We start from the raw sequence: 144,179 nt of genomic DNA on the forward strand, positions 1-144,179 counted from the left end.
AAATGAGGCCTAAGGCTGTGGATGTAGTGTATCTAGATTTTTTTTTAAAGGCGTTTTAAAGGCGTTTGTTAACAAAAAGGAAATGTGTAATTGGTTTAACAGCTGTCAAAGTGATAGAAAATAGAGGGTGGTAATTTATGGTACATCCTAAGATTGGGACACCATTATCAGTGGGGCAACAGAAGGTTTAGTATTGGGCCCTCTTCTTTTTAATATGATTATTAATGACCTTATTGAGGGATTATAGCCCCTAGGCGCACCACGACTTAACTGTAACTGTGGTGGCCAGTGTCTTAGCACATTGCCTGTGTGCACCGGGAACCGGGAGGCCAGCTATCTCCTACAGCTGACACTCCACTGTTGCCGATGAGCGGCTCATCACCGCTGTTTTCGGCAATTAACTCCTTAAAGGCGGCGATTGATTGCACTCGCCGCATTTTAGAAGTTTCTAGCACATCGGCAGACCCCGCAATGAAATTCGCGAAGTTGGCGGATGGTTAGCATGGCAACCGAAGGCTAAACAATGGCCTCCGTGTCTGCCATGTACGGAAGCCTATCAGGACCAGCCTCCTGATAGGCTTCCTGTCAGAGTGTGACAGGAAGTCACTGTGTCGTTCTCGATGCACACTGTTGGTGACAGTGTGCATCGGGAACCGGGAGGTCTGCTGTCCCCGTCAGTTGACACTCCACTGTTGCTCATCGCCGCTGATTATGGCAATTAACCCCTTAAATGCGGCGATCGATTGCGATCACCGCATTTAGGTGGTTTGTAGCACATCGGCAGCCCCCATGCAATCGTGGGGGTTGCTGAGCATTTTGATGGCAACCGGAGGCCAGACAACAGCCTGCGGGTCTGCCATGTATGGAAACCTATGAGGACCAGCCTCTGGCTGGTCCTCATAAACTTACTGTCAGAGCGACTGTGACGTCACACTGATAGTTGGAATACATTACACTGGGTAGTGTAGTGTATTCTAGCAGCGATCAGTGCTGCAGGTAAAAAAAAAAGAGTAAAAAGTAAAAAAAGTTAATAAAAATGTTTTATAAAAGTGTAAAAATAAAAGTTTTTTTTTCTGTAAGTCTTTTATTATAGGAAAAAAATGAAAACGTTAAAAAAGTACAAATATTTGGTATTACCAAAAAAAACAATGCCAGAATCACAATTTTTTGGTCACCACCACTCCCAAAATATAGAATAAAAGGTGATCAAAATGTCACATTTACCCCAAAATAGTACCAATAAAAAGTACATCCTGTCCCGCAAAAAAAAAAGACACTGCTTTTTTGACTAAAAAATAAAAAAGTAATGGCTCTCAGAATATGGTGACACAAAAAATAAATCATTTTATAAAAAAGTGATTTTATTGTGCAAATGCTGCAAAACATAAAAAAACTATATAAATATGGTATCGCCGTAGTCGTACCGATGCGCAGAATAAAGTTAAATGTAATTTATAGCGCACAGTGAACGCCGTAAGAAATAAAGAATTTAAAATGCCAAAATCACTGTTTTTTGGTTACCTTCAGTCTAAATAAAATGTAATAAAAAGTGATCAAAGAGTTGTATATACCAAAAATTGGTACCAATAAAACTACAGCTCGTCCCGCCAAAAATAATCCCTCACACCACTCAATCGACCAAAAAATTAAAAAGTTCTGGCTCCCAGAATGTTTTGATACAAAACAAATTATTTTTTTTAACAAATATTTTTTTCTTTGTGAAATTATTTAAAAAAAACTATATAAATTTGGTATCACCGGAATTGTATTGAGACGCAAAATAAAGTTAAGTTGTCTTTTTTTATCGCACGGTGAAAGCGGTAAAAACAAAACCCAAAACAGTTTTTTCAATTTTACCCCACAAATAATTTTATTTTCAGTTTCCCAGTACATTATAAGGTACTTTAAATTGTGTCAATAGAAACTACAACTTCTCCTGCAAAAAATAAGCCCTCACACCACTCTATTGACGAAAAAATAAAAAGTTATGGCTCTTGGAAGCGGGTAGTAAAAAACGAAACTGAAAAAGCAAAAAAAGGATCAGTCCTGAAAGGGTTAATTCATTTTTAATAAAAACCCATTAATGACCACATGTGGGGTATTGTCATACTCGGGAGAGATTGCGTTACAAATTTTGTGCGGCTTTTCCTCCTTTATCCCTTGTGAAAATGAAAAAAATAAACATTTTAGTGGACAAAAATGTTGATATTTATTTTCACGGCCTAATTCCACAAAGTTCTGCAAAAAACCTGTGGGGTCAAAATTCTAACTATACCCCTAGAAAAAATTCCTTGAGGGGTGTAGTTTCCAAAATGGGGTCACTTTTGGGGGTTTTCCTCTGTTTTGGTACCTCAGGGGCTTTGCAAACGCGACATGGCACTGAAAACCAATCCAGCAAAATATGTGCTCCAAAATCCAAATGGCGCACCTTCCCTTCTGAGCCCCGCTGTGGGTCCAAACAGCAGTTTATTATCACATATGGGGTATTTCCATAATCGCGAGAAGATGCTTTACAAATGTTGGCGTGCATTTTCTTCTTTATTCCTTGTAAATATTAAAAATTACTATGTTTTTTTTTAAAAAAGTGGATTTTCTATTTCACAGACTAACTCCAATAAATAGAGCAAAATACCTGTGGGGTCAAAATGCTAACTATACCCCTATATAAATTCCTTGAGGGGTGTAGCTTCCAAAATGTGGTAACTTTTTGTGGGTTTCCCCTGTTTTGGCACAAGACTTCTTCAAACCTGACATGGTGCCTAAAATATATTTTAATAAAAAGGAGGCCCCAAAATCCACTAGGTGCTCCCTTGTGTAGCGTCCATGGCCACGGGCCGTCTGGTTTACTCACCTCAACGCCCGCAGCCATGGATCCGTGAGTGCTGGTCCCCATCTCTTTCCTAGGAGACGCCAGCGCTCACTTCCGCTCCGGTCTGCTGTGTCCCGTAGGGTGCTCGCACGCACGTGCCCGGCCTTAAAGGGCCAGTGCGCGCACAAGAGGAAATCATCATCAACTGTCCATGATTTCCTGGTCTATAAGAAGGCCCCAGCCCTTCTGATCCTTGCCTGAGTGTTGTTAGTTATCCAAAGTCTGTGTTGCAAATGGTCCTTTAGTGTTCCCGTTCCAGTTGTTACCCTGCCCTGTTACCTGTTCCTGTATCCCGTGCTGTTCTTGTTCCTGTGCCTACTAGTGTCGGAGTCGTGCCACGTCCAGAGAAATCCGCCACGTCCTGTGTCATCCGCCACGTCCAGAGGAATTCGCCATGTCTGGCGCAACCTGGGGCACCTGTGTCATCCGCCACGTTTGGTGTTACTTGTTGCACCCATCTTCATCAGTGCCAGAGCTGCGGCCACTGTCTGGACTATCCAGGTACCCTTGTGCGGGACATTGTATTGCTGGGGTTCCCTGTTGTTTGGCTAGCTGCCTCCCCGCTATGGTGGTACGGCCTAGTGGGTCCACAAACCCGCAACGTGACACCTTGCTTGTGAGGCCTGTGTTTCCGTCCATTAGCATACTGGGGCCACATGTGGGATATTTCTAAACAACGCAGAATCTGGGCAATAAATATTGAGTTGCGTTTCTCTGGTAAAACCTTCTGTGTTACAAAAAAAACATATTACGAATTAATTTCGGAAAAAAAAAATGACATTTGTGAATTTCCCCTCTACTTTGCTTTATTTCCAGTGAAACGTCTAAAGGGTTAAGAAACTTTCTGAATGCTGCTTTGAATACTTTGAGGGGTGCAGTTTTTAAAATGGGGTGAATTAATGAGGGTTTCTAATGTATAAGGTCTTCAAAACCACTTCAGAACTGAACTGGTCCCTGTAAAAATTGCCTTTTGAAATTTTCTTGAAAATGTGAGAAATTGCTGCTAAAGTTCTAAACCTTGTAATGTCCTAGAAAAATAAAAGGAAGTTCAAAAAATTATGCAAACATAAAGTAGACATATGGGAAATGTTAACTAGTGACTATTTTGTGTGGTATCACTATCTGTGTTACAAGCAGATTCATTGAAATTAAGAATAATGCAGATTTTTGCAAATGTTCTCACAATTTTGGTGTTTTTCACTAATAAATATTGAAATTATCAACCAAATTTTTCCACTAACATAAAGTACAATATGTCACGAGAAAACAATCTCCAAATCGCTTGGATAGATAAAAACATTCCAAAGTTATTACCACAAGGTCAAAACAGGCTGCGTCCTGAAGGGGTTAGAGTATTTTTTCTGTATTTTGCAGATGATACTAAGCTCTGTAAAGTAATCGACGCAGAGGTGGATAAAATAATACTACAGAGGAATTTTGGGAAGCCGGAGTGGAAATAGGAAATTAAGTTTAATGTGGTTAAATGCAAAGTTATGTGCTTGGGCCTAGGAGAAAAAAATTCTACAATTATGTATTACATATAAAAAAATTTTGGATAAAACTACTACTGAAAAAGATGGGGATATTGAGGGATAGTAAACTTAATTTTAGCACTGAGTGCCAGGCAGCTGCTGCCAAAGCAAATAAAATGGCAAAAACATTGTTTTGCCTCTATACAAATCACTAGTCAGACCACACGTGGAATATTGTGTACAATTTTGGACACCTGTGTATATGAAGGGCTTAACTAGAGAGGGTGCAGAGGAAGCTGACAAGGTAATTAAGTTAATGTGTGGATTGCAGTAGCAAGAAAGGTTATTAAACTTGGGGCTCTTCAGTTTAGAAAAAAGAAGGCTTAGAGGCGATCTAATAAAAATGGACAAATATATGATTAGGCAGTACAGAGACCTTTCTAATTACCTTTTTACCTAAGCCTGACAAAGGGGCATCCTCTACATCTAGAGGAAAGAAGGTTACACCATCATCATATAGTTGGATATTTTACTGTAAGAATGCTGGTGTTAAGTGTTAAGTGTTCAATGCAGTCAGTAAACATGAATGGAACATGAATAACAGCACAAAATTATGACATCAATGTCAGTTTGCATGCAGCACTGTAGTAGGAAATTTTGCCTTAATTACCTGCATCCGGCAAGTATTGTCATGCCCTGTACCTAATCTTGTAACATGTACACTCCATATCCAAACTGGTTTTCTTCTACCTGTGGCATTTCAGTTTACCCTACACAGACTCGTAGCGCATCATGGGAGTTTTATAACAGCTAGAGAGCCACCAGTTGAAGAACATTGTAGTACAGCATAGTACTGTATCCTTCTCAGTCCACATCATGGTGCCCCTCTCCTTCTCAGTCCCCAGCATAGCTCCACTCTCCTTCTCAGTTCCCAGCATGGCTACACTCTCCTTCTGGGTCTCCAAGACAACTACCTTGTCAGTCATCAGAATCACGATGTCAGCTGCACACAGATCTTGGTGACTTAGCTCCACTGGCTCCCTTCCAACCTCCAGTAAGTGGTGCTATACTCCTCTGTGTCGCTTTCAGTCAAGGGATTCATCAGCACTTAGAAGAGGAAGCCAGAGAGATTAAAGCCTTGGCAACTCCCTACTCTTATCTGGCTCCCACCTCTTGTACGGTAGGCCTTGCTGTCCTATGCCTCATTTTCTTTTATATGACACAACTGCACGCTGAATGATCAAGTAAGTGACCCAGGCATTCTTTAAAAAACGGGTCCAAGCAAAAAAAGCCTGTTAATAAAAATGGTAACCGGTCAGAACGAGAGGTGGTCTTTTTAAGGAGTGCTACTGAATGTAGCATATAATATAATTGCAAATTCGTAACCGAAAAATGTTTTCTTTATGGGAGGCAGTCCTTTTAACGAGGTGGTCTTCTGGGAAGGTTTCACTGTAACTGGTCTAATTCACGTAGCACTGTGAATTGTTAAAACAAATATGAAGAATTTTTCCTGATATCTTTGTGCTCAGAAATTGGCAACATATTATATTTAGAAATAGAAACATTTTATCCAACTACCCAGGCACCAATCCAAAGAAGTATATATGACTTATGTGGTAAAGTGTATTTACTGAAATGAAATGAATTCCATTCACAATTTCTCTCAATACTGACAAATGCCAAACATGTATTAAGTACCCTTATACATACAGTACCTGGACAATTCTCAATCCATGGCTTGGCTAATAGCCATTAATTTAAAATAACCGAGCTGTAAAAAATAAATGAAAAACACCACCGGTAGGTTGAAATTTGGGGTGTGATGCCACTTCTAGAGCCTCCAAAGATATTTTATTTAATTATCATTTGACTAATTTAATGCAGTCAAGTACCATATAAAATCTAATAATAGGACTGGTTATATCAGTGCCACAATTTCAGAATATTACTCTAAAGAGTGCTGCTAACATTTGGGCAGCACGTTCGAATCCCACATTCAAAACATACTGAAGGCAACATCTGCATGAAGATTTTATTTTTCTGCTTGCATGGATTTCCTCCCACAATAGAAAAACATACTCATTTTCTTTGAAACTAGACCTAGTGTGTATGTGTGTGTATATAGCTTGAGAGCGACAGGGACTAATGTGAATGAAGACAATTTATGTATAGCGCTGCAGAATATGTTAGCATTGCATAAGCAACTGGTGTTAAATCTATTGATGGTGGGAACACTTTGGGCACATTAAGACCGTAAGACGTGTCATAAAACGACCACATTCACACTCATTACTTGCGATCTTCATGTTGCCTGACCAAAATCACCTGTCTGATCAAAGAAAACACAGAAAATGTATTGCGTTTTAAACTGCATAAAACTATTCTAAAAACGTTAGCAGTTTTTAAATGTAACATGCATTTTTTTGTGGTGTTTTTCATTTAGTGTAATGTTGTACATGCTTTTGTTTCTGGCGATTTTAACATTCTATAGAGAAGCCCTTGGGAAAAACCTGGAAAAATTTTATACACAGCACATGCTGCGTTTGGAAAAAACGCCACTGACCATAAAATTGCCTCAAAAATGCTGTAAACCAAAACACAGATGTGTGCAGTGTATTTGATATTTTACTATAGACTTTAATGTAACATCTATCCGCACTTAAAATTGCATGAAGAAAACGCCTCAAAAAAACACAGCAGAACGCTGTGTGAATCCAGCCTTAGAGACTCTACACTGGCTGGCTCAATATCCCTGAAAATTACTTTAGCATTTTATCAACTATTAAACCTTCCCAACCCATCACGAAAATAAATGTCATGCACCAGAGGCGGGGGGGGGGGGGGGGGGTGGAGCGTGCTCACGTGCTAAGCCTGACCCGTACACCACAGCTGTCAGCTGTGTTTTACAGCCGACACGCTGCTCTAACAGCCAGGGGCAGTGATCGCGCTGTTCCTGTGTGTTTAACCAGTTAAATGATGCGGACAATAGCGTGCGCAGCATTTAAACCGTTAGACGGAGGGGTGTCGCCCCGTCTTACAGCCCAACGCCAACCCTGCAGCGTGATCGGGGGGCACCAATGGTTGTCATGGCAGTCCGGGGGCCTAATGAAGGGCCCAGGTCTGCCTTGTGTGTGCCACTGCTAAGCCCTGCCTGTAGCAGGGCTTAGTAGAAGCCTGTAAAAATGACAATATAACAAATATAACAAAATTTTCTTTGTAAAAGTAGTAAAATATAAAAAAAAACGTATATGAATTTGGTATCCCCGTAATCGTATTAAGCCGCAGAATAAAGTTACGTTGTAGTTTTTACCGCACGGTGAAAGCCGTAAAAACAAAACCCCAAAAACAATGGAGGAATTTAGTTTTATTCCAATTGCACCCTACAAAGAATTTATTTTCCATTTCCCAGTACATTATAAGGTACTTTAAGGGTATGGCCAGACGTGGCGTGTTTCTGCCGACACTGTCCACATCAATGCCGCACATAATCTGCGTTGCAGATTCTGTTGCAACTTTGCCTAAAATTGGCAGGAAATTGATGCGGATTAGCCTTCAGTTGAAGAGTACTTCCCTTCTCTCTATCAGTGCAGGATAGAGAAAAGGGACAACCCTTTCCCTAGTAAAAGTAAAAGAAATTCATACTTACCCGGCCGTTGTCTTGGTGACGCGTCCCTCTTTCGACATCCAGCCCGACCTCCCTGGATGACGCGGCAGTCCATGTGACCGCTGCAGCCTGTGATTGGCCTGTGAGTGGCTGTAGCGGTCACATGGACTGAAACGTCATCCCGGGAGGCCGGACTGGAGGAAGAAGCAGGGAGTTCTCGGTAAGTAGGAACTTCTATTTTTTTAACACGTTGATCTATATTGTGATCGGAAGTCACTGTCCAGGGTGCTAAACAGTTACTGCCGATCGTTTAACTCTTTCAGCACCCTGGACAGTGACTATCTCCTGACGTCGCCTAGCAACGCTCCCGTAATTACGGGTGCACACACGTAGTCACCCGTAATTACGGGAGCCCCATTGACTTCTATGGGCCTGCCCGTGCCGTACTAACGGCCCGTGATTACGGGCGTTTTTACGTTAGTGTGCATGGGGCCTCTGCCTGGCTATAGACCTAGAAACACATAGGTCCAGCCAAAATGAAGAAATATCCTGTTCGAAAAAAACAATACGCAACGCAACACACATAACAGCTGCGGATGTCATTGCGGAATTTTGAATCTCCATTGAAGTCAATGGAGAAATTCCGCAATGAGTCCGCAACAAGTCCGATACACGTCCGCAACAGCCAGTGTATGCTGCGGAGACCAAATTCCGCACCGCAGCCTATGGTCCGCAGCGGAGTTTTCCGCAACATGTGCACGAACCTCACTTAAAAGCTGTGGAAAGCAATGGAGAAAATGTCCGCTGCGGATTTCCGCATCGGAATGGTGCAAATAGAAATTACAACTCCCCCCGCAAAAAATAAGCCCTCATACCACTCTATTGAGGGAAAAATAAAACCGTTATGGCTCTTGAAAGGTGGGGAGTGAAAAACGAAAACATAAAAACTAAAAATGTCTGGGTCTTTAAAAGGGTTAAGGACCATTGGCAATCATCATTGACTTAATTTCTCTTTAGGCCGACCAACAAAAAACATCACCAGAATGTAAAAAAACAATATGTTTATAATAAATGCCTGATTAAAAAAAATATATAATTTTTTGAAGACACATTCTATTTAACAAAAAAAAACAAAAAAGAGAGAGCTGATATCAGGGAATAGAAACTACATTTAATTGCACAGTTAGGGTATTTCACACGGCCTATTTTCGGCCGTTTTTCAGGCCGTAAACGCCCGAAAAACGGCCAAAACATCGGTAGCAGAACGCCTCCAAACATTTGCTCATTGATTTCAATGGGAAAAACGGCGTTCTGTTCCGATTGGCCATTTTTTTACGCGGCCGTTTTTCAAAACAGCCGCGTAAAAGAAGACAGCGAAAAATATGTGCAGGTCACTTCTTGGGACGTTCGTTTTTGGAGCAGTTTTTCATAGACTCTATTGAAAACAGCTCCAAAAACGGCCGTTAAAAACGCTGCGGAAAACGCAGCGAAAATCGCGAGTGGCTTAAAAAACTTCTGAAAATCAGGAGCTGTTTTCCCTTGAAAACAGCTCTGTATTTTCAGATGTTTTTGACTCAGCGTGTGAACATACCCTTAAATGGATTTCACATATGCATCAACCTTTAAAATGTTTAATTTTATGTAATTTCATTGTTGTTTTACTCTTTATGGATAGGAACACACTGCAGATTTTCTGCAACGGACTCATTGCGGAAAATCCGCAGTGTATTACAGCAGAAGCAGAGTGGGTGAGATTTCAACAAATCTCGTCCCCACACAGCAGAAAAAAGTTGCCGAAAAAAACCGCACATAAATTGACCTGCAATGAGGTTTCTTCAGCCGCAGCACGTCAATTAATGCTGCGGAATCGCTGCTGTTGTGTTGCGGGTTTTCTCCATTGAATTGAATGGGGTGCTTAAATCCGCAACAAAGTGGTTTATGTCGGAACATTTCTGGCGCAATCACAGCGATTCCGACGCAAAAATCGCAAGTAAGAAAAAAAAAGTTATACTTACCCAAAGTTCATTGGTTCTTCCCAATCAGGCCTCCTGGGATGATGTTTCATCCCATGTGACATCTGCAGCCAATCACAGGCTGCAACAATCACATGGCCTGCAAAGTCATCCCAGGAGGCCGGACCACGTACAGGAGAGGGAGGGGGTAAGTATGAACTTTTATTTGCTTTCCGCAGCGGAAATTCTGCCCTTTGTTTCTGGTGATACTGGCGTGCATTCCCATTTATAGAAACTTCCTTTTTTTGTCTGTATTATTTTATAAGTGGCCTTACCGTGAATATAACATCTAGTAAAAGCTCCATATACTGTTTTGGGTTTGTGAAATCCATTTAATTTGACTAGAAAGCAATGCAGTTTCTTGTGCCAGCTTTGCACACAGGACAGTTTTCTAGTAGTGAAAGCACTTTTCATTTATAAAGAGGCTTCGTTCTTATGTGTTTATTGATATAACTGTATATAACTATCTGTCCTGGTGACAGACATGTCCTAATTGAAACAAGAAAGCAACCATGCCAAACTTTTATGGGGACTGCAAGAGAGCACGTGTTATATGCTGATCAGGGAGGCTCTATTAGTCTTTCTTGCTAAGGTTCCTTGGGTGCAGACCCTTGATCCTATTCAGCCAATCAGTTGAAATTGCCACACTGATCAGCATGTAGTACATGCACTCTTTAAAGAGGTTTTCCAGCCAGTAAAACTGTATGACCTATCCTGGGGATAGGCCATCAATAGCTGATGGGTGGGTCCGACTCCCGGGACCCCGCCGATCAACTCTTTTAAAGGTGGTGCAGCACTCCTACGAGCACTGCTTCCCCTTAAAGAGGCTCTGTCAACAGATTATAAGTGCCCTGTCTCCTACATAATCTGATCGGCGCTGTAATGTAGGTAACAACAGTGGTTTTTATTTTGAAAAACAATCATTTTTGACCAAATTATGAACAATTTTAGATTTATTAGTTTCTTAACCCCTTCCCCCTGCTTGCATTCTGGGCCCTAATGACCAAGCCATATTTTACGTTTTTCCATCGTCACATTCGAAGAGCTATAACTTTTTTATTTTTGCATCGACATAGCTGTATAAGGTTTTGTTTTTTGCGGGACAAGTTGTATTTTTCAATAGCACCATTTTGAGGTACATATAATTTAGTGATTAACTTTTAACTTTTTTTGGGGGGGGGATAGAAGAAAACCTGAAATTTCGCCACTCTTTTTTGCGTCCTAAATCTGCGTCGTTTACCGTGTGGTATAAATAACACTAACTTTATTCAACGGGTTGTTACGATTGCAATGATACCAAATTTGTGTAGTTTTTGTATGTTTTACTACTTTTAGGCCTCATTTACACGAGCGTGTGCGTTTTGCGCACGCAAAAAAACGCAGCGTTTTGCGTGCGCAAAAGGCACTTGACAGCTCCGTGTGTCATCAGTGTATGATGCGCGGCTGCGTGATTTTCGCACAGCCGCCATCATAGAGATGAGGCTAATCGACGTCAGTCACTGTCCAGGGTGCTGAAAGAGTTAACTGATCGGCAGTAACTCTTTCAGCACCCTCGACTGTGCATTCCGATCACCATATCGAGTAACCTGTTTAAAAAAAAAAGAGGTTCATACTTACCGAGAACTTCCCGGCCGTTGCCTTGGTGACATGTCCTTGGTGACGCGTCCTTGGTGACGCGCCTCTCAACATCTGGCCCCACCTCCCTGGATGACGCGGCAGTCCATGTGACTGCTGCAGCCTGTGCTTGGCTTGTGATTGGCTGCAGCTGTCACTTGGACTGAATTGTCAGACTGGGAGGTCAAACTGGAGGAAGAAGCCGGGAGTTTTATCGGTAAGTCAGAACTTTTTTTTTTTTTTACACGTTCACGTAAATTGGGATCGGAAGTCACTGTGCAGGGTGCTGAACCAGTTTAACTATTACAGCACCCTGGACAGTGACTGTCTCTCTGACGTCGCGTACCGAAACATTTTTTGCCGGGTTCGGTCAAAACTAGTTCGGCCGAACCCGGTGAAGTTCGGTTCGCTCATCTCTAAGACACTCCTTTTGGATGTTTGTAAACAGAAAAGCACGTGGTGCTTTTCTGTTTACATTCAGAGTTTGACAGCTCTTCGGCGAATCACGCAGTTCGCACGGAAGTGCTTCCGTGCGACCTTCGTGGTTTTCACGCACCCATTGACTTCAATGGGTGCGTGATGCGCGAAAAACGCAGATTTTTAGAACATGTCGTGAGTTTTTTTCAGTGCACTCACGCTGAGCAAAACTCACGGACTGTCTGCATGCCCCCATAGACTTGTATAGGTCCGTGCGACACGCGTGAAAAGCACGCGAGTCGCACGGACGTATATCACGTTCGTGTAAATGAGGCCTTACACAGTAAAAACACTTTTTTTTCAAAATTATTTGTTTTTGTGTCTCAATATTTGAAGAGCCATAACTTTTTTATTGTTCTGCTGATGCAGTTGTATGAGGGTTTTTGTTTTTTTGCGGGAAGACTTGTAGTTTTTATTGGTACCATTTTAGAGTAGATGCGACTTTTTGATCACTTTTTATCACATTTTTTTAAAGTCAGGATTCACAAAAACATTTTTTCATTGTTTTTTATTTTATTTTTTACGGCATTCACCGTGCAGGTTAAATAATGTAATAGCTTTAGGGCAAAGCCACACGTGGCGGAATTGCTCTTGAATTCCGCTGCGGACACTCCGCAGCGTTAATCCGCAGCGGAGCCGTTTCTCCATTGACTTCCACTTCTATTTAGTAGGGTTCGTTTAGACGAAGCAGAAAATTCCGCTGCGGAGCATAGGCTGCAGTGCGGAATTTGGTGTCCGCAGCATGCAATGGATGTTGCGGAGTTGTGGCGGACTGGTTACGGACTCATGGCGGAATTTCTCCATTGACTTCAATGGAGATTCTAATTTCCGCAATGAAGTCCGCAGCTGTCATGCACATGTTATGTGTGCGGCGGATGCGTCTTGCTTTTTTGACATGACATTTCTTCATTCTGGCTGGACCTATGTATTTCTAGGTCTACAGCCAGACTGAGGAAGTCAATGGGGCTCCCGTAATTACGGGAGCGTTGCTAGGAGACGTCAGTAAATAGTCACTGTCCAGGGTGCTGAAAGAGTTAAGCGATCGGCAGTAACTGTTTCTGCACCCTGGACAGTGACTACCGATCCCAATATACAGCAACCTGTAAAAAAAATAGAAGTTCATACTTACCAAGAACTCCCTGCTTCTGTCTCCAGTCCGGCTTCCCAGGATGACGTTTCAGTCTAAGTGACGGCTGCAGCCAATCACAGGCTGCAGCGGTCACATGGACTGCCGCGTCATCCAGGGAGGTCGGGCTGGATGCCGAAAGAGGGACGCGTCACCAAGACAACGGCCGGTAAATATGAAATTCTTTTACTTTCACTAGGGAAAGTGCTGTCCCTTCTCTCTATCCTGCACTGATAGAGAGAAGGGAAGCACTTTTACCTCAGTCCGCAGAAGCTAGTCCGCATCAATTTACTGCACATTTTGGGCAGATCCGCCGCAGAATCTGCAACGCAGATTCTGTGCGGCATTGATGCGGACAGTTGCGGAGGAAATCCGCCACGTGTGGGCATGCCCTTATAGTCGGGGTCGTTACAGACGCGGCGATACCAAATATGTGTAACTTTTTTGCTTTATTGTGTTGTTTTTAATAGTAAAGCATTTTGTAAGGGGAAAAAGTGGGTTTTTCATTTTTTATTTTGTTTTTACTTTTTTTTAAATTAACTTTATTCAACTTTTTTTTTACTTTTATACTGGTCGCTATTATAATACACTGCAATACTTTTATATTGCAGTGTATTACTGCCTGTCCGTTTAAAACAGACATGCATCTGCTAGGCCATGCCTCTGGCATGACCTAGCAGGCATTCACTACAGGCAGACCTGGGGGCCTTTATTAGGCCCCGGCTGCCATCGGAGACACAGACACTCGGCGATGTTATCGACGCGTGTCGGTGGAATGAGATGGAGCTCCCTCCCTCTCAACAAAACAACTCAGATGCGGCGCTCGCTATTGAGCGCCAAATCTGAGGGGTTAAAAGGGTGAGATCGATACTAATATCGATCTCACATGTTCGAGCAGGGATCCTGCTCTGTTTATTTATCCTGATGCATCGCCGTGAAAGGGCTATTGCATCAGAATAAAGCCCACTAATGACCACCGTGAAAAGGCTTATCGTCGGTCATTAAGGGGTTAATAGACAACTGGGTGTGTTTTTACTTTTTACCAACTGGACGTTGTGAAGAGAAGTGTATGACGCTGACCAATCAGTGACCAATCAGCATCATACACTTCTCATTGTTCCAGCCCAGCTCCTTTCACTGCTCGATCACCCTGTAACAATGGGGAAGAACAATGAGAAGTGTATGATGCTGATTGGTCACTGATTGGTCAGCGTCATACACTTCTCTTCACAACGCCCAGTTGGTAAAAAGTAAAAACACGCCCAGTTGTCTATTATGAAACTAATTAGCATAAATCTAAAATTGTTTATAACTCTTTAATTTCTACTTGCTCACTGTGAATCTTCAACATGCATTTAGCGGCGATTCACAGGTATTGCAGCCTTTTTCTCCCATTCACTTCAATGGGAGAAAAGGCTGCAATACCTATGAATCGCCCCTAAATGCGTGTAGGGTGTCACCTCAATAGAGGCTGAGGGGGGGGGGCGGTTCTCTTTAAAAAAAAAAAGAAGAATCATGACCTGTGGCGGCTTTGCGCTTCCCATTCCACCCATCATCTTAAAAATCAGCACATCACACTGGCTGAGTGGCAGCAGGACGCACTTACAGTTAGAGAGAGGAGAGGGGGTCACATATCCAAGCGCTGGCCCGTCTGACTCCTGTTGCCCCGCCTCTCGTGGCCCTGTTGGCTCTAGATGTCGCGGTCTTCATGTAATATATTGGTAACATTTCTTCAGTTTCAAGAAGTGGTTATTAAAGGCTATGTAAACCTTTAGGCCTCATTTACACGAGCGTGTGCGTTTTGCGCGCGCAAAAAACGCAGCGTTTTGCATGCGCAAAAGGCACTTGACAGCTCCGTGTGTCATCCGTGTATGATGCGCGGCTGCGTGATTTTCACGCAGCCGCCATCATAGAGATGAGGCTAGTCGACGTCAGTCACTGTCCATAGTGCTGAAAGAGTTAACTGATCGGCAGTAACTCTTTCATCACCCTCGACAGTGCATTCCGATCACCATATCGAGTAACCTGTTTAAAAAAAAAGAGGTTCGTACTTACCGAGAACTTCCCGGCCGTTGCCTTGGTGACGCGTCCTTGGTGATGCGTCCTTGGTGACGCGCCTCTCTTGACATCTGGCCCCACCTCCCTGGATGACGCGGCAGTCCATGTGACCGCTGCAGCCTGTGCTTGGCTTGTGATTGGCTGCAGCTGTCACTTGGACTGAATTGTCATCCCGGGAGGTCAGACTGGAGGAAGAAGCCGGGAGTTATCGGTAAGTCAGAACTTTTTTTTTTTTGACACGTTCACGTATATTGGAATCGGAAGTCACTGTCCAGGGTGCTGAACCAGTTTAACTCTTTCAGCACCCTGCACAGTGACTGTCTCCTGCCGGGTTCGGTCAAAACGAGTTCGGCCGAACCCGGTAAAGTTTGTTTCGCTCATGTCTAAGACACTCCGTTCGGATGTTTGTAAACAGAAAAGCATGTGGTGCTTTTCTGTTTACATTCAGTTTGACAGCTCTTGCGCGAATCACGCAGTTCGCACGGAAGTGCTTCCGTGCGGCATGCGTGGTTTTCACGCACCCATTGACTTCAATGGGTGCGTGATGCGCGAAAAACGCACGATTATAGAACATGTCGTGAGTTTTACGCAACGCACTTGCGCTGAGCAAAATTCACGCATCGTCTGCACTGCCCCATAGAGTAATATAGGTGCGTACGACACGCGTGAAAAGCACGCGCGTCGCACGCGCGTATATTACGCTCGTGTAAATGAGGCCTTAAAGGGATTTTTTCTTTTTTTTAAAATAAAGAGGTCAGTGTGTTTTGTGCAACTTCATTATTGTTTTTTATTTAAAAAAATGTTACTTTTTGAGATACAGCTACTCTGTATCCTGTATACAGAGCAGCTGTATCTTACGCTGAGTCCTATGTCCATCAGTTCCGCGGGACTGACGGGTTTAGTGTCAGCGGTTCCTGCGTGTCTCTGACACGCAGGATCCACCTGTTATGCATCACATCTAAGTTCATAACTTAGATGTGATCGATTACAGGTGGATCCTGAGTGTCCGAGACACGCAGGAACCGCTGACACTAAACCCGTCAGTCCCGCGGACCTGACGGATTCAGTTCTTAGCGCATGATACAGCTGCTGTGTATACAGGATACAGAGCAGCTGTATCTCAAAAAGTAAAAATTTTCATAAAAACTAATTATAAAGTTGCACCAAACACACTGATTGAATTTTATATGAAAAAAATTTGCTTTCAAAGGTTTACATAGCCTTTAAGGCCCTAAAACTTTAGGACCAACAAGGGGAGGGCCCAAGCACATTTTCTGGAAGCAAGTGCGCCCATGTTGTGCCATGGCAACACTTTCCCAGCGAAGTTCCCCAAACTGCAAAGAAGGAAAGGTCCCAAAAAAGGTGCAGTGTGTTCCAAAACGGGGATAAGAAAGCACATTTATCAGTGCAACACTGACCTGTGCATAACGGATTGCTTCAAGCGTAACAAACATCTATGAATTATTTTATTATTTACCGCATTATTATACCCCCTTATTATGCCCTGATGTACACCCCACAGATTACATAACCCCACATTATAAACTGAAATACCAGTAAAACCCAAAACTATCAAGAAAAATCTGCGCTCGAAAAGCCAAATGGCACTCCCTCCCTTCTAAACCATACAGTGTGCCCAAGCAGCAGTTTACATCCACATATGTGGCATTGCGATACCCGGTAGAACTTGTTTAACTATTTATGGGGTATGATTCTGCAGTAGCATAAACTGTGCACATCATATTTGCACACTGAAATGGTATATCATTGGAAAATTTAAGTTTTACTTTACATCATCCGCAGCGCATTAATTTCTGGAAAACTGTGGGTGCTCACTACACCCCTTGATAAATGCCTTTAGATGTGTCGTTTCCAAAATGGAGTTACTTCCCAGGGGTTACTTTTATTATTTCATATCAGAACCCTGCAATTGTGAACTAATGCTGTATAAATCGTATGTGCAGGCAAAATAATTAGAGCGCTGTCTTTTCATGGTGGCACAACAGATTGGGCACTGAAAAGACAAATCTGTGGAAAGATTGCCATTTTCACTCTGTAACATCCACTGCTCACTAATTTATACTTGTGGGGTCAACATGTTCACTACACCCCTAGAGGAATGCATTGAGGGCTGCAATTTCTAAAATGGTGTCACTTCCATTTTGGTACATAAGGGGCATTACAAATGTGACATGGCATCTGCAAACCATTACATAAAAATCTGCGCTCCAAAATCCAAATGGCGCTACTTTCCTTCTGACATTGCCGTGTGTCCAAGCAACAGTTTATGACCACATATGGGATATTGCCACACTCGGGAGAAACTGCTTTTCAAATGTTGGGGCGATTTTTTTTCCTTTATTTCCTGTGTGAATTAAACATGTTGAGCTAAAACTACATCTTATTGAAAAAAAATAAAATAAATAGATTTATTTTTTTTTCTTCATTTTCGCGTCCTAGTTCTAATAAAATATATGAACCAACTGTGGGGTCCCGTCAGTGATCTGTGGAGAGATAGGACATGTCCTATCTTTCCACGGATGAGAGAATTGGGTCAGTTTTCACAGACCAGAGTCACCCGCTTAAGTGAAGGTCCGTGACAAATATCGGGTGCCACTCGGATGCCGTCAAGAACGGCCCGAGTGGCACTCGGTCATGTGCAATTGCACTAAGGCCTCTGCAGTCCCATAGTAGTGCCTAGAAACATTCAAATAAAAGGAGGCCCCAAAATCCCCAAGGTGATGCATTCATTTCTGAGGCCTGTGTTTCAATCAGGTAGCACACTAAGGCCACACTTGGGATATTTCTAAAAACTGCAGAATCAGTTTATTTAGTCGTGTTTCTCTGTTAATACTTGATGTGTTAGGGCATGTTCAGACGTGGTGGATTTGTTGCGGAATTCCGCTGCGGGCAGGCCGCCGTGGAAATCCACAGTAGAACTTTTTTCCTTTTAGTTTCTATAGCTTTCCACGTAACTTAGTGCAGATGTTGCCAAAAATAATGGTGCGGAAACTAGTTTGTGGTGCAGAATTTACATTCCCTAGCATTCACAGTCTGTTGCGGAGAAGCAGTGGATTTTCACAGCGAAATTCAGTCTTTGCAATACAAAGACTGAAATCTGCAGCAAGTCCGCTGTGAAAACCGCCACGTCTGGGGGGGACTGTGAAATAGGCAAATTTTGCTGCAGATTCAATGCGTAATTGCTGCTAATTTGTGGAAAATTTCTGCTACGTCTGAACGTGCCCTTAGGGTAAGATTACGCAGAGGTTTTTGTCAGGCAGAAAAACTCTGCCTTAAAGTTCCTTCTGGATTTTTGTGGCACATTTTAAAATGCCAACGTTTTTTAAAGCTTTTTTTGCCTCAGTTCTTTAAAGCGTTTTTTTTTAAGATAAATCAAATACAAATACTGTGGGCGGTTTTATTGCATAAACTGCGCCAAAAAAACGCTTCAAACGAGCAGCGCGTTTTTTCCTGCCTTTCATTGATTTCAATAAAAGGTCAAAAGCCGCCCGAAAAAAAATAAATAAAACCGCCTCTGCCTTCCATTGAAATGAATGAATCGGGATTTGGGGGTGATTTTTGGCGCTGATTCTGATGTGGATTCGGCGTCAAAAATGCTGTGAATGGACCCCTACAGAATTTTTTTTATTTAAAATTGAACATCTGCAAAGAAATTCAATTTTCAAATTTCACCTTCACTTTGCTTTCATTCCTGTGAAACACCTAAAGAATTAAGAAATTTCCAAATTTCACTTTGAGGGGTACAGTTTTTAAAATTAGGTGATTTAAAAGGGGTTCTGAGATATAGGCCCCTCAAAGCTACTTCAAGTTGAGGGCTGTTTTTTTTAATTTCTGGACAAACCCTTTTCGTGGTATAACTAAAATTCAAATGCTAATTTTCCCAATTTTTTTCTACGTTTTAGGGCTCCTTCACAGGAGCGTAGCCCACCTCGGATGTGAAAAACTGCCGTTTCCACGTCCGAGGTGGACCCGTGTGGGACGCGTTGTCACGAATCCCCCACAGACTACAGTCTATGGAGGGATGCGTGACACGCAGTAAAATAGGACATGTCCTATTTTTCAACGGAGTGTTCACACGCTCCGTTGAAACGGTCGTGTGAACGGCCTCATTGAAATGCATGAGTCTGTGTGACGGTCATTGTTTTAACGGCCATCACAGGGACGTGATTCACTCTTGTGTGAATGAAGCCTTAGGGCTTATTTAGGCGAACGTATAATAGGTCCTTGCAATGAGCGTGATTTTCATGCGCCTCGCACGGACCTATGTTAGTTTATAGGGCCGTGCAGACTGTCCGTGAGTTTCACGCAGCGTGTGTCCGCTGCATAAAACTCACGACATGTCCTACATTTCTGCGCTGTTCGCGCATCACACACCCATTGAAGTCAATGGGTGCTTGAAAATCACGCGCAGCACACGGAAGCACTTCCGTGTGACGTGCGTGATTCGCGCAACAGCAGTAAACAGTATGAATGAAAACAGAAAAGCACCACGTGCTTTTCTGTTTACAAACATACAGAGTGTCATAATGATGCCGGCTGCGCGAAAATCACGCAGCCACGCATCATACGCGGCTGACACACGGAGCTGTTAAGTACCTTTTGCGCGCGCAAAACGATGCGTTTTTTGTGCACGCAAAACGCACACGCTCGTGTAAATCCGGCCTAAGTGTGGTTTTCACAGTAAGTAAACATTGAATGTATCGACCAAATTTTACCACTAACATAAAGTACAATGTGTCACGACAACACAATCTCAGAATCACTAGGATAAGTATAACCACATAAAGTGAGACATGTCAGATTTGAAAAATGAGGTTCTCTCAGGAAGGTCAAAACTGGCTGCAGGAGCATGGGGTTAAATAGGCTGAAAATAAGCTGTGTGTATATACCCTTAGCCATATTTACCCTGCACCAAGAGCTCCTTTAAATTTTCCGTTTATTTAATGTATCTGCTGGATATGTAATGTTTTCTGTGATTTGTATAAGGTAGCCAGATTTAATAAGAAAAAAGCAAGATTACAGTTTCAGTTTAATTTTGTTATGTTTATTTGACATTTTGAAACCTCCTGACAGGAGGTTTTCAAAGACTGTGAGTTCAAGGTAAAAACAAACCATATTGTAAAAAAGGAAGTTTGCTTAACATAAATTCTAAGAAACCACCGGCTGCAGCGCTTACAGTAGACTGTGGACTGACCGGAGGTAGCTTTTTCACTAGACTGTGGACTGACCGGCGGCAGCATTTACACTATACTGTAGACTGACCAGTAGCAGCCTTTACGCTAGACTATGGACTGCCTGGAGGCAGCATTTACATCAGACTGGACAGTCCGGAGATAGCTTTTACATTGGACTGTGGATTGAACAGCAGCAACGTTTACACTACTAGACTGTAGACTGACCGGAGGTAGCGTTAACATTGGACTGTGAATTGAATGGCAGCAGCATGTACACTAGACTGGACTGACTGGAGGCAGTGTGTACACCGGACTATGGACTGACTGGAAGCAGCATTTACACTACTAGACTGTGGACTGACCAGCGGCAGTTATTACACTAGACTATGGACTGACTGGAGGCAGCGTTTACACTACTAGACTGTGGACTGACTGGAAGCAGTATTTCCGCTAGACTTTAGACTGACCGGTGGCAGTTATTATACTAGACTGGACTGACCGGAGGTAGTGTTTACACCGGACTATGGACTGACTGGAAGCAGCATTTACACTACTAGACTGTGGACTGACTGGCGGCAGTTATTACACTAGACTATGGACTGACTGGAGGCAGCGTTTACACTACTAAACTGTGGACTGGCTGGAAGCAGAATTTACGCTAGACTATGACCTGACCGGCGGCAGTTATTACATTAGACTATGAACTGACCTGCGGCAGTTATTACACTAGACTGTGGACTGACCGGCGGCAGTTATTACACTAGACTGTGAACTGACCAGCGGCAGTTATTACACTAGACTATGGACTGACTGGAGGCAGCATTTACATTAGACTGGACAGTCCGGAAGTAGCTTTTACATTGGACTGCGGATTGAACAGCAGCAACGTTTACACTACTAGACTGTAGACTGACCGGAGGTAGCGTTTACATTGGACTGTGAATTGAACGGCAGCAGCGTTTAGACTAGACTGGACTGGCCGGAGGCAGTGTTTACACCGGACTATGGACTGACTGGAAGCAGCATTTACACTACTAGACTGTGGACTGACCGGCGGCAGTTATTACACTAGACTATGGACTGACTGGAGGCAACGTTTACACTATTAGACTGTGGACTGACTGGAAGCAGCATTTCCGCTAGACTGTAGACTGACCGGCGCAGTTATTACACTAGACTATGAACTGACCAGCGGCAGTTATTACACTAGACTGTGGACTGACCGGCGGCAGTTATTACACTAGACTGTGAACTGACAAGCGGCAGTTATTACACTAGACTATGGACTGACTGGAAGCAGCATTTACACTACTAGACTGGGGACTGACCGGCGGCAGTTATTACACTAGACTGTGGACTGACCGGCGGCAGTTATTACACTAGACTGTGGACTGACCGGCGGCAGTTATTACACTACTAGACTAGACTGACCGGCGGCAGTTATTACACTACCAGACTGTGGACTGACCGGCGGCAGTTATTACACTAGACTATGGACTGACTGGAGGCAGTGTTTACACTACTAGACTGTGGACTGTCCGGCGGCAGTTATTACACTAGACTATGGACTGACTGGAGGCAGTGTTTACACTACTAGACTGTGGACTGTCCGGCGGCAGTTATTACACTAGACTATGGACTGACTGGAGGCAGCGTTTACACTACTAGACTGTGGACTGTCCGGCGGCAGTTATTACACTAGACGATGGACTGATTGGAGGCAGCGTTTACAATACTAGACAGTGGACTGACCGGCGGCAGTTATTACACTAGACTATGGACTGAATGGAGGCAGCGTTTACACTACTAGACTGTGGACTGACCGGCGGCAGTTATTACACTAGACTGTGGACTGACCGGCGGCAGTTACTACACTAGACTATGGACTGACTGGAGGCAGCATTTACATTAGACTAGACAGTCCGGAAGTAGCTTTTACTTTGGACTGCGGATTGAACAGCAGCAACGTTTACACTACTAGACTGTAGACAGACCGGAGATAGCGTTTACATTAGACTGTGAATTGAACGGCAGCAGCATTTACACTAGACTGGACTGGCCGGAGGCAGTGTTTACACCGGACTATGGACTGACTGGAAGCAGCATTTACACTACTAGACTGTGGTCTGACCGGCGGCAGTTATTACACTAGACTATGGACTGACTGGAGGCAACGTTTACACTATTAGACTGTGGACTGACTGGAAGCAGCATTTCCGCTAGACTGTAGACTGACCGGCGCAGTTATTACACTAGACTGTGGACTGTCCGGCGGCAGTTATTACACTAGACTATGGACTGACTGGAGGCAGCGTTTACACTACTAGACTGTGGACTGTCCGGCGGCAGTTATTACACTAGACTATGGACTGACTGGAGGCAGCGTTTACACTACTAGACTGTGGACTGACCGGCGGCAGTTATTACACTAGACTGTGGACTGACCGGCGGCAGTTATTACACTAGACTATGGACTGACTGGAGGCAGCGTTTACACTAATAGACTGTGGACTGACCGGCGGCAGTTATTACACTAGACTGTGGACGGACCGGCGGCAGTTATTACACTAGACTATGGACAGACTGGAGGCAGCGTTTACACTACTAGACTGTGGACTGACCGGCGGCAGTTATTACACTAGACTATGGACTGACTGGAGGCAGCGTTTACACTACTAGACTGTGAACTGACCAGCGGCAGTTATTACACTAGACTATGGACTGACTGGAGGCAGCGTTTACACTACTAGACTGTGGATTGTCCGGCGGCAGTTATTGCACTAGACTGTGGACTGACCGGCGGCAGTTATTAAACTAGACTGTGGACTGACCGGCAGCAGTTATTACACTAGACTATGGACTGACTGGAGGCAGCGTTTACACTACTAGACTGTGGACTGACCGGCGGCAGTTATTACACTAGACTGTGGACTGACCGGCGGCAGTTATTACACTAGACTATGGACTGACTGGAGGCAGCGTTTACACTACTAGACTGTGGACTGACCGGCGGCAGTTATTACACTAGACTGTGGACTGACCGGCGGCAGTTATTACACTAGACTATGGACTGACTGGAGGCAGCGTTTACACTACTAGACTGTGAACTGACCAGCGGCAGTTATTGCACTAGACTATGGACTGACTGGAGGCAGCGTTTACACTACTAGACTGTGGATTGACCGGCGGCAGTTATCACACTAGCCTATGGACTGACTGGAGGCAGCGTTTACACTACTAGACTGTGGACTGTCCGGCGGCAGTTATTGCACTAGACTGTGGACTGACCGGCGGCAGTTATTAAACTAGACTGTGGACTGACCGGCGGCAGTTATTACACTAGACTATGGACTGACTGGAGGCAGCGTTTACACTACTAGACTGTGGACTGACAGGCGGCAGTTATTACACTAGACTGTGGACTGACTGGAGGCAGTTATTACACTAGACTATGGACTGACTGGAGGCAGCATTTACACTACTAGACTGTGGACTGTCCGGCGGCAGTTATTACACTAGACTGTGGACTGACTGGAAGCAGCATTTACACTACTAGACTGGGGACTGACCGGTGGCAGTTATTACACTAGACTATGGACTGACCGACGGCAGTTATTACACTAGACTATGGACTGACCGACGGCAGTTATTACACTAGACTGTGGACTGACCGGCGGCAGTTATTACACTAGACTATGGACTGACTGGAGGCAGCGTTTACACTACTAGACTGTGGACTGACCGGCGGCAGTTATTACACTAGACTGTGGACTGACTTGAGGCAGTTATTACACTAGACTATGGACTGACTGGAGGCAGCATTTACACTACTAGACTGTGGACTGATCGGCGGCAGTTATTACACTAGACTATGGACTGACTGGAGGCAGCGTTTACACTACTAGACTGTGAACTGACTAGCGGCAGTTATTACACTAGACTATGGACTGACTGGAGGCAGCGTTTACACTACTAGACTGTGGACTATCCGGCGGCAGTTATTACACTAGACTATGGACTGACCGACGGCAGTTATTACACTAGACTGTGGACTGACCGGCGGCAGTTATTACACTAGACTATGGACTGACTGGAGGCAGCGTTTACACTACTAGACTGTGGACTGACCGGCGGCAGTTATTACACTAGACTGTGGACTGACTTGAGGCAGTTATTACACTAGACTATGGACTGACTGGAGGCAGCATTTACACTACTAGACTGTGGACTGATCGGCGGCAGTTATTACACTAGACTATGGACTGACTGGAGGCAGCGTTTACACTACTAGACTGTGAACTGACCAGCGGCAGTTATTACACTAGACTATGGACTGACTGGAGGCAGCGTTTACACTACTAGACTGTGGACTGACCGGCGGCAGTTATTACACTAGACTGTGGACTGACCGGCGGCAGTTATTACACTAGACTATGGACTGACTGGAGGCAGCGTTTACACTACTAGACTGTGAACTGACCAGCGGCAGTTATTGCACTAGACTATGGACTGACTGGAGGCAGCGTTTACACTACTAGACTGTGGATTGACCGGCGGCAGTTATTACACTAGCCTATGGACTGACTGGAGGCAGCGTTTACACTACTAGACTGTGGACTGTCCGGCGGCAGTTATTGCACTAGACTGTGGACTGACCGGCGGCAGTTATTAAACTAGACTGTGGACTGACCGGCGGCAGTTATTACACTAGACTATGGACTGACTGGAGGCAGCGTTTACACTACTAGACTGTGGACTGACAGGCGGCAGTTATTACACTAGACTGTGGACTGACTGGAGGCAGTTATTACACTAGACTATGGACTGACTGGAGGCAGCATTTACACTACTAGACTGTGGACTGTCCGGCGGCAGTTATTACACTAGACTGTGGACTGACTGGAAGCAGCATTTACACTACTAGACTGGGGACTGACAGGTGGCAGTTATTACACTAGACTATGGACTGACCGACGGCAGTTATTACACTAGACTATGGACTGACCGACGGCTGTTATTACACTAGACTGTGGACTGACCGGCGGCAGTTATTACACTAGACTATGGACTGACTGGAGGCAGCGTTTACACTACTAGACTGTGGACTGACCGGCGGCAGTTATTACACTAGACTGTGGACTGACTTGAGGCAGTTATTACACTAGACTATGGACTGACTGGAGGCAGCATTTACACTACTAGACTGTGGACTGATCGGCGGCAGTTATTACACTAGACTATGGACTGACTGGAGGCAGCGTTTACACTACTAGACTGTGAACTGACCAGCGGCAGTTATTACACTAGACTATGGACTGACTGGAGGCAGCGTTTACACTACTAGACTGTGGACTGTCCGGCGGCAGTTATTGCACTAGACTGTGGACTGACTTGAGGCAGTTATTACACTAGACTATGGACTGACTGGAGGCAGCGTTTACACTACTAGACTGTGAACTGACCAGCGGCAGTTATTACACTAGACTATGGACTGACTGGAGGCAGCGTTTACACTACTAGACTGTGAACTGACCAGCGGCAGTTATTGCACTAGACTATGGACTGACTGGAGGCAGCGTTTACACTACTAGACTGTGGATTGACCGGCGGCAGTTATTACACTAGCCTATGGACTGACTGGAGGCAGCGTTTACACTACTAGACTGTGGACTGTCCGGCGGCAGTTATTGCACTAGACTGTGGACTGACCGGCGGCAGTTATTAAACTAGACTGTGGACTGACCGGCGGCAGTTATTACACTAGACTATGGACTGACTGGAGGCAGCGTTTACACTACTAGACTGTGGACTGACAGGCGGCAGTTATTACACTAGACTGTGGACTGACTGGAGGCAGTTATTACACTAGACTATGGACTGACTGGAGGCAGCATTTACACTACTAGACTGTGGACTGTCCGGCGGCAGTTATTACACTAGACTGTGGACTGACTGGAAGCAGCATTTACACTACTAGACTGGGGACTGACAGGTGGCAGTTATTACACTAGACTATGGACTGACCGACGGCAGTTATTACACTAGACTATGGACTGACCGACGGCAGTTATTACACTAGACTGTGGACTGACCGGCGGCAGTTATTACACTAGACTATGGACTGACTGGAGGCAGCGTTTACACTACTAGACTGTGGACTGACCGGCGGCAGTTATTACACTAGACTGTGGACTGACTTGAGGCAGTTATTACACTAGACTATGGACTGACTGGAGGCAGCATTTACACTACTAGACTGTGGACTGATCGGCGGCAGTTATTACACTAGACTATGGACTGACTGGAGGCAGCGTTTACACTACTAGACTGTGAACTGACCAGCGGCAGTTATTACACTAGACTATGGACTGACTGGAGGCAGCGTTTACACTACTAGACTGTGGACTGTCCGGCGGCAGTTATTGCACTAGACTGTGGACTGACCGGCGGCAGTTATTAAACTAGACTGTGGACTGACCGGCGGCAGTTATTACACTAGACTATGGACTGACTGGAGGCAGCGTTTACACTACTAGACTGTGGACTGACAGGCGGCAGTTATTACACTAGACTGTGGACTGACTGGAGGCAGTTATTACACTAGACTATGGACTAACTGGAGGCAGCATTTACACTACTAGACTGTGGACTGTCCGGCGGCAGTTACTACACTAGACTGTGGACTGACTGGAAGCAGCATTTACACTACTAGACTGGGGACTGACCGGTGGCAGTTATTACACTAGACTATGGACTGACCGACGGCAGTTATTACACTAGACTGTGGACTGACCGGCGGCAGTTATTACACTAGACTATGGACTGACTGGAGGCAGCGTTTACACTACTAGACTGTGGACTGACCGGCGGCAGTTATTTCACTAGACTGTGGACTGACTGGAGGCAGTTATTACACTAGACTATGGACTGACTGGAGGCAGCATTTACACTACTAGACTGTGGACTGTCCGGCGGCAGTTATTACACTAGACTGTGGACTGACTGGAAGCAGCATTTACACTACTAGACTGGGGACTGACCGGTGGCAGTTATTATACTAGACTGTGGACTGACCGGCGGCATTTATTACACTAGACTATGGACTGACTGGAGGCAGCGTTTACACTACTAGACTGTGGACTGACAAGCGGCAGTTATTACACTAGACTGTGGACTGACCGGCGGCAGTTATTACAATAGACTATGGACTGACTGGAGGCAGCGTTTACACTACTAGACTGTGAACTGACAAGCGGCAGTTATTACACTAGACTGTGGACTGACTGGAGGCAGTTATTACACTAGACTATGGACTGACTGGAGGCAGCGTTTACACTACTAGACTCTGGACTGTCCGGCGTCAGTTATTGCACTAGACTGTGGACTGACCGGCGGCAGTTATTAAACTAGACTGTGGACTGACCGGCGGCAGTTATTACACTAGACTATGGACTGACTGGAGGCAGCGTTTACACTACTAGACTGTGGACTGACAGGCGGCAGTTATTACACTAGACTGTGGATTGACTGGAGGCAGTTATTACACTAGACTATGGACTGACTGGAGGCAGCATTTACACTACTAGACTGTGGACTGTCCGGCGGCAGTTATTACACTAGACTGTGGACTGACTGGAAGCAGCATTTACACTACTAGACTGGGGACTGACCGGTGGCAGTTATTACACTAGACTATGGACTGACCGACGGCAGTTATTACACTAGACTGTGGACTGACCGGCGGCAGTTATTACACTAGACTATGGACTGACTGGAGGCAGCGTTTACACTACTAGACTGTGAACTGACCAGCGGCAGTTATTGCACTAGACTATGGACTGACTGGAGGCAGCGTTTACACTACTAGACTGTGGACTGACCGGCGGCAGTTATTACACTAGACTATGGACTGACTGGAGGCAGCGTTTACACTACTAGACTGTGAACTGACAAGCGGCAGTTATTACACTAGACTGTGGACTGACTGGAGGCAGTTATTACACTAGACTATGGACTGACTGGAGGCAGCGTTTACACTACTAGACTGTGGACTGTCCGGCGGCAGTTATTGCACTAGACTGTGGACTGACCGGCGGCAGTTATTAAACTAGACTGTGGACTGACCGGCGGCAGTTATTACACTAGACTATGGACTGACTGGAGGCAGCGTTTACACTACTAGACTGTGGACTGACAGGCGGCAGTTATCACACTAGACTGTGGACTGACTGGAGGCAGTTATTACACTAGACTATGGACTGACTGGAGGCAGTGTTTACACTACTAGACTGTGGACTGACCGGCGGCAGTTATTACACTAGACTGTGGACTGACCGGCGGCAGTTATTACACTAGACTGTGTACTGACCGGCGGCAGTTATTACACTAGACTGTGGACTGACCGGCGGAAGTTATTACACTAGACTATGGACTGACTGGAGGCAGTGTTTACACTACTAGACTGTGGACTGACCGGCGGCAGTTATTACACTAGACTGTGGACTGACCGGCGGCAGTTATTACACTAGACTATGGACTGACTGGAGGCAGCGTTTACACTACTAGACTGTGAACTGACCAGCGGCAGTTATTGCACTAGACTATGGACTGACTGGAGGCAGCGTTTACACTACTAGACTGTGGACTGACAGGCGGCAGTTATTACACTAGACTGTGGACTGACTGGAGGCAGTTATTACACTAGACTATGGACTGACTGGAGGCAGTGTTTACACTACTAGACTATGGACTGACTGGAGGCAGTGTTTACACTACTAGACTGTGGACTGACCGGCGGCAGTTATTACACTAGACTATGGACTGACTGGAGGCAGTGTTTACACTACTAGACTGTGGACTGACCGGCGGCAGTTATTACACTAGACTGTGGACTGACCGGTGGCAGTTATTACACTAGACTATGGACTGACCGACGGCAGTTATTACACTAGACTGTGGACTGACCGGCGGCAGTTATTACACTAGACTATGGACTGACTGGAGGCAGTGTTTACACTACTAGACTGTGGACTGACCGGCGGCAGTTATTACACTAGACTGTGGACTGACCGGCGGCAGTTATTACACTAGACTGTGTACTGACCGGCGGCAGTTATTACACTAGACTGTGGACTGACCGGCGGAAGTTATTACACTAGACTATGGACTGACTGGAGGCAGTGTTTACACTACTAGACTGTGGACTGACCGGCGGCAGTTATTACACGACTAGACTGTGGACTGACCGGCGGCAGTTATTACACTAGACTAGATCCGAAAATTAATGTACCGAACACAACCATTCACTTCCCCGCAGAACTACATACAGCGCTGTGATAGTCCAGTCACCTCAGCATATATAATATGTCAGGAAGCAGTGTAAACTCTCCTCATGTCCCCCATCCCAGCATGTCCGTTTTACTATACTCCTTATGATCTCCCAAATGGCCAGCTGCTCGCCTCAGCGTGCTCCTCATTCCCCCTCACCATCGTCCTCGTCTCTCCACGTCCGCCCTCACCATGCTCCTCATGTCCGATCAGATCCCTCCTCACCATGCTTCTCTAATCATGAACCTCGAGTCTCACCCCATAATCTCCCGGCACCTCTATTACTAAGCAGCAGCAGCCAACACTAAATTCTCCGTATCGCCAGGACCGCAGTCTATTCCCCGGGCAGAAGCCCTACGACGTGACTTTAAGAAGTGGTTGGTCACATGATGTGATGACGTGGGGTGGTCCTTACGGAGAAGGGGAACTAGCCGCTACCCTACCAATAAAGGAGAGAATCACCTGTCTGCTCCGCTATCCAGACGGCTCAGCAGCACTGGTCCCAGCGCTCCGGAGGCCAGTGTACGGCCTGGCGCTCAGCAGCATCCGCTCCGTGACATGCCAGCCCTCGCTGCTGGGCACTGCTAGCACTCGCCGTGCCAATGGGTAATCTCTTGACTGGGGTCAGCTTCAAAGAGCCCACCACTGTGGAGGACTGCGACTCCACCTGGGACACCGACTCCGGGGGAGAAGATGAGCAGGGGGAGGATGAGGAGGAAGTCGAGAAGGACGGCGGAGCGGAGCTGGAGCAGCTGGACAAGAAGCGGTGTGGCGGGGAGGAGTGCGGAGAGGACGAGCCTGAGGTTGAAGTGACGACGAGCGACAGAGTGGACATTGCCAGCCAGGTACACTATTCCTGGCATCTTCTCACACTGTGCTTATACTTCGTGCCACTTACGTATACCCACTGCCATTGTAACCACAGGACAGGCGCTGCACACGGGCATAACTAGTCATATGCTACATAGGCATAACTAGGCATGGGATGGGTATTTAATATACTGTGAACAACTCTAGATCAATGCCCTGCTCTCACACAGCTCGGTGTACCACTTATTAGAACAGTCAATATGGGCAATCAGATACAGCCTATGCTGAATGGGCATGACTGTATGATAATATTAGTGGGCATGGCATGGGTGATATATTATAACGAACTCTACATTACTGCTGGTTTGAAACGCTGCAGTATCAGTATTTATAACAGTCAGTATGCATTCTACTGTGCAGGAACATGGGCACCAGACACTGTATGCCACTGGGTAATAAATATGTATTTATAATGGGCTTGGCATGAAGTAATAATAAAGTGTTACTAACTATATATTACTAGTAATGCTTTACCACTTATTACATCAATCATTTTGCCTTCTACTAAGAAGGGACATGGGCACCCATTCAATTCTACATAGGCATTGTGGGCATTACTATTAAAATGTGCATGACGTGGGTATTTAATATAATGTTACCAACTCTCAGTCACTGCTTATATCATTTATAACAGTCACTATGCCTACAGGAACATTTGCACACAGACAGGTTGCGTCCTGTAATAATTTGACATTACTATAATATAAGAGGGCAGGGCATGGCATGGTGTGTGTAATGTATTGCAACCAACACTAGATTACTGTTGTGCTATAACTCAGCTATATCACTTATTATAACCATATTGTTTTCCAGATATATGCTGAGTTTTAAACCTTAGCTACAAATATTATTATTTTACAGATACAGGTCAATGGCCCTATTTTAATGGCTATGGACACCATTGACATGGAATTTTGTATTTTTTTTCAGTGTTACTTAAATTAAAAAAAAGTTGCACTAAGTTTCATGTAGTTTGCAACCTGCTCCTAGTTGCAGACTTTTCTCCTGTGGTGTGTCCCTCTAAGTAATACATGCTGGATATGAGTTCTGTGAATCCTGGATGCTGCTGTCTTCACTAGCTGTCATGTATCTGCACAGCTTCATCCGTGTATGGTTTTCAACTTCTATAGCCCATGAGGGATCTCTTTTTTTCCTTGTGCTAACAGACATTTATGCTGAGGAGTGTGTGATTTCCCCCCCATGCCTGCAGAGTGCATGTGGGTGCCCTCCTCTCTCTTAATACAGATACACAGTCTGTGTAATTCACCCCCTCCCCCTTTGTGCTTTCCTCCCTAGCAACACTCTGATCGTTCAAATCCCCCCCCCCATTCCTATCTCTAAGGGTATGTGCACACACACTAATTATGTCCGTAATTGACGGACGTATTTCGGCCGCAAGTACCGGACCGAACACAGTGCAGGGAGCCGGGCTCCTAGCATCATAGTTATGTACGATGCTAGGAGTCCCTGTCTCTCCGTGGAACTACTGTCCCATACTGTAATCATGTTTTCAGTACGGGACAGTTGTCCTGCAGCGAGGCAGGGACTCCTAGCATCGTACATAAGTATGATGCTAGGAGCCCGGCTCCCTGCACTGTGTTCGGTCCGGTACTTGCGGCCGAAATACGTCCGTCAATTACGGACGTAATTAGTGTGTGTGCACATACCCTAAAGGTGCTATTACAAGTTTGGCCGAGCGGCAGTGACCGCACCAGTATTTGCCACTTGAAAGCATGGCAAGAACCAGTGCAGCAAGGCAATTAGCGGTAAACGGTGTAAGGCTCAGCCACACATCACATGTAATGGCACCCTAATACTGAGAGGAGGGAGGAGAGATTAGTTAGGCCCAGAGTGCTGTCGGATATATGTCAGAAGCAGCTGGAGAACCAGCTAGGTGCAGGAGTTGCAAGGACTCTGCAGCAGTAAAATAGCAGGGAATTTTTAATGAAGAAAGTTGCTTCATTTGGCATTTAGACAGCAAATGAACAATAAAAAGTTACAATTTTTCTATATCCTTTAAAGGAAAACGCTAGTCAAAAATGAAAAATCCTTTTCCATTACATTATATGCTGCTAATTGTACCAGTTGAGGTACTGTTCTCTTCTATAGATAACGGCCCTGCAATTTTACATTCTGTGGTAAACCACTTTTAGAAACCTGCACTGTTTATACGTTTATCTTAAATTATGCCTGCCTATCAGGTCTATCATTTTTCAATGATTGTATACATTTGGTTGGGCTTGCATAAATATGGGAAAAGTCGTGGGGAGAAGGAGTGGGCACTACTGTATTAGACTCTCCACTTACACACAACACCTATAACAACAGTGGTTCCTGGTTCATCTTCAGGCGGGGCTCAAGAGAAAAGCGCATCATCAAGGAGAAATACATCAGAGGTAGAAGAGAAAAACATGTGGCACTCACCCAGATGCAGTAAAATCCTTTATTTTGGCATCAACAAGGACTGTGGGGGGAGGACGAACAGACAAGTACGGTTACAGACTGTTTCACGCCCGACGGTGCTTCTTCTGACCTCTCAGGAGGGCTGGTGACATTTACATCCGTATTTTGCACCAAAAATTGGGGCACATAGATCATAAATTTAGTACATTTTAATAACTCTTCTGAACCATGCCACTTTTTCTAGAAAATGTTCAAAACTGTCAAGGTAGGGGTAAAAAGTGTCTAAAATACATAATAAATTTAGCGCACACCAAGTAATCCAGTTTTTTTAATGTAATTTGTGACATAGTTCTTAACAAATCTTCTCCATTGTGTCCAAATGAGGATAAATTTAGTGGTAGATAGGTTTTATTTCCCTATGTTTTACAGCTTCTAGCATTTGGGTGAAATGTCCAAATATCAAACCACTCCTTTTAATCCCTTATATTTATTACATTATTCTAAAATTATTTTTTTTTAAAACACACAAAAACACAAATTTTATGACAGAAGCTCTTTATACTGTACATAAGTAATTCTCTGCAACTTCCATCTCCTGTAGACCAGTCATAGAAGCTGTACCATGGAAGCACGTAGTGCTGCGTTGTGAATGGGACACGGCGATAATAGTTTTGGGATTTTTCAGCTGCAATCGCACATTGTGTCCTCATAAAGTTTTTATGCATATTCGTTCTAGGGATTGGATCCTGACTGACCAGTAAGCCATGGCATATCCTAGCAATTCTCAGATATGAAGCTTACAAAATTGATTGCTACCCTTTTCTGCATACATTTTTGCAATAAATTGAAATATAAGCAGCTAGTAACAACATAGTTGGGATGTATATACTGCAGTGAGTACCCTGCTCATACATTTCAGTCCCCAAATAACCCCTTTAATGACGAGGTTATACAAGATTTGACTTAATTTTATTTTAATGAAGAGTTTAATACCTTTAAGTGTCTTGGAGAGCTATGCAGTTTCCAGTATTTGATAATTATTACCAAAATAAAGATCAGTAGATATTTTAAAAAATTTTTTTTTAAATAACCTTACAGTCTATGCTGTATGACCCTGTCACTAAGGCTCTGTTCACATCTGCGTCTGAGGCTCCGTTAGAGGCCTCTTTTGCAGATGCGGCGAGGATTACCAGAGACAGTAGCACATCATGCTGCGCTATTGTGTCCGGCAAAATTATAGACACTCTGACGGAAAGCCAACGGGACATATTAAAGTCCATGGGTTCCGTCGGCAACTGGTGGTGTCCATTGTTCAACGGAACCGTTTCTTCCGTCATTTCCTTGTTCTGCTCCTCTGACGGAGCCGAACAATGGATTGGCATAATGCAGGTGTGAACCCAGCCTAACTTCTGTTCCCCTCAGATATGGTTGGTTGAACTAGCTTTGTTGTTGTAGTGACGTTTGCTTTTTTTTAAATGGTAATTGAAGAAGTTATCCAGAAAAAAAAAGGATCTGCTTTTTTGCAGAAACTTTGCCTCGCTTGTCCATTGACTGTGTCTGGTATTGCAACTCATGCAGGTTTTTTCTAAATCTGGACAATATCTAAAATCTTGCTAATTTCATTGTTCACAACATGGTAATGATTATGTAGTAGAACACCGCATAAAATGATTATGCTCAAGAGATCATGACATGTATAAATATCATGAAGTAGTATCGTTTATAAAATATACCTGAAATGCATATGTTTGCTACCACTGATTTTCTGCAATGGCCATATATAAAATCTATCCATCTATAAAACGTTTACCAGAGCTATAAATCTAGAACAAAAATGGCAGAACATTAAAAAAAAAAGAAACACGGGTCACTGTATGCTGTCTTAGAGAAACAGCTGTCACATATGCCAAGTCACACTTGTTCGTGTCACGAAAAGGGGCCAAAAATCTACTTTTTCAGCCGTTCGAAATATCTAGTGCCAGCTTAATGCAGGAAGCTACATACAGCAGCTGACTGGAGGCCACTTGTATGTAGCTTCCTGCCAGAAGAGGGTGCATCACTGAAGCATCAGGGATAGGAGAACATGGAAGGCCTTGCTGTTACAGCTGGGAATAGGGGAGGGGACAGAGGGGAGTCTTGCTGTGACTTCCTGCTTAGGAAGAGGGGTAGAGAGCCCCTGCTTGATCAGGATGCTGCTATACCTACTTGGGAAGTGGGGTTGGGCTTTGAAGACTAGGGAAAGGTAGGGGAGAATGTTGGGTGCAATTATTACTTCTAGAAGGAAGGGAATGGGGATACACATCCCCGGTTGAAGTGTGTTTGATTGACATTGGACTTGACTTTGCAGTGTCCCTTATACCGAATTTCTATACCAACTGTATTGCCTCTAAGCAAGTACACAGCATGCCCACTATATCAATGGCCTGCCCTTATAAGCTATACAAACATTAAGCCTCAGTGTTTTCTGTGTATAATCATTTTACCTGTGTGTATGCTGGATTTTCCTTATAAATGCAGGAAATTCTGAGGTTAAGCATAGGTAAAAAAAAAAAAAAGTGTTTGCCATGCTTTTTTTTTTTTTTTTTTAAACATCCTGAGACTTGCAGAAAAGACCAATTATCAGAAACTGCTAATGCAGACAAAATAAGTAGACTCCATCCACATAGTGTGCGTCTGGAGAATTCCTGTAACCAGCTGTTTGATCCTATAGATTAGGTAAGGGAATATTTGAATCACTTAACCTATTACCAGAAAATTACTTGCACAGTGCATAAGGAACCCATTTTCCTTAGTCCTGGATTTCAACCATAAAATATGACATTTCAATTCCAATTGAATTTGTTTTCATATATACAGTAGTTTTACTTTTATATGCCAACAATACATGTTAGTGGGCCCTTGAGGACAGGGCTCCATGAAAATATTTTGTCGCCCACGAGTGGCAGTAAAATTGCAGCATTCTGACATCATTCTGATCGCAAGAATTCTGCCATTCTTCGATTTTAGTCCCTTATACTTCTGTCATCAGAGTTCAAGAAAACTGTAAAAAAAAATATTTGCACATAATAATTTATCAACATTACAGACATACATGAAGTGTTGCTTTTTTTCTGTGACACATCTTAGTGTATGATGGCTGTTAACACATAAAAACATGATGAATTTAGCAAGATCAAATTGGAAAATCGCATTCTTGGTTAATATCCTACATCATTGCTTTATTTCACAGTTGGAGGCGCTGCAGGGGAAATGAACAGTTGCTATCATGTTCCCCTGCGGACTAGAGCTGAATTCTAGGAGACCAAGCAGTGGGATTACATGCGATCAACTTATTTTTGGCTAACCCTGCTAACAAAAAAGGGATTGTCCATAGCAGACCACCCCTTTAAAAGTGGAACAGTTATCCATAGCCACCAATCAAGCTTCTGCTTTCATTTTTAAAGATCCTCTGAAATTGATCTGATTGGTTGCTGTGGGCATTTGCTCCACATTTACCTTGTACCAGTTTTGATAAATCTCGTTTATGTTTTGTCATTTGGTTCTTTTTTTAACCCACACATTGTGCATGTTTTTCAGGGTGACTGCAGCGCAACCGAGTGGAACATAAAACCAAAGAGAAGCTTTTATGCAGCAAGAGATTTGTTCAAATATCGACACCAATATCCAGTAAGAGATTCATTGACATTTACATATTTCTTTGAATATAAGTATCATCTGTAAAGTAACTGGATTTATGTTTTTTTTTTATTTATTTTTTTATCTCACACCCTCTCTATATGTCAAAGATAATTGTTTGTAGCACCTTTTTGTCTTCCTTGACATGGAATCCGAAGTTAATGCAGCTGTAATAATATTTTTATGAAACAACAGACAATGACTGGGATTACTACAATAATAGGGACCTAACTGAATGTTGCAAATAAATAGAATGGATGGTTTTGCCTTTGTTAGTCATTTCTGAGCATCATAACATTGGTGGTGTTATTTGTATTTACAATACTGTGATTTTAGATGTCACTCCCAATTACTGTCACAAATTCTTGCAGATGGCTTCAAGGCACTGCTACCTAAATTATTACTGCGTTTGCTTTCTGAAATCCCAGCTTGAAAGGGGTTGACATTTAAATACGTGTTTTTTTTTGTCATTGAGTCACTGTGCTGCTGTAGTTCAAATAAATGTCTTTTGTTTTTGTCCTGCCTCCCTTCCAAATAAAGTCTTGAAAGATTTTATTTAAATGGGTACTCCTCTGTGGACAATTTCTACTTGTTAGAAGGGTCCCTTGACATTAAGCTGATCACCAAGTGTCCCCCTGCTGGGACCCCCATAAGTCAGCTGTAATCTATGGGGAAACCTGGCAGTAAGTGTTCAATTTCCCTGCAGCGCCACCACAGTGCAAATTAAGTATTATACAGTGCCCATTCATATCAATGGGTACAATCCACTCTTTGCAACCTGCTCTCCACACTGGCCAAGAGATGAAGATCCTGAACATGATCCCATCAATTAACTCAGAATTCCCTTTGGGTTTGTTCACACAGGGAGGATAAACTTAGTAAAAGCACACAGCGTATTTGCCCTGTTATCCGCAGGGAATTCCGGCTGAAAAACTGAAACAAATTGTGGTGCAGTTTTTCGACCGGAATGTTCGCTGCGGAAAACTGCTCCTAAAAAATAAAAGATTCATACTTGTGTAGCCACGGCGATGCGTTCCTCTGCAGGCCGGCCTCCTAGGGTGACGTTTCAACCCATGTGACCGCTGCAGCCTGTAAGTATAAGATTTTTTTTCCTTTGTTGCGTTTTTCACGGCAGAATCGCAGCTTTACCGCCGCAAAAACGCAACTTCTGCTATTCCGTAAGGAAACTTCTGTAAATTCTCTCCTACATGCATCGTCCTTTCATCCCTCTCATGTTATACGGGCTATCCCTACGGGGCAATTCCTGAGGGCCAGACGTGTATGTGACTCCGATTCTAATTTTGAAAGAGAATCACAATGTCTGAGGACCCGCTTCATACAACGAGGGTATCCTAAAAAGGATATCGAGAAGGGATATCATAGGGCTTGTCACAGTAATAGGAATAATCTGCTTACTCAACAAAAACGTAAGAACACGGATGATATAGTGAGACTTATTACTCCATACAACTCGCAATGGATGGAGATAAGAAATATTGTGACTTGCTTTTGGCCAATTCTGCTCACGGATCCAGATTTGAAAAAACATCTACCCCCGAAGCCCCAACTTACAGCCAAAAGAAGTAAAACCTTGGGTGACCACTTAGTTCGGAGTCACTATAGTGCTCCTAGTCCCAAAACCTATCTTTTTGGCTCTAAAGGGCCGACGTGGGGATCTTTCTCTTGTGGTCATTGCTCTATTTGCAAATTGATTGTGAAAACTGATACATTCACTGATTCTGAAAAAAAAAGAAGTTTTAAAATTGTACACTTCATCAATTGCAGTACTACTGGTGTAGTGTACATGGCAACATGTCCATGTGGCCTGTCTTATGTAGGCATGACCACAAGAGAACTTAAAATGCGAATTCAAGAACACGTGAGGGACATTAAAAAGGCTGGAACAATAGAGGGTAACAACTGGGAAGAAATCGATAAATTGAAATCTATCCCCCGACATTTCCGCGATTTTCACAATAACAAGTGGCAGGATTTAAAGGTTCATGGCATCGACAAAATTCTTGTTGGATCACGTGGAGGAGATACTTTCCGTAAATTAGAACGGATCGAATGTAAATGGATCACAAAATTGAAGACTAGCGCGCCTCTGGGGCTCAATGAGAAAATGTCCTTCGCTTCCTTCCTATAACAATATTTTCTTTTTGGGTCCTATAGCATCATTATCTTTTAACTTTTTAAACCTGTATATATTTGACTGGTATGGTTGGACTGTGCTGTTAATAATTGGTGGGCTTGTCGGTTTAAGCATTATTGCGTTTTGGCTGTATCCATATTTGGTGGCATTTTTAACATCATCATTTTTGTCTTTTTATAGGGGCCATACGATCTGTATTTATTGGGCTGAATAGAATACCAAGTATCACATATTATATCTCAGAATAATGTTTTTGGTTGGACTCTATTCAACAATACGTTTTGAACATACTCTAAATTTTGATCATTTTTTAGCTCTTTTCATGGGGTACTTATTTTTATTCGTGTGTTTGTGCACACACTGCACACATATCTATTATACATTATTTATTATCCACTTTATATATCCTTATATAAATTTTGTCATCACACTTGGTATGTTGTGTATATATATATATTTTTTTTATATTTATATTTTTATTTATTCACATTTATGTTTACACATATTCACTCTCAATATATTTATATATATTTTTTACACGCTTGTTATTTATATACATGCTAACAATAAAATCACATATGTCTTATCATTATAAATTTTTTTGAGCATATTAGAACATATCACATTGTACATCTGTTACATTATTGTATGTATTATTTATATTAATAAATAGAATTGTATTTTAACTGTGGTTTTGTCACGTGTGTTTCACTTTATTTATTTTGTTTTTTATTTTATCACCACACTGTGCACGTGTGTTCACTCACTTCTCACTATCATTTATTATTTATTATTATTTTTTATGAAATAATATTCTTTCATAAATTGTTTCCCCGGTTTACTATATGTTATATATATTTATTTTTGTATATATATAAGTCAATATATGGTCTTTTTTGTATTGATGGTTTTATGAAATGACAGTATGACACTATGTTTGATGTATTATCAAATTATGTATATTTTTTCTATATATGTATTATTGCTTATATTTTGAGACATTAGAGTTCCATTGTATATTTATATTCTGTTTCTCACATAAAAAATCGGATCGTGATACATATGCCCTATACTGGTTTTTGCCATATAAGTTGATCTCTTATTGTCCTTGCCCATACTTAAAATAGCCACTATGATGTGATACGTCATATATAAGCTATTACATCTGTTGTCTGCGGCGCTTGCGGTCTGATGCGCACGCGCATGCGCGTTTACATTCCTTGAGACGTACACTGGACATTTGCAATGGTGGTGTTTGCTGCTTACCGATCAGCATTCAGGTAACTTTAGACATGCTGATTCACCAATGTAGAACACCTGGTACATTTCAGGTGTTCAGCATTGGGGATTTGAGAATGTCGTGCTGCTATTTGCTATCTCTGAATAAACCTCTCCCACCACTGAGTATAAATACAACGCCGGTCACCTTACTAGTCAGTACCCCTTGAAAAAGCTACCGCGAAACGTGCGTCGGGGCTCTTGCTGTGGAGCTCATTTTTGGCTTGATATGCAATACACGGGTTGGTATGGCTTCTGGGACCTACTCTGATTTTTGGTGATACCCTGGTCTCTATACCACTTTATTTACACTGAGATTTCAGTGTTAGCTACAAGTCTCTCGTGTATACTATTTTTTACAGGGTCTGTATTACATTGTTCTGTTTCAGCATGCTTTTTGGAGACACATTTTGTGGTGTCGGTTATCCTTGTACTGTACATTTATAGCATGACTGTCATAGTGACCCTGTCTGGTATTATTGAATGTTGAATATAGGCCATTCTGAGTAGCCTCATGTTCTCCACATTGTATATTTTAATTGTCTGTGGTTTTTAGGTCCTGATGGCCAACATGTTCTAATGTATATTGTAATAAAGAATTTATATTTTTTGCAAGTTACTTACTGTACTTGGTGTCATTATTTTTCCCTTTTGGGAGATTTGATTTGTCTTCACATACAGTTATAGGTATTTATTGTCTGTTTTTCCTTGATATGTGTGGACGTTTACTATAACGTTTATCGTTAGGTCTGGTTCTATATAGGTATTCATTACTGCTTTTGTCTTCTTAATAGGCCTAAATACTAATATGGATTTCCATACACGTGAAACCAATTGGCTGTCAGTTGTGACTCAAGTTTTTAGCAATGATGCTGTAGGACCTATGGGTGCAACCCATATGGGAATATTTGAAACCCAAAAGAAATTAAAAGAATTACTTAAACGAAGGATGCGAGTATGGTGGAATAAGGTGGCCTTAGAGCAATATCTTACTAAGGACCTGATCCCCAGAGGCCTGCGGGTACAGGTTTTTCCCTCCTTCACTTTTGATGACACCATGTTTCGGTCTCGATGGGAAGAGGCATGCAAATCCTGCTCACGGACGTTCATTGAGCTCTTGATTGGTTGGGATAAGAAGCAGTTGGAGGAAATTGAAAAGCTGATATTGCCTTTACAGGAGAAAGTGAAAACGGAACTCACTTCAGACCTTCTTTCCAAATTCGAACATGAATTGAGCCTTGAATATACAAAATGGGAGAATGACATTAAAGAACTCAAATCCAAGAAGTACCAGCGTGATTTGATGGACTTCCAGGAACAAAGGGTGTACAAGTGGCAAAGACGTGGTGTCAATACGATGGCACGTTCCGAATCCCTGTCTTCACTGGATAGTGCAACGTCTGGGGCATCTCAGGGGAGCCAACCTATGAAAACTAGGAGATATGAAACCAGACGTAATCCCACAAAAAGAAAGTTCAACCCTTTGGATGACAATGTAGGAGGTGAACTTAAGGTAATCAACCTCTCAGATATAGTATTTACTCCTAGTCAAATCTCAGTGCTCTCCTTGGGTCTGTCATTCTGTCCTGTGACAGGCTTTGATGATTTTCTAGCCATCAAGGATGTGTTTCTGTTTGCACGCAAACTTATATACAAAAAGTATCACTCTAAAAATGAACCTCATCATCTCTTTACAGCACAGGAGGAATTGGAAGCGGTCCGGGCGCTAGAATCTCTACTCCAGGAGCAAGAAGTCAGTAATGGTAGGTTTCCAGATACCATTCGCCCTAGGTCCACCACATTTCCTCCCTTGTCACTAAATCCATCGGTGGAGATGTTCGTCAGAATGGTGGTTGACGAGCTTCGGAAGTTGCCACAGGATCGTGGCTATGATAATTTATCTTGGGCCCAGCGAAAGGCTTTACGTGAGCTTAAGCAGATGAAGGGCATTGTGTTTAAACCGGCTGACAAGGGTGGAAATGTGGTGATATGGCCTATTGAGATGTACGAATCAGAGGCATATCGGCAATTACGGGATGTGGAGTGTTACAAGCGTTTGACATATAACCCGACTACTGACTTCAAAGGACAGTTGGATGCGATACTAATGGAAGCTTGTGATAATAACATCATCACTAAAAAAATCATGGATGGGCTCACTGTGAAGTTTCCCATCACTCCCACACTATACCTCCTACCAAAGGTACATAAAGATCATAAGAAACCACCAGGCCGGCCTATTGTGTCAGGATGTGGGAGTTTGTGTGAGTCTATCTGTCGCTTCCTGGATTTTTATCTCCGTCCATGCGTCGAGAATCTACAATCATATGTGAAGGATTCTACGGACGTGTTGAAACGCCTAGATGGGGTGACCATTGAGCAGGATATGTATTTGGTATCCTGTGATGTGGAATCCCTGTACACCTGTATTGACCACGAGTTAGGGCTGCGAGCTATTCAATACTTCTTAGGCCCATGTGATCACGATTGTGAATTGGTCCAATTTCTGATCCTCCTTTTGCGTTTTGTCCTTGAGCATAATTATTTTGTGTTCAGGGACAAACACTATTTACAACTTCGGGGGACGGCAATGGGTGCCACCTGTGCACCTTCATATGCAAATTTATTTTTGGGCTACTGGGAACAGGAAATTGTACGTGAGGCCATGGATATGGTGTCTGGATGTGTTGTTAGTTGGATGCGTTTTATCGATGACATCCTTTTTATTTGGCAGGGTACGCGTGCAGACCTTGATCAGTTTGTATCCATTTTGAACAACAACACACAGAACATCAAATTAACGAGTAAGATCAGTCAAACCAACATGGATTTTTTGGATATCAAAATGACAGTACAAGATACAGGTAAGCTCAGCACCACCATTTTCCGTAAGGAAACTTCTGTAAATTCTCTCCTACATGCATCGTCCTTTCATCCCTCTCATGTTATACGGGCTATCCCTACGGTTCAATTCCTGAGGGCCAGACGTGTATGTGACTCCGATTCTAATTTTGAAAGAGAATCACAATGTCTGAGGACCCGCTTCATACAACGAGGGTATCCTAAAAAGGATATCGAGAAGGGATATCATAGGGCTTGTCACAGTAATAGGAATAATCTGCTTACTCAACAAAAACGTAAGAACACGGATGATATAGTGAGACTTATTACTCCATACAACTCGCAATGGATGGAGATAAGAAATATTGTGACTCGCTTTTGGCCAATTCTGCTCACGGATCCAGATTTGAAAAAACATCTACCCCCGAAGCCCCAACTTACAGCCAAAAGAAGTAAAACCTTGGGTGACCACTTAGTTCGGAGTCACTATAGTGCTCCTAGTCCCAAAACCTATCTTTTTGGCTCTAAAGGGCCGACGTGGGGATCTTTCTCTTGTGGTCATTGCTCTATTTGCAAATTGATTGTGAAAACTGATACATTGACTGATTCTGAAAAGAAAAGAAGTTTTAAAATTGTACACTTCATCAATTGCAGTACTACTGGTGTAGTGTACATGGCAACATGTCCATGTGGCCTGTCTTATGTAGGCATGACCACAAGAGAACTTAAAATGCGAATTCAAGAACACGTGAGGGACATTAAAAAGGCTGGAACAATAGAGGGTAACAACTGGGAAGAAATCGATAAATTGAAATCTATCCCCCGACATTTCCGCGATTTTCACAATAACAAGTGGCAGGATTTAAAGGTTCATGGCATCGACAAAATTCTTGTTGGATCACGTGGAGGAGATACTTTCCGTAAATTAGAACGGATCGAATGTAAATGGATCACAAAATTGAAGACTAGCGCGCCTCTGGGGCTCAATGAGAAAATGTCCTTCGCTTCCTTCCTATAACAATATTTTCTTTTTGGGTCCTATAGCATCATTATCTTTTAACGTTTTAAACCTGTATATATTTGACTGGTATGGTTGGACTGTGCTGTTAATAATTGGTGGGCTTGTCGGTTTAAGCATTATTGCGTTTTGGCTGTATCCATATTTGGTGGCATTTTTAACATCATCATTTTTGTCTTTTTATAGGGGCCATACGATCTGTATTTATTGGGCTGAATAGAATACCAAGTATCACATATTATATCTCAGAATAATGTTTTTGGTTGGACTCTATTCAACAATACGTTTTGAACATACTCTAAATTTTGATCATTTTTTAGCTCTTTTCATGGGGTACTTATTTTTATTCGTGTGTTTGTGCACACACTGCACACATATCTATTATACATTATTTATTATCCACTTTATATATCCTTATATAAATTTTGTCATCACACTTGGTATGTTGTGTATATATATATATTTTTTTTTTATATTTATATTTTTATTTATTCACATTTATGTTTACACATATTCACTCTCAATATATTTATATATATTTTTTACACGCTTGTTATTTATATACATGCTAACAATAAAATCACATATGTCTTATCATTATAAATTTTTTTGAGCATATTAGAACATATCACATTGTACATCTGTTACATTATTGTATGTATTATTTATATTAATAAATAGAATTGTATTTTAACTGTGGTTTTGTCACGTGTGTTTCACTTTATTTATTTTGTTTTTTATTTTATCACCACACTGTGCACGTGTGTTCACTCACTTCTCACTATCATTTATTATTTATTATTATTTTTTATGAAATAATATTCTTTCATAAATTGTTTCCCCGGTTTACTATATGTTATATATATTTATTTTTGTATATATATAAGTCAATATATGGTCTTTTTTGTATTGATGGTTTTATGAAATGACAGTATGACACTATGTTTGATGTATTATCAAATTATGTATATTTTTTCTATATATGTATTATTGCTTATATTTTGAGACATTAGAGTTCCATTGTATATTTATATTCTGTTTCTCACATAAAAAATCGGATCGTGATACATATGCCCTATACTGGTTTTTGCCATATAAGTTGATCTCTTATTGTCCTTGCCCATACTTAAAATAGCCACTATGATGTGATACGTCATATATAAGCTATTACATCTGTTGTCTGCGGCGCTTGCGGTCTGATGCGCACGCGCATGCGCGTTTACATTCCTTGAGACGTACACTGGACATTTGCAATGGTGGTGTTTGCTGCTTACCGATCAGCATTCAGGTAACTTTAGACATGCTGATTCACCAATGTAGAACACCTGGTACATTTCAGGTGTTCAGCATTGGGGATTTGAGAATGTCGTGCTGCTATTTGCTATCTCTGAATAAACCTCTCCCACCACTGAGTATAAATACAACGCCGGTCACCTTACTAGTCAGTACCCCTTGAAAAAGCTACCGCGAAACGTGCGTCGGGGCTCTTGCTGTGGAGCTCATTTTTGGCTTGATATGCAATACACGGGTTGGTATGGCTTCTGGGACCTACTCTGATTTTTGGTGATACCCTGGTCTCTATACCACTTTATTTACACTGAGATTTCAGTGTTAGCTACAAGTCTCTCGTGTATACTATTTTTTACAGGGTCTGTATTACATTGTTCTGTTTCAGCATGCTTTTTGGAGACACATTTTGTGGTGTCGGTTATCCTTGTACTGTACATTTATAGCATGACTGTCATAGTGACCCTGTCTGGTATTATTGAATGTTGAATATAGGCCATTCTGAGTAGCCTCATGTTCTCCACATTGTATATTTTAATTGTCTGTGGTTTTTAGGTCCTGATGGCCAACATGTTCTAATGTATATTGTAATAAAGAATTTATATTTTTTGCAAGTTACTTACTGTACTTGGTGTCATTATTTTTCCCTTTTGGGAGATTTGATTTGTCTTCACATACAGTTATAGGTATTTATTGTCTGTTTTTCCTTGATATGTGTGGACGTTTACTATAACGTTTATCGTTAGGTCTGGTTCTATATAGGTATTCATTACTGCTTTTGTCTTCTTAATAGGCCTAAATACTAATATGGATTTCCATACACGTGAAACCAATTGGCTGTCAGTTGTGACTCAAGTTTTTAGCAATGATGCTGTAGGACCTATGGGTGCAACCCATATGGGAATATTTGAAACCCAAAAGAAATTAAAAGAATTACTTAAACGAAGGATGCGAGTATGGTGGAATAAGGTGGCCTTAGAGCAATATCTTACTAAGGACCTGATCCCCAGAGGCCTGCGGGTACAGGTTTTTCCCTCCTTCACTTTTGATGACACCATGTTTCGGTCTCGATGGGAAGAGGCATGCAAATCCTGCTCACGGACGTTCATTGAGCTCTTGATTGGTTGGGATAAGAAGCAGTTGGAGGAAATTGAAAAGCTGATATTGCCTTTACAGGAGAAAGTGAAAACGGAACTCACTTCAGACCTTCTTTCCAAATTCGAACATGAATTGAGCCTTGAATATACAAAATGGGAGAATGACATTAAAGAACTCAAATCCAAGAAGTACCAGCGTGATTTGATGGACTTCCAGGAACAAAGGGTGTACAAGTGGCAAAGACGTGGTGTCAATACGATGGCACGTTCCGAATCCCTGTCTTCACTGGATAGTGCAACGTCTGGGGCATCTCAGGGGAGCCAACCTATGAAAACTAGGAGATATGAAACCAGACGTAATCCCACAAAAAGAAAGTTCAACCCTTTGGATGACAATGTAGGAGGTGAACTTAAGGTAATCAACCTCTCAGATATAGTATTTACTCCTAGTCAAATCTCAGTGCTCTCCTTGGGTCTGTCATTCTGTCCTGTGACAGGCTTTGATGATTTTCTAGCCATCAAGGATGTGTTTCTGTTTGCACGCAAACTTATATACAAAAAGTATCACTCTAAAAATGAACCTCATCATCTCTTTACAGCACAGGAGGAATTGGAAGCGGTCCGGGCGCTAGAATCTCTACTCCAGGAGCAAGAAGTCAGTAATGGTAGGTTTCCAGATACCATTCGCCCTAGGTCCACCACATTTCCTCCCTTGTCACTAAATCCATCGGTGGAGATGTTCGTCAGAATGGTGGTTGACGAGCTTCGGAAGTTGCCACAGGATCGTGGCTATGATAATTTATCTTGGGCCCAGCGAAAGGCTTTACGTGAGCTTAAGCAGATGAAGGGCATTGTGTTTAAACCGGCTGACAAGGGTGGAAATGTGGTGATATGGCCTATTGAGATGTACGAATCAGAGGCATATCGGCAATTACGGGATGTGGAGTGTTACAAGCGTTTGACATATAACCCGACTACTGACTTCAAAGGACAGTTGGATGCGATACTAATGGAAGCTTGTGATAATAACATCATCACTAAAAAAATCATGGATGGGCTCACTGTGAAGTTTCCCATCACTCCCACACTATACCTCCTACCAAAGGTACATAAAGATCATAAGAAACCACCAGGCCGGCCTATTGTGTCAGGATGTGGGAGTTTGTGTGAGTCTATCTGTCGCTTCCTGGATTTTTATCTCCGTCCATGCGTCGAGAATCTACAATCATATGTGAAGGATTCTACGGACGTGTTGAAACGCCTAGATGGGGTGACCATTGAGCAGGATATGTATTTGGTATCCTGTGATGTGGAATCCCTGTACACCTGTATTGACCACGAGTTAGGGCTGCGAGCTATTCAATACTTCTTAGGCCCATGTGATCACGATTGTGAATTGGTCCAATTTCTGATCCTCCTTTTGCGTTTTGTCCTTGAGCATAATTATTTTGTGTTCAGGGACAAACACTATTTACAACTTCGGGGGACGGCAATGGGTGCCACCTGTGCACCTTCATATGCAAATTTATTTTTGGGCTACTGGGAACAGGAAATTGTACGTGAGGCCATGGATATGGTGTCTGGATGTGTTGTTAGTTGGATGCGTTTTATCGATGACATCCTTTTTATTTGGCAGGGTACGCGTGCAGACCTTGATCAGTTTGTATCCATTTTGAACAACAACACACAGAACATCAAATTAACGAGTAAGATCAGTCAAACCAACATGGATTTTTTGGATATCAAAATGACAGTACAAGATACAGGTAAGCTCAGCACCACCATTTTCCGTAAGGAAACTTCTGTAAATTCTCTCCTACATGCATCGTCCTTTCATCCCTCTCATGTTATACGGGCTATCCCTACGGTTCAATTCCTGAGGGCCAGACGTGTATGTGACTCCGATTCTAATTTTGAAAGAGAATCACAATGTCTGAGGACCCGCTTCATACAACGAGGGTATCCTAAAAAGGATATCGAGAAGGGATATCATAGGGCTTGTCACAGTAATAGGAATAATCTGCTTACTCAACAAAAACGTAAGAACACGGATGATATAGTGAGACTTATTACTCCATACAACTCGCAATGGATGGAGATAAGAAATATTGTGACTCGCTTTTGGCCAATTCTGCTCACGGATCCAGATTTGAAAAAACATCTACCCCCGAAGCCCCAACTTACAGCCAAAAGAAGTAAAACCTTGGGTGACCACTTAGTTCGGAGTCACTATAGTGCTCCTAGTCCCAAAACCTATCTTTTTGGCTCTAAAGGGCCGACGTGGGGATCTTTCTCTTGTGGTCATTGCTCTATTTGCAAATTGATTGTGAAAACTGATACATTGACTGATTCTGAAAAGAAAAGAAGTTTTAAAATTGTACACTTCATCAATTGCAGTACTACTGGTGTAGTGTACATGGCAACATGTCCATGTGGCCTGTCTTATGTAGGCATGACCACAAGAGAACTTAAAATGCGAATTCAAGAACACGTGAGGGACATTAAAAAGGCTGGAACAATAGAGGGTAACAACTGGGAAGAAATCGATAAATTGAAATCTATCCCCCGACATTTCCGCGATTTTCACAATAACAAGTGGCAGGATTTAAAGGTTCATGGCATCGACAAAATTCTTGTTGGATCACGTGGAGGAGATACTTTCCGTAAATTAGAACGGATCGAATGTAAATGGATCACAAAATTGAAGACTAGCGCGCCTCTGGGGCTCAATGAGAAAATGTCCTTCGCTTCCTTCCTATAACAATATTTTCTTTTTGGGTCCTATAGCATCATTATCTTTTAACGTTTTAAACCTGTATATATTTGACTGGTATGGTTGGACTGTGCTGTTAATAATTGGTGGGCTTGTCGGTTTAAGCATTATTGCGTTTTGGCTGTATCCATATTTGGTGGCATTTTTAACATCATCATTTTTGTCTTTTTATAGGGGCCATACGATCTGTATTTATTGGGCTGAATAGAATACCAAGTATCACATATTATATCTCAGAATAATGTTTTTGGTTGGACTCTATTCAACAATACGTTTTGAACATACTCTAAATTTTGATCATTTTTTAGCTCTTTTCATGGGGTACTTATTTTTATTCGTGTGTTTGTGCACACACTGCACACATATCTATTATACATTATTTATTATCCACTTTATATATCCTTATATAAATTTTGTCATCACACTTGGTATGTTGTGTATATATATATATTTTTTTTTTATATTTATATTTTTATTTATTCACATTTATGTTTACACATATTCACTCTCAATATATTTATATATATTTTTTACACGCTTGTTATTTATATACATGCTAACAATAAAATCACATATGTCTTATCATTATAAATTTTTTTGAGCATATTAGAACATATCACATTGTACATCTGTTACATTATTGTATGTATTATTTATATTAATAAATAGAATTGTATTTTAACTGTGGTTTTGTCACGTGTGTTTCACTTTATTTATTTTGTTTTTTATTTTATCACCACACTGTGCACGTGTGTTCACTCACTTCTCACTATCATTTATTATTTATTATTATTTTTTATGAAATAATATTCTTTCATAAATTGTTTCCCCGGTTTACTATATGTTATATATATTTATTTTTGTATATATATAAGTCAATATATGGTCTTTTTTGTATTGATGGTTTTATGAAATGACAGTATGACACTATGTTTGATGTATTATCAAATTATGTATATTTTTTCTATATATGTATTATTGCTTATATTTTGAGACATTAGAGTTCCATTGTATATTTATATTCTGTTTCTCACATAAAAAATCGGATCGTGATACATATGCCCTATACTGGTTTTTGCCATATAAGTTGATCTCTTATTGTCCTTGCCCATACTTAAAATAGCCACTATGATGTGATACGTCATATATAAGCTATTACATCTGTTGTCTGCGGCGCTTGCGGTCTGATGCGCACGCGCATGCGCGTTTACATTCCTTGAGACGTACACTGGACATTTGCAATGGTGGTGTTTGCTGCTTACCGATCAGCATTCAGGTAACTTTAGACATGCTAATTCACCAATGTAGAACACCTGGTACATTTCAGGTGTTCAGCATTGGGGATTTGAGAATGTCGTGCTGCTATTTGCTATCTCTGAATAAACCTCTCCCACCACTGAGTATAAATACAACGCCGGTCACCTTACTAGTCAGTACCCCTTGAAAAAGCTACCGCGAAACGTGCGTCGGGGCTCTTGCTGTGGAGCTCATTTTTGGCTTGATATGCAATACACGGGTTGGTATGGCTTCTGGGACCTACTCTGATTTTTGGTGATACCCTGGTCTCTATACCACTTTATTTACACTGAGATTTCAGTGTTAGCTACAAGTCTCTCGTGTATACTATTTTTTACAGGGTCTGTATTACATTGTTCTGTTTCAGCATGCTTTTTGGAGACACATTTTGTGGTGTCGGTTATCCTTGTACTGTACATTTATAGCATGACTGTCATAGTGACCCTGTCTGGTATTATTGAATGTTGAATATAGGCCATTCTGAGTAGCCTCATGTTCTCCACATTGTATATTTTAATTGTCTGTGGTTTTTAGGTCCTGATGGCCAACATGTTCTAATGTATATTGTAATAAAGAATTTATATTTTTTGCAAGTTACTTACTGTACTTGGTGTCATTATTTTTCCCTTTTGGGAGATTTGATTTGTCTTCACATACAGTTATAGGTATTTATTGTCTGTTTTTCCTTGATATGTGTGGACGTTTACTATAACGTTTATCGTTAGGTCTGGTTCTATATAGGTATTCATAACTTCTGCTATTTGTTGCAGGCTTTACCTCCCATTGAATTCAATGGGGAAAACTCGCAACAAATATTCAGCGTTTACGCCAAAAAATTGACATGCTGCGGATTAAAAAAACGCACCATAGGTCAATTTCTGAGCGTTTTTTCCGCTCAGCATTTGCGCAGCGTTTGGATGAGATTTGTTTTAATCTCATCCACTCTGATACTACTGTATTATGCTGCGGATTTTACGCAACAATTTACATTGCTGAAAATCCGCATTATTTACGCTACGTGTGAACTGACCCTAACATGGTATATAGAAAATAGGGTTTTCTAAACGTGACAATCCCTTTAAGGAGTTTTTAATCAGAAGGTTTATTTAGTAATGGCAGAGTTTGTAAGATATATCATATTTTTGGAATAGCAACCATTTTAATAAGATGACACCAGCCTAACAATGCAAAGAAAAATTGTTTTCAATTTGATACAAGTTGGACCACTGAGTGTATATTTGGAATAAAGTTGAGTTTGCATAGGCTATATGAGTCGGAGGGAAGATGTATTCCAAAATAGGTAACCAAATTAAGTTAATTAATTGAAATGGAAATAAATTCCCCAGCCAAAACGGTTTGAGCAAAAAATAGTTTACAAGCGCATATGTTCCCACAATCACCAGAATTGAAAGTACCAAAAATCTCTGCGATCCTGATGTCAGTAAACATCTGTCACTGAGACAAGAAATGATCTAGGTGTAGGGCGGTTTAGATGTGCAACTGCTCACTCCTGTAGAAGAAACAAAAAGGCCCCCCTAAATGCGAAAGTTTGGTAAGGGGGTGATTACATGAAGAAAAGCTCCAGGGGTCACTTCAGGCTGTACTGGGGGACAGTTGACAGTAACAGGCTGTGATCTTCCTTGTCCTTGCAGCGTCCCCCCCTCCCCCCATCTTTACACAGATATGAAACTAGGAAGTAAAACTTTCATCCTGCTCTGAGTTCAAATGAGTGCTGCACCCCGGATGTTACACCTAGAGCTTTGATCCTGGTTTTTAGCTAAGACTCAGGACATTAAGGATTCAAAAGCAGTGACCTTTTCAGCTTTGGTTTGAGGTATGCTTTTGGCCATGTTCATGCATCACATAAACATGCTGTTGATCTAGCCTAGAAATCGCCATTCTGATTTAGTTGCAGATATCACCCATTGCAGTGGAGGAGATCTTAAATGAAAAGCCGCAGAATTTCCGCAACCTATAAGGCATGTTGTGTCATGTTGTGTATTTGAAAATGTACCGCATGTCTAGAATCCCCTGAGCTGGGCCAGACATGTAACTGCAGAGGAAGATTTAAAGGGGTTGTATGAGGGGGAAAAAAAGTCTATTGTATTTTTTTTAATCCCAGAAACAGCACCGCACTTGTCCATGGACTGTGTGTAATATTGTGTCTCAGCCCCATTTAAGTGAATAAGGCCTCATTCTCTGTATGTTAGAAACAACTGTTACACACCCAGAGACCTGCAATATGTATATTTCAGGGATACAGGCAATTTATCAAGTGAGTTAGGCAGGGGTGTAGCTAGGGGGGGGGGGGGGGGGCAGAGCAGCTGTATCAAAACAGCTGATCGTTACTGATAGGCCCTGTATGCCAGACGGTGTAGCAGCGATCAACGTTGGGAGGAGCCAGGAGGTCATACGACGGCGCTCTGACTGGGGTCGGTGCCGGCCCAGGAGTGGACCAGTCCAGTCACCTGGCCTGTCACATGAACTGACGTCAGTGACATGAGGTCAGGTGACTCAGGTCAGGTGACTGCACTAGTCCACTCCTGGGCCGGCACCGACCCCAGTCAGAGCGCCGTTGCATGACCACCTGACTCCTCCTAATGGTGAGGATGAGTGGTAGTGGTAGGCTACCGCTTTCCGCTTTGGCGGCAGTGTGGCACAAAGTACAAGGGGGAGGGGGCAGTGTGGCACTAAGTACAAGGGGGGTGTTTGGCACTAAGTACAAGGGGGGCAGTGTGGCACTATGTACAAGGAGGTGTCACTAAGTACAAGGGAGAGCTGTGCGCAATATCTACAAGGAGGGCTGTGTATGGCGCTGTCTACAAGAGGGGGGCTGTGTGGCGTTATTTACAAGGGGGGACTGTGTGTGGCGCTATCTACAAGGGGGGGCTGTGTGTGTAGCTATATACAAGGGGGGCTGTGTGTGGCACTATATGCAAGGGGAGCTGTGTGTGGCGCTATCTACAAGGGGGGCTGTGTGTGGAGCTATCTACAGGGGGCTGTGTGGCGTTATATACAGAGGGGGCTGAGTGTGGCGTTATATACAAGAGGGGCTGTGTGTGGCACTATCTGAATCTGAATCTTTCCCCCGGGTGCAGGAGAACCTAGCTACGCCTCTGAGTTAGGATATATCCAACCGTTACACGGTTGTGACAAAACACGCAATATAATTGCACTGTGTAAAGTAACCCTGAGGGTATGTTCACACAGCTTATTTTCAGGCTTCTATTAGAGAGTAAAAGCCTCGTATTACGCTCTAAAATACACTTTAAAAAAGACTGCAAACAGTTTTCCATTGATCTCAATGCGAAGTACACTGTGCTGTTCACATGAGGTGTATTTTTACGCTGCTGAATTAAAAAAATGCCTCGTATTAAGAAGCCTCGTAAAAAGAAGTAGCATGTCCCTTCTTGAGGTGTTTTTGATCGGATTACCTATTGACAGTGTGAAAAACGGCTGTTTTCCCTTGTAATTTTTAGCTACTTTTTTTCGTATGTGTGAATATGCCCTTATACTTATCCTGATTTTCCTGAAACTTTTAACCAATGTTTACCTCTAGAGGGCGATATTTCACTTTATAATAGCTGTATATCTTTTAGAACATCATTAACTCTAGAGGTAGTCACCCAGCTTTCCCACACTCCTGGATGAGAAATTTGTGTGACAACCTCTGTGGGAGCTGTATTTGTATTCATATTTATTAACCAGCTTTCTCCGAAACAAGAACAGATTAAAAATTCCTTTTTATTTTTATATATAATAATACAACGCCAGGACTTCACCTGTAACTTTTTTTCATTATATGGAAAGTGGTCTTTTAAAGATATGCAGAACGTATCATTTAAATATATTTCAAACTTGATGCTATCACTGTGCAGTGCTCCGTTTCTTCACTATGTAGCACCTGCAGGGTGAGGCCTCATTTACACGAGCGTAATATACGCGCGTGCTTTTCACGCGTGTCGTACGCACCTATATTAGTCTATGGGGCAGTGTAGACGATGCGTGAATTTTGCGCAGCGCGAGTGCGTTGCGTAAAACTCACGACATGTTCTATAATCGTGCGTTTTTCGCGCATCACGCACCCATTGAAGTCAATGGGTGCGTGAAAACCACGCATGCCGCACGGAAGCACTTCCGTGCGAACTGCGTGATTCGCGCAAGAGCTGCCAAAAGGATGAATGTAAACAGAAAAGCACCACGTGCTTTTCTGTTTACAAACATCCAAACGGAGTGTCAAATTAGAGATGAGCGCACCGAACTTCACCGGGTTCGGCCGAACTCGTTTTGACCGAACCCGGCAAAAAATGTTCGGGTACGCGACGGCAGGAGACAGTCACTGTCCACGGTGCTGAAAGAGTTAAACTGGTTCAGCACCATGGACAGTGACTTCCGATCACAATATACATATACGTGTAAAAAAAACAAGAGGTTCTGACTTACCGATAACTCCCGGCTTCTTCCTCCAGTCCGACCTCCCGGGATGACAATTCAGTCCAAGTGACAGCTGCAGCCAATCACAGGCTGCAGCGGTCTCATGGACTGCCGCGTCATCCTGGGAGGTGGGGCCGGATGACAAGAGAGGGACGCGTCACCAAGGCAACGGCCGGGAGACCGGACTGGAGGAAGCAGGAAGTTCATGGTAAGTATGAACGTCTTTTTTTGATTCACAGGTTGGTGTATATTGTGATCGGAACTCACTGTCGAGGGTGCTGAAAGAGTTACTGCCGATCAGTTAGCTCTTTCAGCACCTTGGACAGTGACGGGCGTCGACTAGCCTCATCTCTATGATGGCGGCTGCGCGAAAATCACGCAGCCGCGCATCATACACGGATGACACACGGAGCTGTCAAATGCCTTTTGCGCGCGCAAAACGCAGCGTTTTTTGCGCGCGCAAAACGCACACGCTCGTGTAAATCAGGCCTGAAGGTTATCATTCCAGCAGCCAATTCCTCCACTGAGTGTCCCAATCCATATCTACTCTTTTTATGGCCTCTATATAGGTCAGTGCATATGTATGTTAATTGAATTTTGGGTGCAACCCACCAGTGAAGTGGCAGACATGACAACATTTTGGTGGGTGCATGAATATAGGCTGAATAGTCTAAATGAAGAGTGTGGAGCATACAGTACGTGAGGCTTATGAAATGTAGTGTATTACCTACCACTACCCAAAGATCAAAATTAATACATGAGTGTATAAATCTCACAATTTCTTCTGCACCAGGCAGAACTAACTTCATTCAGTGTATTGTATTCGCTGCAGAGCATCATCGCCATCTAGCGGAGAAAACATAAGCTAACTTGTGCACTATAATGCTTTGAATTGGACCATTATAAAAAAAAGGGGTTGTATGAGATCAAAAAACATGGCTGCTTTCCGCCATTTTTGTCCAAAGGTTTTGTTTGATATTGCAGCATGAATAGGATGAACTGCGGTACCACGCACAGCCAACAGACAACAGTGGCGCTGTTATTAGAAAGAAAGCAGCCAGGTTTTTTTTATTTTCATACTGTTCAACCCTTTTAAAGGTGTGAATACAAGTAAGGGTATGTTCACACGCAAACTCAAAAACGTCTGAAAATACGGAGCTGTTTTCAAGGGAAAACAGCTCCTGATTTTCAGACGTTTTTTAAGCCACTCGCGTTTTTCACGGCCATTTTTGGAGCTGTTTTCAATAGAGTCTATGAAAAACAGCTCCAAAAACGGGTGACGAGGTGACCTGCACTTCTTTATCGCGGCTGTTTTTTTAGGCGGCCGTTTTGAAAAGCTGCCGCGAAAAAAAACGGCCCGTCGGAACAGAACGCCGTTTTTCCCATTTAAATCAATGGGCAGATGTTTGGAGGCGTTGTGCTTCCAGTTTTTCGGGACGTTTACGCCGCAAAAAACGTCTGAAAGCACTCCGTGTGAACATACCCTAACAGTTGCAAACAGCACAAGTGTAAAAGTGCAATATTATGAAGTATTGGTTGAATATGTTACTAAAAACAGTCAATTAGTTGTAATAGATTTAGGACTTACTTTACATTTTTTTTATCAGTCACTCCTGAAACAACGGTAGGTTTTTGAGAAAATACACTTGCAACAATGCACCAATGACCTCTGCAAAAGTCTAAATGATTTTCGATGAGGAACATATTTCCCAATGTGGCAGTTATCTTGCAGGGTATAACCCTCTAATCAGAAATTTTAATTGTGACAAGTATCGAAATGCTGTTCAGATTATTTATGGCCATGAAAACGGTGAGGAATTGAAACCCAAAATATATTGTAAAGGATCTGCCAGACACAGCTTCTGTGTTGACGCCCGTGGTTAGTCAGTCTGCACCTGCTCCTAAGTCTGATAGAGTGACTCCTTCTTCTACCACTCAGGCTGGGAGGCTGAGGAGTGGGAGAGCCTATCACAGCCTGGCCAGACGGAGCTAGCTCCCGCCCTCTGTCTATTTATACCTTCATTTCCTGCTTCTCCTTTGCCTGTGATTCTGCTTGTTTCCTGGCTCTGCTGCTGCTTGTACTATTTGTCCTCTGCTTCATATTGACCCTTGCTTTACTGACTACTCTCTTGCTCTGCGTTTGGTACCTCGTACACTCCTGGTTTGACTCGGCTCGTTCACTACTCTTATAGCTCATGGTGTTGCCGTGGGCATCTGCCCCTTTTCCCTTAGCTTCTTTGTACCCTTGTCTGTCTGTCTGTCTGTCTGTCGTGCACATAGTGAGAGTAGGGATCGTCGCCCAGTTGTACGCCGTCGCCTAGGACGGGCCGTTGCAAGTAGGCAGGGATTGAGTGGCGGGTAGATTAGGGCTCACCTGTCTGTCTCCCTACCCCGTCATTACATAATCACAGGCCCATATACCTTTTCTACCCTGGTCCCTGACACACTATGGACCCCCTTGAGACCCAGGCTCAGCAAATGCAGGGCCTCTCCCTACAGGTCCAAGCCCTGACTCAGAGGGGCAACCTGCATGATGCTACCCTGGTAGTGCCCCCCACCTCACCTCTTGAACCCCAAAGTTGAATGTCGTAAAAAACAACGCCCATCGAGCTTGTCTCGAGTTTAGCCTCCGGGCAGATTCTAGGAAAACCAGATTCTTGTGGTCAGTAAGGACCGTTACCTGGTGCCTAGCCCCCTCCAGGAAGTGGCGCCACTCTTCAAATGCCCATTTAATGGGCGTTGTGAAGAGAAGTGTATGACGCTGACCAATCCGTGACCAATCAGCATCATACACTTCTCATTGTTCCAGCCCAGCATGATCCACAGCACAGTGTGATTGTGCAGTGAAAGAAGCTGGGCTGGAACAATGAGAAGTGTATGACCCTGATTGGTTGTTGTTGTTGTTGTTGTTGTTTTTTTTGTTTTTGTTTTATCAGTTCTTGAAGTTACAAGCTCTAAGGCTGCACTACAGCCCCACAAGATGTCTGGTAAGCGGCCGAAATGCTCCCGTCACTTATGCTGAATGTATCTTCAGTGGCCCATTTAATCAACTGATGCCAAGAGTGTCCTTTTGGCATAAATGACCCTGGATGCGTAGGCATACCTTTTTTTTCAACTTTATTGCTACGTTTTCTTATAATCCCATCTCATTTAAACCGTTAGTGACCGGCCCATCATGTTTTTACGTCGGTCACTAACGGGCCTTATTCCGATGCCATAGACTTTTTACGTCGCGGCATCAGAATAAGTAAACAGAGCAGGGAGCTGTCAAATCTCCCTGCTCTCAGCTGCCAGAGGCAGCTGAGGGCTGGGAGCGTCCCTGCTCTGGCGGGTGAGATCAATATTAGTATCGATCTCACCCGTTTAACCCCTCAGATGCAGTGCACAATAGCGTGCACCGCATCTGAGTGGTTTTGGAGAGAGGGAGGGAGCTTCCTCTCTCTCCCACCGACACCCGGCGATACGATCGCCGAGTGTCTGTGTCTCCAATGGCAGCCAGGGGTCTAATAAAGGCCCCAGGTCTGCCTGGAGCGAATGCCTGCTAGATCATGCCGGAGGCATGACCTAGCAGATGCCTGTCCGTGTTAAACGGACAGGCAGTAATACACTGCAATACAAAAGTATTGCAGTGTATTATAAATGCGATCGCAGAATCGCATATTATAGTCCCCTAGTGGGACTAGTAAAAAAGTGAAAAAAAAGTTTAATAAAGTTAATTTAAAAAAAAATGTGAAAAAAAATGAAAAACCCAGCTTTTCCCCTTACAAAATGCTTTACTATTAAAAAAACAAAATAAAGTTAAAAAGTTACACATATTTGGTATCGCCGCGTCCGTAACGACCCCGACTATAAATCTATTACATTATTTAACCCGCACGGTGAACGCCGTTAAAATTTTTATAAAAAAACTTGCTGTTTTCTGTGAGTACTGACTTTAAAAAAATGTGATAAAAAGTGATCAAAAAGTCGCATCTACTCCAAAATGGTACCAATAAAAACTACAAGTCTTCCCGCAAAAAAAAAAAGCCCTCATACAACCGCATCGGTGAAAAAATAAAAACGTTACGGCTCTTCAAATATGGAGACACAAAAACAAATAAGCGTTTTTACTGTGTAAAAGTAGTAAAACATACAAAAACGATACAAATTTTGTATCGTTGAAATCGTAACAACCCGCTGAATAAAGTTATTGTGTTATTTATATCACACGGTAAACGGCGTAGATTTAAGATGCGAAAAAGAGTGGCGAAATTTCTGGGTTTTTTCTATTTCCCCCCAAATAAAAGTTAATAAAAGTTAATCAATAAATAATATGTCCCCTAAAATGGTGCTATTAAAAAATACAACTTGTCCCGCAAAAAACAAGACCTTATACAGCTATGTCGACGCAAAAATAAAAAGGTTATAGCTCTTGGAATGCGACGATGGAAAAACGTAAAAAATGGCTTGGTCATTAAGGTTTAAAATAGGCTGGTCATTAAGGGGTTATAATAAAGTAAACCCACCCAAATAAAAAAAACAAATGTAAGATTTTTTTTTTTCTGTTCATCCTGCCTTAAAAAAAAATGGTAAAAGGGGATCAAAAAGTTGTATGTACCCCAAAATAGTACCAATAAAAACTACAAGTCGTCTCACAAAAAATAAGCCCTCTTACAGCTACGTCAAAGGAAAAAAAAATGTCACGGCACTGAGAATGTAGCGACACAAAAACAAATATCTTTGAAAGTGTTTTATTGTGCAAAAGTAGTAAAATATATTAAAAAAAACATCAATTTGGTATCGTCATAATTGTAACGACCCACAGAATAAAGCTATTATTTTAGTTATACCACATTTTAAATTATGTAGATTTAAGATGGGATTTTAGTTTTCTTTTTTCGTAACCCTCTAAAAATAGTTAATCAAAAATAATCAATAAGTTATATATATCCCACAAATGTACTATTTAAAAAAATACAACTCGTCCTGCAAAAAACAAGCTCTCACGCGGCTATGTCAATGGAAAAATAAAAAAGTTATGGCTTTTGAAATGCAAGGACGAAAAAACTGAAACAAAAAAAACCGCTTGGTCATTAAAGGGGTTTCGTATAATCATTATTTATGACCTATCCACATGTTCAGTAGCCACATAGAAATGACTGGAGTGCTGGCAGAGCATGCGCACTACCGCTCCATTCCTATGGGGCTCCCAGCAAGCTAAGCCCATTCGGTGGGGGTCACAGCAGTCGGACCCGCAGCGATTCGTTATTTATCACCTATCCTGTGGATAGGTGATAAATATTGATTATGGGAAAAGCCCTTTGAGGCATAAAATAGACTGGTCACTAAGGGGTTAATGGTTAGAATCCACAGCACTCCAAGGTTATCGTAACATTTTGTAGCCTGCAATAACCTTGATAGTGATTTTTTTATTTTTTATAATGCTGGAAATAGATCACTCCGTGCGTGTAATGAATCTATATAATATATGATTTTCACTTTTTGAATTAAATTACTGAAATAAATTAACTTTCTGATGATATTCTAATTCATTGAAGAAGGACTAGTATATATTTTTTCATATTTATGTGCCTATAGTTTCCTCTCATTGGGGTATAGATATTATCTTGCACTTTATATTCCTGTGTGGTTCAGCATGTGGTTACCTTCCAGGTTTACTAGTTGCACATAATACATTCATACGGCTATTGTATTGTAGTCTTTTGATATTGGCTCATATTGTCCCATTTGGAATCCTATTTGAGATTTCTGTCTGTGGTTTGCTTCCTGTTTCATTTTTACAGGTTTGCCGATTCTTTCTGTTTTTTAAATGGTTTTATATTTTGTATGTAGTGTATAATAAAGTTTGGTATTTTCATTCCCGGTTTTTTCTTATCCCTTTCTTAATATTTTGGGTGTGCGCAATTTTGTACATGTGCCTTTTCCTCTCTCCTAGATCTGTTAGATTAGACAACATAGTCGTAGAGATCGGAAAAGATGTTATTTGATTGACAGATGTTGACTGAATAACATCCATAGGCACAAAAGGGGGCATCACACAGTAATATTATGGCAATCATGTTATATGGCATGCTATCAATGACGGTTTTTGTGATCCTAAAATGCAGATGCCTGCCATTTCATGCGCCCACCCATAGGCAGAGATTAGAAATGATAATGCGCGATATCACACTGCAATCTTCCGCAATGACAAAGAGCAATAATCGCAGCATGTAATATCATTATGAGGTCTATTCCTAAAACATGTATACCTAGATTGCCTGAAAATGTATTCCGTTGATACCAGAAGAACGCTTCTCTTGGGTGTAACGAATGATAGCCTATTTTTTTGTTTCCCGCAAGAACAGTCAGCCTCAAGTGTCAAAAATGTGTTTTATATATCATCTTATGCTAATTTTCCTTAACTATATAATTGAATTGTTTTGTTTTTTTCCAGCAGAATTTTAAGGATCTTCGCTGTCAAAATGACTTGTGCAATCTCAGATTTTACATGAACAAGATCCCGTTTAAGCCTGATGGTATGATTAATTTACAGTTGTTTTATAGATGACAATGTCAACTTTATGACATGAGCACCATAAACCTAATTTTGCTAAAAAAAACAAAAATAAAAACGGCAACATCCCACATAAATTATTTCTTTTACCACTTTAGAACCACCGATTAAAGTATAAAAAAAGTTTTAAAATTAACCTTTTAGACAAAGCCAATTTTCGTTTTTTCATCCTCGGGTTACAAGAGCCATAACTTTTTCATATTTCTGTCGACATAGCCGTATGAGGACTTGTTTTTTCCAGGACAAGTTGTAGTTTTGGCACCATTTAATGTACCATATAATCTTATGAAAAAATGGAAAAAAAAAAGCTTTGTGGGGTGCAATGGGGGAAAAACCAGCAATTTCTCTAATACTTTTGGAGTTTTTGTTTTTACCGCGTTCACTGCGCAGTCAATATGATTATGGACATACCAAATTTGTATATATCTTTTTTTATGTTTTACTACTTTTACAAAGCAAAAACTATTTGTTAAAAAAAAATAATAGTTTTGTGTCTCCATAGTCTGAAAACCATAACTTTTTTTTATTTTTGTGTTGATTTAGTGGTTTGAGGGCTTGTTTTTTGTGGGGCAAGATGTCGTTTTTAGTAGTACTATTTTGGGGTACATGCCACATTTTGATCACGTTATATTCCATTTTTTGGGGGGAAGCATGGTGACCAAAAGAGCAATGCTTGCATCTTCCCTATGGTGTTCACCTGGCGGGTGAAATAACAAGATATTTTAATAGTTTGGATTCCTATGGTCGCAGTGATGCCGATTAAGTTTATTTTTTTTATTGCTTACATAATTTTTGGGTGAAATAGATTTTTTTATTCTAAACATTTCTGAACTTTTTTTTTTCGTCTCTGGGGACTTGCGCTTTTAATCTATAGATCGTTTTAATGAAATACTTATGTATTGCATTTATCCTCTGGCAAGGCTTAATAAAAATATCACTGACAGAGACGGTATACATTTAGGGGGATCTCTGACTCTCTTCTGTGTTCCTTAACAATTAAACTATCACTGACAAAAAAAAGGACTCTAAAACTTAAAGTGTAGCTAAACGTTTGACAAACTTCTGACATGTCATAGTGACATGTCAGAAATTTGTATTGGTGGGGGTCCGAGCACTGAGACCCCCACCAATCGCTTGAATGAAGCAGCTGAAGTGTTCGTGTGAGCGCTTATCGACTTCGTGTCCGTTTGGGTTTTTACGGAAAGCCGATGTATCGGTGTAAAGGATCTGCCAGGCACAACTTCTGTGTATACGCCCATAGTTAATCAGTCTGCACCTGAGTCTATGTCTCTGAGACTGACTCCAGCTTCCACCACTCAGGATGGCAGGCTTAGGAGTGGGAGAGCCTATCGCAGCCTGGCCAGACGGAGCTAGCTCCCGCCCTCTGTCTATTTATACCTGCCTTTCCTGTTCCTCCTTTGCTTGTGATCCTTCCCGTGTGGTTTCCTGGCCCAGCTACAGCTTCTGACTATTTGATCCTGCTCCATACTGACCCTGGCTTTCTGACTACTCTCCTGCTCTGCGTTTGGTACCTCGTGCACTCCTGGTTTGACTCGGCTCGTTCACCACTCTTGTTGCTCACGGTGTTTCCGTGGGCAACTGCCCCATTTCCCTTTGCTTTGTGTTCCCTTGTCTGTTTGTCTCTTGCACTTACTGAGCGTAGGGACCACCGCCCAGTTGTACCCCGTCGCCTAGGGCGGGTCGTTGCAAGTAGGCAGGGACAGAGTGGCGGGTAGATTAGGGTTTACTTGTCCTTTTCCCTACCCCCGTCATTACATAATCACAAGCCCATATACCTAGTCTACCCTGGTCCCTGACACTACTATGGACCCCCTTGAGACCCTGGCCCAGCAAATGCAGGGTCTCTCCCTACAGGTCCAGGCCCTGGCGCAGAGGGTCAACCAGCCTGACGCTACCATGGTAGTGCCCCTCACCTCACCTCTTGAACCCCCCCTCAAGTTGCCTGACCGGTTCTCAGGGGGCCGAAGGACTTTTCTCTCCTTTCGGGAGAGTTGTAGGCTCTACTTTCGTTTAAAGCCTCACTCCTCAGGTTCTGAGAGCCAGCGGGTGGGTATTATTATGTCCCGGCTCCAGGAAGGGCCCCAAGAGTGGGCCTTCTCCTTGGCTCCTGACGCCCCTGAACTTTCCTCCGTTGATCGTTTCTTTTCTGCTCTCGGACTCATTTATGACGAGACTGACAGGACTGCCTTTGCTGAGAGTCAACTGGTGACCTTACGTCAGGGTAAGAGACCTGTTGAGGAGTATTGCTCTGACTTTAGGAAGTGGTGCGTAGCTTCTCAGTGGAATAACCCGGCCTTAAGGTGCCAGTTTAGGTTGGGTCTGTCGAACGCCCTGAAAGACCTGCTAGTTAGTTATCCCTCTTCTGACTCCCTTGACCAGGTCATGGCTTTAGTGGTACGACTTGACCGACGTCTCAGGGAACGACAACTTGAAAGTTTTTGTGTTTTCCCCTCTGACTCCCCCATGATGCCTCCCGAGGTCCCGTTGCTTCGCTCTTCCACGGAAGACTCGGAGGTACCTATGCAACTCGGGGCCTCCGTGTCCCCCCGACAACGTAGAGAGTTCCGCAGGAAAAATGGTCTCTGCTTCTATTGTGGGAATGACAAGCATCAAGTGAACACCTGCCCTAGGCGTAAGAATAAGCAGCCGGAAAACTTCCGCGCCTAAGTGATCATCGGGGAGGTCACTTGGGCGCACAGGTATTTCCCGTAAATATGAAACTTAATAAAATCTTGCTTCCCTTTCAGGTCTCTTTTGGGGGTAGGTCTGCTACCGGCAATGCCTTCGTGGATTCAGGGTCTTCTACTAATATCATGTCTGTGGAATTTGCCATGTCTCTACCTATGCCTTTAATTGATTTGCCTAAACCTGTCCCGGTAGTGGGTATCGACTCCACTCCTCTTGCTAATGGTTATTTTACACAGCATACCCCTGTTTTTGAACTCCTTGTTGGCTCCATGCATTTGGAGCAGTGCTCTGTACTGTTGATGCATGGATTATCGTCCGATTTGGTTTTAGGCCTTCCCTGGTTGCAGTTGCATAATCCCACGTTTGACTGGAATACTGGGGAGCTTACCAAATGGGATAATGAATGCTTGACGTCATGTTTTTCTGTTAATTAGATTTTTCCCCCTGAGGACGTGAACACGCTACCTGAGTTTGTTCAGGACTTCGCTGATGTTTTCTCTAAGGAGGCCTCCGAAGTGTTACCTCCTCATAGAGAATACGATTGCGCTATCGAATTGGTACCAGGAGCTAAGCTCCCTAAGGGTAGGATATTTAATCTTTCTTGTCCCGAACGTGAAGCCATGAGAGAGTATATCCAGGGATGCCTGGCCAAGGGTTACATTCGCCCCTCTACTTCTCCCGTAGGTGCTGGCTTCTTCTTCGTAGGGAAGAAGGATGGTGGTCTTAGGCCATGCATTGACTACCGTAACTTGAATAAGGTCACTGTAAGGAACCAGTATCCCCTTCCTTTGATTCCTGATCTCTTTAATCAGGTTCAGGGGGCCCAATGGTTCTCTAAGTTTGATCTACGGGGGGCGTATAACCTTATCCGCATCAAAGAGGGGGATTAGTGGAAGACTGCGTTTAACACGCCCGAAGGTCATTTCGAATACCTCGTCATGCCCTTTGGGTTTTGTAATGCTCCTGCGGTCTTCCAGAATTTCATAAATGAGATTTTAAGAGATTACCTGGGGGTATTTCTTGTAGTGTACCTTGATGACATACTGGTGTTTTCCAAGGACTGGTCCTCCCACATTGAGCATGTCAGGAAGGTGCTCCAGGTCCTTCGGGAAAACAAACTATTTGCGAAAACCGAAAAATGTGTGTTTGGGGTACAGGAGATACCATTTTTGGGTCAAATCCTCACTCCTCATGAATTCTGCATGGACCCCACCAAGGTCCAGGCTGTGGCGGAATGGGTCCAACCTGCCTCCCTGAAGGCGTTACAGTGTTTTTTTTGGTTCGCTAATTATTACAGGAGATTTATTGCTAACTTCTCGGTCATCGCTAAGCCTCTTACGGACCTCACTCGCAAAGGTGCTGATCTCCTCCACTGGCCCCCTGAGGCTGTTCAGGCTTTTGAGGTCCTTAAGAAGTGCTTTATCTCGGCCCCGGTGCTGGTTAAGCCCAACCAAATGGAGCCATTTATCGTGGAAGTTGACGCATCCGAGGTGGGAGTGGGGGCTGTCTTGTCCCAGGGTACCAGGTCCCTCACCCATCTCCGTCCCTGTGCCTACTTCTCCAGGAAGTTTTCGCCCACTGAGAGTAACTATGATATTGGCAACCGCGAACTCTTAGCCATTAAATGGGCATTTGAAGAGTGGCGCCACTTCCTGGAGGGGGCTAGGCACCAGGTAACGGTCCTTACCGACCACAAGAATCTGGTTTTCCTAGAATATTAAGGCCGATGCACTGTCGCGTAGCTTCATGGCCAGCCCTCCTTCAGAGGAAGATCCTGCTTGTATTTTGCCTCCTGGTATAATCAGTTCTTCTATTGATTCTGATTTAGTCTCTGAAATTGCGGCTGATCAAGGTTCAGCTCCCGGGAACCTTCCTGAGGACAAGCTGTTTGTTCCCCTGCAATACCGGCTAAGGGTACTTAGGGAAAATCATGATTCTGCACTATCTGGTCATCCAGGCGTCCTGGGTACCAAACACCTCATTGCCAGAAACTATTGGTGGCCTGGGTTGCCTAAAGACGTTAAGGCCTACGTCGCCGCTTGTGAGGTTTGTGCTAGGCCCAAGACTCCCAGGTCCCGACCAGCGGGCTTACTACGTTCTTTGCCCATTCCCCAGAGACCTTGGACCCATATCTCCATTGATTTTATCACCGATTTGCCTCCATCTCAAGGCAAGTCGGTGGTGTGGGTGGTAGTAGACCGCTTCAGTAAGATGTGCCACTTTGTGCCCCTCAAGAAACTACCTAATGCCAAGACGTTAGCTACCTTGTTTGTCAAACACATCCTGCGTCTCCATGGGGTCCCTGTCAATATTGTTTCGGACAGAGGGGTACAATTTGTTTTATTGTTTTGGTAGATAGGAAATAGAAAACACAGCGCCACATAGTGTAGATTACCCGGGCAAAAGAGGTACAATATCCAAAAATCCAAATAGGTGCTCACCTAGGATAAGAGGACAACGGACAGTGGAGAGAATAGTTGCTGCTGCTGCCAGGACTCAGTGCCGGTGTTCCAAGGAAAACCGCAAAAGATATACTGATGTACAGAAAAAACAGAGTCTCCAAGGCGCTGCTGCACTAGGAAGGCAATGAGCATGAAAGATATGTAATATACAAGCAATTTATTGAAAACAAGGCTACGCATTTCAATGCCGCACCGGCATCTTCATCAGGCCATAAAAGAAGCATATCAACTGCACAGTTTAAATACACACTGAACACTGAAAAAACCCGCCAATGTGACCGGGGTCAAAGTGCTCAGATGACGTCACAAATGAAAGGAATGCAACCATTCACACGAGGCAGTGGATCGTATAATCAGCGGTCAGGACCTTGGACAGCAGCAATGCAAAACATACGCAACTGAATCAAAGGAAACACATAGCAAAAAGAACAGCAATGGTACATAGTGCAGAAAATTGCAAATGGATATTAAATATTATTAAAATACTCTATTATGTCGGAGCAGTATAAATAAGAAAAATAAAAAAAGAGAGAAAAAAAGAAAGATCCAAATATACAAAAATATATATATATATACGGCAATAAAATTACTTGGAAATAGAAGCATCCAAAGGGATGTTAAAAAGACAGCATCTAAATGGATGTAGAATAATATTAACAGAATAATGTTAGAAACATCTAAACGTATGCTGAAAGTGATAGCATCCAAAAGTAACATCAATATGGATGCTAAAGTGACAGCGCACGTATGAATAGAAAGACGGGCATCGATTAAATATGTACTCCGAAAGGGATAACAAAATATAATACAATAGGATACCGTTATGAAAAAATATTATTATGAAAAAATAATATACAATTATAGGATACAATTATGTAATCGGAATAACCTGAATTATGAACTAAACGAATTGAAAGGAGTGCATGGAGCTAGGAACTACAAAGTCCTTTTTTCCTCTCATTTGCCATTGTTTTGTAGTTCCTAGCTCCATGCACTCCTTTCAATTCGTTTAGTTCATAATTCAGGTTATTCCGATTTAGCGGCTTTTTGGCAATTACATAGATATTATAACTGTTACTCCCTTACCGCTATGTCATTTTCCCGATATCCTAATTTTTCCTTCGTATCCCTCATTTTTTATCTACCTCAACTAGTTATTTGATTGTCTAACTGTATACTGGTTGACACGCACCTGCTTCCCTTTTATCTTGTTTTTATACTAACAGTTTATTTAATTACCTATTGTATTGTACCTACATAAATGTATCCTATAATTGTATATAATTTTTTCATAATAATATTTTTTCATAACGGTATCCTATTGTATTATATTTTGTTATCCCTTTCTGAGTACATATTTAATCGATGCCCGTCTTTCTATTCATACGTGCGCTGTCACTTTAGCATCCATATTGATGTTACTTTTGGATGCTATCACTTTCAGCATACGTTTAGATGTTTCTAACATTATTCTGTTAATATTATTCTGTTATTCTACATCCATTTAGATGCTGTCTTTTTAACATCCCTTTGGATGCTTCTATTTCCAAGTAATTTTATTGCCGTATATATATATATATTTTTGTATATTTGGATCTTTCTTTTTTTCTCTCTTTTTTTATTTTTCTTATTTATACTGCTCCGACATAATAGAGTATTTTAATAATATTTAATATCCATTTGCAATTTTCTGCACTATGTACCATTGCTGTTCTTTTTGCTATGTGTTTCCTTTGATTCAGTTGCGTATGTTTTGCATTGCTGCTGTCCAAGGTCCTGACCGCTGATTATACGATCCACTGCCTCGTGTGAATGGTTGCATTCCTTTCATTTGTGACGTCATCTGAGCACTTTGACCCCGGTCACATTGGCGGGTTTTTTCAGTGTTCAGTGTGTATTTAAACTGTGCAGTTGATATGCTTCTTTTATGGCCTGATGAAGATGCCGGTGCGGCATTGAAATGCGTAGCCTTGTTTTCAATAAATTGCTTGTATATTACATATCTTTCATGCTCATTGCCTTCCTAGTGCAGCAGCGCCTTGAAGACTCTGTTTTTTCTGTACATCAGTATATTTCATTGTTTTGGAGAGCCTTCTGTAAAAAGTTGGAGATTGATCTGTCCTTCTCCTCTGCCTTCCATCCTGAAACTAATGGTCAAACTGAGAGGACTAATCAATCTCTAGAACAATATTTAAGGTGTTTTATCTCTGACAGTCAATATGATTGGGTCTCATTCATTCCCCTCTCCGAATTTTCCCTTAATAACCGGGTCAGTAACTCGTCAGGGGTCTCCCCCTTTTTCTGTAATTTTGGCTTTAATCCACGGTTCTCCTCCGTCTCACCTGGTAGTTCCAACAATCCCGAGGTAGAGGTCGTTCATCGGGAACTGTGCACAGTCTGGTCCCAGGTTCAGAAGAACCTAGAGGCGTCCCAGAGCGTACAAAAAACTCAGGCTGATAGAAGACGTTCTTCTAACCCCTTGTTTATGGTCGGGGATCTGGTGTGGTTATCGTCTAGGAACTTGCGCCTTAAGGTCCCGTCCAAGAAGTTTGCTCCCCGGTTTATTGGGCCGTATAAGGTCATTGAAGTCCTCAATCCTGTCTCCTTCCGACTGGAGTTGCCCCCATCTTTTTGACTACACGACGTGTTTCATGCCTCCCTTCTTAAACGCTACTCCCCGTCCTTGGCTCCCTCAAGGAAACCTCCTGTTCCTGTTCTCACCCCTGAGGGGGTGGAATTCGAGGTGGCCAAGATTGTGGACAGCAAGATGGTCCAAGGCTCCCTCCAGTACCTGGTCCATTGGAGAGGATACGGGCCTGAGGAGAGGACTTGGGTACCCGCCCGGGATGTTCACGCTGGGGTATTGGTCAGGAGGTTCCACCTTAGTTTCCCCAATAAACCAGGTCCACTTAGAAAGGGTCTGGTGGCCCCTCATAAAAGGGGGGGTACTGTAAAGGATCTGCCAGGCACAACTTCTGTGTATACGCCCATAGTTAATCAGTCTGCACCTGAGTCTATGTCTCTGAGACTGACTCCAGCTTCCACCACTCAGGATGGCAGGCTTAGGAGTGAGAGAGCCTATCGCAGCCTGGCCAGATGGAGCTAGCTCCCGCCCTCTGTCTATTTATACCTGCCTTTCCTGTTCCTCCTTTGCTTGTGATTCTTCCCGTGTGGTTTCCTGGCCCAGCTACAGCTTCTGACTATTTGATCCTGCTCCATACTGACCCTGGCTTTCTGACTACTCTCCTGCTCTGCGTTTGGTACCTCGTGCACTCCTGGTTTGACTCGGCTCGTTCACCACTCTTGTTGCTCACGGTGTTGCCGTGGGCAACTGCCCCATTTCCCTTTGCTTTGTGTTCCCTTGTCTGTTTGTCTCTTGCACTTACTGAGCGTAGGGACCGCCGCCCAGTTGTACCCCATCGCCTAGGGCGGGTCGTTGCAAGTAGGCAGGGACAGAGTGGCGGGTAGATTAGGGCTCACTTGTCCGTTTCCCTACCCCCGTCATTACAATCGGAGTACGGGCTCATAGACTTTCTATTGAGTCCGTACACCGCTACATTTATTTCCGGAAATGGCCGAACAGACACGAAGCGGCTTCGTTCTAGAGATTGGTGGGGGTCTCAGTGCTCGGACCCCCACCAATCCAAACTTCTGACATGTCACAATGACATGTCAGAAGTTTGTCAAACGTTTAGCTACACTTTTATTAGTTATAATTAAACAATAACAAATTAACCACTTTCCGACCATCCACTGTAAATTCACGTCGTCGCTTGCTGTTCTCTGTGCAGCGCCGACATGAATTCATGGTGGGTGTTAAAAGTGCGATCGGGTGTCTCAGAGTAGCGCTGACACCGGATCGCGCTGTTAACCCCTGCCTCTGGCTCTGGAGACATGATCGGGACCTGATTGGTTCAGGCCCCGATCATGTGATCGCAGGGTGCTGCCGTCGGTTGTCATTGCAAAATCAGAGGCCATACAACGGCCTCCTGGTCTGCCATACACGGATGCCTATCAGGATCAGCTGGAGGCTGGTCCTGATCGGCTTCCTGTCAGTGTGACTCTCAGGGTATGTGCACACGTAGTGTTTTCAGGCGTATTTTGGGGCGTTTACGCCAAGAAAAACGCCTGAAAAAATGGAAGCAGAATGCCTACAAACATCTGTCCGTTGATTTCAATGGGAAATACTGCATTTTATTCCGACGGGGCGTTATTTTTACGCCTCATTTTCAAAAAACAGCGCGTAAAAAGACGCCTGTGAAAAAGAAGTGCATGTCACTTCTTGAGCCGTTTTTGGTGCCGTTTCTCATTGACTCTATAGAAAAACAGCTCCAAAAAAGGCCATAAAAAAAAGCAGAGAAAAACGCAAGTGGCTTAAAAAACTTCTGAAAATCAGGAGCTGTTTTCCCTTAAAAACAGCTCTGTATTTTCAAACGTTTTTTTATTTTGTGTGTGCACATACCCTCAGAGTCACACTGACAGTTTATAATACGTTACACTACCTAGGTCTTGAAGTAAAAAGTAAAAAAAAAAGGTAATAAAAATGTTTGATAAAAGTGTAAAAATAAGCTATGTTACAAAAAATGTTTTTTTTTCCCTATAATAAGTCTTTTATTATAGGAAAAAAAAAATTTACGTGAAAAAAGTACACATATTTGGTATCACCGCGTTCGTAACAACCCAAACTATAAAAATATTATTTTTCCCACACGGTGAACAGCGCAAAAAAAATAATTAAAAAAACAATGCCAAAATCACAATTTTTTTGGTCACCACCTCTCCCAAAATATAGATTAAAAAGTGATCAAAAAGTCGCATGTACCCCAAAATGATACAAATAAAAACTACAAGTTCTTACACAGCGTTTTTGACTGAAAAATAAAAAAGTTATGGCTCTCAGAATATGGTGACACAAAAAATGTATTATTTAATAGAAAAGTGACTTTATTGCGCAAACGCCACAAAACATTAAAAAAACGATATACATATGGGATCACCGTAATCGTATCGACCCGCAGAATAAAGTAAAATGTAATTTATAGCGCACAGTGAACACTGTAAAAAGAAAAAAAGGACAAAAAATTTTCAGAATTTGTTTTTTTGTCACCTTGCTTGCCAAAAAATAGAATAAAAAGTAATAAAAAAATCACATGTACCAATGAAAACTACAGATTGTAACGCAACAAATAAGCCCTCACACAGCTCCGGTGGAGAAAAAATAAAAAAGTTCTGTCTCTCAGAATATGGCGACACAAATTGTGCAGAGCGTTCCAAAAGAGGATAAGATTGGGCACCATTTATCAGTGCGACACCGGCCACATATCTGCGGATTATTATTTATTTACCCCATTATTATACCCTCTTATTATGCCCTGATGTAGCCCGCACAGATTACATATGCCCCCACATTATAAACTGAAATACCATCAAAACAGCAAACAGAACTATTACAAAGCAAAATCTGTGCTCCAAAAGCCAAATGGCGCTCCCTCCCTTCTGAGCCCTGCAGCGTGCCCAAACACCAGCTTACGTCCACATATATGACATTTTATACCCGGGAGAACCCGCTCAACATTGTATGAGGTATTTGTCTTCAGTGTCACAAGCTGGGCACAACATATTGTGCATTAAAATGGCATATCAGTGGAAAATTTAAATTTTTACTTTGCACCATCCGCTGCGCATTAACTCCTTTGCGCACCATGATTTAATAGCATGTCGTGGTACGGGGGGTTATATATGGAGAGGGCTCACGCGCTGAGCCCGCTCCATATGCTGCAGGTGTCAGCTGTGTATTACAACTGACACCCAGGACTATCGTGCTGTTACAGAAGCCTGTAAAAATTACATTATACTGCAGTAATTAGTATTGCAGTGTATTGTACCAGCGATCTAATGATCGCTGGTTCAAGTCCACTAGGGGGACTAAAAGAATTTGTAAAAAAAAAAAAAAGTAAATAAAGTTATTATTAGTGAAAAAAATACATAATATATTTAGGCCTTATTTACACAAACTGCCATTTTTCAAGTCCGAGGTGCATCCGTGCTCTACGCTGCGGGACGCGATGTCACGCATCCCCCATAGTTGAGAGTCTATGGAGGGATGCGTGATGCGCGAAAAGGACGGACATGTCCTATTTTCGCACGGACCCTTCACACGGTTCGTTGAAACAATGGCTGTGTGAACGGCCACATTGAATTACATAGGTCCGTGGGACGGCCGCTGTTTCAACGGCCGTCCCACGGATGTTTAACACGTTCGTGTAAATAAGGCCTTAAAGTCCAAAAAAAAAACCTTTCCCATTTTTCCTCTAAAGTAATGTAAAAAAATAAACAAAATTGGTACCGCTGCATCTGTAAAAGTCCAAACTATTACAATTTACCATTATTTAAGTCACACGGTGAAAAATTGAAATTGTCTTTTTTTTACCGCACAGTCAAAGCCGTAAAAACGAAACCCAAAAAACAATAGAGGAATCGCAGCTTTTTCCAATTTCAGCCTGCAAAAATTGTTATTTTCAGTTTCCCAGTACACTATGTGGTACTTTAAAACTACAACTTCTGCAAAAAATAAGCCCTCACACCACTCTACTGACGGAAAAATAAAAAAGTTATGGCTCTTAGAAAGCGGGGAGGGAAAAATAAAAATAAAAAAGCAAAAAATGGATCAGTCCTGAAAGGGTTAATTAATTTCTAATGAAAATACATTTATGACCCCGTGGGGTATTGCCGTACTTGGGAGAAATTTATATACAAATGTTGGGGTGCTTTTTCTCCTTTGCCCTTTGTGAAAATGAGAAAATGCAACATTTTTGTGGAAAAAATGTTGATATTAATTTTCACTGTCTAATTCCACTAAATTAACCAAATAAACTGTGGGGTCAAAATGCTAACTATACCCCTAGAAAAATTCCTTGAGGGGTGTAGTTTCCAAAATGGGGTCACTTTTGGGGGTTTTCCACTGTTTTGGTCCCTCCAGGGCATTGCAAATGCGACATGGCACTGAAAACCATTCCAGCAAAATCTGCGCTCCAAAATCTAAATGGCGCTCCTTCCCTTCTGAGCTCTGCTGTGGGTCAGCAGGGCCCTTCTTATAGTCCAGGAAATCATTGAGTTAATGATGATTGTTCACATGTGCGCGTGCTGGCCCTTTAAGACCGGGCACGAGCGTGTGCGCGCACCCTACGGGACACAGCGGACCGGAGCGGAAGCGAGCGCTGGCGTCTCCTAGCAAGGAGATGCGAGCCAGCGCTCACTGATCCATGGCTGCGGGCGTCGGGAGGTGAGTAAACCCGACGCCCCGCGGCCATGGACGCTACAGTATTACTATCTGTTTTACAAGCAGATACATGTGAAATTAGAAAAATCATAATTATTGCACATTGTCTTTACATTTTGGTGTTTTTCACAAATAAGCAATGAATTTATTGACCAAATTTTTGCACTAACTGGATAGGCAAAAGCATTCCAGAGTTATTACTACATAAAATGACACGTCAGATTTGAAAAAATGGGGCTGGTCCTGAAGGCCAAAATGAGCTCGGTCCTGAAAAGGTTAATATAAGGCAAATCTTGAAAACAAAATGATTGCTCAGAAGAATCAAGGGCTTCATAGTAGAAATATGTAATAATGATTTCACTAGAAAAAATCCTCTATGCAGCATAAGGTAATTTTCTATGACTTAATAATAAATCACAGAAGGCAGACCTGAAGGCCCTCAATACTTGGCGACTTGCCATGAGTAAGGACGTGCGATATGTCTGAAACGCGTAGGCTACTTGTCAATGCATTCACCCCCATATGCAGTTTGGATTTTAAATGCTGTCAATAAAGTTTGAAGACGCTTTGTTTTTGAAATTCCGCTGGATCCAAGTTTTCTATTCCCTGCATGTTACCTCATCGTGTGCCGCCACGAGGATCCGTTCACAAATTGGATTTGCAGACTCGGATCCGTGAGCTAGAGGATTCCCCCCCCCCCATTTTTTTCTTGCCCTCAATACGTCTCCAGCTACCATGGCAACCGATGGGCACCAGGGAATTTTCGTTGCAGGTGGCGGGGCATCGGAGTACAGAGGGATCCCCAACCCTCTGTCTAACCACTCTGATTCCACGATCGTTATTGAACAGCCAGTATCGGAGTTAGCTTGTATCCAAGCTGATGCAGAGGGGTGTCAGCTGTTTTAAACAGTCATCACCTGCCACGTTTGTTGCAGGCCCAGCTCCTGTGCCCGCTCCATGTATTGTCATGGCATACATCCAACGGACTAGTATGTTGAATGTCGCTAAGGGGTTAAAGGGATATTCTGACTACAAGCATTTATGCTATAGTGCCGTGAAAAAGTACTTGCCCCTTCCCAATTTCTTATATTTTTGCATATTTGTCACACTTGAATGTTTCAGATCATCAAACTAATTGGGTTATTGTTGTCTATTATTAAAAGTAAACACAAAAAATTAGCATTTTTCTAAATTTAAATGTATTTGCTTGTAAAACATAGTAATACCACACAAAATAGTTACTAGTTAACATCCCCCATATGTCTACTTTATGTTTGCATCATTTTTTTTTTCACGTCCTTTTATTTTTCTAGGACGTTACAAGGCTTAGAACTTTAGCAGCAATTTCTCATATTTTCAAGAAAATTTCAATAGGCCATTTTTTCAGGGACCAGTTCAGTTCTGAAGTGGCTTTGAGGGCCTTCTATATTAGAAAGTCCCCATAAATCACCCCATTTAGAAAACTGCACCCCTCAAGGTATTCAAAACCACATTCGGAAAGTATTTTAACCCTTTAGGCGTTTCACAGGAATTAAGACAAAGTAGAGGTGAAATTTACAAATGTCATTTTTTTTTGGCCGAAATTCATTTGTAATTAAAAAAAATCTGTAACACAGAAGGTTTTACCAGAGAAACGCAACTCAATATTTATTGCCCAGATTCTGCAAATTTTAGAAATATCCCACATGTGGCCCTAGTGTCCTAATGGACTGAAACACAGGCCTCAGAAGCAAAAGAGCACCTAGTGGATTTTGGGGCCTCCTTGTTTTAGGAATATATTTTAGGCACCATGTCAGGTTTGAAGAGGTCTTGTGGTACCTAAACAGTCGAAACCCCCCAAAAGTGACCCCATTTTGGAAACTGCACCCCTCAAGGCATTTTTTTAGGGGTATAGTTAGCATTTTGACCCCACAGTTTTTTTACAGAATTTAGTGGAATTAGTCTGTGAAGATGAAAATCACCTATTTTTCTGTGGAAACATATAATATTTTCATTTTTACAAGGAATAAAGGAGAAATTGCACCCCAATATTTGTAAAGCAATTTCTCCCGATTACGGCAATACCCCATATGTGGTTGTAAACTGCTGTTTGGACCAACAGCATGGCTCAGAGTGGAAGGAGCGCCTTTTGGATTTTGGAGCGCAGATTTTGCTGGATTGGTTTTCAGTGCCATGTCGGGTTTGCAACGCCCCGGAGGGACCAAAACAGTGGAAACCCCCAAAAGTGACCCTATTTTGTAAACTATACCCCTCAAGGAATTTTTCTAGGGGTATAGTGAGCATTTTGACCTCACAGGATCTTTTTTAGAGCTAAGGTGACCAAAAAACAGTGATTTTGGCGCGCTAAATTCTTTATTTCTTACAGCATTCACCGTGCGCAATAAATTACGTTTTACTTTATTCTGCCGGTCGGTACGATTACGCCGATACCATATGTGTATAGTTTTTTTAAAGTTTTGTAGCGTTTGCACAATAAAATTACGTTTCTATAAAATAATAAATTTTCTGAGACACCATATTCTGAGCCGTAACTTTTTAATTTTTTCGTCAAAAAAGCTGTGGGATGTCTTGTTTTTTGCGGGATGTAGTTTTTATTGGTACTATTTTGGGGTAAATGCGACTTTTTGATCACTTTTTATTAATTAACATTATAGTTTCATAGCTTGGGTCGTTACTAACATGGTGATACCAAATATGTGTACTTTTTTTTTAACGTTTACATTTTTTCCCTATAATAAATGACTTATTACAGGAAAACAAAAACTTTTATTTTTACACTTTTCTAAAACATTTTTGTTAACTTTTTTTTACATTTTACACTTTATTTTTTTGACCTGCAGCTTTGATCGCTGCTAGAATACATTACACTACCTAGGTAGTGTACTGTATTCCAACTGTCAGTGTGACGTCACAGTCACTCTGACAGTTAGTCTACGAGGGCCAGTCAGAGGCTAGTCCTCATAGGCTTCCATACATGGCAGACCCGGAGGCCGTTGCCTGGCCTCCGGATGCCATCACAAGCATCAGCAGCCCCCACGATTGCATGGGGGCTGCTGATGTGCTACAAACCCCCTACATGCGGAGATCGCAATCGAGCCCCGCATGTAACTGGTTAATTGCCGAAATCAGCGGCGATGAGCCGCTGATCGGCAACACTGGAGTGTCAGCTGTCGGGGACCGCTGATCTCCAAGTTCCCGATGCACACCTTGTCGCCGACAGTGTGCATCGGGAACGAAACAGTGACTTCCTGTCACTCTGACAGGAAGCCTATCAGGACCAGCCGAAGGTTGGTCCTGATGTGCTTCCGTCCATGGCAGACAAGGAAGCCATTGTTAATTCGCCAAAATCAGCGGTAAAGGACCGCTGGTCGGCACGAGTGGAGTGTCAGCTGTCGGCGACAGCTGACCTCCCGGTTCCCGGTGCACACTGTCGCCGACAGTGTGCTTCGGAAAAAACTCAGTAACTGTACGTCCTCGTGCGGGAAGTAACCTCCCGCAACGACGTACAGTTACTTACTCGTGCGGATAGGGGTTAAATGATGATATAATTTATTTAAGGTAAAATGCTGTTCAACACTACTTGGCCCTATGTGAAAAAGTAATTTCCCCTGAGCTACTAAATTAACCAGTTAACCAAATTCAATTGAAAATTGGGTTCAATTTCACTAGCCCCACCAATGTGTGATTACTGCCAGACCTGTTGAATCTCAACATCACATAAACAGCACCTGTCTGGCAATGTGAAGCAGGCTAGAAGGTCTTCAAAAAGCAGCACATGATGTCTCTTAAGATATTTAAAAACAGATACAAAACAAAGACATTGAAATACACCAGTTTGGAAAGGGTTACAAAGCCACTGCTAAGGCTCTGGGACTCCAGCGAACCACACTGGGAGCCATTATCCACAAATGGGGAAAACTTGGAACAATTGGGAACCTTCCCAGGAGTGGCCAGCGTACCAAAATTTCACCAAGAGCGCATTGATGACTTGTCCAGGAAGTCATAAAAGGCAAACATCTAAAGAACTGAAGGCTCAACTTGCCCCAGTTAAGGTCAATGTACACGATTCCACAATACGAAAGATACTAAGCAAAAATGGCATCCATGGGAGTGTTGCAAGGCGTAAACCACTGCTAACCAAAAAGAACAAAGTCACGTCTTGCATCATGCATTTGCAAAAAAAAAAATCTAGATGACCCCCAAGACTTTTGGGATTTTTTTGGTACTGATGATTCAAAGGTGGAACTTTTTGGATGACATGGGTCTCATTACATATGGCGTACAGCTAACATTGGATTCCACCAAAAGAATATCATACTAACAGTCAAACAGGGTGGTACTGTGATGGTCCTGGGCTGCTTTGCTTCTGCAGAACCTGGACAATTTGTCATAATTGATTGAACATGAATTCAGCTCTCTATTAGAAAATCCTGAAGGATACTGTCCGCCCGTCAGTTCTTGGCTTAAAGAGGCTTTGTCACCACATTATATGTGCCCTATCTCCTACATAAGGAGATGGGCGCTATAATGTAGATGACAGCAGTGCTTTTTATTTAAAAAAAACAATCTATTTTCACCACTTTATTAGCGTTTTTAGATTTATGCTAATGAGTTGCTTAATGCCCAAGTGGGTGTATTTTTACTTCAGACCAAGTGGGCGTTGTACAGGGGAGTGTATGACGCTGACCAATCAGCATCATGCACTCCTCTCCATTTATTTAGGCAGCGCATAGGGATCCTTTTAGATCCTTATGTACTGTCTTATACGAACACATTAACAATACTGAAGTGTTTAGACAGTGAATAGACATTCCACGGGATGTCTATTCACATTCCCTGCACTTCGTTACTCTGTCTGTGGTAGTTACAGCAGAGGAAGCGTGATCTCGCTGTAAATGACAGGTTACAACGAGATCACGCTTCCTCTGCTGTAACTACCATAGAAACAGTAACGAAGTGCAGAGATTGTGACTAGACATCCCGTGGAATGTCTATTCACTGTCTAAACACTTCAGTATTGTTAATGTGTTAGTATAAGACAGCACATAGTGATCTAAAAGGATCCCTATGCGCTGCCTAAATGAATGGAGAGGAGTGCATGACGCTGATTGGTCAGCGTCATACAGTCCCCTGTACAACGCCCACTTGGTCTAAAGTAAAAATACGCCCACTTGGGCATTAAGCAACTCATTAGCATAAATCTAAAAACGCTAATAAAGTGGTGAAAATAGATAGTTTTTTTAAAATAAAAAGCACTGCTGTCACCTACATTATAGCGCCGATCTCCTTATGTAGGAGATAGGGCACTTATAATGTGGTGACAGAGCCTCTTTAAAGGAGTTTGCCCATCAGGGACATTTATGGCATATCCACAGGATATGCCATAAATGTCAGATAGATGTGGGTCCCACCTCTGGGACCCGCACCTATCTTTAGAACAGGGCCCCCTAAACCCTGTTCTACCTTTCTCGGCTCTCGCTGCCTCCCGGCCACTTTCTGACTATATGGTCGGGAGTTACAAAAATAGTGTTGCTCGCTAAGCTACTCTGTTTCGATGACTCCAATAGAAGTGAATGGCAGTTATGTAAGCAGCATAGCACGCAAGCTACACTGTTTCTGTAATTGCCATTCACTTCTATGGCAATTACGGACAATGATCTAAAACACACAATCATGTCCACCTCAGAATGGCTCAAAATAAAGGGTTTGGAGTGGCCGAGCAAAAGGTCTGACTTGAATCTCATCAAGATGCAGTGGCAAGGCCTTAAACGGGCAGTTTATTTTTATACTCTCCAATGCAGCCGAACTAAAGCAATTCTGCAAATAAGAGTGGGCCAAAATTCCTCTACAGCGATGTAAAAGATTAATCGCAATTTATTGCAAGCATTTGATTGCAGTTTTTGTTGCCAAGGGTGGCACAACCAATTATTAGATTTGGGGGGTATTTACTTTTTCACATGGGTGATCTAGATTTTGAATAAATATTTATCCTCAATAAATGGAATGAACATTTAAAAGCTCCATTTTGTGTTTACTCGTGTTGTCTTTACCTTACATTGAAATTAGTTGAATGATCTGAAACCTATAATTGTTAAAAATTAGCAAAAATAAAAGAAATCCGGTGAGGGGCAAATACTTTTTCGCAGCACTATGTCCACAGGAGTAAGTACGCATGGCCGTAACATGCATAGAGTTCAATAGGAAGAGCCACACATATGCATGGCCAGCTCTCCAGTCTGTATACTGTGGTCGCCATCCACTTTGGGCTACCATTGTTCTGAATGGTGACATATCTTGTAGATTTGCCATTAGTGTCTTTAGTCATAATACCCCTTTAGGCCGGGTTTAAACATCACACATTTGTTACGGAATCCACTCGAAAATTCCACAACAAAGTACAGCACAATATAAGAGAATTTAACAAATCCCATTCACTTACAGTGAAAAAATATCCTCAGTGCATTCTTGGCATGCTGCAGATTTTGAGGTGCAATGACTAAAGTCTATGGCTAAATCTGCACCAAAATCCAGAACTTTGCCACTTTTTTGCGGCATCTTTCGGCCGCGGCCATAGAGCGTCGCAGGCAAAAATGCAGCGAAAACCGCTTTCTCTGCCACCCATTGATGTCAACAGGAGGTCAGAGACAAAAAAGACAGAAGAAAGGACATGTCGCCTTTTCCCGCAAGCGTTTTTTACCGCTCGCAGGAAAAAAACGGCAATGCCTCCCATCGAAATCAATGGGAGGTGATTTTGGCTGTTTTTTGGAGCTGTTTCCGACGCGGTTTCCGCATCAAAAACAGCAGCAAAATACTCAGTGTGAACTAGCCCTCTTATAAGTATAGGGGAAAAAATTGAGTACTGACCTCTCAGATGCAAATCTGATACTAATTTACACATATAGGGAACAATTTATCAAGACTGGCATTTCATACGCCAGTCGTAATATAAAGAATGTTGTTAGTACAATACGCCTAATTTATTAATAAATTAGGCACATCCGTGGCCGCCCGTGTGCCAGAAAGTGAAGTCTACGCCAGCTATAATTTACACTAGTTTCTGGCGTACATTATAGTATTTTTATAGGGTGGCAGGTAGACCCGCCCCTTCTGCTAAGCTACATCCACTTTTTAAGAAACGGCACAAAATCAGCATTCAATGGGGAGCATGAGGGAGGGACAGAGCAGCAGCTTGAGACTGTTGAGAAAGGATATACATTTCAGACTACCTTAGATTTATTGCACTAATGAAGCAAAGTAAAATCAGTCATAGACCTCTGTGGTAGTGTCACTATTGTCGACACAACACTGTAGCAGCCCGTGATTGATCAGCCTGCTCACGTGGCGGCCATCACTCAGCCGCGTTGACAGATGTGGTTGGGGGTCGCAAACAGCGGCTGTTAGGGAACTATGAGAGATTCTAAAGATAACTATATTGAGTAGTTTGTTATGTCTTGGGCAGAGTGACAAGTTTTTATCTCTGGTAAACCCATTCCATTCCTGTATGTGAATGTTAGTTCCATTGAAAAGTATAAATAGACAAATATCTAATTCCATCTTTAGCTGTTAAGAGTTATATTTCATAAAGGACACTTTTAGTCCAGTGGTGGTATCCATTTCAAGAGTAGGTTCTTTAGTGCTTTATATGGTTTTGCTCCTCTTTGTTGAGTTTTTACAAAAATCAGCTATACTAGTTTGTGCATTTTACATTGATGTATTAACTTACCTGCTTTCGAGATACAAGTTTCTATACAAACAATTAAGCTTCCATATTATAATCAGGGAACTTTCACTGTACTTATTGGTTTAGAATTTATATATGGAGTCATTATAATTTTACTGGATCTCTAACATATTTCTACATTTGTAGGTGTGTATATTGAAGAAATTTTAAATAAATGGAAAGGTGACTATGAGAAGTTGGAACATAATCACACTTATATACAATGGTAAGACACAATCTTGAACTGAAAATGTACTGTCAATTTTGGTATTCAACCAAGATTTTTATCTTCAAGTATATCTTTATTGAAGGTAACCGAATAAATCTTAGTAACAGAGTTAGTAAGGTTGAAAAAAGGCCCATCTAGTTCAACCTGTTCTCCTGCAATGTTGATCCAGAGTTAGGCAAAACTCATTTTGACTCCAAATCTGGCAATCAGAATAAATCCCTGGATAAACGACCCATCTCCAGTAATCTAGTGCCCAAAAATAAATATTAATGAATAAATAAATATTACACTCAAGATAAGCATCCAGGCCCCTTTTAAAACATTTCATTGACTTCACCATGACAACTTCCTCTGTATTACAGTTCCATAATCTCCCTGCCCTTACAGTAAAGAAACCACATTTATGTCAGTGTAGAAAGCCGATGTTTGCACCCCAAAATGATACCATTAAAAAGCACAGTTTGCCCCCACAAAAAACTAGCCATCATACAGATCCATTGACGGAAAAATAATAAAGTTATGGGTCTCAGAATATGGCAATAAAAACATTATATTTTTTTCGTTTTATCTTGTAAAGTCGTAAAACATAAAAAAAAGATATACATTTGTTATCGCCATAATTGTATTGACCGCAGAATAAAGTTAACATATAGTGTTTTACTGCACGATGAACGCTGTAAACACGAAACCCAAAAAACTATAGACGAATTGCTGCTTTTGCCCCACAACGTTTTTGTTTTTTTAGCTTTTCTGTTCATTTGATAGTACAATAAATGGTGCTGTTAAAGACTACAACTCTTCCCGCAAAAATAAGCTCGTATATGGCAATGTCGACGGATAAATTGAAAAAGTTATGACTCTTGGAATGCGGGGAAGAAAAAACTAAAATGAAAAAGTGGCAGAGGCAGTTGAATTTTCTGCCTTCAAGAGGACTGAAATACCAATATTTGTTTAACCAGTAGCAGGACAAGCGTTAGGTATATATACACATATAGGGCTCACAACTATACTTTTATAACTATACTTACGGAATACACATGTGTTCATTCCATATAGCTGTCAACAAAAATTACCTTAGATCCCAGTAAAGGACAAAAAGCAAACTTTTTAAAAATAGGTTTTGCCTTTTCCCTCTCCAAATTTTTTTTTACAATAGATATACAGAGGAAATTCTGACAGCAGATTATGTATGAGCAAAGATAGCAACATGGATCCAATTAAAGTGGTAACCACAGCAGCCTCTTTAGATGTCAGCTCCACCTTTATTGTCAGCCACAGAGTCCACTTGCCTCCCACACTCCTAAGCATCTGTCCCCTTCTAGCAGGGAGTTACCCTGAGTACCATATCATCATTTGCTTAAAGTAACTGTCCTACTGATGTCAGAGGCAATAGAGAGCGGTGGAGCTCTCTTCTACCTCCTCCCAACTGAGAGCAGAGGGGAGAGTGTTACGCTCTTCTGTTTTCTATGATTGGGCAATACACTCAGCACAAAGGAGTACTCTGGCTTGATTATTAACCTGGGTAAGGCCGCTGTCCTCTCCTGTAGCCCATCCTGTGGGCTAGATAAAATGGCCCATGGGCCACTAGTGGGGTTTAAGTGCTGAATACTGAATCCACAGCAAAATTAAAGCATATTTCCAGAGATTTATGCAAAAATAGTCTCAGGATGTATGTTTCCCTTTTCTTTTCTTGCATTTAGGTCTCATTTGTTTTAAAAAAAACAAGTAGGAAAATAAGCTAGTTACATCCTCCATCACTGATGGTATGTTTTAACTCCACTTTCCAATAGTATTTGTATCCTGTTTAAAAGAAAAAAATATATGCAGGTTTTATATTAGAGTTCTAGAATATGGGTGCCACATAGTACTACATTTCCTGCAGCTTTCACAGTAATAACATCTCATCGCTGCAGGTTTCGGCAGTCTGACGTGGCGATCAGCTGATAGCCAGGAGGACTTAGTTTTGAGAAGAGGTTGACCAGTCGGGAAAACCCATTTTAAGTTTGAGGGCAATTTTTGTAGCACAAGATAAGGCCAAAACAGATTACAAGTGGTTAAGCTTCTGGAAGACTTAATTGTTAGTGGTCCAAAGGAGTTCCAAATTACTCATTGACATTGGTGCTTTATTTTGCATTACTCAAGCCCACTTCTAATGCACTCAAATGTTCTCAGTCCCCAAGGAGAAGACACCCCATGGGGCTTATAGCTCTTTTTGTCAGCATAATACCCAGAAAAGCAGATGCCATCATAATACCACAGTCGATCTTCTGTATAACATCAATTTATTTTGTTATCTAATAACAGTCCCACTTCTGTTTTATATTTGTAAGAATCCAGATATATCACTAATTGTATGATGCATTTTTGCAGGCTTTTCCCTCTTCGAGAGCAAGGCTTAAATTTTTACGCTAAGGAGCTGACCTCATATGAAATTGAGGTAAAACCAGCATTGTATTAAACCAGACAATTGTAAATATATACTGCTTATTGATTCCTAATGGCCCTCACCTGCTGTGTCTTCTACCAATGTTCTTTCTTGAAGACAACGTTTCTAATGCAAACTACATTTTCTTTAAAAGTAGAGAACGAATTGTTGAAAATAGAGCATAAATTTATCTTAACCCAACTTCTCTGAGAGCTGACAGCTGTTTTAATGGATTCTTCCGAAACAGAGAAGACGACATCTTTGATGTTCTTAGAAGTTCCCATATGACATCTAATAAATACATCAAGCAGTGAGAAAATATTAGATGAACAGATGACATGAAAAGCCTCCCATTTATTGTCACCCCTGTGCTAACTTTAATAAGCTGTCTCTTTTTTTTATGAGTGCTTAGTTCCTCTTCTAAGCAAGAAATGCTGAGCTTTGCGAGTCAACGTCTCCGTCTGACACTAAAGCATCATGTTTAATATGAAAAGAAAGGGAAATATGTTAGCAGAATTATGTGTTGATTAGATTTGAAATGAAGGGAATATAAAATAAATGTTTTAATGGTATTCTCAATTTTTCTTATGGCACGATGCTGAAATAATTGGTTTATTGACACTTCTGAATTTAAGCAATATAAGAACTAACATACCATCTCTCTTGAAAAATAAGAGATTTTACGCACCTTAGTGTAAAACGATGTCTAATACAAAAGGCCATACTGAGACTAGATAATGCAAACAATACACATAGAAATAAGGGAAGAAAACAGATCCCTTCCAGCTTTTGGCTCCAGAATAGCTAAGGGCAAGGCTTGGCTAAAAAGCAGGGATTATCTTGCCTTGTCTTCATTGCAGACAAAGCAGTGTGGGAAGGTTGCTGCTACTGCAACCTGCCTCCTAGCCAGAGACAAAGCATCTTAGCCCTGCCCCTTGTCCCAAACGTATTGATTTAAATGCACTAGCACTAAAGGGGAGAGGAGAAAGAGAAGATAAATTGGATGCTTCATTGGACACATCTAGAATACTTCAGGATACAGGAATGAATAGGTCAAAAAAGAGAAGGATATCCTAGTAATATTTCCCGCATTCACTGTCTGTTTTGTATTTATGGTTTGGGCAAACTAAGCAAATGCACATTTTTCTTCCAGGTTGGCGGAAAATCTCATTTTACACTAGCAGCCAAATCCACACGCTGCAGAAAAATTACTCACGGGAAATGTGTATAAATTGACCTGCAATACAAATTATAAATCCGCAGCATGTCCATTTATACAAAATATTTGCTGTGCATTTGTTGCAGAATTTCCCCTTTGTTTTAATGAGAAACTGTTAAATATGATGTGATTTTTTTTTTTTATTCATTTGCTTGCTGGTACCCAAACCTGTTAGGAAAAGGAGACAGGTACAGGGTGTATACCATTGATAACACTAGACGTCTTTAGATGTCCAGAGAAGCAAATAAATTAACACTATGAACAAACATTGCTTTACTCATATATAGTGGGGGAGATTCCTAAAACCTTGTGCAATGGAAAGTGGAGCAGTTGCAATGTGCAATGGAAAGTGGAGCAGTTGTCTCTAGCTACCACTCAGGTGGCTGCTTTCATCTTCCAAAGGACCTCTGCAAAATGAGAGCTGGAATCTGATTGGCCACTATAGTAAACTTATTTTCTCTTGAAGTCGTTTTAAAAAAAAAAAAATCCCCTAGCAGTTCAGGGGACAGGTAGAGAAGGTCATCCATTGCAGTAGCTTTTCTCTAGCCAATAATACATTTTCCTTTTTAAATGTGATGCGGGTTTGAGTTATGAGGCATAAGTAAAAGGTATTGTGCATGACACTGACCTAGCAGTATGATTATGTAAAGTCCTTAAAGTGTAACTAAACGTTTAACAAACTTCTGACATGTCAGAAGTTTTGATTGGTGGGGGTCCGAGCACTACAACCCCCACCAATCGCTAAAACGAACCAGCTGAAGCACTCGTGTGAGCACTCAGCCACTAAGTTTATGTTGGGCTTTTTCTAGAAAGCCGATGTATCAGACAGAGTACAGACTCATAGTGTTTCCATTGAGTCCGTCCTCCAATACATTGATTTCCGTAAAAAGCCGAACAGAAACGAAGCAGCTCAGCGCTCACACGAGTGCTTCAGCTGCTTCGTTTTAGCGATTGGTGGGGGTCTCCGTGCTCAGACCCCCACCAATCAAAACTTCTGACATGTCACTATGACATATTAGAAGTTTCTTAAACGTTTAGCTACACTTTAATAGCTCTGTAACTTGGAAATTAAGCATCTTCTTATTTTCTTCTAAGGAGTTTAAAAAAACAAAAGAAGCTATAAAAAGATTCATCTCGGCATACAAAATGATGCTGGATTTTTTTGGGTTAAAACTTGTGGACAAGAATGGCAATGTGTTGCGGGCTGCAAATTGGCAAGATAGATTCCAGCACTTGAATGAGTGAGTATGTATATTTCTCAACTATTGTCATTACAGGTATTATTTAACTACTCTACATTTGCTACCAGTCAGGTAATCCACCATAAACATTTCTAGTGATGCTACTGTACCATCTGTTGCAAAGTCAGCATGTTATGTAGATTTTAATGTACACACTTGTATTTCACAAGCCCTCTTTACCATATGGAATACCGACAACGCTATTCCATATAGAGCCATTCAGTTAAAAAAAAACTGTATTGCACGGTATACTTATTTTTAACATGGGAGACTATAGGCGGTGTATACCACTGTATGCCTATACAGTGGCATACGTCAAAGCCATTCATTGGGAAATCCTTCCAACAGTGTGTGAGCTGTATACTTACCATCAAAACGAGGATCTGATCCTGTCGGGGAATTGCAAGATCCAATCCCATTTTTGGCAGTAAATATTCGGCTCTCACACGGAGCTGTAATACGCAGTGTAAGTAAAGGCTACATTTTAGTACTTTTTACCAACTTGTTCTCAAAAAAATTATAAATAATATGATTTGCAAACATGTATAATCTGATTATTTGATGGCTTGCAAGAGTGAATATTACCTTTAAGAAAGTTACAATAAGGCTCTGTTGACATCTGTGCCAGGACTTTCTGTTGCTCTGCCCTTCATAGGAGCAGAACAAAGAAAAACCGGAGCCGCCAGATCCATCACATGACGAAAACAAACAACACTAGCCGGAATCCATTGGGGGAAATTTATTAACCTTTATATGCCACTTTAAGTTTAATTGCTATCATCACCTATTAGAAACACAACTCTTCTGTAGAGTTGCTTATATGTGAGTCTCTTCATGGTGCATTAGGCTTCCATGCCACACATAATATAGCCAGATATTTTAAAATACAATATTCATTGTATAACCAAGTCACATGACATGACCTTAATATATACATATGGTTTTCTGTTCAGTGTCCTGCAACTGCCACAGTTATTACATTAGTCTAATACATCTACTTGTTGTTCTTTATTCAAAGTGTATTAGTGTATGCATGTTGCAAGATTTTTGAATATGACTTCTGATCAGTGGAATGAGTATGTGGAGCATTACCATATCAAGAACTATTTTAGTCTGTATGGTTTAAAGGAATTGTCCAGTTGAGAAAAAACATTTTCCTACACCCTATTATATGGCTGGGTGATTATTACCTAAATCAAAATCACCACTAATTGAACCTGTAACCTCGATTACGATTAATAAATCATTTTTATGACACACACCCTTTTGCATGCCACGCCATTTAATTAATATAGATGTTCTGAGCCTGCTGTATACTACTGTATATAATATAACCACGACACTGCCCCTCACACGGTATAATGTCCACACAGCTGCCCCCACACAGTATAATGTCTTTATAGCTGCCCCCATACAGCCCCAATAGTGACTAATAAAATACATACTCATCTAACCCCGTTCCAACGACGAGTGGAAGAGATCCCTCTGCTCCTCCAGTCTGTGTGGCTCAGTGCATATTTCCAGATTCCACTGGATTTCCGCCATATTGTTTCAGGCATCATATTTGTCCTCAATGTACTCAATGCCTGCCCCATTCACTATTTATTTCTGCCTTAATGCCTGCACCAATTACTTCTTGTTTAGCCTCAATGCCCACGCACCGAGCCGAGCGGATAGTGCCCTTCCAAATGGTATATACACAGATGATGGGGGTTATATACAGGGATGATGGTGGGCTGGTATATACAGGGCTGATGGGGGTCCCTGTATTTTAACCCCACAGATTAAGGGTACCATAGGCCCAGGGCAGTTCAAAAAGTGTGCCCCCCCCCAACCCTAAGACACTGTACCGTAGAGTTGCAGATTTCAGTTCAGGCGGCCATAGATCTGGCACGGTTTTGAATTCGCTGTAAAAGCAGAATGAGCCATACAGAAGAGAATAAGCAGAATACTTTGAGACCCTAAAGAGATCAGGATCTTTAAATTGTTAGTGGTTTCCAGGAAAAAAAAAATCTGCTGTGTGTGAATATAACCATAAAGAACCAGTCTCTGTTGTTTAACTCCTTAAAGTCCAAGACATTTTATTTATTTTTTTTTAGTTTTTCGCTGACCGCCTTCCTAGAGCCATAACTTTCACATTTTTGCATCAATAGAGTGGTGTGTAAAGGATTACTTTTTGCGGGAGGAGTTGAAGTTTTTATCGGCACCAGTTAAAGTACCATATATTGGGTGAATTGGAAAAAACTGTGATTCCTCCATGGTTTTTTGGGTTTAGTTTTTACTGTATATATTTACCTTATCTTAAGGTAAAAGTAGATTTAACATCTAATTTTACTTTAAGATAAGGTAAATATATACAGTCCCAGAACCAATCTCAGTGCATAAATATACAGCCCCAGAACCAAGCTCAGTGTCACGGTGCGGGGCATGGACCCACTGGGCCGCATCACGTAGCGGATAGGCAGCTGGCCAACCAGGTACAATACAATGTCTATAGTCCAGAAAGGGTACCTGAGGCAATGTAGACCATAGCGGTGATTCAGGCTTAAGATAAGGCTCCGGCAGCATTCAGACACCCGGTGAGTGTAACACAATCGATGCAGCGGAAGACACAGCTCGACTTCAACTCCAGGCGGCACAGAGGCATGGTAGCACAGGATACAGGGTACAGGCAGCAGGAACGGGTAACACGGGAACTGGAAAACACTAGGAGACCATTTGCAAGACAAACTTTAGGTATACAACAACGCTCAGGCAATGATCAAGAGGGCAGAGCCCTTTTTATAGTCCAGCAGCATTCTGGACTGATTGCAGATCTCCTGCAATTGTACGCGCACTGGCCCATTAAGCCCGTGCAAGTGCGCGCACCCTGCGGGAGACACTTCCTGAAGCAGAAAGTATGTGCCGGCTTCTCCCAAGAGGGAGATGCCGCCGAGAACTCACGTGTCCATGGCCGCGGCCATCAGAGGGTAAGTCAGAACGACGGGCCGCGGCCATAGATATTACACTCAGTATATAAATATAGCCCCAGAACCAATCTCAGTACATAAATACAGCACCAGAACCAAGCTCAGTACATAAATACAGCCCCAGAACCAAGCTCACTACATAAATACAGCACAAGAACAAAGCTCAGTACATAAATACAGCCCCAGAACCAAGCTCAGTACATATATACAGCACGAGAACAAAGCTCAATACATAAATACAGCACCAGAACCAAGCTCAGTACATAAATACAGCTCCAGAACCAAGCTCAGTACATATATACAGTGCCAGAACCAAGATCAGTGCATATATACAGCACCAGAACAAAGCTCAGTCCATATATACAGTGCCAGAGCAAAGCTCAGTAGATAAATAAAGCCCCAGAACCAAGCTCAGTACATATATACAGCACCAGCACAAATACAGTTCAGTACAGAGATCATTTGCAAATTCAGTTTAACCCCTGCCATATAAGTTTGTACGACATAAAACGACAGCTCCCAGTATAGCCTGAACAATGGTAAGGATATGCTGGGAGTTGCTATTTCACAAAAAAAAAAAGAATGCTACCATCCGTCATCTCGCTTGAGATCATACAGTGACTACAGTACTGATCAGTCACAGGGAGAATAAACATTTACATTGAGTGACTCACGGGTGATGTCTTCTTTTTCATTCTTCTCTTTGCTTCGCCATCCGGTCCAGATCTCTATGATGACTTCTCCCGGCCACGGCCCATTTCTTCAGAGTTTGCCGCTCAGATGTCTATGGCTTCTCACTTTTCCAAAATTTGCGCACATATAAACAAAGATAAAATTCTCATAGTGCCACATTCTATGCCCCTGAATATAATGGTATCACACACTGCGCCCCTGAATACAATAGTAATATACACTATACCCCTGAATATAATAGCACCATACTCTGTCCCCATGAATTAAATTGTGTCAAACACTGTAAAGTAAATCACCACACACACTAACAATGCCCCCTGTAGATAGATAGCACCAGTCACAATGCCCCCTGTAGATAACGCCAGTCACACTGCCCCCTGTAGATAGCACCAGTCACACTGCCCCCTGTAGATAGCGCCAGTCACAATGCCTCCTGTCGATAGTGCCAGTCACAATCCCCCCTGTAGGTAGCACCAGTCACACTGCCACCTGTAGATAACGCCAGTCACACTGCCCCTGTAGATAGTACCAGTCACAATGCCCCCTGTAGATAGCGCCAGTCACACTGCCCCCTGTAGTTAGCGCCAGTCACACTGCCCCCTGTAGATAGCACCAGTCACAATGCCCTCTGTAGATAGCGCCAGTCACAATGCCCCCTGTAGATAGCACCAGTCACAATGCCCTCTGTAGATAAGGTCCTTTGTAAATAATGCCCCCGGTAGATATTGCCCCCAACACTGCCCACAGGAAAGAAAAAAGATTCTCACCTATCCCCATTCCCGCGCCATCCTCTAGTGACGCAAGACTGGTCAGAGTCGGCGTGATGATGTAGTCGGCGTGATGATGTCATCGCGCCAACTACGTCATTACTAAAGCGCCAAATGGCCCGGAAGGGAGCTGTTAGTTCCGTGGCTCGCTAGCGCTGGAGTAAGCAATTGTATCCGCAGCCTTAGGACGCAAATACAATTGGGTGAGAGGTCCCGCTTCACCCCGGTTCTCTGAACCAACTGTAATTTTAACAACCGGTTCGGGAGAACCAGGGCGAACTGGGCTCTCTTTCAGCCTTGGGCACAGATTGCCTTCATTATAATCCACCCCTGTACCCCCATCATCCCTGTATATAGCCCCCATTATTCCTGTATATAACCCTCATAATCCCTGTGTATACCAGTCAGCCATCATCTCTGTATGTAACCCCCATCATCCCTGTATATAACTCCCATGAGTGTTATATACAGGAATGATAGGGGTTATATACAGTGATGGGGGCTGGTATACACAGGGATGATGGGAGTAATATACAGGGACCCCCATCATCCCTGTATATGCTAGCCCATCATCATCCCTGTATATTACTCCATCAACCCTGTATATACAATTGGGGCGGGCACTGTCTGTTCACCGTGGCACGTGGGCATTGAGGCTAAACCAGAAGTAAATGGGGCAAGTATTGAGGCAGAAATAAGGATTAAATGGGGCAGACATTGAGGACACTGTGGACTAATAAGATGCCTGAAGCGCCGGTATATGGCAGTAGTCCAGCGGACTCTAAAAATATGCGTGTTGTGCCGCTTACGGCTCGGCATAGACCGGCGAGACGCAATGAAGTCATCGCGCCTAACGGCTCCCTGAACTGACGGCACCCTGCTCTACCACAGGAGTCAACTGTATCTGCGTCCTGAGGATGCAGATACAGTTGAAACCGGGTAAAAAAAACTAAATGCGCAAGGGACCCTTTAAGGGTACATACTGAAAAAATACTGAAAAAGTATGATGTAATGAAAATAGTATGGATAATAACATGGTCAAAGCTCTTAATAATACAGGGTCTATATGTATTCTATGTGAAAGCTGGTTCAGGTTGCAGGAAACTGCTGCAATTCCAGATTGGACAGATGTTGTCTTTAATATGCCTGGCTGTTTTTTGCAGATATTAGTCCATATAAAAGAAAAAAGTACTGTATATGTTATTGTTGGAAAAAACAATACTTTATCTGTCGTCTTTATATCATTCTAGATCTCAGCACAACTACTTGAGAATTACCCGCATATTAAAAAGTCTTGGGGAGCTTGGTTATGAACATTTTATGTCTCCTTTGGTGAAGGCTTTTCTTGAAGAGTCTATTGTTGAGAACACAATCCCAAACATGAAACAAAGTGCATTAGAGTATTTTGTGTACACTGTCAGGGAGAGGAGGGAAAGGAGAAATCTGTTACGTATTGCTTATCATCATTATCAACCCCCTGAGCACTTTATCTGGGGACCACCCAAGAAGCAGAAGTCTGGGCAAAATAAAACTCTAAAAAAGACATCTTTTACTAGATCTTTGAAGAAAAACGCACAGAAATCTAAGGATACCAATATTGAAAATAATCTAGAGAGGCCACAAAGTACTTCAGTGGAACTAGAACAGGTGGATAAACAGGTGGATAAAGTGAGCAGCCATGTAGAGGCTGAGGTTGGTGATGCCGGGATTGAGCACGAGATTCAAATTGAATCAGATCAGGATGGTTCCAGCTCAGAACATTCTCAACAAGCACTGTTGCACCCAGTCATAGATTCACTATCCACCATTACATCAGCCATTGGTGAAGAGGACACTGAACGCAGCACAGAAAACAATATATCGGTAGTTAGCATAATAATAGTTGATACCACTGATGAAAGCAATACAGATTGTTTGTTTAACCTGTCACCTGTTACTCCGTCAACCGCTGATGTCATCGACCCCTCAGGAGCAGAAAAGGAAGTTGAACTAGAAGATAAGAAAAGCAAACAGTGAATGGGAATTGATGAATACATCTATCTGCAATGTCATCTATTCGCAGCACAGATTCCTTTGTAATGTAAGGTGTAAAGCCAATTCTTAGATCACTGGCAAAAAATGTGACTACAGTCCAGAATAACTGGCCTCACTGCTGAGACAACTGGTGCACTTTGCAATGTATAACTAATGTTCGAAGTGAATTCTAGATTTTTATGATATAATTTACTGTGTTATTTAATTAGTTTAGCGCTGATTTATCATACCCTGTAATGTGTGAACACATTTAACGAAAGTAAAGCCATAGTTTATTGGACTGTGTAATGTAGAAAAATGTTAATCAAAAAGCAATTGATATTATGTCAGTAACAAGTCTAGTGCCAGTGTCTGTTTTATATACAACGACCCTTTCCACACAGTCTTTTAATGCAGAGGCATGATGATCCGAAGAGAATTAGCATCCTGCATTCCTGTTCCTTCCTAGTTGTCTTTCGTCATCGAGTGCCGTATCAATGTAGTGATAACCTAATGCTGGCGCATTATGGCAGATGACTGCTGTGTTGATTTATGAATGGTTTGTCTATGAAATCGGGCTATTTATGTGTAACTATTCAAGCCAATAAATATAAAGAATGACGTACCATATTTCGCAGACTGTAAGATGCACCTAAATTTAGACATCAGGAGTCGGAAAAAAAAAATCTCTGGTAATTTATGGCAGTGGAAGAGTTAATGCCACCATCCTTGGTTGTCTAGGGCAGATGTCTAGGACAGATTTTTTTCTTTCTACAAACTGCATTTTGTACTCCAAAAAGTATGGCATATTGTACCCTTTCTCAGAAAAAGCACACAATATATAAAAGATAATGTGGAAATATGCAAGCTTTGCTTTCTGAATCTGAATGGTTTGTCATGTTTCAAAAGAACAATTACATTTTGTTATGGGATAGACAAAACTCAACCTTGTGCAGGGAGAAAAGGCTCGATTTACACCACAACTGTGGTGCATGGCCAGCTTTTCCCAACTTACCCAAAGACTTCGCTGTCCTTTTAGCATATATTTGGCCGGTATATGTTAAGATCCCTCAGCCCCAACTGTATTGAAAAGTTCTCTTTTTAATACAACGTTATACAAAAAATATATATATAACCGGGCAGTATACAAGGTTTTGTTTTTTTATTATTTAAAAAGTAATTTTTATTTAAAGTAATTTTCTCACAATTAACATTTTATCACCTATCCAGGATAGGGGATTAATGTAAGATCAGTGGGGGCCCCACCACTAGGACGTTCATTGATCTCTAGATCGGACGTCCCGATCCCCATTTCTCCTCACTTAACGATCACAGAATTTTGAATGAAGCGGCATTCGTGCATGTAATCTGCCGCTCCATTCAAAGTCTATGGGAATGACTGAAACAGCCAAGCGCAGTACTTGGACACCTCCATCGGACCCATAAAAATTGAATGGAGCAGCAGGGCACATGGGCGACAGCCATTCCATTAAAACTCTTCCTCACTGCGATTGTTCAGTGAGCAGGAACAAAGGTCCTGTGGATAGGTGATTAATGTTCATTTTGGAAAAAACCCCTTTAATGGCAGCACATATGCAACTGTATAGGCATCTAGCCATATGTTCAGCGGCACCGTTTCAAACTGTCCCCCTGAACATAAACCAAGAAGGCGGTGGGAATTTAGCCTAATGATTATTTACAAAAACAACAAAACAATGATTTGACAATTATTCTGCATCTGGCATCAAAGATCAGTCCTGACCGGTGAATATTTCAGATCAAGCACGTTCTGTCAAAATATGATATTGTGCTATAAATAATAGAAAAAAAAATTCTACTTTGTAATAGTACTGTATCACTCTGTATGTTTGCACAACCCTTAGTGGAAGCATTTATTTTTGTTATGAGTTATCCCAGTTATATGCACATTTTGCCTTTTTTGCTCAGATAGTAAAATGTTATCTTCTTACTAATTAATTTATTAATAACTGTTATATATTTTATATCATAATCCCTATGCAAAAGAAAGTAACATTATAGCACACTAACCTGACCAATACTAGTACAATTCAAAATATAAAAAATGTTCTCATGTATTAAACGTATATAGTCAGTTTATGTTTATTAAAAAAAATAAGACAAAAGTTGCTCCTAATCAAGTATATGAAACTACTTCATAAATTGTCATACAAATTGTTCCACGAATATTTTATGCAAAATCTTTGTGTAATATTGGGTTTTACATGATAATGATTCTACACCAAGTCTATCTGCATGTCTATTTATTGTTCTAAATAGAAATATATTCTGTAGTCCACTTTCATTAGATGTTGTTTAGTAGGTGTCAGATTAATGCTGTTAACGATGAGACTTGTGATCTGTAACCTTAAATCAAGAATACGGTTTTGTAATATTTTTATTTTTACAATGAAATATAAAAATACCATAATACATGTATTTCTCTGAGGTTGAAGATTTATATAAAAGTTGTAATGTTCAATTCTAGATGTGCCTGTTGAAGCCAACATGTGATTCACTGGTGACATCAACATGCCACATTATTGTCATTGGATTCTAACAGATATGCAGAATAATACCCAAAACTTAAAAGCAGCACAGATATACTGAACATTTAAAAATGTATTATAAACCAAATGGCCACTTTATTAGAGACACCCATCTAGTAGCGTGTTTGACTTCCTTTGGCCATCAGAACCCTACTGTTCAAACGTCCATCCATATTTATCGGAGGACCGACGGTGTGCCAAGGAAACCTTCCTCACACTCCACCTCCGCCAACCTGAACTGTTGACACCTCGCAGGAAGGGTTTTCCTCAACTCATTCTGCTTGCGCCAAATTCTGATCTTCCATCAGCATAGTGCCACAGAAATCTGGATTTATCTGACCAGGTAATATTTTTCTATGGCTCAGTGATCTAAGTTTTGTCCAGTGGAGTCTTTCCATTCTGTTTCCTCTTAAAAGCAATGGCGCTTAACCCGATCATCCGCTGTTATAGCACATCCGTGCTAAGGAGTTGTGCACTTGGACACGTTAGTTGTAACACCAGCGTTGTATTCAGCTGTAGTTTGCTTGCTGTGCTCCACCGATTCTTCACTTCCTCCTCTGACTCCTTTTGTTAACGTCAACAGGACCCCCTTTCGCTGGATATTTTTCCTTGATCACACCATTCTCTGTATACTCTCGACACAAGAAAACCCCACACGGTTGGCAGTTTTTGAGATACTGGCCCCGGATAGTCTAGCACCGATCACTATGCCTTGTTCATAGTAGCTCAAATTGCTCGATTCTGATCTGCGGAAAACTTGCTCTCTTGATTTTATTCTGCACTTCGGGGTCACATGTCAATAGTGAAAGGGCAAGTGTTTCTAATAAAGTGGCAATTTATTGTACTTTGCTATTTCCCTTGGTAATGCCTATAAAATGGGATTTTTCCAGGCAGTAAAGGCGTGAGATGTAATAAGGATAGGATAAGGACAATAAATATATTTATAAAGCTTAGATGAGCATAGAGAGAAACGTTGCACAGGACTGTATCAGGGAATAGTTTATAACTTTGAATGCATATCATTTTTAAATCTATTTTTGTAATTTTGAAATTTAAAAGAATATAGAATAAAGCTGCCTGTAATATATTACACTGATGTTTCAACAAACCTTTTACACATTACCGGTCCTCAAGTATAAAGCTGATCACATGGTGTAGAGCTGCTAGGTTCACCCATCATCAGTTATTATTTAAAGGGTTTTTCCGAGATAAAATGACTATATGTTAATGTTTGTAATGTAGTAATGTAAATACATTTGTAATATACTTACATTTTCCAAATTGGCCCCGTTTCCAGATTCTGCCATGGGGTACTTGACGGGTAACTTCACTCATTGGCCGCTGTGTTTATCTTCATTTCTCTTCCGGGTATACGACAGGTTGCATGCGCGGTCCCTGCTGTTATCTCGAGAACAGCAGGGACCGCAAATGTGTGTTACGGGCTGTACAACAGAACAGCCCATACACGGCAAGTCACAAGTGACGTGTTGTATACTCGGAAGAGAATAGAAGATCAACGCAGCGGCCAGAGAGTGACGTCCACCGTCAAGTACCCCACAGCAGCATCTGGAAACGGGGCCAATTTGGAAAATGTAAGTATATTACAAATGTATTTACATTAACACATAGTAATTTTATATTGGGAAACCCCTTTAATGGAGAACTGTAATTAAATGCCCTTTTTTGTGTGTGTTAATAGAGCATTACATGAAATCTATGGGTGTCTATAGATTTTAATAGATGTCAGTAGTACTACAGAGCACACTGGAGTACTTGATGTGGATCTCCGCTATGACTAATAGACAGAATAATAATCAGGTCACGACATCTGTCCCCTAAATATACTTTAACAGGGCATTTTGAAAAAGGGTTGCCTAACAAATACAACCTCATTAATTTACAGATAATTAGATGATGGATTATTATTTAGAGTAGAATGACACCGATGAAGAAACTAGAAATGTATTTCAGCTGATGATAACTGAGAATTACTTGCCTACCTTTCTATTGTTTTAAAGAGGAATGTCCACTTGTAGGAACCTATATCACTAAATAAAGTGTTTGGCTCAATGTTGTCTCAAAGCGTTTTCTATCACTTCTTCAAGTAACTTGACTAACACCTTACCTGTTTAAATATTTTAACTACTGGTTGCTGACACTTGGTGGTCTCAAGAAAATTGTGTTTTTACTGGAATTTCATCCTCCACAAATCTCAAACAATGAACATATAAAAAGACTCTTCAAATGGTTTCTTAGTTCCATCCAAAGACTAAGTCAACAATTTTTGAATGTCACTTCATATAAAACTTCATATATCATCACTGTATCACTAGATACCTTGCTCATTCCATGTGTCTCTATAAGGGCGGATTTACACGAACGTGATTTACGTCCATGCAACCCGCGTGATTTTCACGCGAGTCGCACAGGCCTATGTAAGTCTATGGGGCAGTGCAGACTGTCCGTGAGTTTTGCGCAGCGTGAGTCTGCTGCGTAAAACTCACGACAGGTTCTATATTTCGGCGTTTTTCGTGCATCATGCACCCATTGAAGTCAATCGGTGCGTGAAAATCACGCGCGCCACACGGAAGCACTTCCGTGGGACGCGCGTTATTCGCGCAACAGCAGTATAAAAATGAATGGAAACAGAAAAGCACCACATGCTTTTATGTTTACAAACATCCAAATGGAGTGTCATATTGATGGCGGCAGCTCGAAAAGCACGCAGCCGCGCACCATATGAACATGACACACGGAGCTGTCAAGTGCCTTTTGCGCACGCAAAACGCCGCGTTTTTTGTGTGCGCAAAACGCACACGCTCATGTAAATCCCCCCTAAGGCTCTGTTCACACCTCGTCTTTGCTTTCCATCTGAGGTATACATAGATCTCCGAGGGAAGATTGTGACATATACCACTGTGTAGGCATACAGTGGCATACATCGCCCACTGACTCTTATTTCAAAGAAAAACGTATACCACGGGGTATTTTTTTTTTTTACACTGGGTGTCAATGGGCGATGTATGCCATTATATGCCTACATTTTACATTTTTTTACTATATGCCTCAGTATAAGATAGCGTAGCAGACTACGCTTTCCTATACTGTAAAAAAAGAGTTATGCTGATGCACTGGGTGTATGCACTGGGAGCTTTCCATGTGAGTACGTCGAACGTAGAGCACAAACAAGATGTGAACGGAGCCTTACCCTATCTTCAGTGATAGAATCACAAAAGTGAGCAGACCACTGCCTGAATATTAGCACCTTCTGAAAATCTGGTTACAAATCAGGAAGCAGACCGCATAATGACTGAGGCCCTGTTCACACTGTTTTTGGCTCGGTTTTTGATGCAGAACCCACGCCAAAAAATGTTCGAATTCGCCTCCCATTGGTTTCAATGGGAGATGGAGGCGGTTTTTTCCCGCAAGTGGAAAAAATAATTTTTCAGGAAAAAAGAAGCGTCATGCCCTTTCTTCAGGCGTTTCCGTCTCTGACCTCCCATTCAAATAAATAGGAGGCAGAGAAAGCGGATTTGCTGCATTTTTTGCCTGTGGAGCTCAATGGTCGCAGCCGAAAAACTCCACGGAAAACGCGTCAAAGAGACAATTTTTTGCAGGCAGAAAAATCTGCCTCAAAATTCTGTGAAAACGGCCTAAAGGTACACAAGTTCTAAAAAAAAAAAATATTCTTTCACATGAAAGAATTGTAAATACTTTTAGGGTAAGTTCACGCGTAGCGTAAATACTGCGGATTTTGTTGTAGAAAATCCGCAGCATAATACAGTAGCAACAAAGTGGATAAGATTTGAACAAATCTCAGAAAATTACATGCGGTGCAGTTTTTTAATCCGCAGCACGTCAATTGTATTTGCGTATTTGCTGCTTTTGTGTTGCGGGTTTTCCCTATTGAATTCAATGGGGAGGTAAAACCCGCAACAAATAGCAGATGTTGCGTTTTTTGCAGCGATTAACGCAACTTATAAAAAAAAAATATTATACTTGCTTAGAATAATGTGTTTCTTCGTCCAGGCCAACCTCCTGTGATGATGTTTCATCCCATGTGACTGCTGCAGCCAATCACAGGCTGCATTGGTCACATGGGATGAAACATCATCCCAGGGGGCTGGGGCGCAGGACATCAGAGGTTAAGTATGTGTTTTTTGGGGTTATTTCTACGTGCAGTTTTCTTTGGTGCGTTTTTCTTTGGTGCGTTTTTTCGGCCGGAATCCCCTGCGGCGCGCAAGGCAGATACGCTGTGTGCTTTCACACAGTGTATCCTCCCTGTGTGAACATACCCTCAAATATTAAGATACATTCCACCGTTGGTATTATTTTTAACTTTTATGTGCAAAGGTTCCAAATGTAGTTTCACATGTCTAGGTAAACTGTGTAGTTACATACACACGGCTCACAGATGACTGAGCAACCATCTATGGCTTCGTTCACATCTGCGTCGGGCTTCCATTCATGGGTTCTGTCAGATCTTTCCTTCAGGGGAACCCATGAATAGAAACCATATCTTTTCATTTGCATTACCATTGATTTTAATGGCAATGTTTCCATTGCAAATGGTTTCCGTTTGTCTCTGTTCCGTAAGGTGTCTGTTTTTTTTTGGGCGGAATCAATAGCGCAGTCGTCTACGCTATTGATTCCGCCAAAAAAATGAAAACCTTACGGAATGGAGACAAACTGAAACCATTTGCAAGGGAAGCACAACCATTGAAATCAATGGTAATTCAAATGGAATGCTATGGTTTCGTTTGGTATCCGTTCATGGGTTCCCCTGACGGAAAGGTCTGATGGAGCCCATGAACGGAAGCCCAACGATGTGGCTGTGTTTACATCAGTGTTGCCTTTCTGTTGAGGGGTTCAGTCTGAGGTTTCCGTTGGGGGAACCCCTCAACGGAAAGGCAAACGGAAAGCTTAGCGTATGGTTTCCGTTTGTAACCATTGTGACAGGGTTCCGTTGTTTTGACGGAATCAATAGTGCAGTCGATCGCTGGTACAATACACTGCATTACTAATGTTTTGCAGTATATCGTCATTTTTACAGGCATCTGTTAAGCCCTGCCACAGGCAGGGCTTAACAGAGGCAGAGTGAAGGCAGCCCTGGGAGCCTTCATTAGGCCCCTGGGCTGCCATAACAACCATCGTCAACCCCCGATCTCGTTGCGGGGGGGCGATGAGCTGCTGGAGGGACCACCCCCAATATTCAACGCCTCAGATGCTGCAGTCGCTTTTGACCGCAGCATTTGAGGGGTTAAACAGGCAGGAACAGCGCGATCACTGCTCCTAGCTGTTAGTCCTGGGTGTCGGCTGTAAAATACAGCCGACACCCGCAGCATATGGAGCGTGCTTAGCGTGTGAACGCGCTCCATACTTCTCCCCCTGCACCAGGACGTACCGGTGCGTCGTGGTGCGATAAGGGATTAAGGACCCTCCTCCACATACAACAAGGAATTGTTCTGCTTCAGGAGGAAAAAGCAAGCAAGACAAGAGAGAAACTGAGTAAAAACAAGAAAGACAATTAAAAAGAATTGGGGGAAGAGTTAGACTGGCTCACCAGAGGATCCATTGGTGGGCAAAGGCTCTGACACAATAATGGGCATCAAGGGTCCAGAAGAAGATAATCCCATTTTGGAGCTCACTATGAAGTCTGTCGCTTGTCACTAGGGTCTACATGCAATGGGTTAATTCACAATGGGTTAATTCACAAATAAACTATTAGACCTTATTGATGATATATCATGTGTGATTAATGATAACAGCAAAGTTTATGATGCAATTAAAAGGTGACATGTAGACTCTTGCCTCTTTTAACATCCAGGGATTCAATGTAGCCCAAAAAAGGGTCCGAAATTCTCTATTTCCTCCATAGACAAAAGGCTCAGATAGATTGTTTGAAGGAAACTCATTTACACACTGGCCATTTTCCAAAAAGAAAAAATCTTTGTTATACCTCAACATACCACAGTAGTAACCCAGATGGTAAAACAGGGGTTTTCATCCTTCTACATAAGGCAGACCCGAAAGCCCGCTTTTTTTTTGTGTCATGTGAAATTGGTTCACATATCTATACAGTAGTAAATATTTATGCCCCAAACAGAAATCAGATTGCCTTCCTAGTTGGAGTCCTCGATAAATTGTTCTCCTTCACATAAGGTGGCCTCATACTCAGTTGGGATTTTAACCTCCCTATTAATGCTTCTCTTAAAACATCTTCAAGCCACTCGAGACTTGCATATAACAAAATCAATAGATTTCGTAAAGCCTTGAATGAGATGTAACTTTGCGATATCTAGCGCTTGACGCATCCCGATGACAAAGACTTCACCTTCTACTCACAAGTACACAGCTCATATAGCAGAATTGATTACATCTTTGCTCAACATAAACTGCTCTCACAGGTTTCTAAAGCTAATATTGCCAATATCTTATTATCGGACCATGCTCCAGTTTTCTGTGCATTAAGACTTTTACCAGATACAAAAAGATCATTCACTCCTTCAGGATGCAGTATGCACGTCAGAAATCAAACAAGTGATATCGCACTTCCAACAGGATCACTTATCAGACACCACCGCCCCATCAATACGATGGGAAGCTTTAAAATGCATCCTTAGAGATATGCTGATTAAACATGGATCCATACTAAAAAAAGAAGCGGGTGCTAAATTACAATCTTTGCTCTCTGACCTACACTCATTAGAATCCCAACATAAATGTAAACTCTTCAAAAACTTGCACATACTCGCCAGGAAATTCAAAACTAGTCAATCGACAACATAATCGCTTTCGACAATTATGCTCCCAATCATTTTCTGAATGGGGCAATAAACCAGGTAAACTTTTAGGGTATGTGCACACGTAGTGACCAAAAACGTCTGAAAATACGGAGCTGTTTTCAAGGGAAAACAGCCCCTGATTTTCAGACGTTTTTTGAGCAACTTGCGTTTTTCGCGCCGTTTTCGCAGCGTTTTTTACGTCCGTTTTTGGAGCTGTTTTCATTGGAGTCTATGAGAAAACGGCTCCAAAAACGTCCTGCACTTCTTTTGGCGAGGCTGTATTTTTACGCGTCATCGTATGACAGCTGTCAAACGACGACGCGTAAATGACAGGTTGTCTGCACAGTACGTCGGCAAACCCATTCTAATGAATGGGCAGATGTTTGCCGACGTATTGCAGCCCTATTTTCAGACGTAAAACGAGGCATAATACGCCTCGTTTACGTCTGAAAATAGGTTGTGTGAACCCAGCCTTAGCGTTGGCACTACAGGAAAAAACAGCAGCCTCATATGTCCCATCGATCAAAAACGCTCTGGGAAATGTGGTACATCTAACTGATAAAATAGCTGAAGCTTTCTTAGAGTATTATCAATCGCTTTAGATCCTTCCTCCCCGATACACTAGGAACCCCCTTCCCCAGCATGCCTGCTCTCTCTCAAAGTATATTCAAGATATGGCCTTACATTGTTTACCCACAGATGCTGTCGCACAATTAGAAACACCCTTTATTCTAGAATAATTTTTTCTAACGTGGTTAAAAACCTCCCATTAGGTAAAAGCCCAGGCCCTGATAGGTTCAAAGCAGCTTTTTAGAAAGCCCTGAATGACGAGATCAGCCCAGTACTGCTTTCAGCCCTACATGCCCTATCTGATGCTACTCCCACCCCTCCAGAATTTCTACTTGACAACATCAATGTTATTCCCAAAGAGGGAAAAGATCCTCAGCAATGTGCTAGCTACCGTCCCATATCTCTTGTAAACACTGATGCTAAGATTTATGCAAAATTAATAGCAAATAGATTGGGGGGGCATGCTTGGATCGCTGGTCCACCCGGATGAAGTGGGTTTTAACCCCTCCAGAGGGGCTCGTGACTCAAAAACCATGTCTTATAAATTATGCTAAACAAAATTCTATGCCATGTATGTTGCTTTCGTTAGATGCAGAGAAAGTTTTTGACCGGGTGGACTGGGGGTTCATGGAGGCGACTCCAACACAACTGGGACAAGTGATGTTCCAATGCGTTTGTGCCCTCTATAAAGGACCTCAGGCCCAAGTTTGTGTAAATACTTCCCTGTCCTCTCCCTTTACGGTCAGCAATGGTACACGATAGGGCTGTCCCCTCTCACCAATGATCTATGCTTTAGTGATGGAACACTTATTGAGGGCAATAAGACAAAACCTTGACATCAGAGGCATTCAGATAGGACAACATCAGGTCAAGTGCTCCGCATTTGCTGATGATGTCCACTTATATATTTCCCAACCAAATATTTCCCTATCCTCCTTTATGTCCACTATCAAGGAATAGAGTTACTATAGTAACTTTAAAATTAATCTTACTAAAAGCAGTGCACATAATATATCTCTAAATAGTCAATTAGTGCAGACCCTTCAGTCCTCCTATACATTTGGATGGCAACAAAAAGCGCTTAAATACTTGGGCATTATGATTCCATCTGATCTCACTAAAACATACTCCCTCAACTACTTATCCTTGTTACAAAACTTACAACACGATCTCTCTAGCTGGGAAGGCAAAACTATGTCTTCACTAGGCAGAATAAATGTACTTAATATGAACGTTCTACCACGTCTACTTTATTTGTACCAAACACTACCCTGTACACCCCCGAGACTACTCTTTCAAACTCTGAACAAGATATTTAGATACTTTGTTTGGGCATCTAAAGGACCCAGGCTAGCACAAAGCATTTAAATTCGGAAAAAACAGAAAGGGGGGTTGGCAGTGCCAGACTGCCTCCTATACTTTATGGCTGCAACACTGACAAGAATTCTTGATGTCTCGCAAAATATATCATCCAAGCTGTGGATACAACTAGAAGGTATACAATCGGAAGTACCTTTGACAGTTTTGCCCTGGTCACCGTGTGAGGCCTAGTCAATATTTTGGTCTTGCCATATGTTATGGGAAGTGTGATTATGGCATGCAAGACATCTCTCTAAAGCGAAACTCTTTTCAAGGGATGGCCCGCATACGCCAATTACGGGAAACTAGATTTTTCTCCAGGTATAGCACTATCATTTTTAGCAAGATCCCAAATGGAGGAAACCTTGACATTTAAACAGGTTGTGTCCCCTGGGGGTTTGAAACCCTATCGAGACCTGGTACCAGAGACTCCTAGACCAAGGCGGGTACTGTAGTGATAATGGGAGATTTTAATTTCCGGGATATTAATTGGTGTCATGGTTCGGCTTCAACTGCAAAGGGGAGACATTTCCTCAACCTGTTGCAGGAAAATTTTATGGGCCAGTTTGTGGAAGACCCGACTAGAGGTGAAGCTCTGTTGGATCTGGTCATTTCTAATAATGCAGATCTTGTTGGGAATGTCAATGTTCGTGAAAACCTCGGTAACAGTGATCATAATATAGTTACATTTTACCTATACTGTAAAAAACAAACGCAGGCTGGGAGGGCAAAAACATTTAATTTTAAGAAAGCCAATTTCCCCAGGATGAGGGCTGCAATTCAGGATATAGACTGGGAAGAACTAATGTCAAATAATGGAACAAATGATAAATGGGAGATTTTCAAATCTACTTTGAGTTATTATAGTGCAAAATTTATTCCTACAGGTAATAAGTATAAACGACTCAAATTAAACCCCACATGGCTTACACCTTCTGTGAAAGGGGCAATACATGACAAAAAAAGGGCATTTAAAAAATACAAATCTGAGGGTACAGCTGTAGCCTTTGTAAAATATAAAGAGCTTAATAAAATCTGTAAAAATGTAATAAAATTAGCAAAAATACAAAATGAAAGGCAGGTGGCCAAGGATAGTAAAACAAATACTAAAAAATTCTTCAAGCATATAAATGCAAAAAAGCCAAGGTCTGAACATGTAGGACCCCTAGATAATGGTAATGGGGAGTTGATCACAGGGATCAAGAGAAGGCAGAGTTACTAAATGGGTTCTTTAGCTCTGTATATACAACAGAAGAAAGAGCAGCTGATGTAGCCGGTGCCAGTGCTGTTAATATATCAGTTGATATACTGAATTGGATGAATGTAGAGATGGTCCAAGCTAAATTAAATAAAATAAATGTGCTCAAGGCTCCGGGACCAGATGGGTTACACCCTAGAATTCTTAAAGAGCTTAGTTCAGTTATTTCTGTCCCCCTTTTCATAATATTCAGAGAATCTCTAGTGACTGGTATAGTGCCAAGGGACTGGCGCAGGGCAAATGTGGTGCCTATTTTCAAAAAGGGCTCTAGGTCTTCCCCGGGTAATTATAGACCAGTAAGCTTAACATCCATCGTGGGGAAAATGTTTGAGGGGCTATTGAGGGACTATATACAGGATTATGTGACAATAAATAGCATTATAAGTGACAGCCAGCACGGTTTTACTAAGGACAGAAGTTGTCAAACTAACCTAATCTGTTTTTATGAAGAGGTGAGCAGAAGTCTAGACAGAGGGGCCGCTGTGGATTTAGTGTTTTTGGACTTTGCAAAGGCATTTGACACTGTCCCCCATAGACGCCTAATGGGTAAATTAAGGACTATAGGTTTAGAAAATATAGTTTGTAATTGGATTGAGAATTGGCTCAAGGACCGTATCCAGAGGGTTGTGGTCAATGATTCCTTCTCTGAATGGTCCCCGGTTATAAGTGGTGTACCCCAGGGTTCAGTGCTGGGACCACTATTATTCAACTTATTTATTAATGATATAGAGGATGGGATTAATAGCACTATTTCTATTTTTGCAGATGACACCAAGCTATGTAATATAGTTCAGACTATGGAAGATGTTCATGAATTACAGGCAGATTTAAACAAACTAAGTGTTTGGGCGTCCACTTGGCAAATGAAGTTTAATGTAGATAAATGTAAAGTTATGCATCTTGGTACCAACAACCTGCATGCATCATATGTCCTAGGGGGCGCTACACTGGCGGATTCACTTGTTGAGAAGGATCTGGGTGTACTTGTAAATCATAAACTCAATAACAGCATGCAGTGTCAATCAGCTGCTTCAAAGGCCAGCAGGATATTGTCGTGTATTAAAAGAGGCATGGACTCGCGGGACAGGGATGTAATAATGCCACTTTACAAAGCATTAGTGAGGCCTCATCTAGAATATGCAGTTCAGTTCTGGGCTCCAGTTCATAGAAAGGATGCCCTGGAGTTGGAAAAAATACAAAGAAGAGCAACGAAGCTAATAAGGGGCATGGAGAATTTAAGTTATGAGGAAAGATTGAAAGAATTAAACCTATTTAGCCTTGAAAAAAGAAGACTAAGGGGGGACATGATTAACTTATATAAATATATTAATGGCACATACTAAAAATATGGTGAAATCCTGTTCCTTGTAAAACCCCCTCAAAAAACAAGGGGGCACTCCCTCCGTCTGGAGAAAAAAAGGTTCAAGCTGCAGAGGCGACAAGGCTTCTTTACAGTGAGAACTGTGAATTTATGGAATAGCCTACCGCAGGAGCTGGTCACAGCAGGGACAGTAGATGGCTTTAAAAAAGGGTTAGATAATTTCCTAGAACAAAAAAATATTAGCTCCTATGTGTAGAAATTTTTCCTTCCCTTTTCCCTTCCCTTGGTTGAACTTGATGGACATGTGTCTTTTTTCAGCCGTACTAACTATGTAACTATGTAACTATGTAACTAGAACTTAAACATTTCTATTGTAGGGTCCGACAAGCTCCGACCCTACACAGGGATCTTACCCCCTTTGAGCTTTTATACTCCTCCAGGTCTACAATGCCGAAAGCAATAGCCACTGTCTAAAACCTCCTTTTAGATTTGTATTCGCAGTCGAAACCATCCTACGCAAATAGTTGGGAGATAGAATTGAATGTCTCACCTACTAATGATGAATGGTCAAAATTATTCACTCTTTGTCAGAAATTTTCTGGCTCAAGAGACAAACTTTAAAATTTTATCCAGATGGTACAAACAACCTGTCTTTCTACACTGAATTGATCCTAACACAACTGACATATGCTGGTGCTGTGATCAGGCTTAGGGTATGTTCACACGGCCTATTTACGGACGTAATTCGGGCGTTTTTGCCCCGAATTACGTCCGAAAATAGCGCCTCAATAGCGCTGACAAACATCTGCCCATTGAAAGCAATGGGCAGACGTTTGTCTGTTCACACGAGGCGTAATTTACGCGCCGCTGTCAAATGACGGCGCGTAAATAGACGCCCGCGTCAAAGAAGTGACCTGTCACTTCTTTGGCCGTAATTGGAGCCGTTATTCATTGACTCCAATGAATAGCAGCGCCAATTACGTCCGTAATTGACGCGGCGTTCAAGCGCCTGCACATGCCGGTACGGCTGAAATTACGGGGATGTTTTCAGGCTGAAACATCCCCGTAATTTCAGACGTTACGGACGCCCTCGTGTGAACATACCCTAAAGGTACAATGTCTCACATATGGTGGGAATGCCCCCCAATATATAAATTTTGGTGAACAGTAGTGTCTTTAATTCAAAAGGTCACTGAGATAACACTTGATAATAACCCAGCGACACTTCTTTTGTCCATAATTCCGGGTTCAACAAAGCTACTAGCCCATACATTGATCAGCTATATTCTCGTGGCTGCTAGAACTGTGATCCCCAGACTCTGGAAAAGTAGAAACGTTCCCACCATATCTGATTAATTTACGGAAATTATACATCTCCAAAATATGGAGGAATTAATGGCTCTGTCACACCAACGCTCGGGCAAACATCTCAGGGTTTGGAGACGGTGGATGGATTTTCAGAGCTCGCCGGACTTTCATGCCCATTCATAAACTCTTCATAGTGTGTTATATCAGCACTAAAGTTTTGTTTATTAGTTGTCTTCCTTTATAAGGCCCCGCTCACACCGAGTTTTTTGACGCAATTTAATTGCCTCCCATTGATTTGAATGGGAGGTGGAGGTGGTTTTTTTTCGAGAGCGGGAAAAAAAAAGTTCACAGGAAAAATTAACGACATGCCCTATCTTGAGGCGTTTTCCGCATCAAAAACCCCATTAAAAAAATGCTGCGAATGGCCGCAACGTTTTATGACACGTTTTATGGAAACCTGTTAAAGACAGAGGTAAAAAAAAACATGGCAAAAAAAGCGACAAAATTTGCGTCAAAAAATGTCTGTGGTGCAAAATCACTTAAAAAAAACCGGAGCTGATTTTTCCAGGCAGAATTTTCTTCCTGCAAAAAACTCTGTGTGAACAGGGCCTAAGAGTCTTTGGGGTTTTCTGCAACAGTAATATTAATATGTCTCCTGGCAGAAGCCAGAACAGTTTCCTCTCTCACCTGCGATGTGATTGTATTCCCCTAACCTGAATTTTCTGTATTATTATTTTTTCCCTCTATGCAATGGGGCAAAATCCATATCTTTGTTTGGTTTCCTTCCAGTGGCGTAACTATAGGGGTTGCAGCAGTCGCAATTGTAACAGGGCACCGAAGCCAGGGGGCCCATGAATCCCCGCACCATATCAATGAAAAGTTACTGTAGTATCTGTGGCCTATGTACTAAACTACACGGGCCCCTGTTGCAATAGTAACTGACAGTACTTACGCTCCTCGTTCCGGAGCGCAGCAGAGGTCCTGACGTTACAACGCTGTCTGCAGCGCATGACGTCACGACGCTGGATGGAATCAGGACCTCCACAGCGGCCGATGAGGAGGGTAAGTTTAATACCATTGTCTGCTTGATCTGATAGGTCGGGTCCAAATCCTGGGACTCGCGCCAATCTGCTGTTTTGAAGGGGCCGCAGCGCTCGTTTACACATGGAGATGTGCTGCCGACTTGCAAACATTTGATCGGCCGAGCATTTGTACGAACTTTCTAGTATTCCGCATTAAAGCATTTAGTCTGACATCCCACCTCACGAGCACTGTTTGGACACGCAGCGTACAGTATAAGGAAATGGTACAGTCAAGGCAGCTGTGATGCCTGAGAGAAAATCTCGGTGACCAAATTAGTGCAGGACAAGCATTGCAAAGTATGATCACAAACACTGCTCATTCAGATATATATATATATATATATATATATATATATATATATACACTACCGTTCAAAAGTTTGGGGTCACCCAGACAATTTTGTGTTTTCCATGAAAACACACACTTATATTTATCAAATGAGTTGCAAAATGACTAGAAAATATAGTCAAGACAATGACTAGGTTAGAAATAATGATTTTTATTTGAAATAATAATTTTCTCCTTCAAACTTTGCTTTCGTCAAAGAATTCTCCATTTGCAGCAAATACAGCATTGCAGACCTTTGGCATTCTAGCTGTTAATTTGCTGAGGTAATCGGGAGAAATTTCACCCCATGCTTCCAGAAGCCCCTCCCACAAGTTGGATTGGTTTGATGGGCACTTCTTGCGTACCATACGGTCAAGCTGCTCCCACAACAGCTCTATAGGGTTGAGATCTGGTGACTGCGCTGGCCACTCCATTACAGATAGAATACCAGCTGCCTGCTTCTTCCCTAAATAGTTCTTGCATAATTTGGAGGTGAGCTTTGGGTCATTGTCCTGTTGTAGGATGAAATTGGCTCCAATCAAGCGCTGTCCACAGGGTATGTCATGGCGTTGCAAAATGGAGTGATAGCCTTCCTTATTCAAAATCCCTTTTACCTTGTACAAATCTCCCACTTTACCAGCACCAAATCAACCACAGACCATCACATTACCTCCACCATGCTTGACAGATGGCGTCCGGCACTCTTCCAGCATCTTTTCAGTTGTTCTGCGTCTCACAAATGTTCTTCTGTGTGATCCAAACACCTCAAACTTCGATTCCTCTGTCCATAACACTTTTTTCCAATCTTCCTCTGTCCAATGTCTGTGTGCTTTTGCCCATATTAATCTTTTCCTTTTATTAGCCAGTCTCAGATATGGCTTTTTCTTTGCCACTCTGCCCTGAAGGCCAGCATCCCGGAGTCGCCTCTTCACTGTAGACGTTGACACTGGCGTTTTGCGGGTACTATTTAATGAAGCTGCCAGTTGAGGACCTGTGAGGCGTCTATTTCTCAAACTAGAGACTCTAATGTACTTGTCTTGTTGCTCAGTTGTGCAGCGGGGCCTCCCACTTCTCTTTCTACTCTGGTTAGAGTCTGTGTGCTGTCCTCTGAAGGGAGTAGTACACACCGTTGTAGGAAATCTTCAGTTTCTTGGCAATTTCTCGCATGGAATAGCCTTCATTTCTAAGAACAAGAATAGACTGTCGAGTTTCACATGAAAGCTCTCTTTTTCGAGCCATTTGGAGAGTTTAATCGAACCCACAAATGTAATGCTCCAGATTCTCAACTAGCTCAAAGGAAGGTCAGCTTTATAGCACCTCTAAACAGCAAAACTGTTTACAGCGGTGCTAACATAATTGCACAAGGGTTTCCAAGTGTTTTCTAATCATCCACTAGCCTTCTAACACAGTTAGCAAACACAATGTACCATTAGAATACTGCAGTGATGGTTGCTGGAAATGGGCCTCCATACACCTATGTAGATATTGCATTAAAAACCAGACGTTTGCAGCTAGAATAATCATTTACCACATTAACAATGTATAGAGTGTATTTCTGATTAATTTAATGTTAACTTCATTGAAAAAATATGGAAATTTCTAAGTGACCCTAAACTTTTGAACGGTAGTGTATGTGTATATATATATATAGCAAAAGAAAATTTGCAGCACTCCAATATGAAAAAAGTGGTGGTTTATTCACTCCAGATACAACAGCAATGTTTCAATCCTACAATAGGATCTTTATCAAGCTTGATAAAGATCCTATTGTAGGATTGAAACGTTGCTGTTGTATCTGGAGTGAATAAACCACCACTTTTTTCATATTGGAGTGCTGCAAATTTTCTTTTGCTATATCTTACATTCCGTCCGAGGATTGGGACGTTTTGCTGGGCACCTGGTCAATGATTTCTGTGTGAGTGCTGCTGCTTTCTCTTTTGCTATATATATATATATATATATATATATATATATATATATATATATATATATATATATATATATATATATATATAATTACCCAGAGGATTGCTTTCATGCAGGAGAAGCTAAAATGTGCCATTCTATGAAAGGCAACATATTAGTTTATATGACTTCCTCTGTATTTTATTTATACAGAAGGAATGAGTGCAGAATATTTAGAGTAGCTTTATGTTAATTAAACTAAGGATGAAAATCAGTAGAGAATATCCATTGCCAACTTCTAGTAATGTATACAGAAGTAGGAGCTACTACCCAGCTGTTCTGCCTATATGTCTATCCAGGAATTGGACTTTCATCCACAGCTAATCTTCTCCACATCTCCCCATGGGTTAAAGACCACATAAGACTATAAGATACATTAATTCCTAGCATTTTTAGAGCTAATGAGATTTTATAGTATATTTCAGTCACCCATATAGAGGACATTGAATGGTAGCTAAGAAATAACCATATTTTTAGTGTGTAATTTTAGAGCTATTTAAATTTCGTTTCAGGTTGTGCTGCCTTTCTATGTACCAGGCAGAACTGTTCTTTACATGATGCAAAATGAGGATCCGATGAAGGAAGCATAGTGATTGTGGAGACATAATATTGATCAAGTTATTAAGCTTCAGTCCATTGCACCATAACACTTTGCCACGCCAGGCACTTCTACTAGTGTGGTGGCAGGAGACGACAATAAGTTATTGTTCTTCTTTCGTCACAGAAGACCTTTGTGATTCTGAATTTAAATAAATTTAAATTCATGTTTGTCGTAACATTAGACAGATGACTCTAACACTAGATGACAAGACCTGTAATAGATTATCTACAATATTAGTTACAACATCTTGGTGTCCTAGAAAAACCACTAAGTCCTATATTTTAAAGAGGTGGTATCTCATCATTTACATCTTTGATGTATCTTAACAATGTGATCTTAAAATATTACATAAAACAATTAAAAATATCATAATCATAAATCTGGGTTCATTGCAAGACATTTAATATCACATGTGAAGTTAGCGATAAAGATGTGGATCTTTATTCCCCCCCCCCCCCCTCTTATTGAGGCTCATTGGCCTCAGTATTTGTGGCAGTTAACGGATAATCGTTTACTCACTGGTAGTTTAGTAGCCTGTACAAAAGCAGTAGTCATTGTGTTGATTTCATGGGGAGCTGGAGTCGTGTATATCCTGGAGTTATTCTGAAAAACAGGCTGATGTGGGAAGGTAGAGAGCAGCCACCTTAGCCTCTAATGTGACAGGAGGTGGATTGCAGCCTACCTATGACTTCCATTAGATAAAATCAATAAGCTGTAGTCACTGAGCTCTAACATAATGGAGATAGATATTAGCGCCGTGGCCAGCATTGTAGAAATCATTTTAAATTGCATGTCAGTTTTAGGGTATGTTCACACGAAAAACAGCCGGAAAATCGGAAGCAGAATGCCTCCAAACATTTGCCCATTGATTTCAATGGGAAAAACTGCGTTATTTTCCGACCAATGTCTAGAGAGAACATTTATAAATAGATTTATACATTTAGTTAAATAAATTTTAAATAGAAGTTATATTTACTAAAATACCCTTTCTGTAGCAGTGCAGACACAATAGACAAAGACCTTATTCACATGAACATGTCTGATTTACGTTCGCAATAAAAAAATGAAATTTTTTTGTTCATCCATCTGAATGTCTGTGTTGTGTTCGTGTGTCGTCCGTTTTTCTCCTCTGCATGCACTTCCCGGTTTCACTTTTCTTTTTTATGACGGAACAGAAAAACGGAATTCATAGCGCATATGTGAACAGAGCCTTACTATTCTGTCCAGTGACTTCCTGTCATGTTGTCAAGACATGTAGCAGTTTTGAAGTCAAGAGGCTGATCTGGCAGGAGGGTGATAGTAGTAAGAGTAGTCAAGTAACAATTCAAGTTCAGTACCCAGATAAGCAGCTATAGGTTGTAGCGTGAGGCAGAGACATCTTTAGTAAAAATTCCAAGCTTGGTAAACAGATAAGCGGCAACAAGTTGTAGCATGAGGAGATAAGGCCAGGAAACAATCCAAATTTGGTACACAGATATGCGGCTACATGTTATAGCGTGAGTTAGAGACGTGTTTAGGAAATAATCCAAGTTTGGTACACAGATAAGTGGCAACAGGCTGTAGCATGAGATGGAGATGTGGTCAGGAAACAATCCAAGTTTAGAAGCACAGATGACAGCAACAAGTTGTAGTGTGAGGCAGAGACGTGGTTAGGAAACAATCCAAGATCAGTACACAGATGAGCAGCAACAGTTTGTAAAGTAAGGCAGAAAGGTACTAGACTACAGGAAGGTCAATAGTGTGGCAATCAGGAAGTGCAAAGGCCAGACTTTAATTGTAAGCTGAAAGGGTGAGACTAATCATGGCAAGGAATCTGGAGAGGTTAAAAAAGAGAATCTGGACACTAGATTTAACATTGGAGCCATCCAGCGGTGCCTGTAACTCAATCAGAAGAGCCATTGTTTGGGACACAGTAGTCTTTGGGTTTGAATCCTAACAAATGTGACCTCCACTCTTATCAGTCTGTTCTTTTGAGTTAAGGTCATATGATAGGAAATCCATACACAGAAATGTATTGATGCTACTATGGTGACCCCAGGGCAAGCAAAATCTTTACATTACTGCTGAAGCTGATCTGGAAAAAGAGAAGAATAAAGCACAATGTGTTTTAGTCATTGTCCACAGAATACCTGCTATTTAACTGCCAGTACATCACTGATGTTGCTTTAATTTACATCTGCTATAGCTCCCAACCGTCCCGGATCCGGTGGGACAATCCTGGGTTTTCACCGCTGTCCCGCACGGTCTGAGCAATTTCCCGCCATGCCCCGGACCCGCCCTGTTGCCAGCCACGCCCCCCTGCAACGACACTGCCTGCGCAGCAGTCTGCCTGGAGCGAGGGAGCAGAGTGTAGCAGACACACCAGAGCGGAGCACTGCAGAGGAAAAGAAGCCACAGGACAGTGGTGAGTACACAGTTTAAACAATCTAGTGCCTGGGAACACTAGCGTTTCCAAAATCATAAAATAAATGACATTATCTTGTGTCTCCAGGCACATTCATTTTTTGCGGCTCCCGCCCCCCCATGGCGGTGTCCCGGGTGGCCGGGGGTATGTCTCGCTGTTAAACTAATTCTGAAGCAGGGAACCATCAGCTCCCTGCTTCAGAATTAGTTCATAGTGGAGGAGCAGAGGGAGCTTCTCTGACAGTACCGTCAAGGGCTTCCCCGAGCTCAGCGCTTAAAGTAGCGCTGTGTCCGGGGAGTCTTCGGCGAGCGGAGGAGCTCTGAACTAATTCTGAAGCAGGGAGCTGATAGTTCCCTGCTTCAGAATTAGTGGCTACTCCTTGAGTGGAATCCCTGTTGCAAATGATCTGGCTGGGGATTCCGCTCCTAGAGGAAAGCCCTGAGATCACTGTCCATATATGGACATTGATGTCAGTGGCTCCTCCTGGAGTAGAATCCCTGACCAGAGTCGAACAGTGACATCAGAGCTTCCCTCTAGGAGCGGAATCCCCAGCCTATGCTCTGGCTGAGGATTCTGCTCCTAGAGGGGGTCCCAATGGCGCTATCTACAGGGCAGGGTAGCGCTATCTACAGGGGGTGGCACTATCAACATGGAAATGGTGGCATTATATAGGGGCACTATCTACATGGGCACTGTGGCACTATCGGGAGGGAATTAGCATTTTATATATGGGCATTGGCACTAGGGGCAACTTTGGGGGTATTATACTGTATAAGGGCAGCTAGGGGGGCATTATACTGTATGGGGTAGATATGGGGCATTATGTTGTAGGGGGCTTTAAGCTGTATGGGGCAGCTATGGGGCTTTATACTGTATGGGGCAGTTATGAGGCATTATACTGTATGGGGCAGCTATGGGGGAGTTTTACTGTATGGGGGCATCTGTATGGGCATTTTACTGCATGGGGCAGCTATTGGGCATTATGCTGTATGGGGGAATTTGATTGGGAATTATACTGCATGGGGGCATCTGTGTGGTCATTATACAGCATGGGAGAATCTATGTGGGCATTATACTGTATGGAAGCATTTATGTTGGCCTTGGTGGCAGCAAGATGGCAATATACTGTGGCACTACCTACATGGGCACTGTGTCACTATCTACAAGGGCACAGGCACTAGGGCAGCTTTGGGGGTATTATACTGTATAATGGCAGCTATGGGGGCATTATTCTGTATGGTGGAAGCTATGGGGGCATTATGCTGTATAGGTGAATTTGTTTGAGCATTATACTGCATGGGGTCATCTGTATGGGCATTATACTGCATAGGAGAATGTGTGGGCATTATACTGTATGGGGCATCTGTGTTGGCTTTATACTGTATGGGTGCATCTATGGGGCATTATACTGTATGGTGGCAGCTAGAGGGCATTATACTGTGTAGGGGCAGCTATTTGGTATTATACTGTGCCTCCCGCACTATGGGACCATGATACTGTGTGGGCTGAATCAGGTGTGTATGGGTGGGATTAGAGAGGCATGGCTTAAAATAAAAAAAATTGTCCCTCTGTAATGGCAGGAAGGAGGTGAAGGGAAAGTGAGCCCTAATCTACCCACCGCCCTGTCCCTGCCTACTTGCAACGACCCGCCCTAGGCGACGGGGTACAACTGGGCGGCGGTCCCTACGCTGTCTAAGTGCACGGGAGAACAAACAGGGAACACGCAAGGGAAGGGGCAGTAGCCACGGAACGCCGCGAGGAAACGGAGCGGTGAATGAGTAGTCAGGACCAGGATGAAGTGGAGTATACCAAAGTGAGCACGGAGAAGGAAGCAAGCCAGAGGCAAAGCAAGCAGGTTAAGCGGAACTGCAGCAAGGCAGAAGCACGGCAGAAGCAGGCTGGAGCACGCAGCAGTGGGGCCAGGAATCCAGAAGAATTACAAGCACAGAGGAAGAGAACACGGCAGGTAATAAAGGACAGGGGGCGGAGCTAACTCCGACTGACCAGGCCGCGATAGGCTCTCCCACTCCTGAGCCTGCCACCCTGGTTGGCGGGAGATGGTGTCAGTCGAACAGGTCTGGCCTCAGGTGTGGATTGATTAATCCCAGGAGTATACCTAGACGTAGTACCTGGCAGATCCCTAACACCCTCTTTGTGATACTTGAAAATTGTGAGGTATGCATCTGCATGTATTAAACACTCAACATAATAAAGTAAAAGCAAGTTATATAAAAGCACGAACTGTTTGTTATAGAAATTAGGATCACCTCAGACAATTGTGAATGCTTTTGGCTAAGTATTTAAGCAAATGAATAAATGTTAAAATTCAAGTGATTGAAACTGACATAATGTTTTTTAATATGGCTAAAGCTGATTCATTTATTGTCAAGTGTAATCATGTGAGAAACTAAATCATGCTGTCAGGCTTCTGAACATATTTGAAACTTATGGAAGCAAATAGCATGATCAACAAGAAACTTGGAACAGATGTTCAGAAAACAAAGTAGTAGTCCATTTAACTGGTTCCCGACCGCTGCCCGCGCGATCGGGTAGCTGAATGTCAGGTCTCCGGTTGTCAGTGACTGCCGGGGACCCTGAGGAGAAGATAGAAGCAGCTTCCGCTGCTTCTGTCTACTCCGATCTCTTTTACGCAGCGCTCAACGAACGCTGTGTATAGGAATAGAGACAGCAGCAGCGGCGCTGTCTCTATTCCTACCGGTGATCATGTGACTGGTCACATGATCGCCGGGTGCCGTTACTGAGAGACTGCTGCTGGGTCCTACAAGACCCAGCACAGTCCTATTAGTGACGATCATCACTATGAGAGGGCTGATTTCACCTGTAACTGGGGCTGCTGTGCAGCCCCAGTTACAGTGGAAAAACATGGTGTAAAAGAAAGAAAAAATATATATAAAGTTCCCCAAATGTCTTTTTTGACCTTTGAGGGACAGACCATAATAATAAAAAATAGTAAAGTCAAGTGCAAAAAAAATTAATAATAAATACACATAAAATACCCACCCCAAAAAAAAACGTTTCCCCCCCCCCCCGCCAATCATTTTTGTAACGCTAGCGCTGACCCAATTACCCTAATATATACATGTAATATATTAAAATTTATGGTAGACAATGACGATCACAAATAAAAGGTCTATTTTAGGGTAAAACTATGTTATTACCCCCCCAAAAAAAGCTGAAACGTAAAAAAGCTTATTTTTTTACTATTATTTTCAAACTTTATGAATAAAAATTCAAAAATAGCAAAAAAGGTGTGTATAAAAATGATAAAAAAAGAAACCTGCATTGTCTACGGAAAAAACGTCGCAAAAATCACGTCGTTAGCCCAACAACGGTGTCTGGTCCTGAAGGTGCAAAATAGCCCGGTCCTGAACTGGTTAAATATCCTAACAGTAAGACACAGTGCTCCATCTCATGCATCTGATTCTGATTGTTAGTCAATCTTTTTAATGAGTGACCAACAAAAACTATATGTAGCATGATTTGACAGAATTTTTGATCCGATGCACCATATTACAGTTACGTTTTGTACAGAGCCACAACAGGGCTCCCAAAGAGACATATGAGCCATCTAATGTACTTCTGTATTCCTCTGATTTCATTTTTTTTTTTAAATGCCATGCTCTGAGGTAATAGAAGCAATAGTTATATCTCCTTACTGTACACTGAGCCTGTATGGCAAGGCACAAATGCTGTACGGTTCCATAGTAAAGGAGTATAACAGGCAATGCGCACTACAATACAGGCTACATGCAAAAGGCTCTGCCGCGTGCATGAGCCCATACAGTTTGAATAATCGCCTAACAATAAGCTAATTACAGGGTGTTTTTACGGCTGGTACCCCCAGCAATGAGCTGTACTCTGTGGGGAACACAGCAGCATGTTCCATTGCCCTACAGCACAACCTCAGGGGAAATAAAGCATTACACAATTCCTATTTAAATCAATGTTTGGTCCATGTAATTGCATAGATGTTTTGGGTCCTGAGACGCTCTTTGTAGCTGCTCTATGCGCTAGCTAATAGGTGATGGTTCTATTAACTCAGCATTCCCTCTAAACCAAACCACACATTAAAATATCCATTTGACTCCAAATGTAAACATGCAATGATAGATAAAATGTTAAAGGCGTTATGTGGGGACCGAAAAGTATTCTTGCTAACCTACATTCCGGTCCCCCGTTGCGCTGATTATGAGATTTTAATAGATTTTTATAGCGCTGGCGGGGGACAGGAAGTCCAATGGCACCATCTTTCTTCATGACGACACGACTCTTCGTCATGTGACCGGCCCTGCTGTACTCTGTGTAATTGCTGGAGCTACAGTTTGGTAACTATGCTTCTTTTACTCACAGAGGTGTTACCTTTTTCTATTGAGTTGAGGCAACAATTTTTACAAAAATGACAACAGGGAGTGCAGCCATTTAGTTTTATGTATGAATCAGTCAGCAGATGATGGTAAAATTGTCCCTTAACCACTAAAATTACCAAGCTTGTTTGGATCTTAATGACCAAGCCAGATTTTTCAAATCTGGTATGTCTGAATTTTTTCAGAGAATAACTCTGCAACAGTTTTGCATATCCAAGTAATTCGGACATGGTTTTTTCGTCACATGTTGTACTTTGTTTAGGTGGTAAAAGTAGACTGGTACGATTTGCGTACATTAATTAAATATTAACATTTATTAAATATATATTTCCATCTCTTCACTATTTTGGCAGCACTTTTGAAGAAAATAAAATAAAATTTGTGCAATTTAGGAGATTTACAAATTGAATAATAAATGTTAAAATACGTTTTGTTTTCCTGCACCAAGCCAAGTTATCAGATGCTCATAGTTATCAGAATAATAGAAACCCCCATAAATTACCCCATTTTGAAAACAACACCCTTAAAGAATTTATTAAAGAGTGTTGTAAGTATTTTGACCCCACACTTTTTTGTAAGAATTTATGGAATGCACGTGAAAACATTTTTTACTTTTTTTTTTTTACAAATGTGTCATTTTAAAAACAGATTTCTATGTTAGGCGAACATGAGCATAAAGAAACACACTCCAAAATCTATCACCTTGTTTCTTCTGTCTTCAAAAATACCTCCATTGTGGCCCTAATGCACTGCCTGGACACATAGCAGGGCCAAAAACGAAGGGAGAACCCTTTCAGGACACATACTTTGCCCACTGCACATTTGGAGAGGCATTATGTTGCCAGAACGATTGAAATCACCCATAAATGACCCCCTTTAGAAAATTAGATCCCTTAAAGTATTTATATAGGGGTGTTGTGAGTATTTTGACCCTACAGTTTTTTGCTCAATTTATTGCAAATCAGGTAAAGAAAAAAAATATTAAATATTTTTTTTCAGAAATGTGTAATTTTAAAGACAGTTTTTTTTGTAAAGCGCACACAAAAAAAAAAAAAGAAACGCACCCCAAAATGTATCACCCTGTTTCTCCTGTGTTCTAAAATATCCACATTGTGGCTCCAATCTGCTTACTGGACACACGACTGGGGCTAAAATTTAGGGAGCACTCTTTGGCTTTTTGTACACAATTGAATGGATTCCAGGCCCCATCCCATGTTTGTAGAAGCATTATGCTGGCAGAAGAATAGAAACCCCAAAAAATGTACACCTTTTTTAGAACTACACCCCTTAAAGTTCTCATCTAGGGGTGTAGTGAGCATTGCGAACGCAACATTTTTATAGGAGGAAATAATGGGAATTATCTCAGGGAATATGGGTATATATTAAATAAATATTTGTAAATCGGCTACTGTGTTAGAAAAAATGTTGCATCCTTATATTTGGGGGCCATACAGAAGAAAGGCGACGCTATTTTCTTATAAGTGGGGCATGTGCCTAAAAATGCAGTTGACTTTCCATATGACTATGTCTTGTTAACAGAGCAGTTGTCCCAAATTTTTGTCATTCTGATGCCATTGTGAACAGCATTCTTGTCTTATACATAATAAATGATAGCAGAAAAAATAAACTGTACTGGAGTAAAGGGCAATAAATAAAAACTCGAGTTTGTTCACAAGATGAAAAACACCTATAGGGCTATAATGACAAGTTATTTTTTATAGTGACTAGTCATACAATGTTTTTTAACCCCAACAATCCCTATATAAGGGACGAATGTGCTAAGCAACGTGGTAGACCGTAACAGGCCCCTGCCCGGCAAGGTAGGAACCGCTGTTTGCACAAAACAAACATTCACCTACTGTATATATAAAGGAACAGTGTCGAAAACCATCTATCGGAACAGAAAAGGATCACTTGTCCCCAAGATAATGTCAGTATTTCTAGCATTGTCGGATGCAAGAGATCCAGCAAAAACCCGAACAAAACTGTAATAAAGCCCACAGTATACTGATAAGGAGCAGCTCGATTATTAGAGCTCCTCCAAATAAAAAAACATCATGCCCATATCATCATACAGAAATATAAATAATAATAACAGTGTTGTGTGGCAGGACATAGACATAAACACAGTCAAAAGAAACAAAATTAACAAAAATATGAAAGGGATAAAATTTGTTTTACGGTCTGAAAAAAATGCCCTCTACTACCTCGCCCAAAAGAATTCCTCCCCATTTGGAAAGCCCACAAACTAAAATTAAAATATAAATAAAAATTTTGGGCATTCCCTAAATAAAATTAATTAATTGTAAACTGTGTGGGATGTTTCAAAGCATGGGTATTTGCAAAGGCCTGGTTTTATGGACACATGGGCAATAATATTGACTATCCCTCCTTCTTTAATGCTTACTGCAAACCCGGCTCTTTTTTTTTGGGATTTTCTTTGGGTCTTAGTGGAAGGGAAGGGGTGAAAAAGTTGCGCTCTGCAAGTCTTCGCACATCCTCAGAGTTGTGCAGGGGCGGTGGAGTTGAATAGGAGATGCTCAACAACCTGCTCCTGGAACTGGAGGAAGGTGAGCGTTCCTTGTGCTTTTTTATATAGGATATACCCATAGTAGGTAGCAATCTGAATTAGGTAGATTGCTACATGTACCAGACCCTGGTCTTACGCTTTACCAAATATATTCACATATATTCACACAGACAGGCTTACACTTTTCCACGGTGGCCCCCACTCTCTAACAGCCACTGTGGCGTCCACATGCAGAGTGGACAACATATAGACGTCCTTCTTGTCATTCCACTTCACTGTAAGCAACTGCTCGCTTGCCAGTGCAAATGCCGCCACCCTTTCAACACACCTGGAAACCAACTGTTTCTGGAATCCCACCCTGTTTTTCCGGACTGTGCCACAGGCCCCTGTATTTGCAGCATTGATGGATTTAAAAAGGGGGGCACTACTAAAGAAATTATCCATGTAGTCGAGCTACCCTTGGTGCAGGAATGGCACCATTAGGTACCACACAATTTTGCCTGACGTGCCAGTTGTCTCTGAGCAGCCAGGGGGACTAATATGGTGGTCTTTACCTTCATAAGTTTAAAAAACCGCAGGTGTATCCCGTTGTGCTCTCGCACACCTTATATAGTTTAAAGAGGTTTTCCAAGTTAAAATGTCTATGTGTTAATGCTTGTAATTTATGAATGTAAATACATTTGTAATATACTTACATTTTCCAAATTGGCCCCGTTTCCAGATGCTGCTGTGGGGTACTTGACATGTGACGTCTCTCTCTGGTCACTGTGTTGATCTTCAATCATCTTCCGGATATACGACACGTCACTTGTGACGTGCCATGTATGGGCTGTTCTGTTGTACAGTACGTAACACGCATGCACGGTCCCTGCTGTTATCAAGAGAACAGCAGGGACCGCGCATGCGCGTTGTACAGCCAGTAACGCGCATGCGCATTACGGGCTGTACAACAGCCCATACATGCCACGTCACAAGTGACGCGTCGTATACCTGGAAGAGAATTGAAGATCAACACAGCGGCCAGAGAGTGACATCACCCTTCAAGTACCCCACGGCAGCATCTGGAAACCGGGGCCAATTTGGAAAATGTAAGTATATTACAAATGTATTTACATTCATAAATCACAAGCATTAACACATACACATTTTAACTCGGAAAACCGCTTTAGCACCATATTTGTTACATTTGGAGGGGATGAACTGCTGGAATGAAAGACGGCCTTTATAGCTCATCAGGTATTCATCCACTGATAAATTTAAGTCTGGGGTGTAGGAATTAAGAAAAGATTGTTGTAGGAGGGAAATTAAAGGTCTCAATATATTAAGACGATCGTAGCCTGGGTTATATTTTTTGGGGACTTGCGAGTTATCCGTAAAATGCATGAAGCGCATTATGGATTCATATCAGTGTCGGGACATAACTGCTGCAAATAAAGGGGTGCGTGGACAGCTCTTAATGCCCAGTAGGAGCCGACAGTTTTTTGACCAACCCCATATTTAGAGTTAGGCCTAAAAAAGTTTTTAGCTCAGTGACAGTAGTGGGGCAAAATTAAATTATGGGATCCCAGAACACGGGAGGGACTGCACCACTAGGCCTGTGGATTCGACAACAACAACTGATTACACCAACATGGGTATGTGGGGTCCAGAGGTAGAAGTAGAACTTGAGTCATCACTATTTGAAAAAAGTTCTACCTCTGAAGCAGTGTCGGTCTCCCTACCAGAACTTTGCGAGCCATTATTTTTAGAAAAAAATGTGAACTTTCAGAAAAAAAAATAAACCTCCCTAACAGCAAAAATCTGACGCCCTATATAATTTGACGGGTGATAACTTTTTTTTAATGTTTTTTATATATATACACTTTTTGTATTCTTTTGTTTCTTTCTCAAACTAAGAGAAAAAAAAGATAACCTGCCTATCACTAGGTAAATATATTGTAATTATAAAACCTTATGTACAACTGTAATAACCTGATGCTGACAGAAAACAGAGTACTAATTACTTGTCCTCACAGTAGTCAGGGGATCAGGGGGCACAAACAGGGTGATCAGGGGGCACAGACTTGAAAAGTCTGTGTTTGTGTGTGTGTTTTTTCATTTATACTGCTCAGGATTTGGTTATAGTGTCTCTCTCTCCTCTAACAGATCAACTACAGTGAAGAGAGAGGAAGACACAGCACATGTCCTGGCTGTATTTTATAAATATACTGCTATAGATTACTGTGATAGATATATCACAGGGACCATGTCATCAGGGACCACTGATATTGGTCCCTGGCTGTTACAATTTGCCATATGGTGAAACAGGCAGCATTTGCAATTTACAAACAGCGCATGCGTGCGCCATTTTGCTTCATCGGGGCGGGGGGAGGAGGGTTGATTGGGGTCTGTGGGGATTGTTCTCTGGCCCTAATTTTCACTATTTCTCTCTCTCTCCTCTCACAGAATATATTCTGTGAGAGCAGAGAGAACCTAATTTTAAAACCGCCGACATGTTTAGCGGTGATCGCCGTTATTCGGTGAATAACGGCGATCATGTGACCGGAGACCGGACAAAATGGTCCTCGATCACTACTCCAGTAGCCAAGTACACAGAGTTAAAGCGCGTCCCGGGGGCGATATCTTATGCCAAAGAGCTGCTGTAAAAAGGTGGTGCTTTGGCATAAGTACCCTTAATGACCGCAGTTAAAACGCGTATGGGTGGTCATTAAGGGGTTAAACATTCAACAAACTTAGGGCGGATTTACACGAACGTGATTTACGTTCGTGCAGCCCGCGTGGTTTTCACGCGGGTCGCACGGACCTATGCAAGTCTATGGGGCAGTGCAGACGGTCCGTGATTTTTGCGCAGCGTGAGTCTGCTGCGTAAAACTCACGACATGTTCTATATTTGAGCGTTTTTCGCGCATCACACACCCATTGAAGTCAATGGGTGCGTGAAAATCATGCATGCCACACGGAGGCACCTCCGTGGGACGCGCGTTTTTCACGCCAGACTTGTTGACTCTATGTTAATGAGTTTGAGCAAACTTGTCCAAACAAGAACAAACCAGGAAGTGGTTTATAGCCCTGGTTTAGACAGCATAACGTACTCCAGCAGCAGAATTTGCAGACATGCCACGCAACATGGATGTAGAGCAACTGATCTCTTTAGTGCAGGAGAGGCCTGAGGTCTGGGACACCCGCCCGGAGTCATACCATGACCGGACATCGAAAGAGGTGGCATGGGACCAGATTGCGGAGGCGCTCTTCCCACAGGATTGGTCCAAGAGCAGCACCCGCGACCGTAAACGGATTGGTGAGTCGATGTCTTTAGATATATGTAATGTCATCGATATTCATTAGTGTGTCCCTGTGGTAACATTTCCTCACATGCCCAACGTTTCGGTTCTGTTGCAGCTTTATCAACTTCAGTAATGTCTGTTTTTGTGTGTAGGTGTATTCCTCTCGTTTCAACACTGCCTGTGTGTGCAGTAACATAATGTGTAACCATTTTGTTTTGGGTTCATTCTACAGTTGATGATGTAAAGACACGGTGGCGTAGCACACGGGACCAGTTCCGCAGGGAATATGGCTCCAGAGGGTGCAGCGGCGATGGTGCCAGCATGTACTTCAACCAGCTGATGTTTTTGCGAGACATAATGGACATGCGACAGTAAGTAATCGACCTTTCACCTATTTGAAAAAGTTACCTCGCTGAAATGTCATCTACGCAAAAGAGGCAGTGTTTTCCTTCTGTAAAATGTGTTACTCATCAAACGTTTGTATTATTATAGAACTAGCGACAATCTTGATGACTCGCAAGAGGAGGCTGGCCCCGAGTCCTCTCAGGCGTCCGAACACGCCGCTCCCCTGGTGCCCCTAACCCCGGATCCCACAGCAGAGGAACCAGCGCCAGTAGCCTCCACGCCAGAACCAGTCCCACCCGAGGAAGTGGCACCACAGCCTGCAGCACCCCGACGAAGGCGGCCAATCAACCCGGCCGCAGGTGCCCAGATGGACGCTCGGGTCCTGGGCTACCTGCGTCGCGCGGCCGATGAGGACAATTGCGACTTCTGCCGCAGCATGACCCCATTAATGCGCAGGGTACCGAAGCATAGGCTGGCGCGCCTCCAGTCGGCCATGCTGTCCTTGATAGACAGTGCTACCCCACCGCATAGTCCACGGCGGTGCTTTGATGCAATTGAGCAGTGGCGTACAGTCCCACTGCCTTCGGTGGGGTACAATATCCCTGGGCCCTCCCAACCGGCCACCCCCATCGCTCGTCTGCCGCAATATCGGCCAGGGCCTAGCCACTTCTCCCCTGGTCCGATGGCTGGCCGGGAGAGACATTTTGCACCATACTCCCGACCCGCCCAAACTTATCAGGCTCCCATACAGCCTCACGGCTACCAGCCACACCTTCAGCACCACTATGCTGTTCAGGAACATCCTCAGCAGGGCCGTGGACAGCATATTGGTGCTGACATGTCCGCCTACACCTCTCCGCCGCATTCGTACCACGAATTGTAGGCGTGCGTAGTGAAGGCCGTTGTTTGTAATTTGGGGAAACCCATCTGTGTTTTGTGTTGTTTGACGTTTGGCATCATGTTGGTGCACAAAAGTGTGTTTTTTCGACAACTATGTTGTTCTAATTGTTTGGGTTTGTGTGACCACAACATAAACTTTGAAGTTATATTTTTTATTCAGTGTGGACAATCCTTATTTTGCATATTTGTCAAAATGTTTTCGCTTCTCATGGTATGATGTCACATTTCTTAGCGGTTTTATAGGGTACAACATATATCTACGCCATAATTGAGGTATTACTTTCTCTGTAGGGGTTTGGAATTAGTCGTAGAAAGGTGTTACTATATGGTCGCCAGCAACTATCATAGTTACCGCACAAAGGGCAGCTGGCATAGGATACGAATTCATTGGTCTAGCCAAGGGTATTTTGTGCCAGTGACTTGTTGGGCCTAAAAATGCTAACTCCAAACCCCTAAAGATTTAAGCTCCCAACCCACGTCAAGGGTCCTCAAGTATTGCGAGTCCCTAACACAACTACCCCCCAAAAAATCATAAAGTACAAGGGTGAGAAACGAACTTTCTCTACAATACTACTAACTACGCCACACTTTAAATGCCATCGTGCTACCAGGGTACAGCTCCAGCATGGCTGTCAAAATACTCTGCAAATTGTTGACGCACTCGAAGTCCAGATGTTTCTGGGCGCCATACTAGAACAAGCTGCACAATGTTGGTGGTGCGTGCATTTGTTACCATATAGTCGCAATCATAACTGGCATCATGTATGCGGGTAAAGTTATGCAGAACAACACACGCTTGGATAACACGTGTCACATTGGGCGGGGACATTTGTATTGTTGTCATAAAGACCCTCCACTTGTTTGACATTATGCCAAAGGCGCATTTGACACATCTTCGCGCTCTGCTTAGGCGGTAATTGAAGATGCGCCTACGCTCATCCAAGCTCCTCCTCGCAAATGGACGCATTACTTGTCTTGTCAGGGCAAAACCCTCATCTGCAACGATGACATATGGGATTGGTGGGCCGCTGGAGCCAGGGAGGATGGTTGGTTCGGGAACAGCAAGTTGGTTAGCCATAAGACGTTGGGCCATTCTGGAGGAGCAAAATATGCGGGCATCAGCAGAGCTTCTATACGACCCAATGTCTCTACTATGGCAAAACATAAATTACTGTCCGCCAAGGCCAACAAGACGAGCGAAAAATACTGCTTGTAGTTGTATCTCGAGCCAGAGTGGGGGGGTTTCTTCACACGAATGTGCTTCCCATCTAGTGCACCAATACATTGTGGAAATTGGGTGTCGGTAAGAAACTGTTCCGATATTCTAAGCCTGTTTTGGCTTCACCGTGCTCTTTAATCTCAGCCATAGAACGACACAGGTTGATGTGACAATGCAGGAAATTGTGCTCACCCGAAGAAGGAATTCGAAATGTAGCGAATGGTAACTATTGCCTGTGGCCAGAAATCTACATGAAGTGAGAAACACAAACAACAAAGCAGACATGTTATGTAGGACATGAAGCACATAAACCATCATGTAAGCTGTATTTTCAAACATCACATACCGCAAGTTCACAAGGAGACGCTACTCTGGGGAAATGCAGCGCCGCATGTTTGTGTTCTGGTAGGTGATTCCTGGCCGAACCAGCTCAAGCAGCATATCAAACGCGCCGACAGACAGGCAGCAAAAGGAGCGAAATTTATCAGGGTGATGACGGAGGTCATCATACAGGGTATGAAAGTGGCCTTTTGAGATGCGTTGGGCCACAATTGGATGAACCCAAATCCTACCTCTTCTACGCCGGTGTGCCTGTAGCATGGGACGCCGTTCCCCAAATCTATGGGAGATCATCCACGCTAGCAGAACACGGGCCAGCGAGCTAGACGGCATCAATGCAGTTGAGACTGCAAAATGACCAAAAATAGGGGTTTTAGAAACACTCTTTTGCTTCAAGGCCCAAAATGCTGCATCAGAGGTGCGCTCAGCAAGCAGGGGTGTGGCAGTGTTGGACTTTTTGTAGGCTAGCCTCACCTTAACACCTCCTTCCGTTTTTTTTTCACGCGCGGAAAAACCGCATGGCGTACACAAACGCGCCAAATACGCATGCCACGCGCTGCTGCCACGCGCGCAAAACGCAGCATTTTTTGCGTGCGCAAAATGCTCACGTTCGTGTAAATCCGCCCTTATAGTAGAGCTTGAGTTTCTGAGAAGCTACTGCAAAAGTGACAACCTATACCATTTACATGTCTATCTGTTCTGAAGACTTTAATATGTACTGATTGTATCTTTTATGCTGCCTTAAAAATAATGATTGTTGGCGTGTAAACAGGGGATGTGCTGCCGACAATTATGTAAACTGTATGGTATCGTATTAACAATCGATTCAGCCCATACAGTTTACATCAGCCCATGTAAAGGACCTTCAAACGAGTACCAATCTACGTGTTATTATCGGAAATCACTGCTTGTTATGGGCCGAAATCTGCCCATGTAAACAGGCCTTTACAGTAAAATGCTCACGAGAAGCAAAGTCTGGAAGGGAAACATGAAAATCAGAAGGAAAGCTGGTGCACTAAGTGGGCAAGCAGCCTAGAGCTTTGCAAGTTTCCTTTCACCAATTACAACTACAACTGCAGAAAAGACCCCAATATGGTATATGATATATAGAGCACTGCGTCCCATAGGACTTGAAAGACCAATAACTACATAATTGGCCACCGTGCCCCAACAAGTTTATTATAATTTATGCCAGAAAACTGTCTTAAATTATAACTGGTGTAAATTTAATTCTGTGGGGAGTAGCAAGGAAGAGGCCTTGTACATTGCCGCCCTGATCAGACTACAACCACTCCATCGGATACAAAAAAAATTGTATGTACTTCTTTGCTTCTCCCCTCCTTGTCTCCTCAGCGTGCCGCAGCTCCTACTACGTACTGACGTCATGCAGCGTCAGAACATTGTATGTGACGCAGCACTCAGGACGTGTGTTGGGTCGCTTATAAGGCCATGGCGCTGCTCGGCTTCAGGACATTTTATGAGCCGCAGCATAGTGTACGGCCAGCAAAAAGATGCAACAAATTCTAACGAAACTGTTGGATCTTACTCCAGCAGAGTAGAAAGCTAAGACTGCAAACATAGTTCTTTAATTTCTGTAGCATTGACTGAAACCTTAGTGTAATGGGTGTTTTTGTTGTTCAAACTGAACTGTAGCCCCTGTAATCTCTAAATCAATTGATTCCCTTCTCCCATTTGCACCTGTATTTTATCTATTTTTTTAATTGCCTATTTTTTTAAATATTGTTTTTACAAGCTATCTTCATAGGAAGGAATATTGCAATTATAATGTACTGAAGTTGTTTAGAAAAACAAGACAAGACATACAATTCAATTTATAGGTCACTAAATCTTTATAGTGTACCTTTTAAAATGCTGCAATCAATTACACAGGAGAACGTATCAGCATTTCTAAACACAGCACAATTGCAAGCACTGTACAGGAAGGTAATAGAAATAATAGATCACTGTAGGAAACCAAAGTGTTTTGTTTTTACTTTTTGGGTCAGCACATTTTTTTTATTTTTTTTGCAGTAGAATGTTGGACTATAAAAGAAAGAAGTTTCATGCTTATCTTTAGGAGTTAAAAAACAAGATGAGTCAACTATATGCTGAAATGACGTTGCTTTATAAAAGGTTTAGAACTTAGACCTATTATAGAGCTAAAGGGTAACTAAACGTTCAAAAAACTTCTGACATGTCATAGTGACATGTCAGAAGTTTTGATCAGTGAAGTTTCAAGCACTGGGACCCCCACCAATTGCTAAAACAATGTCTATGAGCCCATACACCAATTGTTCAGCTTTCCGAGAAAAGCCGATCAGAAACTAAGCTGCTCAGCGCTCATCTAAGCGCTTCTGCCACTTTATTTTAGCGATCGGTGGGAGTCTCCGTGCTGAAACCCCCACCGATCAAAACTTCTGACATGTCACTATGACATAATCCCTTAAGGACACAGCCTATCTTAGTTTTTTCATTTTAGTTTTTTCCTGCCCGCCTTCCAAAATCCATAACTTTTTCATTTTTTCGTCGACAAGTTGTAGCTTTGCATGGCACCATTTATTGTACTGCATAATGTAATAAGAAACTGGAAAAAAATATTTGTGGGGTAAAAAAACAGCGTTTTTTTTTTAAATTATTTTCACGGCATCCATCAGGACCTTATTTTACGGGTTTATACGATTACATCAATACCAAATGTATATATTTTTATGTTTTTACCACTTTTATAAAAAAAAACTTTTTGCTAAAATAGTTTTGTGTCTTTTTTTTTAAAATGTTTTTTTAACAGTTTTTTTATTAGTCCTCCTAGGGGACTTGACCAGTGATCACTGGATCGCTTGCATGATATACTCCAATACTAACGTATTGGAGTATATTGCTGTACTGACAGTCTCCTGACAGTCTCCTTTGAAGTCCTGGCTCAAAGGAGAACAAAGATGGCGACCTGGGGGCCTTCCTTAGGCCCCCAGGCTATCATTTTGACCATCGGCACCCCGCGATCGCATCGATTCTAACGATTCGCAATTGACTGTGGCATTTAGGGGGTTAAATGACAATCAAAATGATCTTTGATTCTGCCCATTGCAGTGAGGTGTCGGCTGTATTACACAGCCGTTACCCACTAAGCACAGAGTGAGCTCAGCCTTGAGCCCGCTCCATACTTCCCCTTAACAGCTGACGCGTACATGTACAATGAGATTAGAAAAATATGGCTGCTTTCTGCCAGAAACAGAGCCACTCTTGTCCATAGGCTGAGTCTGGTATTGCAGCTTTCACAGGAACAGGGCTTAGCTGCAATATCTGACAAACCCCATGGACAAGAATAGAACGGTTTCTGGAAGAAAGCAGCTACGTTTTCCTAATCTCATACAACCCCTTTAATATTAGTCAATAGTGTCTTTATTGCTGCATGTTACTGGAAATGCATGTGGATCATCAGTACAAATGGTGTACTCACTGCTTGGTCACTGGCACCAAAAAAGTACCACAAATCTATACATAACAACCACTGATATACTTGAGTCAACGTTGTTTGACACCTCAAGATTTTCCCTTTGAAGTTTTAAACAATGAATGTGTCCATTCAATGACAGCGGCCAAAGATTTTTAAAACCGTGACAAATTCAAACATAACATAACAAGTATGTATATTAGAGTGCTGCATAACAGGAGAGGATTCGTTTTTCACGTTTTTGATGCCCCTAGGGAAAACTTCAAACTAGCATTAAAATACTAGTGTGAACATGCCCTTTATCTCTTAAGGAAAAATAGGTTGCAGGAGCAGCAAAAACATCAGCATATATACTTACCCTCCTCACTCCTGGCTCTTGTTCACCTCTCGGTGCCACTGCATTGGGTCGTTACTCTGTCCAGCCTCAGGGTATAGTGTGCGGTGGCGCAGGACCCAGTGCAGTTACTCACGGAGCTGAACAAAAGATAGTAGCGAAGATGGTAAGTGTTTATTATGATCTGGGTCTGAATTAAGTTAGGCCCCATGCACACGACGTGCTTTTGCGGCCGCAATTCCCCCGAAAATCCACTGGAGAATTGCAGCCCCAATTCGCGCAACAGTTGTTAAAGAAATGAAGGGACAAATAAAACTACCTCCTTCATTTTTGTTTATTAACATAAAAACAGAGAGTCATAATGATGTCATATGTGCGAAAATCACGCAGCCACACACCAACTACTGATGACACACGGCACTGCAATGCACAAAAAAACGCTGCGTTTTTTGCGCGCTCAAAATGCACCCGTTCGTGTGAATAAGGCCTTAGATTGTACTTTACTCAGATTTATATATAATTATATATTGAAATCCATAAAATTAAAGTAGTCAAGTAAAATTATTACAGTTTGTATTTTTATAGTTTTCTTCGGTGATCTTTTGAATTCTTTGCATTAAAGTGAAAATTGTATCTAATTTGTGGCAGCTCTCCAGGATGTAAAAGAGTCAGGCAGAAGCAGAAGAGAAAATTTGCATGAAAGTGCATATAATTATCTTCATTCTTGTCAAATGCTATTTTGTTTCGATGAATCAGCTGGATATGTTTCCTATTTTTCACTCAAAAGCTACAAATGCAAAAAGGTGCAAATGCTAATTATTACATAGTGAAAAAATCAACTGTACCGTGTCATAAAATTTTCCAAAATAAATGTAAAAATTCCTATTGTGGTATATGAAGTAAAACTATATAAAATATGCACAGTGTCAGATTAGGGTGCCAATGGAATTGATTCTGGGGGCCCACTTTAGAGCTACATGAATATATTAGGCTAGGTTCAGATCTGATCTAGAGAAAATAGCGCAAAATTTGCTTTTTTTTTTTAATGGCACCATTTGGGTAGTACAAATAATTAAGTGATAAACCTTTTTACAAAAAAAAATTTGTAAGGATGAGAATTTTATAAAATCGCAATTATTTTTTACTTTTTTCCCCGGTATGCACTGTATAGTATAAGTAAAATTATAATTTTGTTCTACAGGTCATTATGGTTGGGGCGATACCAAATATGTATAGTTTATTTAATATTTTACTATTTTTGCACTCAGGGGCGTAACTAGGGTCCTATGGGCCCCAGGGCAAATTTTGCACCTGGGCCTCCCTCAAACTTCCATCCCTACCTCCTCCGCTTGTTGCTCGGATGCACAGGCGATCCTAGTCTTTAAGACAACATTGCTATAAGAGAATTTTGTACGTATGATAATATACCTCTAAATTTTACAGTCATAAAGTTTCCAAATAACACTACGATACAAAGACCAAATATCACCATACTGTTACTGAACAAAACCCAGTACACCAAGACCAATATTGCCAATGATACAACTATACAAAGGACAAACAATACTACAACACCATGACCACATATTACCACCACATTGTGACTGAATAATGCTTCCATACTTTTACGGAATAATACCAACACACCATGACCACATATTACCACATGGTGACTGAATACTCTTACTGAATAAAAACCACTATACAAAGACTAAAGCAGTCCTACACAGGTGCTTTGCAGAACATATAAGTGATTACAGTATAATTACATCTAGTGACTCTCAGGTGACATCTTCTCTGATTGGAGGTGTTCACTTTTCTTTTCTTTCTCATACGGCCCAGACCTCCATAATGACTTCTTCCAGCCACGACTCATCTCTACAAATTTAGCAGCACAGACATCTTTGACTCCTTGATTTTCCAGCACCCTCCCCACCTATAAAAAACCCTATACAGAGACTTGCCATCCATAGTGCCCCAGACAATATTAATACCCATTTTGGTACCCTACATGGTAATTGTACCCCCTTTTGTGCTCCACACAGTAATTGTGCCCTCCAAACAGTAATAATGCACCGCAAACAGTAATAGTGCTCCCTTTAGGTCCAAAACAGTAGTGCCCCCACACAGTAATAAAGTTCCCACACAGAAGTAGTCCTCTTTTGTGCCCGCATATAGTAATTAGGCCCCCGTACAGTAGTTAGATCCCCAAAATAGTAGTTAGTCCCAGCATATAGTAGTTAGGTGCCCCCCTATAGTAGTTAGGTGCCCCCATACTGTAGTTAGGTTCTAAGAAAAAAGTGATGGCTCTTGGAAGGCGTGTAGTGAAAAACGAAAATAAGAAAGCAAAAAATGGATCAGTCCTGAAAGGGTTAATTCATTTCTAATGAAAAAAAAAATGTATGACCACATGTGGGGTATTTCCGTACCCGGGAGAAATAGCTTTACAAAAATTGGTTGTTTATTTCTCCTTTATCCCTTGTGAAAATGAGAAAATGCAACATTTTAGTGGAAAAAAATTGTGATATTAATTTTCTCTGCCTAATTCTAATAAATTCTGCAAAAGACCCGTGGAGTCTAAATGCTCATTATACCCCTAGAAAAATTCCTTGAGGGGTGTTTCCAAAATGGGGTAACTTGGGGGGCTTCCACTATTTTGGTCCCTGCAGGGCGTTGCAAAGGCGGCACCGAAAAACAATCCAGCAAAATCCGTGCTCCAAAATCCAAATGGAGCTACTTCCTTTCTGAGCGCTGCCATGGGTCCAATCAGCAGTTTATTACCACATATGGGGTATTGCCGTAATCAGGAGAAAATGCTTTACAAATGTTGTGGTTCTTTTTTCCTTTATTCCTTGTAAAAATTTAAAATTTCTATGCTTTTTCAGAAAAAAAGTTGATTTTCATTTTCACTGCCTAATTCCACTAAATTCTGCAAAAAACCTGTGTGGTCAAAATGGTAACTATACCCCTTGATAAATTCCTTGAGAGGTGTAGTTTCCAAAATGGGGTCACTTTTGGGGGGTTTCCCCTGTTTTGGTCTCTCCAGGGCGTTGCAAACGCGACATGGCACCGAAAACCAATCCAGCAAAATCCAAATGGCACTCCTTCACTTCTGAACCCTGCTGTGGGTCCAATCAGCAGTTTATTACCACATATGGGATATTGATGTAATCAGGAGACATTGCTTTACAAATGTTGGGGTGATTTTCTTCATTATTCCTTTTAAATATTACAAATTTCTATGTTTTTTCAGAAAAAAAGTAGATTTTCATTTTTACAGACCAATTCCAATATGGGGCGCTATCACTTTGGGCCGCAGTGTAGGACCACATACACTTACTTTCATGGGTAAGCCTGCTATACAAGCTAGTCGTATCTTCAGTAGATCCCTTTGGGACCTACAGGTATTTTTGAACATCTTTCTTATTTCTTTTTTCCTTCTGGCCTGTTGTATTTGTTTTTGACGGTCTCTCTTGCATTTACCTCTATCTTGGTAATACAGGGTCTGCAATTCACTGACCCTGGGCATTCTTTTTATACCTATTGATATGATGTACCAATTGTGCCTGAGTTCAAATATATTTATTACAATACTGATAGACTGTTTTTACATGCTCTATCCATTATTGAGACTTTTTTGACATATTTATGGTCATTTGTCATGTACAACTAAGCCATGGAATATAATCATTGTAGGACACCCTAAATCTATTGGTGTTATATCCCACATTGTTCTTTTAGATCTCCTTGAATTTTAATATTTGCAATATTCGTGTTGTATGTCCTAAATAAAATTTTGTATTTTTTCATTACTCTTGTGGCTTTTTGGCTTCTTGGTTCTAAATACGTTTTTCGCAGTATACATGAAGCTTGCCTTCAATATTTAGTGGAGGTGCTTAAATACTTTATAGTGGCACCTAACCCGTTACCTAACCGGTTGAGTCTTTGTATTTAAATTCAATTCCAATATATTTAGTGAAAAACCTGTGTGGTCAAAATGCTAACTATACCCCTAGATAAATTCCTTGAGAGGTGTAGTTTCCAAAATGGGGTCACTTTGAGGGTTTCCCTCCAGGGTGTTGCAAACGCGACATGGAACCGAAAACCAATCCAGCAAAATCCGTGCTCCAAAATCCAAATGGCGCTCCTTCCCTTCTGAGCCTTGCTGTGGGTCCAATCAGCAGTTTATTACCACATATGGGATATTGCCGTAATCGGGAGACATTGCTTTACATATGTTGGGGTGCATTTTCTTTATTATTTCTTGTAAATATTAAAAATGTCTATGTTTTTTCAGTAAAAAGTAGATTTTCATTTTTACAGACTAATTCTGATAAATTTAGAGAAAAACCTGTGCGGTCAAAATGCTAACTATACACCTAGATAAATTCCTTGAGGGGTGTCGTTTCCAAAATGGGGTAACTTTTGGGGTGTGTCCACTGTTTTGGCACCTCAAGACCTCTTCAAACCTGACAAGGTGCCTAAAATATATTCTAAAAAAAAGGAGGCCCAAAATCCACTGGGTGCTCCTTTGCTTCTGAGGCCAGTGCTTCAGTCCATTATCACACTAGGGCCACATGTGGGATATTTCTAAAAACTGCAGAATCTGGGCAATAAATATTGAGTTGCATTTCTCTGGTAAAACCCTCTGTGTTACAAAAAAAATGTATTAGAAATGAATTTCGGCAAAAAAAATACAATTTTTAAATTTCACCTCTACATTGCTTTAATTCCTGTGAAACGCCTAAAGGGTTAAAACACTTTGTGAATGCTGATTCGAATACCTTGAGGGGTGCAGTTTTCAAAATGGGGTGACTTCTGGGGATTTTCTAATATATAAGGCCCTCAAAGCCACCTCAGAACTGAACTGGTCCCTGACAAAATAGCCTTTTGAAATTTTCTTGAAAATGTGAGAAATTGCTGCTAAAGTTCTAAGCCCTGTAACGTCCTAGAAAAATAAAAGGACGTTCAAAAAACGATGCAATCATAAAGTAGACATATGGGAAATGTTAACTAGTATCTATTTTGTGTGGTATTACTATCTGTTTTACAAGCAGATACGTTTAAATTTAGAAAAGTGCTAATTTTTGCTAATTTTTTCTAAATTGTGGTGTTTTTCAGAAGTAAATACCAAAATTATTGACAACATTTTTTCACTAACATAAAGTACAACATGTCACGAGAAAACAACTCAGAATCGCTTGGATAGGTAAAAGCATTCCAACGTTATTACCACATAAAGTAACACGTCAGATTTGAAAAAATTCGCTGGGTCCTGAAGGCCAAAACAGGCTGGGTCCCAAAGGGGTTAATGGCTCCCTGCTCCGCCACAGCAAGTGGTGCTCCCTCTGGGCTTCTGAGCGGGCCCACTGTGTGTCGGGAGGCTGCTGCAGTGATTAGCTGCTGGAAATATATGGAAATGTCAGCTCACCCTCCTAGGTGCACGAAGAAGACAGCGATCTCCACGCTGTAGAAACAACAATCCAGAAGGAAAAGGTTCAGCCCTCCTTGTGGAATATGAAAAAATCTTCTTTATTGGTTAAAATAGCCAGCGGAAGACTGAACAGGAAACAGTGGACAAGAAACATAAAACATACGTTCCCTCTAGTGATTAGCTGCTCTCTTGTTCTATTCCATTAACAGAGAGAACAGCTGATTGCTGCAGTAGCCGTCCTCTCTGTGTGCCAGGCCAAAACAGCGGCTCCAGGGGCCCTCTGGGGGATTCACCGACTCCCAGGTGGGCCAGTCCGAGACTGAATATGCAGTGATGAGCATAATTAAAGAGGCTCTGTCACCACATTATAAGTGCCCTATCTCCTATATAAGGAGATCGGCGCTGTAATGTAGGTGACAGTAATGCTTTTTATTTCGAAAAACTATCTATTTTAAACCACTTTATGAGCGATTTTTCACTTTATGCTAATGAGTTTCTTAATGCCCAAGTGGGCGTGTTTTACTTTAGACCAAGTGGGCGTTGTACAGAGGAGAGTATGACGCTGACCAATCAGCGTCATGCACTTCTCTCCATCCATTTACACTGCACTAGCGATATAGTTATATCGCTAGTGCAGTCACTTACACAAACACTAACATTACTGCAGTGTCCTGATAATGAATAAACATCACTACCAGCCTGGACGTGATGTTTATTCAGAATCCTGACACTTCTGAATATTTTCTGTGAGATTCCAGCGTAATCTCGTTTGAAATGACAGGTTACATCGTAATCTCGCAATATTACGCTTGCCTTGCTGGAATCTCACAGAAAAGATTCAAAAGTGTCAGGATTCTGAATAAACATCACAACCTGGCTGGTTGTGATGTATATTCATTATCTGGACACTGCAGTAATGTTAGCGTTTGTGTAAGTGACTGCACTAGTGATATAACTATATCGCTAGTGCAGTGTAAATGAATGGAGAGAAGTGCATGACACTGATTGGTCAGCGTCATACACTCCTCTGTACAACACCCACTTGGTCTAAAGTTAAACACACCCACTTGGGCATTAAGAAACTCATTAGCATAAAGCTAAAAATCGCTCATAAAGTGGTAAAAATAGATCGTTTTTTGAAATAAAAAGCATTACAGTCACCTACATTACAGCGCCGATCTCCTGAGGGTATGTTCACACGTAGTCAACCAAAACGTCTGAAAATCCAGAGCTGTTTTCAAGGGAAAACAGACCCTGCTTTTCAGAAGTTTTTTTACCAACTCGCATTTTTTGCGGCGTTTTTCGCGCCGTTTTCGCGGCGTTTTTTACGTCCGTTTTTGGAGCTGTTTTCATTGGAGTCTATGAGAAAACAGCTCCAAAAATGTCTGAAAGAAGTGTCCTGCACTTCTTTTGACGAGGCTGTATTTTTACGAGTCGTCGTTTGACAGCTGTCAAACGACGACGCGTAAATAACAGGTCGTCTGCACAGTACGTCGGCAAACCCATTCAAATGAATGGGCAGATGTTTGCCGAGGTATTGGAGCCGTATTTTCAGACGTAAAACGAGGCATAATACGCCTCGTATACGTCTGAAATTTGGCCGTGTGAACATACCCTTATATAGGAGATAGGGCACTTATAATGGGGTGACAGAGCCTCTTTAAGTTTGGTTCAGTTTTAACACCTTAACCAACTAAAGTCCAATCATCAATCTCAGATAGCCCACACTGAGTATTCAGGGAACTTCTCTATACACTCATAATCAAACTAGCAATTGCTAGTCTAGTTTGAATGCAATTCAAAAACTATAGACTGTCATAAATGGCTGCCTATATTCTGCTGACAGATACGCGGGCATCTTCATGGAATATTAAATTCACCACAACCCTGCTAATTATTGTTGGATTACAGCCACTACTTAAAAAAATATTTTTGATAAAGTTATTTTGTAATGTAGATTTTTTATTTAAAGGCAAATTGTCATGAGACAATAGCAATGTAAATATCTACACAATGTACATCAAGTGTTAACTCATGTTCAGGGTTTAATAATGGGCGTGTCAGACATTCTGTAGATGCCCCAGTTTAAAATGCACATGTTAACCAGTTACCAATACCAATATTGAGGGATACAAAAACTATAAGTGAATAGATTACATTGGCTTTTATTCATCTGCTACATTCTGTCTGGGCCCAAAAATAGATTCAGTGTTTCAAAGTAAAAGGTATACCAACTAAAAATTTACATTTTTTTGTATTTTACTATATTAGTCAATGAAAATACAATTTCTCTATTAAATTTGTAGTTTTATTAATATTGTAGGCTGATTTAAGTTGATTACATATTTAAAAGTTCTTCTCATACTCAATGGAATTTACCACCTGACGCTCCTTACATTTCAGCAGGAAAGTGCAAAGAAACCCTTTGCAGCTACATCTGGAACCAGTGAAGTATAATATGAAGATAAGAGCAACAAACATGAAGAAAACCGAAGGTAAACAGCAAGAAAATTGGATCTGAAGCACAAGTGTTCTATTGGGGGAAATTTGCACACAGCAGGGACAAGTCTACACTTTGCATCTTAAAAAGTTATAAAAGAGTTCAGAGTATTTCTGGTCACATCATTTAGTTCACATTCACCTTACAAACAACATGTAAAAGACTGTCTATAACCACATTTTTATTATGTTACTCATAGTCTACTTGAAAAATTATGTATATTTAAAAATCATACTGACTTACATGAGGGAAAGATTATTATTTTTATGGAGGTGGAATATCAGATCAATGTCTACAGGCCAACATCTTCTATCAAAATTATGGTCAATCTGCAACATTATGCAGACCTCAAATATGGCCATTGGCTTCATCAAAGGGCTACAAATGACATTCGGCCAGGGCCAGAACAAGAGGTAGGCATATGGAAATATAAAGATTTTACACCAGCTGAGAAAAACACATAAAGTTTCTACAATTTCTTTCTGCTAAGATCTGCTATTCTTTTGGGTAAAATATACACAGGTGGATCACAGACCAAATAGAGTCAAATTAGACCAAAAGGAACAAGCACGTTCTTTTATCAGTCACAATGCCCCCACAAGAGACGTTCCCACTTGCCCCATTATAGTGGCAGCTGCAATAACCCAATAAGTTGCTAAAGTGTCCCATGAGAGCCAGCTACATTACTCCATAACTGCCAGCCACATTGACCCCAGAAGAGCAAGACAAAGAGCAAACACACCAAAAAAGTTACCCCACTATTGTTTGTATACCCAACCAGGGGCTTAACTATAGGGGGTAAAGAAGGTGCATTATCACCCGGGCCCTGGAGTTCTCTTACCCAAATGAAGAGACCAATACTATAAATGACATATGATCGGTAGTCCTTGTTACAGATTTTTCCTTGGGGCCCAGGAGCTTCAAGTTACGCCTCTGTAAACAAAAGACATCCATCTTCTCAAACTGTATTTACATAATTTGAGAGATTGAGGTAAGGTTGCTCTGTGTAAAATATTAAAAAAGTATAGCAAATACGATTAACAAAAATGTGATAAATTACTTAGAAAAATTTGTTAAAAAAAAAACCTAGTCAAGGACAAGCCTTGAAACCACATTAAGCCAGAGGTTATATTATGCCTGTGTATGAATCTGTAAAACAAAAATTCATTACATCTCATTCCCACGCAGCAAACAAGTAATATTTCTAATTCTTACTGGCATTATGACATGCAATGCCCTATGGTATATGAATGATGATAATCCACAAAGGGTTTAGCTACTTTATTTTTACAGTTGCTAATGCAATTAACAAATGCAATATTTTTTTTACTCTTTGTTTGATGTGTTGAATTGTGGAACGCACGACATCAGAGAATAAATGATTTTCCTTAAGTTATAGTTAATATTCTGCCATTTACAAGATTTAAATGTTTTTTTCACATACAATATATAATAGATCATTTATGATCTGCAAAATTTGATGCACACAAAGTACATTAAATTTTCCACCAAGAAGCAGTCTTGTTCACTGTGCTTGTGATATATGCAGTCTTATAGTGTCTTGTGGTATATGCAGTCTCAGATATGTGGTCCCCAATTTGAATCTAACTTTGCTTTTTGAGGTCATTAAAAAAAATTCTGCAGCCATAAATAGGGTATGCCCCTAAAGATTATTTAGGTTGTGAATGTGGCTGGAACAAAAATCTCCTAATCTCAGTCTGCTTTACTCATATCAGTCTAGAATAGAGCCTCCAATAAGAGGCCATGGATATGAATATGCCATAAATGTCTGGGAATTGCCCTTTAATCTCGATCCTGGTGGTAGTCATGGCAACTAATATTGCAATAACTCTCAGACTACTGCTACCCATGCTTGGTGGAAGTGGTAGTCTGAGCTGATGCCTGTAATTTGACATCTCATTAGGTAGGGAGAAAAAAAAAAGAGATAGAAACGCTTCATGTGTGGGGACCATAGGTTGTTCGGGATGTGTACTTTGTGGTTGTTATGGGCAACCACCGGTTACCACATAATTATTCAATGAACATTGCCTTTTTTTGGCGGGCTTTTTTCCTTTAACCCAATAGTGACCGCCCATAAGTGTTTTTACGGCGGCCACTAACGGGCTTTATTCCGTTGCAATAGCCTTTTTCTGGTGCTGCTTTGGTATAAATAAATAGAGCATGGAGCCGTTAAATCTCCCTGTTCTCAGATACCAGAGGTAGCTGAGAGCAGGGAGCAGCCCTGCTCTAATGGGCAAGATCGATATCAGTATCGATCTTGCCCGTTTAACTACTCAGATGCGGCGCTAAATAGCGAGCGCCGCATCTGAGTGGTTTTGGAGAGAGGGAGAAAGCTCCCTTTCTCACCCCACCGGCACCCTGAGTAAGATCACAGGGTGTCAGTGTCTTCTATGGCATCCAGGGTAGCCTAATAAAGGCCCCCAGGTCTGCCACTAGTTATGCCTGCTAGGACATGCCAAAGGCAGGCAGTAATACACTGCAATACAAAAGTATTGCAGTGTATTGATCGCATAGTGAAGTCTCCTAGTGGGACTAGTAAAAAAGTTTAATAAAGTTAATAAATAAAAAAAAGTGAAAAAAAAATGAAAAACCCACTTTTTCCCCTTACAAAATGCATTATTATTATTATTATTATTATTATTATTATTATTATTATTATTATTAAAAAAAAAAAAGGAAAAAAGTTACACATATTTGGTATCGCCGTGTCTGTAACAACCCCAACTATAAAGTTATTACATTATGTAACCCGCACGGTGAATGGCGTGTAAAATAAAATAAGAAACAATGCAAAAAATATTTGTTTTCTGTGTGTCCTGCCTTAAAAAAAATTTGATAAAAAGTGATTAAAAAGTCGCATCTACTCCATAATGGTACCAATACAAACTACATGTCGTCCTGCAAAAAAAAAAATTATAACGTTATGGCTCTTGAAATATGGAGACACAAAGACAAATAATTAAAAAAAAAAACAACTGTTTTTACTGTGTAAAAGTAGTAAAACATACAAAATTTATATAAATTTGGTATTGTTGTAATTGTAACAACCCACTGAATAAAGTTATTGTGCTATTTATACCACACAGTAAACGGCGTAAATTTAGGACGCAAAAAAGTGTGGCAAAATTGCTGTTTTTTTCTATTCCCCCCCAAAAAAAGTTCATGAAAGTTAATCAGTAAATTCTATGTACTCCAAAATGGTGCTATTAAAAAAACACAAATTGTCCCGCAAAAAACAAGACCTTATACAGCTATGTCAACGCAAAAATAAAAAAGTTATAGCCCTTTGAATGAGACAATTGAAAAACGTAAAAAATAGCTTGGTCATTAAGGCCTAAAATAGGATGGTCACTAAGGAGTTAAAATCACTGACCTAACTGTTAGGGTATGTTCACACGCAATGTTTTCAGACGTAATTCGGGCGTTTTACGCCTCGAATTACGCCTGAAAAAACGGCTCCATTACGCCTACAAACATCTGCCCATTGCTTTCAATGGGTTTTACGATGTTCTTTTCCCACGAGGTGTAATTTTACGTGTCGCTGTCAAAAGACGTGCGTAAAAAGACGCCCACGTCAAAGAAGTGCATGTCACTTATTGGGACATTTTTGGAGCCGTCTTTCATTGACTCCATCGAAAAAACAGCTTCAATAACTTCCGTGACATACACCGCGAAAAACGCGAGTAGTTACAAAAACGTCTGAAAATCAGGAGCTGTTTTCAGGCGAAAACAGCTCCGTAATTTCAGACATATTTTGCTACTGCGTGTGAACATACCCTTATCATTACACAGTGTTTGTATCTGATGAAGAGCCCAGTTCTGGCTCGAAACGCGCAATCTTGTGCACTTCGGTTACTTTTATGTAAGAAAACTCTTTTATACATGAAGGCAAAAGAGCCTTTGCATTTTTCCATGTGGAACAGCGCCACAGAGAGTATCAGAGTAACTACTAATTTTTAAACCTTTTTATTCCTATCTAATTTGAAATCAGCACAAAGTAAGTTAATGGAGCAGGCGCAGCAGGTGACGTCCTTCACTGTATGGTGTTCACCTACTAAAATTAGTCAAATAAACCTAGAAAAGCATGATTACAAATTGGAAAACTGAGGCACTACAAGTCCCAGCCTAATTTAGAAATGAATAATTACATACTAGAACACTGAGGTTCTGAAAGTCCTAGCATAAGCTATAAATTAATAAATACACAGTGGAGCCCTGAAGTACTACAGGTCCAATCATAACTAAAAACGCTATAAATTCCAGCATAACCTAGTAATAAATAAATAAATAGCTACACACGCCACTCACACACTGGGCACATGCGTCACCCATACCCTGGATCCATGGTGCACATGTTCCACCCATGGGCCATGATCGTATACATGCTGCCCATGCACACATGCCCCAAGTGGGACACATGACGCACAAGAACCATTGATGCATCACTCATGCTGGACACAGGCTACTCACACATAAGAAACATAACGCTCATACACCACTTACACAATATAACACACATGACGCACATGCACCAATCACACAACAGGACATATGACGTACATGCTCCACTCACACATAGAATATACAAGCGTCATTTATGCATTACTTGCATGCTGGACACAAGCCACACACACACATAGGACACATGCAGCACACACCACTCACACACAGGACACATACCACACATTAACTACTTGCACTACACATCAATAAGTAACACTTTTTT

The 144,179-nt window shown here is 41.7% G+C and overlaps 1 protein-coding gene and 2 long non-coding RNA genes across 4 annotated transcripts; all 3 read left to right on the top strand.

Annotated features, from left to right (window-relative positions):
• Window positions 1–30,038: 30,038 nt before the first annotated feature.
• Window positions 30,039–97,790, top strand: OGFRL1 (opioid growth factor receptor like 1). Of its 2 annotated transcripts, none has more exons than XM_075862014.1 (7): window positions 30,039–30,599; window positions 36,604–36,693; window positions 61,318–61,399; window positions 81,755–81,833; window positions 84,207–84,273; window positions 86,576–86,721; window positions 92,401–97,790. In XM_075862014.1, exons 1-7 carry the CDS (start codon window positions 30,357–30,359, stop codon window positions 93,164–93,166), a joined length of 1,473 nt encoding a protein of 490 aa, XP_075718129.1. In that variant the 5' UTR covers window positions 30,039–30,356; the 3' UTR covers window positions 93,167–97,790. The 2 variants fall into 2 exon arrangements, with proteins under 2 accessions (XP_075718129.1, XP_075718130.1); XM_075862015.1 differs by having other exon boundaries at window positions 61,321–61,399.
• On the top strand, window positions 41,609–44,362 carry LOC142760978 (uncharacterized). Its single transcript, XR_012883474.1, has 3 exons — window positions 41,609–41,898; window positions 42,870–42,999; window positions 44,181–44,362. It is a non-coding gene; the product is annotated as an uncharacterized LOC142760978 (long non-coding RNA).
• On the top strand, window positions 46,754–49,507 carry LOC142760979 (uncharacterized). Its single transcript, XR_012883475.1, has 3 exons — window positions 46,754–47,043; window positions 48,015–48,144; window positions 49,326–49,507. It is a non-coding gene; the product is annotated as an uncharacterized LOC142760979 (long non-coding RNA).
• Window positions 97,791–144,179: the final 46,389 nt, after the last annotated feature.

This window comes from Rhinoderma darwinii, chromosome 4 (genome assembly GCF_050947455.1).
Source record: "Rhinoderma darwinii isolate aRhiDar2 chromosome 4, aRhiDar2.hap1, whole genome shotgun sequence".
Lineage (NCBI taxonomy): Eukaryota > Metazoa > Chordata > Amphibia > Anura > Rhinodermatidae > Rhinoderma > Rhinoderma darwinii.

Bases quoted from the DNA above. Each gene is read 5' to 3' on its own strand.
- OGFRL1 (XM_075862014.1), top strand. From the start codon at position 30,357: ATGGGTAATCTCTTGACTGGGGTCAGCTTCAAAGAGCCCACCACTGTG. The intron at 30,600-36,603 runs GTACACTATTCC...CATGTTTTTCAG, and splicing joins GAGTGGACATTGCCAGCCAG to GGTGACTGCAGCGCAACCGA. The intron at 86,722-92,400 runs GTGAGTATGTAT...ATATCATTCTAG, and splicing joins AGATTCCAGCACTTGAATGA to ATCTCAGCACAACTACTTGA.